General features: G+C 44.7%; 3 protein-coding genes across 3 annotated transcripts; 2 read left to right on the forward strand and 1 right to left on the reverse strand.

The window, feature by feature from the left end:
• Positions 1–12374: 12374 nt before the first annotated feature.
• MRPL32 (mitochondrial ribosomal protein L32) lies at positions 12375–27774 on the reverse strand. Its single transcript, XM_089691204.1, has 3 exons — positions 27613–27774; positions 17492–17664; positions 12375–12838 (listed from the first exon to the last, which is right to left on the reverse strand). The coding sequence occupies exons 1-3, from the start codon at positions 27722–27724 to the stop codon at positions 12575–12577; spliced, it is 549 nt and encodes a 182-aa protein (XP_089547330.1). The 5' UTR covers positions 27725–27774; the 3' UTR covers positions 12375–12574.
• Positions 27775–27926: 152 nt separating this feature from the next.
• On the forward strand, positions 27927–60939 carry PSMA2 (proteasome 20S subunit alpha 2). The gene is made up of 8 exons (XM_089691203.1): positions 27927–28060; positions 38002–38078; positions 39985–40117; positions 41679–41801; positions 46552–46633; positions 50245–50318; positions 57958–58015; positions 60657–60939. The coding sequence occupies exons 1-8, from the start codon at positions 28020–28022 to the stop codon at positions 60771–60773; spliced, it is 705 nt and encodes a 234-aa protein (XP_089547329.1). The 5' UTR covers positions 27927–28019; the 3' UTR covers positions 60774–60939.
• A 10018-nt stretch (positions 60940–70957) lies between these two features.
• On the forward strand, positions 70958–80171 carry CUNH7orf25 (chromosome unknown C7orf25 homolog). The gene is made up of 2 exons (XM_089691205.1): positions 70958–71185; positions 78753–80171. Exon 2 carries the CDS (start codon positions 78769–78771, stop codon positions 80032–80034), a length of 1266 nt encoding a protein of 421 aa, XP_089547331.1. The 5' UTR covers positions 70958–71185; positions 78753–78768; the 3' UTR covers positions 80035–80171.
• Positions 80172–144179: the final 64008 nt, after the last annotated feature.

Consider the following 144179-nt stretch of genomic DNA (forward strand, 5'->3'; position numbering starts at 1 on the left):
TGACCAGAGACTGCAGACACAGTACAGGAGATGACCAGAGACTGCGGACAGTATAGGGGATGACCGGAGACTGTGGACAGTATAGGGAATGACCAAGAGACTGCGGACATAGTACAGGAGATGACCAGAGACTGCGGACATAGTACAGGAGATGACCAGAGACTGCAGACACAGTACAGGAGATGACCAGAGACTGCGGACAGTATAGGGGATGACCGGAGACTGTGGACAGTATAGGGAATGACCAAGAGACTGCGGACACAGTACAGGAGATGACCAGAGACTGCAGACATAGTACAGGGGATGACCAGAGACTGCGGACATAGTACAGGAGATGACCAGAGACTGCAGACATAGTACAGGAGATGACCAGAGACTGCGGACACAGTACAGGAGATGACCAGAGACTGCGGACATAGTACAGGAGATGACCAGAGACTGAGGACAGTACAGGAGATGACCAGAGACTGCGGACAGTACAGGAGATGACCAAGAGACTGCAGACAGTACAGGGGATGACCAGAGACTGCAGACAGTACAGGGGATGACCAGAGACTGCAGACAGTACAGGGGATGACCAGAGACTGCGGACATAGTACAGGAGATGACCAGAGACTGCGGACACAGTACAGGAAATGACCAGAGACTGCGGACAGTGCAGGGGATGACCAGAGACTGCGGACAGTGCAGGGGATGACCAGAGACTGCGAACAGTGCAGGGGATGACCAGAGACTGCGGACAGTGCAGGGGATGACCAGAGACTGCGGACAGTGCAGGGGATGACCAAAGACTGCGAACAGTGCAGGGGATGACCAGAGACTGCGGACAATGCAAGGGATGACCAGAGACTGCGGACAGTACAGGAGATGACCAGAGACTGCGGACATACTACAGGAGATGACCAGAGACTGCGGACATAGTACAGGAGATGACCAGAGACTACGGACAGTGCAGTGGATGACTAGAGACTGAGGACAGTACAGGAGATGACCAGAGACTGCAGACAGTACAGGGGATGGCCAGAGACTGCAGACACGGTGCAGGAAATGACCAGAGACTGCGGACACGGTACAGGAGATGACCAGAGACTGCGGACACAGTACAGGAGATGACCAGAGACTGCGGACACGGTGCAGGAAATGACCAGAGACTGCGGACAGTGCAGGGGCTGAGCAAGAAAGAGTGCGGACAGTACAGGGGATGACCAGAGACTGAGGACAGTGCAGGGGATGACTGACCAGAGACTGCAGATAACTAAGAGAATGCTGACCTTTGTGGAGGGAGGGGGAGCGGGTACCTGAATTTGAAAGGTACCTGCTCTTACTTCCGCTGAGTTGTCCCTTTATAGTGTGGGCACCCGGCTGATAGCCGGGTGCCCACTGCGCATGCGCATGGTCCGGCGTCTTCTGGGACCTGTCATGTGTCCCAGAAGACGCTGTACTATTCACAAAGCGCAGCGCTTCTCGCGCATGCGCAGTGGGCACCCGGCTGTCACAGCCGGGAGCCCACACTAAAGATGCCGATGCGGGAAGCCTTAGCAGCGCTGGACCGAGGAACAAGTGAGGTCCTGCTGCAGAGAAGAGACGAGCGGCCGGCCCGGTATTCTGACACAGCGGCGGCGGTGGGGACCGGCCGCTCCATATTCGCTCCATAAGACGCACTGACATTCCCCCCCCCTTTTTTTGGAGAAAAAAAGTGCGTCTTATGGAGCGAAAAATTCGGTATATGTAAACATATGTTAAAATGACTTTTTTCTATGTTAAAAAAAAAATCTGAAGAATATATTTTTAAAATATATATATTTAAATATATGCCTTTAGAAAATATATTTAAATTTACATTTTTTAGAATACATGTTAAAATATATTAGCGTAGGCCAATATATTGTAAATATATGTCACATATATCATTTTTTTTTCTAAATATAATGGAAATATATTTCTCTTCCATGTGGGTTAGCACAGAACTATCTTTCTTGCGGCATCTTTCCTTCTGGTGGGACTCTTGTATATTTTAAAGTTTAGGCAAAATACAAATTATTATTATTATTATACAGTATTTATATAGCGGCAGAAGGTTTGCTCAGCGCTGTACATTATAGTGAGGGACAGTACATGAGACAATACAGTAACAATACAATACACGAGGGGTTCGAGGGCCCTGCTCTTTCGAGCTTACAATCTAGGAGGGAGGGGATAGTGGTACAGGAGGAAGTGGCTGTGGGGGATGGAGTGGTGGGAGGAGTGGAGGAGATCGGCTGTTAGGTGAGGGCAGGGTAGGCTTCCCTGAAGAGATGGGTTTTCAGGGTGCGCCTAAAGGTGTGGAGGGTAGGTGACAGTCTGATGGATTTGGGTAGTGAGTTCCAGAGGATGGAGAAAGTCCTGGAGAAGTCCTGCAGTCGGGCGTGGGAGGTGGAGACCAGGGAGCTAGAAAGTAGGAGGTCTTATGAGGAGCGAAGAGTACGGGTTGGGTGGTATTTGGTTATCAGGTCGGTGAGGTAGTTTTGGGCAGCGTTATGAATGGCTTTGTATGTCTGTGTTAGTAGTTTGAATTTAATGCGTTGGGCAATCGGGAGCCAGTGGAGGGAATGACAGAGGGGGGGTGGAGCCAGTGGAGGGAACGACAGAGGGGGGTGGCAGAAGCGGAGCGGTTGGTAAGGTGGATAAGTCTGGCCAATGAGTTCAGGATAGACTGAAGCGGGGATAGTCTGTGATGAGGTAGGCCGATGAGGAGGGAGTTGCAGTAGTCCAGACGTGAGATAATAAGGGAGTGAACGAGTTGTTTAGTAGTGTCTGGGGTTAGGAACGAACGTATTTTGGAGATGTTGTGGAGGTGGAGCCTACATGAGTTTGCCAATGGTTGGACATGGGGTTGGAAGGACAGGTTTGAGTCTAGAGTGACACCTAGGACTTTGGCTTGTGGGGTGGGACTGATGGTGGCGTTGTTGGTCGTGATGGAGAGGGGGGCACGGGCTTGGGGGAAAACCAGGAGCTCGGTTTTGGAAAGATTCAATTTGAGGAAATGGAGCGACATCCAGTCTGATATGTCGTTCAGTAGGTGGGTGATACGGGCGGAGACAGAAGGGGTGAGTTGAGGGGTGGAGAGGTAAATTTGCATGTCATTTGCGTAGAGGTGATAGTTGAAGCCGTGGGAGTGTATCAGTTTGCCAAGGGAGGAGGTGTACATGGAGAAGAGAAGGGGCCCAAGGACAGAGCCTTGGGGGACCCCAACAGAGAGGGGGAGAGAGGGGGAGGTGGTAGTGTTATAGGTAACGCTGAAGGAGCGTTGCGATATATAGGAGGAGAACCAGGAGAGAGCGGAGTCTCAGATGCCGAGGGAGTGTAGTTTATTAAGGAGGAGGTGGTGGTCAACTGTGTCAAAGGCCGCGGAAAGGTCGAGGAGTAAGAGGACTGAGTAGTGGCCATTGGGTCGTTTTGTTAGTTTTAAAATATAGAGAGATTTTTTGAAAATCATTACACACATGTGAAAGGTTATTTTCTTTAGTTTGACCCACACTGGAACTTTTGAAGGCAATGGCTTATATTAAGGGTTACATAGCATGCTGTGTATGGCAGCCAATAGCATCTAACTTCAGCTTGTTCAGTTAAGCTTTGACAATAAAACCTGGAAGCTGATTGGCTTATATGAAGAGTTGCTCCAAATTTTGCATACTTTTTGGTAAATGCCTTAGTTTAAATCCTAAGTTTAGTTTTAAAAAAATGGGACCTAGAGACTTTATTATTAATGTCATGTGTCCTTTGTGCTGCGGCCTTCTGGTTTAGTATAAATGTTCCTCCTCCAATCCTGCCCCTACCTTGGCCGCTGTACTCTTCCAATGTGGCAAGGGCTAATAGAGCTGAGGGAGTTGAGACAGGCACTCATCGAGGATGTCCAACTATACCCGCTCTTTCCATCCACCTCCTCCTTTCATAGAAGTTATACTATACCCTCAATGAATGAAGAACGATCTATAAATGGAGGATGGGCAGATGATTGAATGATCCACCTTGTCACATACCTGGTCTGAGGCCAATTCGACAAGAGGGCTTCCCATGTGGCTGAGAGCCAAGCACCTCTGAATGTGAGAACAGGGAGTACTAGGATCAAAGAAGCAAGGGAACTGTTTAGGTAGATGCTGGAAGTTGCTTGCATCAGAGTCCACCAGGTAGCTGTCATGGGACCAAGGCAGTGACCACAAGCGAGGAGGCACCTGAGAAAGAAGCAAGGTCAGGATGGCAGGACTGGACTGAGGAAACGTAGTCAGAATGGCAGCCAAAGTCATACACAAGAAGGCAAGCCAGGGAGTAGATAGGAGCATGTTCAAGAACAGAGCCGAAGTCATACACAGGGATCCAGTGGAGCAGGCAGAAGAGTAGTCAAAGGAGCAAGCCAGAGTCATACACGGTTGAACAAGAGAAGCAGAGTCCTTATAACAAGCCGGAGTCAAACCAGGAGTCAGGCAGCAGAGAGGTCCAGAGGCAAGTCAGGTCGGTAAGAGGTAGTCCAAACATTACAGGATGTACAGGAGCAACAATTGGTAGCTGAAGATCATCCAGCTAACTCTGAGCACAGTCACTGTCTTCATATAGGGCATTTGGCATCGGTTCCGGCAGCAGATGTGTGTGAGCGTACGCTAGTGTGAATACAGTTGTGCTCAAAAGTTTGCATACCCTGACAGCAATTGTGAAATTTTGACATTGATATTGAAAATATGACTGACCATGCCAAAAACCGGTCTTTTATTTAAGGATAGTGACCATATGACGCCATTTATTATCACATAGTTGTTTGGCTCCTTTTTAAATCATAATGAAAACAGAAATCACCTAAATGGCCATGATCAAAAGTCTACATACATTGGAATGTTTGGCCTTGGTACAGACACACGAGGTGAGACACACGGGTTAAAAATGGCAAATAAAGGTTAATTTACCACATCTGTGGCTTTATAAAAAGGAATTAGTACCTGTGTATAAATAGTCAATGAGTTTATCAGCTCTCATGTGGATGCACTGTGCAAGCTAGATACTGAGCCATGGGGAGCGGAAAAGAATTGTCAAAAGCCTGTGTAGCAAGGTAATGGAACTTTATAAAGTTGGAAAAGGATATAAAAAGATATCCAAAGCCTTGAATATGCCAGTCAGTACAGTTCAATCACTTATTCATCAGTGGAAAATTCAAGCGTCTCTCGATACCTAACCAAGGTCAGGTAGACCAAGAAAAAAAGCAGTCACAACTGCCAGAATTGTTCAGGATACATAGAAAAAGGTAACCTGTGATGTGAAACAGAGGGTCACTTACTACTAACCTCTGAACTCTGTTACTGCTGACCCCTGAACTCTGCAGTAAGTGACGCAGAGTTCAAATGCCAGCAGTGAGTGATGAAGAGTTCAGAGGTCAGTAGTATTTGAGACAGAGTACAGAAGTCAGGATTAAGTGAGGCAGAGTTCAGTGGTCAATAGTAAATAATGCAGAGTTCAGAGGTTAGCAGTAAGTGATGCAGAAATCAGAAAACAGTTGTGACGCAGAGTGTGGAGGTCAGTAGTTAGTGATGCACAGCTCAGAGGTCAGTAGTGACACAGAGTTCAGGGGTCAGTTGTGACATAGAGTTCAGGGGTCAGTAGTAAGTGATGCAGAGTTCAGGGGTCAGTTGTAAGTGATGCAGAGCTCAGGGGTCAGTTGTAAGTGATGCAGAGCTCAGGGGTCAGTAGTAAGTGATGCAGAATTCAGGGGTCAGTAGTAAGTGATGCAGAGCTTTGAGGTCAGTAGTGATGCAGAGTTCAGGGGTCAGTAGGAAGTGATGCAGAGTTCAGGGGTCAGTAGTAAGTGATGCAGAGCTCAGGGGTCAGTTGTAAGTGATGCAGAGCTCAGGGGTCAGTAGTAAGTGATGCAGAATTCAGGGGTCAGTAGTAAGTGATGCAGAGCTTTGAGGTCAGTAGTGATGCAGAGTTCAGGGGTCAGTAGGAAGTGATGCAGAGTTGAGGGGTCAGTAGTAAGTGATGCAGAGTTTCAAGGTTAGTAGTAAGTGATGCAGAGTTCAGGGGTCAGTAGGAAGTGATGCAGAGTTTCAAGGTTAGTAGTAAGTGATGCAGAGTTCAGGGGTCAGTAGGAAGTGATGCAGAGTTCAGGGGTCAGTAGTAAGTGATGCAGAGCTCAGGGGTCAGTAGGAAGTGATGCAGAGTTCAGGGGTCAGTAGTAAGTGATGCAGAGCTCAGGGGTCAGTAGTAAGTGATGCAGAGCTCAGGGGTCAGTAGTAAGTGATGCAGAGCTCAGGGGTCAGTAGGAAGTGATGCAGAGTTTCAAGGTTAGTAGTAAGTGATGCAGAGTTCAGGGGTCAGTAGTAAGTGATGCAGAGCTCAGGGGTCAGTAGTAAGTGATGCAGAGCTCAGGGGTCAGTAGTAAGTGATGCAGAGTTCAGGGGTCAGTAGTAAGTGATGCAGAGCTTAGGTGTCAGTAGTAAGTGATGCAGAGTTGAGGGGTCAGTAGTAAGTGATGCAGAGCTTTGAGGTCAGTAGTGATGCAGAGTTCAGGGGTCAGTAGTAAGTGATGCAGAGTTCAGGGGTCAGTAGTAAGTGATGCAGAGTTCAGGGGTCAGTAGTAAGTGATGCAGAGTTCCAAGGTTAGTAGTAAGTGATGCAGAGTTCAGGGGTCAGTAGTAAGTGATGCAGAGCTTTGAGGTCAGTAGTGATGCAGAGTTCAGGGGTCAGTAGTAAGTGATGCAGAGTTCAGGGGTCAGTAGTAAGTGATGCAGAGTTCAGGGGTCAGTAGTAAGTGATGCAGAGCTTTGAGGTCAGTAGTGATGCAGAGTTCAGGGGTCAGTAGTAAGTGATGCAGAGTTCAGGGGTCAGTAGTAAGTGATGCAGAGTTCAGGGGTCAGTAGTAAGTGATGCAGAGTTCCAAGGTTAGTAGTAAGTGATGCAGAGTTCAGGGGTCAGTAGTAAGTGATGCAGAGCTTTGAGGTCAGTAGTGATGCAGAGTTCAGGGGTCAGTAGTAAGTGATGCAGAGTTCAGGGGTCAGTAGTAAGTGATGCAGAGTTCCAAGGTTAGTAGTAAGTGATGCAGAGTTCAGGGGTCAGTAGTAAGTGATGCAGAGTTCAGGGGTCAGTAGTAAGTGATGCAGAGTTCAGGGGTCAGTAGTAAGTGATGCAGAGCTCAGGGGTCAGTAGTAAGTGATGCAGAGTTCCAAGGTTAGTAGTAGGTGATGCAGAATTCAGGGGTCAGTAGGAAGTGATGCAGAGTTCAGGGGTCAGTAGTAAGTGATGCAGAGTTCCAAGGTTAGTAGTAGGTGATGCAGAGTTCAGGGGTCAGTAGGAAGTGATGCAGAGCTTAGGGGTGAGTAGTAAGTGATGCAGAGCTTTGAGGTCAGTAGTGATGCAGACTTCAGGGGTCAGTAGCAAATGGCACAGAGTTCAGGAGTCAGGAGTAAGTGATGCAGAGTGCAACGATCTTTAGTAAGTGAGGCAGAGTTCAGTGCTCAGGAGTAAGTGATACAGAGCCTTGTTCCTCAGCTATCAGCAATCACTTCTGACGTTTTTATGACACCAAGAGGTAAAAAAGTGATGGGGAGGGAGCTCCAGCAGAGCCTGTGATTGACAGCCTCAGCTCTATTCCTGTGTGCTGTGTGAAGGGGAGCTCTGCAGTGTAATTTTAGCTCCCCACCCCTGCTTTCTGAAAGCTCAAACAAGATGTATACATTATGCTCTTTGAATGGATGTACAGGAGAGAATACTGCAGATAAAGAGGTACAACCTATGTAGGGGGATTTGTTTAATCTCTGTGTATCACCTGAGGCTAGTCACTTCACTGCATATATGTAAGGGTTTACAACCACCAGATCTAGCATCCCCATTGGAAGATTCCCCTCTAGTACTGTTCTGGGGACAACCCAAAATTTTAGATTTTCTTTCATTTTCTGCGATGACATGAGAAATAGAGAGGGCAAAACCCCCTACCGAGGGCACAGGTGGCAATAAAAATCTGACAGGTGTTCTGATCCCATACTGTCCAAAACTGAAAATAAAAATTTGCCTTTAGTTCTACTTACTATCTGTAACATATTTTTAGATAACATTTCCACATGCTGAAGAATCAGAGTTCATCTCTTATAAGTAACAGTTAATGTCACCAGTCCACCATGTACAGTAATTGCTGATGTATATGAAAGGAGAAGCCAACTAGGCTGACAATATAGTGAAAAAGCTTTAGATTGCTGGTGCTAAAATGGACTCTTATATAAAAAGAGGTGCCCTTTGGGGCTCATCCACATCTGAAAATGCACCCTTATGCACACAGGAGAGCACAAGCGCCGTATGGCTGTTAGGAATGTTCTCGGGTTGTTTTTTTTAACCATAACTTACATAGGCTTTGTATTGTTAAGAGATAAGGTTAGATCAGGTTTCAAGTGGCTGAAACAGAACATCTGTGCCTAGTGAACTAAATCAGTGCTGTCTGTGCACCTAAAATATTGAATTGCATCTCTAGGTTCCCATGAAAATGGCTGTTGAAGCAAAGGCAACTTTAAAACAAAATTCTACGGGTATATAAAATACAAAAAGGAGTCTTTAACTACTACCCTACAGGGCACTTCTACCCCCTTCCTGCCCACCGGGCACTTCTACCCCCTTCCTGCCTACAGGGCACTTCTACCCCCTTCCTGCCCACAGGGCACTTCTACCCCCTTCCTGCCCACCGGGCACTTCTACCCCCTTCCTGCCTACAGGGCGCTTCTACCCCCTTCCTGCCTACCGGGCGCTTCTAACCCCTTCCTGCCTACCGGGCGCTTCTAACCCCTTCCTGCCTACCGGGCGCTTCTACCCCCTTCCTGCCTACAGGGCGCTTCTACCCCCTTCCTGCCTACAGGGCGCTTCTACCCCCTTCCTGCCTACCGGGCGCTTCTACCCCCTTCCTGCCTACAGGGCGCTTCTATCCCCTTCCTGCCTACAGGGCGCTTCTACCCCCTTCCTGCCTACCGGGCGCTTCTAACCCCTTCCTGCCTACCGGGCGCTTCTACCCCCTTCCTGCCTACAGGGCGCTTCTACCCCCTTCCTGCCTACAGGGCGCTTCTACCCCCTTCCTGCCTACAGGGCGCTTCTTCCCCCTTCCTGCCTACCGGGCGCTTCTTCCCCTTCCTGCCTACCGGGCGCTTCTACCCCCTTCCTGCCTACAGGGCGCTTCTACCCCCTTCCTGCCTACAGGACGCTTCTACCCCCTTCCTGCCTACAGGGCGCTTCTACCCCCCTTCCTGCCTACAGGACGCTTCTACCCCCTTCCTGCCTACAGGACGCTTCTACCCCCTTCCTGCCTACAGGACACTTCTACCCCCTTCCTGCCTACAGGGCACTTCTACCTCCTTCCTGCCTACAGGGCACTTCTACCCCCTTCCTGCCTACAGGGCACTTCTACCCCCTTCCTGCCTACAGGAAACTTCTACCCCCTTCCTGCCTACAGGAAACTTCTACCCCCTTCCTGCCTACAGGACACTTCTACCCCCTTCCTGCCTACAGGTCACTTCGACCCCCTTCCTGCCTACAGGACACTTCTACCCCCTTCCTGCCTACAGGTCACTTCGACCCCCTTCCTGCCTACAGGACACTTCTACCCCCTTCCTGCCTAACGGGCACTTCTACCCCCTTCCTGCCCAGGCCAATTTCCAGCTTTCAGCGCTGTCACACGTTGAATGACAATTGCATGGTCATGCAACACTGTACCCATATGAAATTTTTATCAATTTTTTTGACAGATAGAGCTTTCTTTTGGTGGTATTTAATCAGCTCGGGATTTTTATTTTTTCTTAACCCCTTGCCTACCAGGCACTTATACCCCCTTATTTACCAAACCAATTTTCAGCTTTCAGCGCTGCCGCACTTTGATTGACAATTGTGTGGTCATGCAACATTGTACCCATATGAAATTTTGATCATATTTTTTCTCACAAAAAGAGCTTTCTTTTGGTGGTATTTAATTGCCACTGGGCGCTTTACTTTTTGCGCTATAAATAAAAAAAGTGCAAAAAATGTAAAAAATTTAAAGTTTCTTTGTTTCTATTATAAAAATTTTCAAACAGGTAATTTTTCTCCTTCACTGATGTGCGTTGATGAGGCAGCACTGATGGGCACTGATAGGCAGCACTAAAGGGCACTGATAGGCAGTACTAATGAGGTGGCACGGATAGGCGGCACTGATAGACAGCACTAATGAGGTGTCACGGATAGGCGGCACTAATATGCAGCACTGATAGGTGACACTGATGATGGGTTCTAATAGACGGCACTGACTGGCGGCACTGACTGGCACAACCGCTGGGCACTGACTGGTGGCACTGCTGGGCTGCACTGGTGGGTGGGCACAGGTGGGTGGCACTGCTGGGCACAGGTAGGTGGCACTTCTGGGCACAGGTGTGTGACACTGCAGAGTGGCACAGGTGGGTGCACTGCTGGGCACAGGTGGGTGATCTTCTGGGCACAGGTGGGCGGAGCTAGTGGGCGCACTGCTGGGCACAGGTGGGCGGAACTTGCGGGTGGCACTGCTGGGCACCGATCATCAGGGCACTGATCATCAGTGCCATGATGATCGATGCCGATCCCCGCTCTGACAACTGCCGGTTCTCGGCAGTACTTTCCTCACGATCTGACAGCGTGAGGAAAGTGCAGCCGAGAACCGGCACTTGCATTTCCCTGTGATCAGCGTGTCATTGGACACCGCTGATCACGTGGTAAAAGGCCGCTGTGATGGGCCTTTTACCACATCACGTGATCAGCTGTGTCCGTAGGACACAGCGATCACGGAGATCGCCGGGTGCGCGCCCCCTGGGGCGCGCAGGAGAGCGCATTCTGGGAGGACGTCATATGATGTCCACCCAGAACTGGCCGGCCGCAGTGCAGCCGTTATTCGGCTATCTGCGGTCGGCAACTAGTTAAACAAACCAAAAACTACTGAAAATTTCGAAAAATAAAAAAGGTTTTTCTTATTTTTGTTATACAGTTTTGTAAATAAGTGATTTTTCTCCTTCACTGATGTGCGCTAATGAGGCTACAGTGATGGGCACTGATAGGCTGCACTGATGGACACTGATAGGTAGCACTGATGGGCATTGACAGGCATCACTGATGGATGACACTGATATATGGCACTGATAGGCAGCACTGACTGGCACTGAGGTGGCACTGCTTGGCAGCACTGATTGGCATTGATAGGTGGCACTGACTGGCACTGATGGGTGACATTGAAAGGCAGATCAGATGGGCACTGATATGTGGCATTGATGTGGCACTGATGGGCACTGGCACGTGGCACTGATGAGCACTGACTGCTGGCACTGATGGACACTGACAGGTGGCACTTCTGGGGCCACACTGATCATCAGGGCACACTGATCATCAGTGCCCTGATGATCAGTGTACATGTCCCCGCCACAGAAAACCGATTCCCGTCTCTCCTCTCCTCTGTCAGCGTGACAGTTCGAGAGGAGAGAAATGCCGATAACCGGCATTTCCCCGTTTACATGTGATCAGCTGTGATTGGGCACAGCTGATCACATGACCGAGCTGACATCTTCGGCTCTTTCTGTGATCGGTGATCCGCTGGGTCCGAGGGACACAGCGCACCGCTGATCGCCATGCGCTCCCTGAGCCGTGCATGCGCAGTGAGAATGGGAGGACGTCAAATCAGAACGAGAGAACCACCTTGCGCCTGTCGTACTATATGGCGGGCAGGAGGTGGTTAAAATATTATGAAACAATTTTACAAAAATAAATCAATTAGTAAGAACTATGGCCTCTGTAAATGTTATGTACTTGTCATGGTATTGAGGACTACATAAATGCAGGAGCTAATCTCAGGACCTCATGTGTTGCTTGTAGTTGTTTAATTGTGCAATATAGATTGCTATGAAAAACATCTGAAAGCAGAGCTATGTCTGTGAAAAACAATAAGTGGCGATAGGAACATGTGTACATAAGAGAATGGGGAAATTTTAATTTCAAGGAATGCATATTTGGCTGATTGCGATTTTCCATGGGAGACTCAGCTGGGCTTCAGGTGCGGGTAAGAATGCCCGTTAAAAGCAATGTGTGGCTGACAGCTCCCATAACCATTTGCAGTTACCTGAACATGCAGATTACTTGTGTCCAGGGCCGATAATCTGCAAGAAATTGCTGCATTTTCAGTTACATGGGAAGAGCCACAAATGGCTGCGGGTGCTGTCAGCCTCCCATTGCTTTGCAGGAAATCCAGCTGAATCTCCTGAGTGAAACTGTGGTTGGCTCCATATGCAAATGTGAAAGGAGGTATAAGTCTGGAACATCCCAATCAAAACACTGAACTCTTGCAAGTACATAAAACATTATTCGGAATTAAATTCATACAACTAGGCACATGCAAAAACTTGGAATTTTTAATATCCTCGACTGTCATCCATTCACTAAACAGGACAGAAAACACATTTTTGCCAGTTCCTTTCCGATTGCCCTGAAAAGAAGGAAAAAACTCTTCTTGAACAGAGAACCTTTACATTTTCACAGGCCATCCCACCAAGGTCATCCTGAAGCCATGTAGGTAATCAGTAGCATGTACAATTTATGCATAAAATTCACTGGTAAACCATGATGGCCGTTTCCGTTTTCTCTCAATAATCCTCTTACTTTCATCTTCTGAATGTGGTTTTTCACCATCATAGAGGATAACCGTCTCCACAGTAGGAGAATTGAACGGTCCATCTTCTTTAGCTTTTATTTCTTGCCTAATAAGATAGGTTTCATTTCGAACTTTCTCATAGCAAAATCCACATAGAACATGTTTCAGCTTTAAATGACCACATTCAGGACACTGATCAATATTATTCTGCAAAAGCAAAAAGAATGAAAGTTAGGTATTGGGTTAATGACATCAAGGTAACAGTATGAACCAGGGTGGATTTGATGTAAATCACTAGTCAGTAAGGCTGGATGTAAATCCTAGTTTTCTACATAAAGACTAATTCTTGCTGGTATACTTTGCTGGTAACTTTAATATACAAGTAGATGAAGATTTTTAGAATAACAACTTTTCATATTAGTTTTTTTATCCCCAGTTTAATAGGTTAATCATTCATATTTGGACAACTTTTCTGTTGTACTTAGGAAGGAGAAAAATAATCATTACCTTAATAATAACAATTTAAATAGATTTATTCATCTGAAACAATAACATTCCAGCATATGTGATTTGCTTAAACATCCATGTTTGGTAACTAATTTGGCTAAACAAAATATATATATTTGAAGAAACTTAGACTGTCAGCCCCTCCCTCCTCACACTGTCGGCCCCTCCCTCCTCGCACTGTCGGCCCCTTCCTCCTCGCACTGTCGGCCCCTTCCTCCTCGCACTGTCGGCCCCTCCCTCCTCGCACTGTCGGCCCCTCCCTCCTCGCACTGTCGGCCCCTTCCTCCTCGCACTGTCGGCCCCTCCCTCCTCGCACTGTCGGCCCCTCCCTCCTCGCACTGTCGGCCCCTCCCTCCTCGCACTGTCGGCCCCTCCCTCCTCGCACTTAGTTTCACTTTCTTCTTGTGCAGATCTATTCCACTCCAAACAATCAGAAAAATATTGTTTCTATTCTATTCACTGAACTTCTTGAAACTTAGCACTGAAGGGGTTGATTCTGTATTCATAGGTTTGTAGAAGTTAGGATGAAGGTCTTTTTCTTAACTCTGTTCATGTTATAACATTTTTGCTGTGAAGAAGAGGCATGTGATCTCCGCTGAGTCACATTCAGTTTTAAGAACTGCAAAAGTAAACCAAGCCAACAAACACTTTACTCCTGCGCTAGGAAAGGACTCAGTAGACCCAATAGGAATGTTCTGGAATTTTCTGGATTATGCACTGCTTGCTGCCCTCAACAGGGCGGGGTGGTCCGAATACACTGGATACAAATGGAGAAACAGAAAAAGGGCGCACCGACCTAGTGCATTATCGTTTAAAATAATTTATTAACCCCTTTGCGCCGGCCGCACACAAATGTGCGGCCTCCCGGCGTCTGGGCCTAGACGCCGAGCGGCCGCACATTTGCGTCCATGTAACTAAATACATATGTGCTGAGAGCGCGCGCCCTGCACGCTCCCAGCACACATGTGTGGTACTCACGGAAAGGTCCCGGTCCGCTCTTTCAAACGGGACCTTTCCCGATCATGTGACCGCCGTGACGCGTCATCACGGCGGTCACATGATTCCTAAGCCACGCCCCAACTGCCCCGCCTCCCGGCGTCTGAATCTCTTAAAGGGCCGGGAGGCATCAACGGGAAGGGGTTAAAGAAACAAAAATAGGTATCATACTCACAATGGACATAATAACACAGGCAAGTCAAACTGAACATGGTGTATGATCCAAACAACATTTGAGTCCATACGATGGAACCCTGGATGACCAACTGTCTAACGCGTTTCGAGGACACAACCTCTTCCTCAGAGCCAACCTCTGAGGAAGAGGTTGTGTCCTCGAAACGCATTTTTACAGGCCTCTCTCATCTTTTTAAGTGGGAGAACTTGCACAATTGGTGGCTGACTAAATACTTTTTTTCCTCACTGTGTATGTGTGTATATATATATATATATACATACATACACACACATACACACACATACATACACACACACACACGTCATATTGCAATGGAGTGTTTATAAAAGTTACCTTTCCTTTTCAATCTGCAGTGCAGTAATTTTCTGTAAAATTCAATGCAATATGGCTACCTGGAGGTGTTCTGTACAAACAATGTATACAGACTTCCCCCAGAAACATAATTTCCTGCTTGTGTGATTGGCTCGCTGATTTTCCCAGATGTCTGCACTAACAAACAAGTCAGATTTCAGGCATTCTCAGCAACAAAAATGGAATTTATGGTGAGATACCCCCCAAGGAAAATTACGTCTAAAAGGGATTCAGGGACAGGAATTTTCCTCATTAGAGCCCTGCAAGTGCCGCAGCTGATCGATAGTTATAAAACCTCTCCCATTAGATTCACTTTCCACACAGACAGACAAACAGCCATTTCTTCAGAATAACCAAAAAGGTAGAAATCTGCAAGAAAGTCTTAAAACCCTTGTAATGTACATACGTAGTTCACCCAGGAGGGCAATTTTTTTTTTTTTGATTCCCTTTTTTTAACCATTTGCCGCCTGGCCAATGGCCATTTGGCGGCCGCGAAAATGCATTAGCTTTCCATTAGCCAATGGCTATTCGGCGTCCTCCCGCACATGCGCAGTTTTCGTGCTTGCAGAGCCGGGAGATCTGTCACCAGCTGTGTACCTCAGACACGGCTGATGACAGATCTGAGTATCGGCCCCATTGCCGGTACCATGTGACCTGCTGTGACCAATCACAGCAGGTCACATGACAGTTGTATACAATGGATGGCTTCATTCATGCCATCCATTGTATACTAGTGTCTAGCTGTGAATGGTCACAGCGATCACATGCACATGTCATGTGATTAGCTGTGGCCAAATCACAGCTAAGCAAAAAAAAAACCTGAATGAATCGATGTCATTCAGGTAAATGCTTGCTTATAGAAAAGTAATTCTTTGCTATAAGCAAATTGTGTAGAAAAAAAAAAAATACTGATCACTTCCCCAAAGTAGTACAATGTTACTATGGTAACATTGTACTACTTTGGTCATAGTGAAATATGAAAAAAAAATCTTAAAAAAAAGAAAAAAAATGTAATAAAAAATAATGAAAAAAATTAAAAAAACAAAACATATTTTTTTTTCTCATGTCACCATAGTAGTACAATGTTACTATGGTAGCATTGTACTGCTTTAGTCATAGTAAAATATGAAAAAAAACTTTAAATTTTTTTTAAAAAATGTAATAAAAAATTAAAAATAATAAAAAAAAAAATATTTTTTTTTCATACTGTCCCCAGTCAGTGTCCCTGATCACCGCCATGCCAGTTATATGAGGACGCTGTACTGCACTGGTGACAGTATGTAAAAAAAAAAAAAAAAATAGTGAAAATAATTTTTTTTATTTTTTCATTTTCCGAAAAATTATGACAAAAAAAATACAACTTCAAAAAACTCGCCATGCCTCTTATGAAGTACATCGGACTGTCTACTTTGCAAAAAGGGGGTTATTTGGGGGATATCTGTACCGTCCTGACATTTGGGGGATATCTGTACTGTTCTGACATTTGGGGGATATCTGTCCCGTCCTGACATTTGGGGGATATCTGTCCCGTCCTGACATTTGGGGGATATCTGTCCCGTCCTGACATTTGGGGAATATCTGTCCCGTCCTGACATTTGGGGAATATCTGTCCCGTCCTGACATTTGGGGGATATCTGTACTGTCCTGACATTTGGGGGATATCTGTCCCGTCCTGACATTTGGGGGATATCTGTCCCGTCCTGACATTTGGGGGATATCTGTACTGTCCTGACATTTGGGGGATATCTGTCCCGTCCTGACATTTGGGGGATATCTGTCCCGTTCTGACATTTGGGGGATATCTGTACCGTCCTGACATTTGGGGGATATCTGTACCGTCCTGACATTTGGGGGATATCTGTACCGTCCTGACATTTGGGGGATATCTGTCCTGTCCTGACATTTGGGGGATATCTGTACTGTCCTGACATTTGGGGGATATCTGTACCGTCCTGACATTTGGGGGATATCTGTACCGTCCTGACATTTGGGGGATATCTGTACCGTCCTGACATTTGGGGGATATCTGTACCGTCCTGACATTTGGGGGATATCTGTACTGTTCTGACATTCTTGGACCTCAAGAAATTAGATTGGCTGTCAGTACTTCAGGATTGATCAATATTCAGATCTATACCATAGTTTGTGAACTCTATAACTCTCCTACAAACTAAAAAATACATCCTAATTTGGGTTATTTTCACCAAAGACATGTAGCAGAATACATCTCGGCCTAAATTTATGAAGAACAATTATTTATTTGCAAACTTTTATAACAGAAACAAAGAAAAACGTGTTTTTTTTTCAAAATTTTTGTGTTTTTTTTGTTAATTTAGCAAAAAATAAAAATACCACCAAAGGAAAGCTCTAGTTGTGTGAAGAAAATGATAAAATTTTAGTTTGGGTACAATGTTGTATGACCGCGCAATTGTCATTCAAAGTGTGAGAGCGCTGAAACCTGAAAACTGGCCTGGGCAGGAAGGGGGAAAATTGCCCGGTATTGAAATGGTTAAATAGGTCATTAGGACCATGCTGTTCCAAACTAACTATTTACTTCACTAACAGCTGGGAGCGCTGTATAAACTGTAGGTTGCCTCAGCTACATATAATATACAACACTGTATTCCAGTCCCACTCTTGGAAAACATTTGAGCTGGGCAGAGCAATGCTCAGCCATTCACAGCAAGCTTTGAGTTCTCTGAATGAATATAAAGCTTCCTCTAATTGTTTAAGTCATCATCTGCCCACCTCAGCCAATCAGAGGAAGCACTGAATTCATTTATTGTACCATATTATTAAACAAATATTACCTTTTCTATTATAAGTTTACTAGGATGTCTTCGTCGAGTGCGATTTACTTCAATAGTTCTTCTGGACTTAGGTACAGCCATCCAAAAGATGCTATCCAGAAAACTGGGGACATTATCAGAGCCGTCCTCTCTTGCTTCAGCGGGACTTGTTACCGGATACTGAATAGCGAACGCTGCATGAGAAGAATAAGCTGGTAACTGAAAAGTACCCTGCACAGCAGAAAAATACACAGCAGTATGTCTCCCTAGTAAAACACACACACAGCAAAACAGCACACAGTTAACCCTTTGATTGCCCCAGATGTTAACTCCTTCCTGCCCGGTGTCATTAGTACAGTGTCAGTGCTTTTTATTAGCACTGATCACTGTATTAGTGTCATTGGGATGTCAGTGGCAATTAGTCAGTTCCCCCCAGAGAATGCCCATGGCAGTCCTGCTATAAGTCGCTGATCGCCGCCATTATTAGTATTAAAAAAAAAAAAAAATTCCAGTATATATACCGCCATTTGTAGACGCTATAACTTTTACGTAAACCAGTTAATTTACCTGTATTGGGATTTTTTTTTTTATCAAAGACATGTCACAGAATGCATTTTGGCCCAACTTTTTGGCAAAATTTAATTTTTTTTACTGGAAATGTTTTATAGTTTTTTTTTCCACATTGTTAGTCCTTTTTTTTTTTGTTTATAGCGCAAAAAATAAACCGCAGAGGGGATCAAATACCACCAAATGAAAGCTCTATTTGTGGGGGGAAAAAAGGACATACATTTCATTTATATACAGCCTTGCATGACCGCGCAATTGTCAGTTAAAATAACGCAGCTCTGTATCGCAAAAAATTACCTGTCAGAAGGGGGGGGGGCTCTGGAGGGCTAGGTGGTTAACCCCTTGACACCGATGTAACACAAATATGCGGCCTCACGGACCTGGGCTTTTTTCCGTGGGGCCGCATATTTGCGTACCTGTCTTTGTGCTGGGCTTGTGTCCGAGCGGCGCGCTCCCAGCACCAAGACCGCGGTGTCACTGAGAGCCCCGGGTCCCGTTCTAACGATCGGGACCCGGGACTCCCGATTCCGGGTCACGTGATCGCTGTGATAGCCTCTGATTGGCTATCACAGTGATCAATCACTGTGCAGCCCGGCCCCCTTGTTTTCTCTCTCTCTATGAATGGAGAAGAGAGATACATTGTATCTCTCGAACTCCTGACATAGAGAGATAAAAAAAAAGTTTGTAAAAAAAAAAAAAAAAGATAAATAAATATTAAAAAATAAAATAAAAAATAAAGAAAAATACCTAGATCAAGGTTTGATCTAGTTCAGTACCAGGGTTAGTGTTTGGGTCAAGGGCAAGGTCAGGGTCAAAGGTCAGGATTTAAAAAAATTGGTGTCAGTTAATGTCAGTGACAGTGTGTTTTATGTAAAAAAAATAAATAAAAAAAAGACAAAAACAAAATGCGCACTATTGTTTCTGGACTGTACTACGGGTACAAACAACAAATAACATACACATAGATGGTATCGCTACGATCGTCAAGAACTGGAGAATGTATTTTGGGTTGTTCTTTGGTGGTAGGTTATGGTCGTAACAAGAAACACAGCTAAATTTAAAAAAATGATTTTTTTTTTACTATTTTGGCCCAGTTTTCCTTTAATATTAAAAAAAAAATCAGGAGCTATCCATTACCATTTACCACCAAATGAAAGCCCAATTTGTCCTGAAAAAAACAAGATATAATCCACCTGGATGTACAAAGTAGTTGTGATGATACGGACGGTTTTACTAACACATGTCAACGTTGCAGAATTGTGCCTAGGCATTTAGATTTGTTTTACCCCTAGGCATGAAGGGGTTAAAGTGTAAGTAAAGGCAAAACTTCTTTTTCAGTTTTGGACAGAATGCAGAGGGATGAAAACATCTGTAATTGTATATTGCTGTCTGTGCTCCCATTAGGGAGATTCCTCCCTCTCTCTTTGTCCTGTTTACCATTATCATCGAAAGAAAAAGAAAATCCCACATTTTAGAGGGGAAATCTTCCAAAGGAGACATTAGTTCTGGTGACTTGGGGGTCCCCAAGGAATTTCTATGATTTGCAGGGATTTCCCCTCACTTCCTGTTTGGCTATGATACAGGAAGTGAAGGGAAATCTCCCCAATGGAACACAGATGGTGAATAAAATTCTGACAGGGGTAATAACCCACCATTAATCTAAAGTGAAAATAAAAGTTTTGCCTACTTGAAGTAGATTACAAAATTAAAGAATCACTTTAATCACAGCTCAGGTGAGTTAAAAGAGGCATTTAGCTATTTTTTTTAACCTCTTCCCATCCGACCCATGTACATAAACAGCTGGACGGGAGCAGTGCAGGAGCGGGTGGCCATTTATAAACAGCCTCCGCATTCACTGCCTGTGTGCGCTCCCTGGGAGAGCGCAGCACCGCAATCCAGTGCCTGCTGTGTCCGGAGGACACAGCAGAACACCAATCGCTGTACGGGACCTCTGTACGCGGTCCCGATCATGTGATCACTGATTGGCCTAACAGCGATCACATGAACAGTAGTAAGCAAGATGTCACTCACTGACATTGCTTACTACTAGTGAAATCTGTGAACGATCACAGAGATCACACGGTACAAGGCTATTCACAACAGCCTTGTACCATGTGACAAGCTGTAACCAATCACAACTCTCAGTATTTCTCAATGGCTGCAAGAACACAGCCAGAGAGGAAAAATAATTGCTTTTACAGCCTTTATGGGTGTAAAAGCAATCCGTGTAAAAAAAAAAAAAAATCTTAATTGCCCCCCACAAGTAGTAGTGTCACTATGGTGACCCTGTACTGCTAGGGTGATGGTAGGTTTATTTATTTTTTTTATTTAAATATTTATTAGTAATTTTTCACATAAATAACCATAAACAATTTCATCTCCATCATTATAAATATACGATTTTTTCTTATTGTTTCAATTACCCCCCTCTTAAAACCTTGACCCCACCCCCCCCCCACTCTGCATTTCCTTGACTTGTATCCAAAGCAAGCATAACCTACCCAATTTTTCTCTATAACATTCTACTCTTCACTTTCTCATACTTATTACGAAATTTTCCCATTTTTCCCATTTCACGAGATATATCTCCAACTTATCTTCCTGTAGATAATATGTCTTCTCCATCTCCCTAGTCCAATTTACTCTCTCTATCCACTCCTCCTCTTTCGGTATTTCTTTTTTCTTCCAATATTTGGGGATCAGACTTTTTGCTGCATTCAGATAGTACCCTAAACCTAATTTCTTATACTTACTAACTGATATCTCTGAACTGTGTAGCAAGCACAACCCAGGGTCTAACCCGATGTTCAATTCAGTGATATTCTCTATTAAATATATTATTTTTTTCCAGAATATTTGAATCATTGGACATTCCCACCAAATATGAAAAACTGTCCACACTTCCCCACACTCTCGCCAACACCACTGTGATTTCTCCACACTTATCTTACCCTCCACACTCGGAACAATGTGCCATCTTGTCAAACATTTGTAATTTAATTCTACATCCCTCAAACTTGCATTTTCGTGAACTAATCTATTTATTTTCTTCTGTTTTCCTTCATCTAATACCACCCCCATATCTCTTTCCCAATTCACAATGTGCAATGGTTTAGAGTTTGTGTCTAAATCTGTGAGAATTCTATATACTTTAGCTATTCCATGTTTCCCATCACCCCGTGAGTCCAGCAACCTTTCAAACAAATTCCAATCCTTTTTCGTTCTCAGGGGTTTTGGGAGGTTTCCCCAAAAACTTTTTAATTGATGATAACGCCACTCATCTAATCTAGTGAATATATTTCCCTTTTCCTTTTCCAACTCTTTAAAGGTCTTCAGTTTCCCATCCCCCATTATATCTCTGAGTTGGACATCCTCCTTTATAAGCCATCTACCTGTTATCTCTTCTCTACCTGGTGGAAAAAATTCTGTGTTTTTTAGTGGCATAAGTATAGAATTAAATTCCCATTTCATATATTTGTGTATTTTATCCCATTCCCTTAATACATTTACAGTGTACAAACTTAAATCTTCCTTCAATCCTCTATATTGTGTCGGTAGCCATATTATTCTATTCAAATTGGTTCCACTAAGTGTATTCTCTATTTTTACCCAACTTTTCTCCTCTAAATTAAACGTCCAATCAAAAATTCTCCCTAATAATACTGCTTTGTAATATCTCTTTATATCCGGAACTCCCAAGCCACCCTTCTCTTTATCTCTACTTAGTATTGCATGGGACACCCTTGGTTTTTTCTTCCTCCAGATATATCCCGTTATCATTCTTTTTATTACATTAAAAAAAGTTTCTGGGAGTTTAATTGGTATCATTTGGAATCTATATATAATTTTTGGTACAATTATCATTTTTACCAAGTTTATACGACCTAACCACGATGGGATTCCTCTTTCTAATGCTTTTAATTCTCCCTTTACTTCATTTAATAAAGAAATATAGTTTAGCTTATACAAGTTTTTATACGACGCGCTAAGTCTTACTCCCAAATATTTTATATCTCTTTCTTTCCAAATAAAGGGAAATTCTTCTTGTATTTTTTCTTGTTCACTCTTTGGGATGTTTATATTTAAAATCTCAGTTTTTGTTGGGTTGATTTTTAAGTTTGATAGTTCTCCATATTCCTTCAGCAGTTTCATTAGATTTGGGAGTGTTGTCCTGGGATTCCCCACATAAAACAGCAGATCATCAGCGAAAGCTGCCAGTTTATGTTCTACACTTCCTATCTGGATTCCCTTTATGTCTCCGTTTTTCCTTATTGTTGATAAAAGGGGCTCTAGTGACAAAACGTATAATAAGGGGGACAAAGGGCATCCCTGCCTTGTTCCATTTGACATCCCGATGGGCTCTGTTTTTTCCCCATTTACTATTACCACTGCAGAGGGTTTACTGTACAGTTTTCCAATCCATTCCCTCATTCTACCTCCAATTCCCAGGTTTTCTAAGGTGTCCATCATGAAGCCCCAGTCTACTCTATCAAAGGCCTTTTCTGCGTCAATTGATAGGGCCACCACCGGTACCTCCCCTTTTTTACTTCTCTGTATCAGCATCAGGGATCTCAGCCCATTGTCCCTGCCCTCTCTACCTGGGACAAAGCCCACCTGATCTCCATGTATCCATTCAGGCATAAACTCCTTCAACCTATTCGCTAGGACCTTTGCATATATCTTAGTGTCTAAATTCAACAGTGAGATGGGCCTATAACTCGAACATTGCGAGGCGTCTTTCCCTTCTTTATGTAACAGTACCACATGAGCCTGTAAAGATTCTCCTCTCATATCCATCTCTCCTCCCAGGGCGTTCATATATTTTTCCAATTTGGGGTTTAATATTTTACTAAATTTTTTATAGTACCCTACTGTATAACCATCTGGTCCTGGACTCTTCCCCATCTCCATACTTTTTACTACTACCTTTATCTCTTCTTGTGTAATCTCTGCTTCAAGGGAATTTAGTTGGTCCTCTTTTATTTTCGGTAATCCCGCATTTTTTTCAATACATCTTCCTTTTTTCCCTTTTTACTTTTTCCATATTAATTACTTCATCGTATGGGGTGATGTTATACAATTTCCTGTAATACTCTACAAACATCTTTGCGATCTCTTTATTTGAGTGGACCAATTCTCCCTTGGGGCTTTTCATTTTATCTATATAATTCCTATTTTTTTTTTTCCTTAAGGTTCTCATCAGATATTTTCCCGGCCTATCTCCCCATTTATAGTTTTCACTTAGCACTTTATTATACACTCTCCTTCTCTCCTCTTCCATCAGAGTTTCCAGTTCCTCTTTCTTTTTTATTATCTCCTGCTTGATTTCTTTTAGCAATCTGTTTTTGTGTATCTGTTCTAGCTCCGATATATCTTTTAAGAACCCACTAATTTTTTCTCTTCTTTCTCTTTTCTTTCTTGCCCCAATTGCAATCAAAATTCCTCTTATATATGACTTGTGAGCCTCCCATACTGTTGCCTTAGACACATCCTCAGTCTCATTCTCTCTAAAGAATCTCTCAATTTCCTTTCCAATCCTCTGTGCAATATCCTTGTCCTTGAGAAGCGCTTCATTCAGCCTCCAACCTACCCCTTCTGTTCTCCTCTTTCCCCATCCCATCCTCAATACAACAGGGGCATGATCCGAGAGAGTCATTACTCCTATATCTGCTTTAACCATTGAGTCTATGAAGTGATGATGGTAGGTTTAAAAAAAAAAATAATAATACTAGAAAAGCTACAATTTCTGGGGAAATTGTGTGAAGTGTTCTTGCCTCCACCAGTAGTCTACAACTGGAGTGGGCGGAGTAACTGTTGTGTGGTTGGAGTGGGCAGAGTAACTGGGGGGAGTGGCTTGAGTAACTTGTGTGGTTGGAGTGGGCGGAGTAGCGTTTATCACTCTGCTGCCTGCTCACACACCTGGGTTCCTATGGCAACTCACTCTACAGTCATGGCAGCCCCTAGTAACCTCTACCTGAAGGCACACCTACTCCCAAAGCAACTCCCATCAAAGCCCCTCCCGGACAGTCATGGCAACCCCTAGTAACCGTTACCTGAAGGCATACCTACTCCCAGAGCAACTCCCATCAAAGCCCCTTCCGGACAGTCATGGCAACCCCTAGTAACCGTTATCTGAACGCATACCTACTCCCAGAGCAACTCCCACCAAAGCCCCTCCCGGACAGTCATGGCAGCCCCTAGTAACCGTTACCTAAGGGCACACCTACTCCCAGAGCAACCCCCATCAAAGCCCCTCCCAGACAGTCATGGCAGCCCCTAGTAACCGTTACCTGAAGGCACACCTACTGCCAGAGCAACTCCCATCAAAGCCCCTCCCAGACAGTCATGGCAGCCCCTAGTAACCGTTACCTGAAGGCACACCTACTCCCAGAGCAACTCCCATCAAAGCCCCTCCCAGACAGTCATGGCAGCCCCTAGTAACCTCCCTGAAGGCACACCTACTCCCAGAGCAACTCCCACCAAAGCCCCTCCCGGACAGCCATGGCAGCCCCTAGCAACCGTTACCTGAGGGCACACCTACTCCCAGAGCAACCCCCATCAAAGCCCCTCCCGGACAGTCATGGCAGCCCCTAGTAACCGTTACCTGAAGGCACACCTACTTCCAGAGCAACTCCCCATCAAAGCCCCTCCCAGACAGCCATGGCAGCCCCTAGTAACCTCCCTGAAGGCACACCTACTCCCAGAGCAACCCCCACCAAAGCCCCTCCCAGACAGTCATGGCAGCCCCTAGTAACCGTTACCTGAGGGCACACCTACTGCCAGAGCAACCCCCACCAAAGCCCCTCCCAGACAGTCATGGCAGCCCCTAGTAACCTCCCTGAAGGCACACCTACTCCCAGAGCAACCCCCATCAAAGCCCCTCCCAGACAGTCATGGCAGCCCCTAGTAACCTCCCTGAAGGCACACCTACTCCCAGAGCAACCCCCATCAAAGCCCCTCCCAGACAGTCATGGCAGCCCCTAGTAACCTCCCTGAAGGCACACCTACTCCCAGAGCAACTCCCATCAAAGCCCCTCCCAGACAGTCATGGCAGACCCTAGTAACCGTTACCTGAGGGCACACCTACTGCCAGAGCAACCCCCACCAAAGCCCCTCCCAGACAGTCATGGCAGACCCTAGTAACCGTTACCTGAAGGCACACCTACTGCCAGAGCAACCCCCACCAAAGCCCCTCCCAGACAGTCATGGCAGCCCCTAGTAACCGTTACCTGAAGGCACACCTACTCCCAGAGCAACCCCCACCAAAGCCCCTCCCGGACAGTCATGGCAGCCCCTAGTAACCGTTACCTGAAGGCACACCTATTCCCAGAGCAACCCCCACCAAAGCCCCTCCCAGACAGTCATGGCAGCCCCTAGTAACCTCCCTGAAGGCACACCTACTCCCAGAGCAACCCCCACCAAAGCCCCTCCCGGACAGTCATGGCAGCCCCTAGTAACCTCCCTGAAGGCACACCTACTCCCAGAGCAACTCCCATCAAAGCCCCTCCCGGACAGTCAGGGCAGCCCCTAGTAACCGTTACCTGAAGGCACACCTACTCCCAGAGCAACCCCCATCAAAGCCCCTGCCAGACAGTCATGGCAGCCCCTAGTAACCGTTACCTGAGGGCACACCTACTCCCAGAGCAACCCCCACCAAAGCCCCTCCCGGACAAACATGGCAGCCCCTAGTAACCGTTACCTGAAGGCACACCTACTCCCAGAGCAACCCCCACCAAAGCCCCTCCCGGACAGTCATGGCAGCCCCTAGTAACCTCCACCTGAGGGCACACCTACTCCCAGAGCAACCCCCACCAAAGCCCCTCCCGGACAGTCATGGCAGCCCCTAGTAACCTCCACCTGAGGGCACACCTACTTCCAGAGCAACCCCCACCAAAGCCCCTCCCGGACAGTCATGGCAGCCCCTAGTAACCTCCCTGAAGGCACACCTACTCCCAGAGCAACCCCCACCAAAGCCCCTCCCAGACAGTCATGGCAGCCCCTAGTAACCTCCACCTGAGGGCACACCTACTTCCAGAGCAACCCCCACCAAAGCCCCTCCCGGACAGTCATGGCAGCCCCTAGTAACCTCCCTGAAGGCACACCTACTCCCAGAGCAACCCCCATCAAAGCCCCTCCCAGACAGTCATGGCAGCCCCTAGTAACCTCCCTGAAGGCACACCTACTCCCAGAGCAACCCCCATCAAAGCCCCTCCCAGACAGTCATGGCAGCCCCTAGTAACCTCCCTGAAGGCACACCTACTCCCAGAGCAACTCCCATCAAAGCCCCTCCCAGACAGTCATGGCAGACCCTAGTAACCGTTACCTGAGGGCACACCTACTTCCAGAGCAACCCCCACCAAAGCCCCTCCCAGACAGTCATGGCAGACCCTAGTAACCGTTACCTGAAGGCACACCTACTGCCAGAGCAACCCCCACCAAAGCCCCTCCCAGACAGTCATGGCAGCCCCTAGTAACCGTTACCTGAAGGCACACCTACTCCCAGAGCAACCCCCACCAAAGCCCCTCCCGGACAGTCATGGCAGCCCCTAGTAACCGTTACCTGAAGGCACACCTACTCCCAGAGCAACTCCCATCAAAGCCCCTCCCGGACAGTCATGGCAGCCCCTAGTAACCTCCCTGAAGGCACACCTACTCCCAGAGCAACCCCCACCAAAGCCCCTCCCGGACAGTCATGGCAGCCCCTAGTAACCTCCCTGAAGGCACACCTACTCCCAGAGCAACTCCCATCAAAGCCCCTCCCGGACAGTCAGGGCAGCCCCTAGTAACCGTTACCTGAAGGCACACCTACTCCCAGAGCAACCCCCATCAAAGCCCCTGCCAGACAGTCATGGCAGCCCCTAGTAACCGTTACCTGAAGGCACACCTACTCCCAGAGCAACTCCCATCAAAGCCCCTCCCAGACAGTCATGGCAGCCCCTAGTAACCGTTACCTGAGGGCACACCTACTCCCAGAGCAACCCCCACCAAAGCCCCTCCCGGACAAACATGGCAGCCCCTAGTAACCGTTACCTGAAGGCACACCTACTCCCAGAGCAACCCCCACCAAAGCCCCTCCCGGACAGTCATGGCAGCCCCTAGTAACCTCCACCTGAGGGCACACCTACTCCCAGAGCAACCCCCACCAAAGCCCCTCCCGGACAGTCATGGCAGCCCCTAGTAACCTCCACCTGAGGGCACACCTACTTCCAGAGCAACCCCCACCAAAGCCCCTCCCAGACAGTCATGGCAGCCCCTAGTAACCTCCCTGAAGGCACACCTACTCCCAGAGCAACCCCCACCAAAGCCCCTCCCAGACAGTCATGGCAGCCCCTAGTAACCTCCACCTGAGGGCACACCTACTTCCAGAGCAACCCCCACCAAAGCCCCTCCCGGACAGTCATGGCAGCCCCTAGTAACCTCCCTGAAGGCACACCTACTCCCAGAGCTGACCTATACACAGGGCTTTGCAGATTAGTGAAAGAGCCATGCCTTCCATTGGCACACGTGTGAGATCTGGTGCTCAGCCTCTGCAGGAAAAGCTGATGTTTGGCTGTTACAACCACTGGCACAGTCACCTGGATGGAAGGGCTGCAGGCCCAGAGCCCGGAGAAGAGTCTCCTCTGTCCTCATCCAACACCTCAGCAGCTGGCTGAAGACACCTCCAGAAGGTCCTAAAGGAAGCGCCATCTTTCTCCTGACCTCCCTCCTGTCAAAGAACAACTGAGCATGCGCTACAGCAGCCTCCAACCACGTGACATGTTCCCACCACAACATGGCCTCTGCCAGCCAGCCTTCTCAGCACTGCGCATGCGGCCCACTGAAGAATAAATATATTGTGACGGAATAATGAACGGTCATATGGACTGCATTCTTGTACTACATCTCCCGGTAGGCACAGCGCGGCGCCGGCCTGTGACGGAATGACGTAGTGAGGAGTGGCGCGCTCGCCGTGCGACTCACAAAGAGGAGGAGCGGAGTGAAGATGGCGGAACGTGGATACAGTTTCTCTCTGACCACTTTCAGGTGAGCGGGATGCTGAGGCGAGGACTTTCCGCTGTGTGACCCGTCTAGTATGTTCCGCCCATTCCCGGGCCGTTCTCTCGGCCCTCCCGGCCGTCCGCCCCTCTCAGGACGCTCTGCGCACCGCCAGCCGGCACTTTGCAGAGTCACTCCGCCGCCTGGCCGGCCGTCCAATCACAGCGTGCGAGGCGCTCTGTACACATGGAGGATGGCCGGCTGGGAGCAGTACGGGGGCCCGGCCGGATCCTGTAGAGCTGCCAGGCCCATAGTGAATGAATCACCACACGGGGGGGGTGCTTCAGGGCCTGCGGCTTCTGTCATGGAGGGCAATGGGCCCCTCACTGTATCGGGGGCCTCTGAACCTGGCCGTGTAGGACGACCTATCACATCCTCCCTTTCATTTATAAACCCTTCGTGGAGATGGAAAGGAGGCTCCTGATTGGTGGGGACATCAGAGCGGTTTTTATTTAGTAGATTTCCTCCAGTTGCTGGGTGTCCTTGTATGGCTGGGATTCCGGTGCTAGGCCTTCTTTTCAGCTGTAATTTGTATTTGGTGTCCTCGTTTCACTTTCTCTTGTGGCCACTTAAGCAGGCCATAGACGTGGGGAAAATCGGACATTTTTTATTTTTTAAAAATCGTGAATCGGTCGTTCAGACGGCCAACGTTGCCACTAATTAAAAAAAAAAAAAAGTCGGTGGGTTTTAATCCCATCTACAGCCGTCAATATAATAGCGGTGTCCCTGCCAGGGGCGGACTGACCATTTGGAAACTTGGGCACTGCCCAAGGGCCCGGGGTCAGTAGGGGGCCCCATGAGATGCCCCTGGTACCTTTTTCATAGGCTTTTTTGAGTTTGGGCAAGGACACAGGGGCCCCATGATCCCCTATTGCCCAGGGGCCCCATGAGTTGTCAGTCAGTCCGCCCCTGGTCCCTGCATAGAGATCCGCTATTATATCTGACAGAAGAAATAGATTCTGCAGAAGAAGAGAAACAACATTGTATCTATTTGTAGTTGAATAGAAACATCTGTATCCGAAATGCACACAAATAGATACAATGTTGCAGCTTTTTCTTCTCCGTCTTCTGCAAAATCTATTTCATCTTCTCCTCTTTTCTTCTATTCTTCTTGATATTCTATTTCTTCTTCTCCTGCAAAATCTATTTCTTCTATTATTTCTTTTTCTTCATAGTCAATTTATTGTCAAATCGGCCAGAAGAACGGCTGATTTGACCATAAATTACCGCAAAAATCGGCCGATCTACCAAATCGTCCCAGCATGGCTGATTTTCAAAATCTCTTAAAATTAAGAAAAACGTCTGACATTTTTCCCCACTAACGGTACGAATATCGGACGATTTTTTTTTTCTTTTATCGGCTGATAATTCGGCGAGAAAATTGGAAATCTATGGCCACCTTTATAGTATTAGTGCTGGGATAGCGGTGCCGTGGCGCCATCCGCAGACGCTGCTGTTTATTGCAGGTCGCACAAAGCTGATCCACTTGTGACCTGCGTAACGCACATGTGCAGCAACAAAGGGAACGGGCTTCAACGCACACTTACATATACACCAACCATGGACACATACATGTCCATGGTTGTCTGAGATTTTAGTGCTGAAAGCGTGCTCCTAAGGTAGTGATTGAGCTGTCGAAGACAGATCACAGTCACAGCTGGCTGGATGAGCTCCTGATCATGTGACCACTGATTCCAGTGATGGTGGACATGTCATTGGGACATTTGTCCCACTTCCCCGAACATAAAGATCTACCCACTTGAGGTCCCTATTATACAGGTGATCTGATCATTATTATTATACAGTATTTATAAAGCGCTGATAGTTGGCTCAGCGCTGTACATTACAAAGGGGGACAGAACATGTGACAGAACAATACCAATACAATGCAAAACATGAGGGGATCGAGGGCCCTGATCCTTGGAGCTTACAATCTAGGAGGGAGGGGATGGTGGCACAGGAGGAGATAGCTGTGGGGGATGGAGTGGTAGGAAGAGTGGAGGAGGTTGGCAGGTTAGCAGGGGGTGGGGTAGGCTTCCCTGAAGAGATGGGTTTTCAGGGTGCACTTAAAGGAGAGGAGAGTAGGTGATAATCTGATGGGTTGGGGCAGGGAGTTCCAGAGGATGGGTGACACCCTGGAGAAGTCCTGGAGGCGGGCATGGGTGGAGGAGACCAGGGAACTAGAGAGAAGGAGGTCTTGTGAGGAGCGGAGTGTGCGTGTTGGGTGGTACTTGGATATTAGGTCAGTGATGTAGTTCGGGGCAGTATGGTGGACGGCTTTGTACGTCAGTGTTAGGATTTTGAATTTGATCCGTTGCGCAATTGGAAGCCAGTGGAGGGATTGGCAGAGGGGGGTGGAGGACACTGAGTGGAGGCCAGTGGAGGGATTGGCAGAGGGGGGTGGAGGACACTGAGTGGAGGCCAGTGGAGGGATTGGCAGAGGGGGGTGGTGGAAACGGAGCGGTTGGAAAGGGACACAGCGCACCGCCGATCGCTGCGCATGCGCGGTGAGAATGGAAGGACGTCATATGACGTCCTATCAGAACGAGAGAACCGCCTTGCGCCCGTCATTGGACTATATGGCGGGCAGGAGGTGGTTAAGAGATGCTGTGCCGCTCATGAAAATGGTCCCTGTATCTTTTTAAAATAGCTGCGTGGAAAATACATGGCGATTTCTTGTACCCGAATATGCGCTGTATTTTTAGATGTGTGGGGGTGGCATTAAGAATTAATGGCACCCCCGCGTGTCTGCTAAAAAGCAGCACGTTTTGCCTGTGGGTGCAGGAATGCATGATATTTACACACATTCCCGCACGTGCATACATGTGAACCGAGCCTTTCATGAATCTGTCACATGTAGCCTGGATGGGAGGTGGATTTATAATGAATATCCAGAATACACTATGAATTCCAGAAACTTTCCCCACAGCCATCGGGGAACACCCTGTGAATGCCAGATGTACTCTCGTAGTGAGAGGATCGACGCAATCTACCACATATATTTGCTTTGTTTTACAATCTCAATATACATCTTGGGGGGGGGGGGGGAAATCTGCCTCCATCTGTTCAGTTGGTTTCAATTTGAAAGCAGTTGAAGTTGTGTGTCGCTAGCATTGTGGTTGGCAGGCTGAGTCACTTCCTGAATTGTAACATTTATGGGAAGGTGAAAGATCTCTTCATCACAGTTCTAGCTTAGTCCAAACCTTGAGGCCTGGCTTAGTCCAAACCTTGAGGCCTGGCTAGTCCAAACCTTGAGGCCTGGCTTAGTCCAAACCTTGAGGCCTGGCTTAGTCCAAACCTTGAGGCCTGGCTAGGTCCGAACCTTGAGGCCTGGCTAGGTCCGAACCTTGAGGCCTGGCTAGGTCCGAACCTTGAGGCCTGGCTAGGTCCGAACCTTGAGGCCTGGCTAGGTCCGAACCTTGAGGCCTGGCTAGGTCCGAACCTTGAGGCCTGGCTAGGTCCGAACCTTGAGGCCTGGCTAGGTCCGAACCTTGAGGCCTGGCTTGGTCCGAACCTTGAGGCCTGGCTTGGTCCGAACCTTGAGGCCTGGCTTGGTCCGAACCTTGAGGCCTGGCTAGGTCCGCGTGTTGAAGACAGGAAAAAGGCAAAGACGGTGTTTTAGAATTAGGCCCCTAACACGGTCGTTCTGGATGTCTGTTTACGGATGAAAAACTGACACCCATGTATTTCTGTGGCCTAGCGGAGGTAAACGGATGATCATCTGTTTACATCTGTTAACGTCCGTTTATTTTTTTAACGGAAGAAAACAATTTTTCTTCCATCGAAAAAAAACGGATGTAAACAGAATGAAAAGCGGATGTGAACTGATCTGTTTTTTTTTCTTGGGGGGGGGGGGGGGGGGGGTGACGTGACTGAACTAATGGATTCCTACCAAATGATGCGCCCAGAATTTGGTAAGCCTTTTTTTGCTAATGTGTATTGTACCGTTGTGTTGCTTCATCCATGCATATACTTTGTGTGTTTTGGGGGGTGCTTGTTAGGGGTATGACCACTTGCCAAAAACTTCCTCCTTCACCATGGAAATTTAGCTACTGATATCCAATAAACAAAAATTATAGTTTTTGGTGGAATTGGTATTCTTGGCAGCCTCCAAACCTTTACCCCCCCCAAAACAAACTGCTTTGTAATACACGCCGTGCTGTCCCGAGTTATGAAATGTGCAGAAATAGGGAATAGAATATTACAGGTGTTAGGCTACGTTCACACTAGCGTTGCCTGCAGGCGGCAGAAAGACGTTTGGGAAGCGCCAAACGCCACGCAACCGCCGGCCGGGCGTTTGCGGAGCGGCACCATAGACTAGAATAGGAGGCTTCAACGCCTCCTGACTCGACCAGAGGCGTCGAAGCCTCCTATTCTAGTCTATGGTGCCGCTCCGCAAACAGCCAGCAGTTGCAGGACGGTAACACCATTCAAACTTCATTATAGGCGTTTGTGGGGCGTTTTTAACGCTTGGAAAATGCCTAGCAACTGCCGCTGAACCGCGCATGCGGCGTTTGCGGAGCGTTAAAAAAACTCTTTGCAAACGCCGGACCAACGCTTGGCAAACGCTATAGGGGTGTTTAACAAGAGTTGGTAAAACAGTCAAGTGTGAACGAGCCCTTTGGGCTACCGCCACATATCCTAACTCCACACAAGCTACTTGGTGGGTGAGTGAAGTTCAGTTTTAGAGGACAATGGGGTGGATATTCAGGTTCTCGGAAAGTCTAGGGATGTGTTTTCATTCAGCAGGAATGACGCAGCTTTTCAGCTTTCACTTTCACTCTCGGCAGTTGGGAGGGGCCGGAGTACAGAAGGGGAATTCTGAGAGACAATGGCTGACGATCGTTTACAATCCCAGCAGTTGTTCTTTCTTCAGTTTTCTGACAAAGGCCAAACTGCCAATATCCACTTCCTGTCTGATTGTCGGTTCTGTAGTGACCGTCAAGTATTACATGAAAACATAAATTCAGTTAGATCCATAAATAGCCGAGTCAGTAAAAGCAAAGATAAAAATATCCTCCGTGTGTTTGGAGCCAGTTGTGATTATTTGTACCCTTTGTTGGTTCCCTTCTTTCTGAGATTTTTTTTTCGCATTGTATAATTAAGTGTTGCATGGCGACCACTTCCTGTGATCTCACATATATATTCTTATTATTATAGCCAAATGTACCCCCCTAACTCCTCCCACAGTTTTTACACTACATAGACAGTAATATACCGAAACGTGCGGATTGTTCCCGATTGGTGCGCTATTACTTTGTGGAACGTTTCGCCGAATGGTGCACGAAATATCGTCGTTTTTGTGGTGAAATTGGTCCCATAGGAATGAATGGCGGAATGTTCAAAACTAGAGTGTGAGCTGACAAAAGCTAGAGTGTGAGCTGAAAAATCAGGACATGATTTCTAAACTGCCATCACTCCCTCATTTTCAAGCCCATCTACACAAATCTTATATCAAAACGTTCAGCTATCCCTGCTGCCGCTAAAAATGTCCACGGCTAAGCCATAGTCCTGATAGTTTTCACAATATGACCATTTGTTTGCAACTCACGCCGCCCATTGACATTCATTGAAACTCCACTCTAGCCACCTCAAATTTGAAGGGCAATTTCTAAACTGCAACTGTGTCTTCATTTTTTAATATTTCAGAGACATACTATGCATCAAAATGTAGGTCTGGGTCTTGTGATTCTCACAATATAAAGCTCTTCGCTGTAGGATTTATAAACTACAACCGTTTGAGGATGGTAACCGCCAGTGAAGTGAGCAAGTTGGAGCAGTTTGTTTTTAACCGCTCTTCTCTGCCCTTGCTGTAGAGTGAGTTGCCATAGGAACCCAGGTGTGTGAGTGGGCAGCAGAGTGACAAGCCACTCCCCCCAGTTACTCCGCCCACTCCAGTTGTAGACTACTGGTGGAGGCAAGAACACTTCACACAATTTCCCCAGAAATTGGAGCTTTTCTAGTTATTATTATTATACAGTATATGGCGCCGACAGTTTGCGCAGCGCATTACAAAATGAAGGTAGACATTACAGTTACAATACAATTTGGTACAAGAGGAAACCGAGGGCCCGGCTTGTCAGATCTTAGAAGGAAGGGATATAATATAATTGAAGTAAACCTATCAGGAAATCCATGCGTTTTATGCGATTTTGATGTGTTTTTAATCTGTCGAGCAACAAGTTGTCAAAAAAAAAAAAACATTAAAAAAACACAACGCGTTAAAATCGCACTACAAAACGCAAACTCCATTGGTGTGAAACAGGCCTGAAAACGCAGCAAAAAATGCACGAGTTGAATTTGGATGCATTTTTTAATCTGCCCAGCAACAAGTTTGCCAAAATTTTTTTTTAAAAACTCAGCAATATACAAATGCAAAAACACAAAACTCACTGCAAAACGCAAACTGCACTGGTGTGAACCAGGCCTGAAATGCACGTTTGTTTTTGTTGTGTTTTGAGTCCCATGATCTATAAAAAACGCACCCTAAATGGTGCAAAATCGTTTGTATTCGGCAGCCATTATCGGCGCCTTTATTTCATTCGGCAAAATGCTGATAATACTATTTTTGTCCAATACATTTCGGCTTCCGATATATCGGTGCATCCCTAATCGATATACAGCTGTTACATGACCCAGGTCCTTTCCAGCCCGTCAGTAGGGAAACAGTGGCAGGAGGAGCTTCTAGTCCTCTGCTGCTGGTCACTGGTTAAAAAAACAGCCTTTGGGCACACTTTCCTCCAGCCTGTGGTTTAGAATAACAGGGTGGTGAAGCCACCATCAATCAAAGTGTAAAATCCCAGCCCCATTGTTAGCGGGCATGGAGGAGGAGGAAGTGGGGTGCCATTTACCAGTGTGTATACTCACACATGTGACTCTATAGTCACATGGGCGGCTCGGATGTGATGGGGAGGAAATTCTCAGGGTAGAAATACACTAGCTGCCAACACTGCTCTGCAAAATCCCCAATTGTAGTGGGGACATGGACAGGAGGGCAGGTGGAGAACAGAAGGATCAACCAGGTTTTTTGTAGAATACAGGAAACGAATCCCATAGTGACTGAGTATGAACAGCGTGTAATACAGGCATTTTTTGATAGCTTTTACTGATGTGGGTTTAACAACATATTTCCCCATACTCTTTCTGGTTCATTGATTTGACATATTGAAGCAAGAGGATCCTTATGACCGGCAACTAGTATTCTCAGAAGGTCCGTAATACCAGTTAAAATAATACAAACCAGCTGCTGACAAGGTACCGTATTTTTCGCTCCATAAGACGCGCCTAGGTTTTAGAGGAGAAAAACAAGAAAAAAAATATTCTGAACCAATGGACTGCAGACACAGTACAGGAGATGACCAGAGACTGCAGACACAGTACAGGAGATGACCAGAGACTGCGGACACAGTACAGGGGATGACCAGAGACTGCGGACACAGTACAGGGGATGACCAGAGACTGCGGACACCGTACAGGGGATGACCAGAGACTGCGGACACCGTACAGGGGATGACCAGAGACTGCGGACACCGTACAGGGGATGACCAGAGACTGCGGACACAGTACAGGGGATGACCAGAGACTGCGGACACAGTACAGGAGATGACCAGAGACTGCGGACACAGTACAGGAGATGACCAGAGACTGCGGACACAGTACAGGAGATGACCAGAGACTGCGGACACAGTACAGGAGATGACCAGAGACTGCGGACACAGTACAGGAGATGACCAGAGACTGCGGACACAGTACAGGAGATGACCAGAGACTGCGGACACAGTACAGGAGATGACCAGAGACTGCGGACACAGTACAGGAGATGACCAGAGACTGCGGACACAGTACAGGAGATGACCAGAGACTGCGGACACAGTACAGGGAATGACCAGAGACTGCGGACACAGTACAGGAGATGACCAGAGACTGCGGACACAGTACAGGAGATGACCAGAGACTGCGGACACAGTACAGGAGATGACCAGAGACTGCGGACACAGTACAGGAGATGACCAGAGACTGCGGACACAGTACAGGAGATGACCAGAGACTGCGGACGCAGTACAGGAGATGACCAGAGACTGCGGACGCAGTACAGGAGATGACCAGAGACTGCGGACGCAGTACAGGGGATGACCAGAGACTGCGGACGCGGTGCAGGGGATGACCAGAGACTGCGGACGCGGTACAGGGGATGACCAGAGACTGCGGACGCGGTACAGGGGATGACCGGAGACTGCGGACGCGGTACAGGGGATGACCGGAGACTGCGGACGCGGTACAGGGGATGACCGGAGACTGCGGACGCGCGGTACAGGGGATGACTGTGGAAGTCCATCCACATTATTTTCAGTCAAGCCCTGACGGAGGCAGTGTAATTGGGTCCACTGAAATACGTTTGATACCTTTTTTGGATGTTTTTTGGAATAAAGTTGTATCTGGACCTCCTTCCTTCTTCTTTTTTTTTTTTTTTATTTTATTAATTGTTTTCCCCACATTTTTTTTCCCTCCACTTAACCCCCCCACATTAAGCTGGCCATATCATGAGTGACAACAATCGGTAAAATTAATCAATTGTGGGGTTTTTCACCCCGTCTACTATACTGAGTGATCTCCACATACACGTCCTGTGAAGGGATGATAGTGGTGGTTTTTCCCTGTTTATTTCCTCATGGGATAATAGAATTGCATCATTGGCTGCCATCGTGTTGTATGCTCACCGGTGGCTACGGATTTATATGTACGTTGGCCAGTGCAGTGGATAAAATCTTTGGGCTCGTTCGTATTAATGGTTGAGGAAGCGGTAAAATCCTGCAGTTGAGCCACACTTTTTTAAGCCCCCCGCAACTGCTACCCCTTTCAGCTGCAGTGGCGTGAGTGTGTACACATGTCATGGGCACTATGCTCTACTTCATGACCACAGCAGGAATTATACCACCTGTCACTTTCAGGCGATCTGGGCTGTTCTGCGAGTGCTCTTTAACCGCGTTCAGTGAATGGGGTTGCAGCGCACTAGTGTGGGCATCACAGGGTTTAAAGCCGGCAGCAGAAAGGCGATGTAACTCCTCCTCACCACCTCTCAACTGCTCTCTGAGAAGCAATCCAAATGCAGATTGCTCTTCCGAGAGCACAGGTAGTGTGAACGAGAGCTTTTAGGAAGCCATGATATCCAGTAATGGGAGTATGCAAGGCTGTGTTGTAGTACATGTTCATCTTGGGGATGGTTCTTCCGGCCTGAACCAGCAAGGTGTCACTGTCTCTGAGATTCTTCCACTCATTGGTCAGCACAGGAGCTTTCATCCCAAACCAACAAGATTTTACTTCACTAAGCCAACAAACATCCAGCAAGATTATGACATCCGAGAAAATTGTATGGAGCAACAATTTTAATTCCGGTATAAAATGAAGTCTTCATAAGCCTCCCAAAAGATTGATAAATATGTATTTCTAATTACAGCAGTAAAGAATATTCCACGATTTTTGGATACGGATATGGCAGACATATGTGCCTTGAGATAATTTGTTTGTCTTGCGCCTCATAGTCTTGCTGCTTGAGCTCTCTCTACATAGAGACTAATGTATACCATATTTATCGAACATTACAGATGGTAAATATTATTATTATGGTTATACTTTTTGCATATGCTTTATTGTGGGAATTGGATGCATGTTGCTCTAAAATCTATTCTAACGTCCTATTCCCGTCTGCGATACGGGAGAACATATATGAAGATGTGCACGGACTGCGATCCGTATCTGTCTATGATCTGTTTTGTCTTTCTTACTTCAATAACACTTTTTTGGAAAAAAAAAAAAAAAAAGAATATTTCCTTTTTTGTTATCTTTTTTTCTGAGTCTTGGCAGATATTGCTTTCAGAAAACGTACCAGGATCATCATTTTAACAGTTTGTTTGTTTTTTTGTTTATCCTAGTCCATCGGGAAAACTTGTACAGATTGAATACGCTTTAGCTGCGGTCGCTGCAGGAGCACCATCTGTTGGTATTAAAGGTATGTTAGAAATTGTCAGTTACTTCCAGTACCTTTTTGAATACACTTTAATGTTAGAGGGTTTGGACCGTGGAAGCCGTACCCAGAAAGAACAATTACCAGTCATTTCTTGTAGCTGATTTGTCCCCCATTACCGACTTACCTGCACTATAATGTGTCTCATTGTGGCCATGTTGGTAGAGGCATGGCTTTGCTCCTTCATGTGAGAGCTGTTCCCCCTGATGATTGCGGAAGTGCAGAAAACACAAAAGAGAGATTCGAGCACTGCAGGTTACCAGGTGTCTTTCATACAGGTAACAAGCTGAGATTAGAAGTAGTCTCTTAAAGGGAGTGCTGCTAATCTCATTTTGTTACCTGTATAAAAGACACCTGTCCAGAGGAGCAATCAAACCATCAGATTCCAAACTCTCCACCATGGCAAAGACCAAAGAGCTGTCCAAGGATGTCAGGGACAAGATGGTAGACCTACACAAGGCTGGACTGGGCTGCCAAACTATGGCCAAGCAGCTTGGTGAGAAGGTGACAACAGTTGGTACAATCATTCACAAATGGAAGAAACACAAAACAAGTGTCAGTCTCCCTAGGTCTGGTGCACCATGCAAGATCTCACCTCGTGGAGTGTCAATGATCATGAGAACAGTGAGGAATCATCCCAGAACTACACGTGAGGATCTTGTCAATGATCTCCAGGCAGCTGGGACCACCGTCACCAAGACTGTACCAAGTGCTAACACACTACACCGGCAAGGATTAAAATCCTGCAGTGCCCCAAGGTCCCTCTGCTCAAGAAAGCACATGTCCAGGCCCGTCTGAAGTCTGCCACTGCACATCTGAATGATGCCGAGGAGGACTGGTTGAAAATGTTGTGGTCAGATGAGACCAAAATCCAGCTCTTTGGCATCAACTAACTCGCCGTGTTTGGAGGAGGAGGAATGCTGCCTATGACCCCAAGAACACCATCCCAACTGTGAAACATGGTGGTGGAAACATTCTGCTTTGGGGGTGTTTTTCTGCTAAGTGGACAGGACAACTGCACCACATCAAAGGGATGATGGACGGGGCAATGTACCATCAAATCTTGGGTGAGAACCTTCTTCCCTCAGCCAGGGCATTGAAAATGGGTGGTGGATGGGTGTTTCAGCATGACAATGACCCAAAACACATGGCCAAGGCAACAAAGGAGCGGCTCAAGAAGAAGAACATTAAGGTCCTGGAGTGGCCCAGCCAGTCTCCAGACCTTCATCCGATTGAAAATCTGTGGAGGGACCTGAAAGTTCGAGTTGCCAAACGTCATCCACCAAACCTTAATGACTTGGAGAGGATCTGCCAAGAGGAGTGGGCCAAAATCCCTCCTGAGATGTGTGCGAACCTGGGGGCCAACTCCAGGAAACGTCTGACCTCTGTGATCGCCAACAAGGGATTTGCCACCAAGTACTAAGTCATGTTTTGTGAAGGGAATCAAATCCTTATTTCCCTCATGAACATGCAGATCAGTCATTTGTTAGACACGCATTTCTTTTGAATTTTTTTGTTGCTGTTCTGTGTCTGTGTTACAATACACTTATCATTCGATTTTTAAACTGATCATTTCTTTGTGAGGGGCGAACATTCAAAATCAGCCGGGGATCAAGTACTTATTTCCTTCACTGTAAGTGGGTAGGTTTGCTTGTGAAACTTGACTGTTGCAGGCGATGTCACACTACCAAGACGCGTGGAAGCAATCATTTGTATTCAGAGAGTTTCTTTTATCTGTGCTTGTTATGTAATTGAGCAAAATAGGGGCCCTGTTTCTAAGAGAATCAGTGGGGGGGGGGATTGTTTTAACTGTTTTTTTCTTCTATTAAAAAAATAAATAGTTTTTGTGCTGTTTATTATTCTCTGTATGAGTTGTACACTTGTCTTTCAGCGGCAAATGGTGTTGTATTGGCAACTGAGAAAAAACAGAAATCGATATTGTACGATGAGCAAAGCGTACATAAAGTGGAGCCAATCACCAAGCACATAGGCATGGTGTACAGTGGCATGGGCCCAGATTACAGGTGAGCATCCCTGGAAGTAACCTTCTGATCACGTTAATAGAAAATGTTAGAATTGGAATACAGAACAGTTCTTGTTTTAAAACAATGGCATTTTCCCCGATGCCTGAAATTCAGATATAAATTCATGTCTCGGTTGGGATTCCGAGGTTAACAGCACCAATGTTGCATTTGCATCTTTTCGGTGTACTTTTGGCTGTATTTGCAGCCTTGCGTTGCAGTAAAATGCACATTTTTCATAACATGTGAACTGCAGTGCTATTCATTTTGGATTGTACATTGGAGAGGCAAGAACCATGTGTGTTGTGATGTGCTCCAAAAAAAAATTGTAGGTCCATTTAAAACATGAACTACGTTGGCCCTCCGTTCAAAGTGACGTAACAACCGCTATAAACTGTTCTTGCCGTGCATTGTGGTTGTTTCAGTGGATTGGTGCCATTCACATTGAATGACAGCACAACACACTGCACTGTTGCGCGTGCATTGTCATGCGTTGCTACAGCACAAAAACCTGGATAAGTAAACAGAATGATTGTGCAGTGGTCTTTTGGTGTAGTATGTGTTGTAATCTCGTCAGTTTCTAGTAACTAGTCTATATACTATATTACATATAAAAAAGGTGCAGCGCTAGATATACATATCACTAAACATAATAAAACGACATGTTGAATGGACATAAAATAGACATAAAATCAAGTGCAAAATAATGAACCACACTAGGTGAATTAAAATTGAGTGAATGTCCCAAATAATTCAAACGCCCACATGGGGAACCAATAGATCCAATTAGAGTGCGTGAAGACGGAAATCTGGTGTATCACACAGGGGATAATGGGTATAAAGAATGCGCACTCACCAGAAGTGCGTCAAAAATGCGCATATAAGATATCCTCTCTCATCATTTGGTCATCAACTGCCAGAACAGGGTCAGGGTAATGCACCATCCAATCTCATCCAGGGTAGGTACTCCAAAAAGCCTTAATAGTGTGTCACCGTCTGTGGTCCCTTTAAATGGGTTTCTGCAAGTGGGGACTCTCCTTGCTGCTCTTGATTCCTTCACATGTGTTTGTCTGTGTTCAGACAGGTGAACACAGACCCTGTTCTGGCAGTAGATGACCACCACCTGATGAGAGAGGATATCTTATATGCGCATTTTTGACGCACTTCTGGTGAGTGCGCATTCTTTATACCCATTATCCACTGTGTGATACACCGGATTTCCATCTTCACGCACTCTAATTGGATCTATTGGTTCCCCATGTGGGCGTTTGAATTATTTAGGACATTCACTCATTTTAATTCACCCAGTGTGATTCATTATTTTGCACTTGATTTTATTGGTATTTTATGTCTATTTTATGTCCATTCAACATGTCGTTTTATTATGTTTAGTGATATGTATATCTAGCGCTGCACCTTTTTTATATGTAGATTGATTGGAAGGTTTGTCCTTGGTTGCCTTTTTGGTGTTCTAGCAGCTATTTTTGTAGTCTCAGCGCTCGCTTACTACGTCTCTACAGTTATACTATATTAATTGTACTAAATAATTTGTTTTCCTCCCTAGAGTCCTTGTTCGGAGAGCCAGAAAACTAGCCCAGCAATATTACCTTGTGTATCAGGAACCCATTCCAACAGCACAACTAGTACAAAGAGTGGCATCGGTCATGCAGGAATATACACAGTCTGGGTAATGTTTAATTGCTTTTCTTAGGTGAAACTGGAAATGTGCCTCTTTTTTGTTTTTCCTCCTTTAAGTTTGGCTCCCCTTTGTAAGCCTTGCGAACAGCTGTGCACTAGATGACTATGTAGAAATATTAAATCAATCAATAGACTCCTAAATTGCACCCCTACCACAAATCACTACTTTCTCCATAGAAAGTATATAATCTATTTAAATTCTTTTTGTGATGCACATCCAAATCACCCAAAAATATCTCCAAATATAACATAATTAAATAAAACCACACATAATAATTCCAAGTACATAGAATAGATAGATATATCTCTAAAATATATATATATATATCTCTAAAATATATTAATAAACCCCAAAAAGTGTCCAAGTCCCAAAAAATAATTTCCAAAAAATATTTTCTTATAAGTCCAGTGAAGCAAAAACGATTCAAAATACTCCTTGATAACCCTCTTTCAATAGTTTTCAGGCATAAGCTGACATAAAGAAAAGGTCTCCCTCCATCCTTCTTTTCACGGGGTATTCCTCATACAGGTAAAGAGAGGCTCTTTTAGACAGGATCCATAAAAAGAAACAGATTTTAATCAAAACTTGCATATAAAACAGGGATATCCAGCTTCCAGCACTAATCAATCCAATCCTGGGTTGAAAACCATAGGTTTCCAACCAACAAAATGGCCGCGGCGACACTTCCGGTCGGCGTGTGTGCGTGATGACGTCACTCCTCTAACGCGTTTCGTCACTTCCGGACGTCATCTGTGGATGACTACTGTTGCCTGTTGGAGTATAGGACATCCCTTTAATATTTGTTTGTGGTCTCCAGTTTCTTTTTGTTGCTTTTCTTAACAAAACATTTTAATCATGTCCTGTTCTCTGGCAGGGCAAAGTTTGGTTCATTAACCACCTAGTGATTTCAGGGTTAAGTGGACGAGTGGAGATTCTTTTCTGTACCCGTTGTAAATTCTAGAGTAAAACTTAAACCTGTGTCCCACTGTAGCCCCAACTAGGAAAGATATGGATACGATGTAATGAAGTTGCCTCTTTCCAACCCCACTGTAGACCTGTGTATTGGAAGCTGGCCTACTCCTTGTGTTGTTGCACATATATGTAACATGTTAGTGTGGTTGTGTGGCAAAGCGCATCCCTTCCTTGAGTTGGAATTGTTTTAAATTGGCTTTTACCTGCCAAGGACCACACAAAGCTCTAAACAGAGTTTAGGAAGATAAATCCACTTCTATCCTGTAGTCTTTTAAATAGGATTTGCTTACTGGGAATTTGTCTTTGCTGCAAACGTCCTATTGAATACATACAAAAAATATATTTAAATATTGTGGGAACTCACATCAATGGTAGAGCTTTAACTCCCCTGGCGGTATTCCCGAGTGTAGCTCGGGGTAAAGTTTCAGTACCACAAGCGGTAACCCTGAGCTACACTCGGGCTTACCATGCGGCGCTGCTCCGCGATCCCTCGATCACTTACCTTGTCCTGCGCTCCTGCGATGTCCCCCCTGCAGTGTCCCCGGCAATGTAATCCGGTGGATGCCGGCATCTGTCATCTGGGTTCTGTCCCCTGCGAGCGTCTGGACATACGGGGGACGGAACGGCGGGAAATTTGAAAATGACAAAAAGTGACATTCACTAAAATCACATAGTATAACATTCCTGTATCAAACCATTTCACATACATTTTGTCCCGAGTGCTTTGTCCGGCGCCCTGCCTGCATTGTTACTGTTCTTTCTGCCTGGAAACTTAGAAACCTCCATGGCGTCCAAAAAGCGTCCCTTTAGGTCTGAAGCGGTTTTAGACCGGCTAGAGAACAGCGATAGTAAATCAGAACCACTTGCAGAATTGAGTGATAATGATTCGTGGGGGAAATTCCTCATCAGACACTGAAAATGATTCTGCGACTTTGCTCAGCGATGTGCGAACTTGGCGCTATATTTCAAATTCAGTGTTTTTGGTTTGATTACATTATTGAATTAAATTTATTATATTTTTTATGATTATTTATTTAAATTATAATTTATGATTTCGCGTTTCAAATTATAACATACCCGGGATGTTTACTAGACTCTTGTTCGGACAGATTTCAGTGAGTTATTCCTAAAAATTACAGTTTACAATATAAAAACGCCAAATTTCCATGCAAAATAATGTACCGCTTTCAGCTCCAAAAATCTGAAATAATCATACCGCCAGGGAGGTTAAAGGACACAACCACTGGATTTCTTTTTAAGGGCTTCTCTAGCCCAATTTTATTTAAAAGAAAGTTCAGAGTTCCAGAAAATCAAAATCATAGGTTTCCCTCACTGGGGTTTTCAGCTTTTCACTCTTGCAAAGAAATAGGCATTCAGCCTCCTGGCTTTATACATACAACACTGCTACTGTGGCCTTCCACTTCATGCTCTCATCTGTTTCCTGCAGATTGTTTTCTCACCAGTGCTGTCCGAATTGCTAGCAGCCCCTTGCTGTTCTGGCTCTCACTTCTAGTTGGAACCCTCCTGTCTGCTGGGATGGAGCTCAGAACCATGGTCAGGAGGTCACTACTAAAAGCCCAGCACACACCTGACCAATTAGTGTGCTGGCGGTTCTGAAAACCTGGACCCGGGATTGGAGATTTCATCCCGGATCACTTCAGGTTCCGAAACAGACTTTACCAAAACTGAGGAAACTGAATAGCCCGTTTCCTCTCAATGACACAAGTTCCCTGAATCCCCTCAACCTGCCTGGTTGAGAATCATGGCTTATATTCTTCATTAGACCCTGGCAGGGTACCGCACTGCCAATTAATATATATGCTATTCTGCACTGCCAATTAAAAAAAAAAAAAAGAAATATATATATATATATATTACTGTGTGGGAAAAAAATGCTGTAAATTAGGAATGCTTTTAGAAATATAAGTGTTACTAGCTTGTTTTTGTTAACAAAATGGAAAATAAATGACCAGAAGAGATCACCTTTTGCTTTCAAAACCGCATCAATTCTTCTAGGTACACTTGCACACAGTTTTTGAAGGAACTCGGCAGGTAGATTTTTACAAACGTCTTCGAGAACTAATCACAGATCTTCTGTGTATGTAGGCTGACTCAGATCCTTCTGTCTCTTCATGTAATCCCAGATAGACTTGATAATGTTGAGATCAGGACTCCTTGTTCTTTTTTTACTGTGAAGATAGTTCTTAATGAGATTGGCTGGATGTTTGGGGTCATTTTTCGTGGTGCAGGATACATTTAGGGCCAATCGCACACCTCCCTGATGGTATGTCATGATGGATAAGTATGCACCTGTATCTCTCTTGCCGTGAAGACTGAGATGGAGCTCTGCAGTCACTTTTGCAGCAGTTGTTTTTTCTTATTCCGGTCACAATCCTACGCAATGTTCTTTTTGTTTCAGTTGACCATTTCGGCCACACTCATACTTATCAGACTGTTTTCCCAGAAACTGTATATGCCGTCATAACCTTTGATACGGTGCCTCATGACAGTGCAAATAAATTGGCAACTTCATTCACCGAGGCGCCAGCTAAGTGGGCACCAACAATTTACCCTCTTTGAAGCTCTGATGCGACTCCGTATTAGTAGCAGTACACACAGTGAATGACGAAAGTGAGGCTTCCCACCTGTTAGCTAGGTGTCTCATCACACAGCAGAAACAAAAGAATGTTACATGGCTTCCACTTTCAACGCAAAACATGTCACTTTCACACCTGCAAATCATGGTAGTTTTTTTCCATTTTTGTTTTTTTAGTCCCCTGTACTAACATCAGGGAGGCGTGTGATTGGCCCCAAATTTATTCTGTAGCAGAACGACACCAAACATGCAACCAATGTCATTAAGAACCATCTTCAGCATAAAGAAGTACAAGGAGTCCTGGATGTGATGATTGGGCTCCTACAGAGCCATGATCTTAACATTGAGTCTGTCTGGGATTACATGAAGAGACCGAAGGATTTGAGGCAGCCTACAGCCACAGGAGATCTGTTAGTTCTCCAAGATGTTTGGAACAACCTACCTACCGAGTTCCTTCAAAACTCTGTACAAGTGTATTTAGAATAATTTATTTTTCCAAACAAGTAATTGAATGTTTTAAAGGTATATACGGGGTACAGAAGGAAGGGAATGGAGATGATTCAAAGTATAAATTTACAAGAATCAAATATGAGCCAATATATGAATATCACCAAATGTGTATCTCAAAACCGTACATTCAGCATATTAGGAAGGATATATCTGATACTCAGTTGAAATCATATAAATAATGCAAGGTGAAATATACAATAGCTGATGAGAAAACACGATTGTCGTGTGTGTGTGTGTGTGTGTGTGTGTGTGTGTGTGTGTGTGTGTGTGTGGTGACAAGACATCAAGTCCACCCAGCATAGCTAAAATAGGCATAATGGGGGAGCATGAAGAAGAATTTATATTACACATTTTTACTTTATATCTTGTGCAGACAATGCCAAGTAGTATATTAGGGATAATTTAACTGTCTTTATAAATGTGCCCACCATGCTCCTCCCTTTTTTTTTATCCTGGTATGAAATACGCTGCACCATCATTTAATAATTTAAATGGTAGCTTAGTGATTTTGTCCTGTAGCAGTATACTGTATAGATTAGTGGAACAAACCATCATGGCAAAAACAATAGTCTCTGCACCTGAAACTTCAGAAGTCTCCATGTTTTGATTATTGAGGTAACTAACAAGTTTTCTTTTTCTATCTTTGATTTCTGTCTCCAGTGGTGTACGTCCATTTGGAGTCTCGTTATTAATTGCAGGCTGGGATGAGGAGCGACCATATTTATTCCAATCAGATCCTTCTGTAAGTAGCGTTAATAGTTCAACCCTGTCAAAGAACTAATTCTATGGGGTAAACTTTCTGTGACATCTAAAAACCTTTGTTATTTTGCAACCTAGACATTTTTTTAATATACTGTATTTTTCGCTCCATAAGACGCACCTGACCATAAGACGCACCTAGGTTTTAGAGGCTGAAAACAGGAAAAAAAAATATTCTGAACTAATGGGCTGCGGACACAGTACAGGAGATGACCGGAGACTGCGGACACAGTACAGGAGATGACCGGAGACTGCGGACACAGTACAGGGGATGACCAGAGACTGCGGACATAGTACAGGAGATGACCAGAGACTGCGGACATAGTACAGGAGATGACCAGAGACTGCGGACATAGTACAGGAGCTGACCAGAGACTGCGGACATAGTACAGGAGATGACCAGAGACTGCGGACATACTACAGGAGATGACCAGAGACTGCGGACACACTACAGGAGATGACCAGAGACTGCGGACACAGTACAGGAGATGACCAGAGACTGCGGACACAGTACAGGAGATGACCAGAGACTGCGGACACAGTACAGGAGATGACCAGAGACTGCGGACACAGTACAGGAGATGACCAGAGACTGCGGACACAGTACAGGGGATGACCAGCGACTGCGGACACAGTACAGGGGGTGACTGCTGACCTTTGGGGAGGGGGGGAGTGGGTACTTGAATTTGACAGGTACCCGCTCTTCCGCAGAGTTGTTCTTTGACCTTACCTGTTCCTCTATCCAGCCGCGCGCTGTCTTCCCGTCTTCTGGAGTGTGGGGGCTCGGCTTGACAGCCGGGTGCCCAGTGCGCATGAGCGAGAACGCTACACTTTGTGATTGGTCCGGCGGCTTCTGAGACCTGTCATGTGTCCCAGGTGCCGCCTTACCATTCACAAAGACCAACGCTTCTCGCGCATGCGCACTTGGCACCCGGCTGTCAAGCCGAGCGCCCACACTACAGAAGCCGGGAAGACAGCGCGGCGCTTGGATAGTAGAACAGGTAAGGTCCTGCCGCAGAGCTGAGCGGCCGGCCCGGTATTCTGACACGGCGGTGGAAATACTGGACTGGCCGCTCCATATTCGCTCCATAAGACGCACTGACATTTCCCCCCCTTTTTTGGGGGGAAAAAAGTGCGTCTTATGGAGCGAAAAATACCGTATATCAAATAAGTTACAATTTTAAAGATATTTTATTTATTTATTTATTTTTTATTCCAATGACCTATTATGGAACATGTACCATTGATGTAAATCCAGTCTCTACAGGGCAAGTGTACAGAATGATTATGCATTTGAGTAACTGTAAATGTAGAGCTGAACATCTAATATAATAGTATATTGTCCACTGTGGTTTATGCAATTTGTATTCAATACAAAGTGTGAAAACTACTAAATGTGGCTCTTGCTAAAGATTATAAAGCTACCATATTTTATCTGTATCGTTTGGATTAGTATTATGGATGTTACTAGGACCAGTACTCTCCATGCTGGTCATCGGAGGGATAGTGTGGTGTGTTATCACCCAAGGTGACCATAACTTATCAAACGTTTTTGGCCAGGCTCCGCCTTTTTTTGTAATGCTAATACTTGGTTGATAAGTTCCTGCCAGCTGTCAATATTGGAGGGCCAGAGGATTTCCAGTCAGCTATAGTATTATAAAAGTAAAGTGGATGAAGGAGTTTGATGCAGGCTAGGTTAGGCATCTCCGGAAACCTCTCGCCCAAAAGACATCGGGTAGGTTGCAGACATTGGTTATGTTTAGTAAGATGGCATTAAAAGCGGTAATTTTAGCCCAAAAGGCTCTCATTTTGGGACATTCTCAGACCGTGTGTAAAATGTATGTAATGGTATTTAATCACCGCTGGGTTTTAAATTTTTTGCTAAATTAACAAAAAAAGACCGAAAATCTGGAAAAAAAACACGTTTTTCTTTGTTTCTGTTATAAAAGTTTGCAAATAATTGTTCTTCATAAATTTAGGCCGAGATGTATTCTGCTACATGTCTTTGGTGAAAATAACCCAAATTAGGATGTATTTGTTAGTTTGTAGGAAAGTTATAGAGTTCACAAACTATGGTATAGATCTGAATATTGATCAATCCTGAAGTACTGACAGCCAATCTAATTTCTTGAGGTCCAAGAATGTCAGAACAGTACAGATATCCCCCAAATGTCAGGACAGTACAGATATCCCCCAAATGTCAGGACGGTACAGATATCCCCCAAATGTCAGGACGGTACAGATATCCCCCAAATGTCAGGACGGTACAGATATCCCCCAAATGTCAGGACGGTACAGATATCCCCCAAATGTCAGGACGGTACAGATATCCCCCAAATGTCAGGACGGTACAGATATCCCCCAAATGTCAGGACGGTACAGATATCCCCCAAATGTCAGGACGGTACAGATATCCCCCAAATGACCCCTTTTTGCAAAGTAGACAGTCCGACGTACTTCATAAGAGGCATGGCGAGTTTTTTTGAAGTTGTATTTTTTTGGTAATTTTTTGAAAAAATTTAAACTTTTTTTCACTATTTTTTTTTTTTTTTTACATACTGTCACCAGTGCAGTACAGTGTCGTCATATAACTGGCATGGCGGTGAACAGGGACACTTTTTTAAAAAATTTTTTTATTAATTTTACATTTTAATTTTTTAAGATTTTTTTTTTTTTCATATTTCACTATGACCAAAGTAGTAGAATGTTACCTTAGTAACATTCTACTACTTTGGGGAAGTGATCAGTATTTTTTTTTTTTTTTTTTACACAATTTGCTTATAGCAAAGAATTACTTTGCTATAAGCAAGCATTTACCTGAATGACATCGATTCATTCAGTTTTTTTTTTTTTTTTTTTTTTTTTTTTGTGCTTAGCTGTGATTTGGCGACAGCTAATCACATGACATGTGCATGTGATCTCTGTGATCATTCACAGCTAGACACTAGTATACAATGGATGGCATGAATGAAGTCATCCATTGTATACAACTGTCATGGGACCTGCTGTGATTGGTCACAGCAGGTCACATGGTACTGGCAACGGGGGCCGGTACTCAGATCTGTCATCGGCTGTGTCCAAGGTACACGTCCGGTGACAGATCGCGCCGCTGCGCAGCTCTGCAAGTGCACAAACTGCACATGCCCGGGAGTACGCCATATGGCGTCCACCCAGAAATCTAATGTATTTTTCTGGCCGCCAAACGGCTATTGGCCGGGCATCTATTGGTTAAATCAATTTATTCAGTCAGTTCCCATGTTTAATATACAGTCTGTAGAGCCGGTTTTCACATAGGCGATTTAACCTAATAGTGTGTTGTTGGCTTGTGGGTACGCGCTGAATCAGCGACAGTATACCCAATGAGACAGAACAAGAGTAATTCAATAGTTGACTGGAATGGAACCCAGAAACCCAGCATAGTAAGGCTGCAGTGCTTTGGTAGAAGGTAGGCACTACATTGTGTTAAGATGGCAATATTTGTAAACTAGAATTGTGTTCTACAGAAATGTAATGATTTGTGTATTCGGGAAAATGCATAACTTGTCTGCTGTACATTCTGCTATCACTTAACATTTGATTTTTTTCATTTCTCAGGGAGCATATTTTGCATGGAAGGCAACAGCAATGGGAAAGAATTATGTAAATGGAAAAACTTTCCTGGAGAAAAGGTACAGAAATGGTTATATAATTAAAAATAAAAAAAAATTTTTTTACAACCCATGCATGTTAAAATACACATTTTTTGATCTGAACAGTTCTTGTAACCCCAAAACATATTATATATTTTCTGAAAGCAGAGAACCTATGGTATATAAAGATGGGAGTTGCAATTTTGTATGCCACATGTTTGCACAACTATATTATTTATTTATTTCAGGTACTTATATAGCGCCGTCAATTTACGCAGCACTTTACATATATATTGTACATTCACATCGGTCCCTAACCCTCAAGGGGCGTACAATCTAAGGTCCCTAACCCTCAAGGGGCGTACAATCTAAGGTCCCTAACCCTCAAGGGGTGTACAATCTAAGGTCCCTAACTTACATTCATACATACACATACTAGGGATAATTTAGACAGGATCCAATTCACCTACCTGCATGTTTTTGGAGTGGGGGAGGAAACCGGAGTACCCGGAGGAACCTACGCAGGCACAGGGAGAACATGCAAACTCCAGGCAGGTGGTGCCGTGGTTGGGATTTGAACCAACGACCCTAGTACTGCCAGGTGGAAGTGCTAACCATTTAGCCACTGTGCTGCCCATATTATATCAGATTGTGTTGAATTAAGAAGTACCAAATGTGTCGGGCCTCATAATTTTGGACCTTTTTTTTTACCCTGCAAATTGGTGTCAAGCTACAACACTTGATTCTACATAGTAACTTTTTGAAAACCTCTCCAGCTGTACAAATTAAGGTGAACTCTAAATGATGGTTATAGAAGTATCCCTTCATTTAGCTTGCTTGGCGATACGTAATGTATTATGCAATTGGTGTTCATCTACATTCCTGCATCCTACCTACGTTTTAGGTTGTGGACACCAGTTTAGTGCTTTTGGCTGTAATCCCCAACCCACCAGCGTCCACAGGTTTAATTTAAAATGTTGTAAAAAAAGGTGTCCTGAACCCAGGACTTCAAAAAGTGCCTATTCTAGAAATAACGGTTTTATTTTTTCATCAAAAAAAACAGCATGTTGGCAAAAAAACCTGGGGGAAAAAAAGGCAAAATTTCAAGCCCACACTAGCTATTTTTCAAGAGAAACCAGTACGTATGCTAGTGTGGGCTCTGAATGTTGCAACATGCATGGGGGTAGGAGGAGGGGGTGGGGTGGGGGGGGTGAAATGTACACAGTCTGTTGTTTAAATGGGCATAGGCTGCTGTCACCTCACAGCTGTGAGCCCGGAAGTGCTGAGGGTAGTGTGCTTTTACAGAAGCAAGATCAGGCATTGGATGTGCTCCTTTTTGAAGATCCTGATACACTTTTTTTGTGGTCTCGAGAACTTTGGGGTAATTGAGAGAAAACTGCCACTTCTGCTACTCTGATAACCAATACATTTTAAAATGAATATAAGTAGTGCAGCGCTAAAAATAAAATATGAGCGTATACCAATGGTAATATGCAAAATAACAAATATGCAGCAAATATTAAAGCAACACAATATGTCCTTAGGAAATTGTAGCAATGGTGAGGCTATGTCAAATACCTTCACTGATATTGTAATACAGTAGTATAACACACGGTGCAAATAATAGTCCAGAATAACTATGAATGGTAAACCACAATATAATTTAAAAATGGTGACTTGATAGAATCCCAGTGGAACCTGTGATCCGGTGCAGTGCAGGAAGAATAAGTAAATTGCACACTCACCAGAGCCACAATTTAACTGTGCAATTGTGTCATGTACACCAGAGGTCCCTTTGGTTGTGGATGGAGCGTGGCCTGGATTGGATAACTCCGCGATAGGTAATGGAACGTCTGGGCGTCCCCCTAGATGAGTTTGGTTCACGATGGGTTCTGCCGATTACAGCTCTCTTCTAGGCCCTGGGATGGTCACCTGGTGGTCCTGAGGAATTAAATGCTCATAGTGGAGCAGAAAGGTGTACCCATAGTGTAGTATTTTTAGTTGAATCAAAAATTGAATTTATTCAGGATAAAAATAGAAAAGACACTTCTCAGGTACTGTAATAGGAAAAACAATCCTCGTGCACAAAGGATATAATAAAATTGAATGCAGCATAACACTGACCAGCTGGTGAAAAAGGGGGGGCCGCTGGACCTCCCATATCCGGCGGCTTGATGTCACGGCTAACACGGGCTACTCCTTGACGCGCGTTTTCGTATCGCACGTACATCATCAGAAGGGTAAGCACCATGGTTCCACTGGGATTCTATCAAGTCACCATTTTTCAATTATATTGTGGTTTACCATTCATAGTTATTCTGGACTATTATTTGCACCGTGTGTTATACTACTGTATTACAATATCAGTGAAGGTATTTGACATAGCCTCACCATTGCTACAATTTCCTAAGGACATATTGTGTTGCTTTAATATTTGCTGCATGTTTGTTATTTTGCATATTACCATTGGTATACGCTCATATTTTATTTTTAGCGCTGCGCTACTTATATTTATATTCTATTGAAGGTTTATGGTTTCCCTTTTTAGTGTATTAGCTGCTGTTGTTCATTAGCGCTCACTGAACTACACACAACTCTACATTTTAAAATGAGCTCATGGCTGCATTGGCCTGTAACTTTTATCAGCACCATGTGGTACGTCTTTTGGCGGTAACCGACTTAAAGGAGGTTTTGTGAGCTTACATACATTTTATATGGTGCTCCCAGTTGCTCCAAACAAACTGTTTAAAGTTAAATGAAACCTGGAGATCAGTTTTAGCGGTTCTGCGGGTTTTGTGTTAGGAAAAGTTAAAGTGGAACTAAAGTCCAGATAATTACAAAAAACCTCCTGCGCTCACAAGGACTCCTACCCTATAACCATAAGCTGCTGACACTAAACTTATACCCAAAATAAGTGAATAAACAGTGCAAAAATTATGAGTGCAGCGCTAATTAGTATCTAATAGAACCGTAATACAATATATACTCAATCCCCAAAATAAATCCAAGATACTCAATACATATACAGTGTCATGCATGTATTCCCTCATGGGGAATATCTCGTGCAAAAACGTGAAAATAAAGTACTATATACTATAATAACATATATACTAATAATAAACAGTGCCACACAAAGTGCACAAAAGGAATAAACGATAGTTCAAATACGAGAAAAGTCCAAAGTTAATAATAATACTGATGATGCTGTGCTTAATGATGAACTTCACACTCCACTCTTCATGCAAAATTATGTGCAGTGTACGTGATTCACACGTGACAATCCTTAACAGCCAAAATGCCCCCTCACCTCCTTCCTTAGACCCCAAGGGGCCAGCAATGCTTTCAGGATCACACGATCCTATCAGTATGGATCACTCTCTAGAAAATATCTTCCTCCTCCAGCGTCCACCAGTTTAGCAGCCAGCTCCTCCCAGGGTCATAGTAAGACACAAGCAGAGACCCTCCATAGTGCAACCAGTAATTTTATTGGTAATAGGTATAAAAAGTAGATTTGCACTCACAAAACGATGAATCTTCCAGCCTCCTACCACATGCTATGGGTGTACTGCATGGGTAATACACAGGGTGTTCCAATATGGCCCCCACGCCGGAAATGACGTCACCGCGATCACCGGAAGCTCCTCCCCACGTACTGACTAGTTGCGTCACGCCCACTTCGTGATTTCATCAGGGTAACCTTACCAATATACTTACCAATCCAACGGTCTGGCACCAGCATCTTCTTCTGCATACTGGTCTTGGGGCCTCTTCATTGTCTGGCGGGGATGATGTCCTGTCCCTGCATCGGAGGTTGTCCTCCTAGAACTAAGACGGGCCCACACTGTAAGCTGAGCTGTGCATGTGGTAGGGGCATTCTATTGCAAGAGCCATTGAAATAAATCTTGTTTCCTTTCAGTTTTTACAGCGGAACTTTAGTTCTGCTTTAAGTTCTGGGGGATGTGGGAAGGTGATATGCTGTGATTTTTAATTTTTCACTGTCAAAAAGCTGCTTGCAAAAACTTGAGTGCTGAAAATTAATGTACCATGGATTTGGCTTTACTACTGCATCCCTTTGCTAGTCAGAAAGCACCACTGCAACATGACATGGCTGCAAAACTGTTGTAGCTGCCTATTCAGGATTGCGGGTGCAGGAGTCACAAAAGATTACGGATCTATGGGGAATTTTCTGCTACATGAATGGAGAGCCTTACTTCATTAGATTGGTGCCTCATTGTAAACTGTTGTGCAGGCTTTAAAACTGCTGCCTGGTTAGACTTTCTGTTCACCATGTAAAGAGAGAGTATGTTTCATTAACCACTTGCAGTCCGCCTGCTGCTTATAATAGGCAGGACGGTGGCACTCCAGGAGCGGGTTGCCGTTCATAAACGGCACCCGCCATTTCTAGCTCCCTGGGAGCGCGCAGCATCGCGATCCGGTGCCCGCTGTGTCCTCCGGACACAGTGAAACACCGATCGTCGGACGGGACCTCTGTACGAGGTCCCGATCATGTGATCACTGATTGGCCAATCGGTGATCACATGCAAAGTAGTAAGCAAGATTTCACTTGTGACATCATTGCTTACTACGTGTGAAATCTGTGAATGGTCAGGTCACATGGTACAGGGCCATTCACAACAGCCTTGTACCATGTGATAAGCTGTGACCAATCACAGCTCACTCAGTACTTCTCAATGGCTGCAAGAATGCAGACAGAGAAAGAAATGATTGCTTTTACATCCTATATGGGTGTAAAAGCAATCACTGTTAAAAAAAAAAAAAAAAAAAATCTTTATCACCCCCCACAAGTAGTACAGTGTCACCATGGTGACACTGTACTGCTAGGGTGACAGTATGGAAAAAATATAAAAATGTAAAAACAATGTTTAAAAGTTATAATTTTTGGTTAAACTAATTTGGCTTTTTTTTTTTTTTTTTCACTAAAAAGGTAATGGAATACATTTTGGCCAAGATTTATTATGAAATATTATTTATTTGCAGAGTTTTATAAGAAACTTTTTTTTTTTTTTTTTCAAAATATTTGGACTTTTTCATTTTCATAGCCAAAAAAATAAAAATCCCAGCGGTGAATAAATACCACCGAAATAAAGCTTTTATCTGTCTAAAAAAAAAAATGGTAAAAACTTCATATGGATACAGTGTTGCATGACCGCGCAATTGTCATTCAAAGTGTGATAGCGCTGAAAGCTGAAAATTGCCCTGGACAGGAAGGGGGTATAAGTGTCCGGACTGGAAGTGGTTAAACAACTTACAGGAATAGGGGTGTACAAGAGTCTAGCAGACCAGAATCGTATATAAAGTGGTTCTGTGCTAAGTAAATATTAGCAGCAGACAACATCTAATCACCATTCCCTGGGCCCGGCCCTGCTGTCAGATTGTCTTCGTTATTGTTATTTCGTGTTGGCAGAGGATTTTCAGGGCACTTGGGGTACAACAGCAGCTTGTGACACTGACAAGGCAAGAGTTGTAGTGTTCACTATTGCTTTTTTGATTGGCTCTGATTCTCTTAACCATTTCAGTACCGGGCACTTTTCCCCCTTCCTGCCCAGGCCAGTTTTCAGGTCTCAGCGCTCACACTTTGAATGACAATTGCGCGATCATACAACATTGTACCCAAACTAAAATTTTATCATTTTCTTCACACAACTAGAGCTTTCTTTTGGTGGTATTTATTCACCACTGGAGTTTTTATTTTTTGCTAAATTAACAAAAAAAGACTGAATTGTGAAAAAAAAAAACACGTTTTTCTTTTGTTATAAAAGTTTGCAAATAAATAATTGCTTTTCATAAATTTAGGCCGAGATGTATTCTGCTACATGTCTTTGGTGAAAATAACCCAAATCAGTATTTATTATTTGTAGAAAAGTTTTTATAGAGTTCACAAACTATGGTATAGATCTGAAAATTGATCGTTCCTGAAGTACTGACAGCCAATCTAATTTCTTGAGGTCCAAGAATGTCAGAACAGTATAGATATCCCCCAAATGTCAGGACGGTACAGATATCCCCCAAATGTCAGGACGGTACAGATATCCCCCAAATGTCAGGACGGTACAGATATCCCCCAAATGTCAGGACGGTACAGATATCCCCCAAATGTCAGGACGGTACAGATATCCCCCAAATGTCAGGACGGTACAGATATCCCCCAAATGTCAGGACGGTACAGATATCCCCCAAATGTCAGGACAGTACAGATATCCCCCAAATGTCAGGACGGTACAGATATCCCCCAAATGTCAGGACGGTACAGATATCCCCCAAATGTCAGGACGGTACAGATATCCCCCAAAGGTCAGGACGATACAGATATCCCCCAAAGGTCAGGACGATACAGATATCCTCCAAATGTCAGGACAGTACAGATATCCCCCAAATGTCAGGACGGTACAGATATCCCCCAAATGTCAGGACGGTACAGATATCCCCCAAATGTCAGGACGGTACAGATATCCCCCAAATGTCAGGACGGTACAGATATCCCCCAAATGTCAGGACGGTACAGATATCCCCCAAATGTCAGGACAGTACAGATATCCCCCAAATGTCAGGACGGTCCAGATATCCCCCAAATGTCAGGACGGTCCAGATATCCCCCAAAGGTCAGGACGGTCCAGATATCCCCCAAAGGTCAGGACGGTCCAGATATCCCCCAAAGGTCAGGACGGTCCAGATATCCCCCAAATGACCCCTTTTTGCAAAGTAGACAGTCCAACATATTTCATAAGAGGCATGGCGAGTTTTTGGAAGTATGTAATTTCTTTGTAATTTTTCGGAAAATGAAGAAATTAAAAAAATGATTTTCACTATTTAAAAATTTTTTTTTTTTACATATTGTTGCCATTGTAGTACAGCGTCATCATGTAACTGGCATTGCGGTGATCAGGAAAACTGGTGACCGTATGGGAAAAAAAGTTATAATTTTTTAAATTTTTATTACATTTTCTTTTTTTTTAAGATTTTTTTTTTCATATTTCACTATGCCCAAAGTAGTACAATGTTACCATAGTAACATTGTACTACTTTGGGGAAGTGATCAGTATTTATTTTTTTTCTTTTACACAATTTTCTTATAGCAAAGAATTACTGTGCTATAAGCAAGCATTTACCTGAATGACATCGATTTAATCAGGGTACTATATATTTTTTTGTAATTAGCAGTGATTTGGCCACGGCTAGTCACATGACACAGCTGGGCTGTGATTGGCTCAGCTTGTACATGTGACCGCTGTGACCACAGCTAGACACACTTGTATACAGTGGATGGCTTCCTTTCATGCCATCCATTGTATACAACTGTCGTGACCTGCTGCGATTGGCCACAGCAGGTCACATGGTACTGGCAACTGGACCGACGCACAGATCTGTCATCGGCCGTGTCCAAGGTATACGGCCGGTGACAGCGCGGTTATGCGCGCTCCGAAAAGGACGCCATATTTGCGCTCACCTGGAGGGAGGAGGTGCTCGCCCAGCCGCCATCTGGCTATAGAGCAGGCAGCAACGGGTTAAAAGACAGAACAGCATGCTTTAGAATGGACTGCTGTTAGACTCTTGCTTTCTGAGGTATTTCTCTGAGGTAGTAGGAATTCTGAAAATGTTGTTTTCTGGTTGTTGTATCTAGCCGAATGGGAATGTGAACTGATTTTGCTTTGTTTCCTAGGTATAATGAAGATCTTGAACTTGAAGATGCTATACACACAGCAATTTTAACATTAAAGGTAATTACTGTGTTAAGGTAACACTTTTTATGATTTGCCGTGTCCCACTTGCCAGCAGATCTTTCTAGGAAACCTTTCATGAGTAAAATTTGCTATTGCTGACCCTTTCCTGAAAAGGTTATTTTACGGATTGCCATAACTCCGTCTGACTTATTATAGGTACTGTTATAGCGCCGACAATTTACGCAGCGCTTTACATAAATTTGTACATTCACATCAGTCCCCGCCGCCGAGCTTTCAATCTAAGGTCCCTAACTTACGTTCATACATACACATACTAGGGACAATTTAGACAGGATCCAATTAACCTACTAGTATGTCTTTGGAGTGTGGGAGGAAACCGGAGTACCCGGAGAAAACCCACGCAGGCACAGGGAGATCATGCAAACTCGGGGCAGGTATTGCCTTGTTTGGGATTCGAACCAATGGCCCTATTGTTGCTAGGCAGAAGTGCCAACCATTTAGCCATTGTGCTGCCCTCAGTACCTTGAGTCAGTAGCAAAGAATAAGTTTGCAAAACGTTCAGTTTGTGATCTGCATTGGTAGTGATTCTAAAGGCTGAAGGTTGTTTACCTTGATGCATTCTATTCATAAAGGTAAAAAAACTTTCAGTGTGCAGCTCCCCCACAACCAAACCCTTCTTCCCGCCCAAGGCTTACTTGAGCTGATCCCAATCCAGTTATGTGCACAAGAGCAGCAGCTTTCCTGGGTCTCTTCCTCCTCGTTGACTGAGACGCAGGAGCCTATGGCTCCCCAAGCTGTCAATCAAAGCCAATGAGGAGGTGACTTGGGAAAGAGCATGCACAAGTGTCTGCAGAGCAGGCAGCCTGCTCTGGGGGCACTCGGCGGGGGGTAGGGGCCAGGAGCACTAGCGGGGGGGGGGGCGGCCCGAGAAGAGGAGGATTGGGACTTCTCTGTGCAAACCCATTGCACAGAGCAGGTAAGCATAACATGTTTGTTATTTCTAAAAAATTAGCCTGTAGTGACACTTTTTAACCACTTGCCTACAGGGCACGTATACCCCCTTCCTGCCTACAGGGCACGTATACCCCCTTCCTGCCTACAGGGCGCTTCTACCCCCTTCCTGCCTACAGGGCACGTATACCCCCTTCCTGCCTACAGGGCACGTATACCCCCTTCCTGCCTACAGGGCACGTATACCCCCTTCCTGCCTACAGGGCACGTATACCCCCTTCCTGCCTACAGGGCGCGTATACCCCCTTCCTGCCTACAGGGCGCGTATACCCCCTTCCTGCCTACAGGGCGCGTATACCCCCTTCCTGCCTACCGGGCGCGTATACCCCCTTCCTGCCTACCGGGCGCTTCTACCCCCTTCCTGCCTACCGGGCGCTTCTACCCCCTTCCTGCCTACCGGGCGCTTCTACCCCCTTCCTGCCTACCGGGCGCTTCTACCCCCTTCCTGCCTACCGGGCGCTTCTACCCCCTTCCTGCCTACCGGGCGCTTCTACCCCCTTCCTGCCTACCGGGCGCTTCTACCCCCTTCCTGCCTACCGGGCGCTTCTACCCCCTTCCTGCCTACCGGGCGCTTCTACCCCCTTCCTGCCTACCGGGCGCTTCTACCCCCTTCCTGCCTACCGGGCGCTTCTACCCCCTTCCTGCCCAGGCCAACTTTCAGCTTTCAGTGCTGTCACACTTTGACAATTGCGCAGTCATGCAACACTGTACCCATATGAAATTTTTATCACTTTTTTGAGACCGAGCTTTCTTTTGGTGGCATTTAATCACCTTTTGGTTTGTTTAGCAAAAAATAAACCCAAACTGAAAATTTTGAAAAAAAAAGTGTTTTTCTTAGTTTCTGTTATAAAATTTTGAAAATAAGTGATTTTTCGCCTTCACTTATGTGCGCTAATGAGGCTGCAGTGGTGGGCACTGATAGGCTGCACTGATGGACACTGATAGGTGGCACTGATGAGGAGGCACTGGTAGGTGGCACTGATGGGCATTGACAGGCATCACTGATGGGCACTGAAAGGCAGCACTGATGAGGAGGCACTGGTAGGTGGCACTGATGGGCATTGACAGGTGTCTCAGATGGGCACTGATATGTGGCATTGATGTGCACTGGTAGGCACTGATTTGTGGCACTGGCAGGTGGCATTGATGGGCACTGATGGGGCTACACTGATCATCAGGGCACACTGATCATCAGTGCCCTGATGATCAGTGTACTTGTCTCTTCTGAGGAATGCCTATTACTGTCTCTCCTCTTCTCACGAGCTATCAGCGTGACAGCATGAGGAGAGAAATGCCGATAACAGGCATTTCCTTATTCACATGCGATCAGTTGTGATTGGACACAGCTGATCACTTGACAGAGCCGACGGCTTTGGGACACAGCGCACCACCGATCGCCGTGCTGCATTCCCTCAGAGCCGCGCACATACGGTTAGAGTGGGAGGACGTCATTTGACGTCCTCCCGGAACAAGAGAACTGCCTTGCACCCATCATTTCCTTATATGGCGGGCAGGAGGCGGTTAATGTCCATCCACGATGCAGAAAGTTTTCCAGCCAGATTTTCATTATGAGACGGCTATACAACTAGGAGGTCTGCAATGGCAGCCTATCAATTTCTCCCATCATGTAATTCCTTTAATTGTGCTGCTTTCTCTACTCCTACAGGAAAGTTTTGAGGGTCAGATGACAGAAGACAACATTGAAGTTGGTATTTGCAATGAAGCTGGATTTAAGCGGCTCACTCCTGCTGAAGTCAAAGATTACTTAGCTGCTATAGCATAAAAGGCTTCCAGTTGTGGAAGAGTTGGTGTAGTTTTTTTTTTTCTGCCACTAAAGGATTCAAAAGGTTTCTTTGCAGATTTTTTTGCATACTTTCTTATTTCTACCTGTCTGACAGATCTTTTTAAATTGACATGGTTCTAATCACAATAAAATCAAATACAACAAACCTTTTTCTTCTTGAATTGTCAGTTTCTTTCTTATTTTACACTGGGGATTACCACAATTTATTTCATGTGCAGTAAATATTAGGTTGGTAATTTTAGTTGTGGAACTTCTACCGTAATTGGAGCTAAATTTATTAACCGTTTAAAAAAATGTTACATTCCCGGCACGTGCCAGGGATGTAACTGTCACATTTGCTTGTGCTCTCAACCAAACTGTCAAACCATCAAATAGCTGGTGTCATAACTATACACGTGTGCAGCACCATGGCAGTTGCAGATCAAACCGAGGCTAAGATGGCAGCTTCCCTGGCTGAAAACAATAGGATGGTTTAGTACCACTTTAAGGCCTCGTTCACATGCAGCATAGTAATACATACGCCCATAGAGGGCCATGATTATTGGTACGGTGATGCACCAGTTTTCTGTGCATTCCCCCTCAGGCAGTTCTCATTGATGTCAATTGAGATGTAGTGGCTCCACATCTGATATCTGTGAGGGTGCATGACATCTGCTTTTGGAGTGGTGCAGCCACACAGATGTCATATTGGGAGCAACATCTGTGTCTGTGCAGCCACTGCATTCCAACTACATCAAGGGAGTTGTGAGAATTGCCTCAGGATGGCTTAACACCCCCCCCCCCCCCTTTCCTAGTTTCTTCAGGTTCTGTGGTACTGTCCCTGCGGATCAGGTAGTCCCTCTTGTAATCCTTCAACCTCTCTAGGCAGCTGGACTAGTGTGTTGTGTGTGTTTGTTTTTTGTTTTTTTTGTTTTTTTTTTTTTGCAAAAGTGGACACTACAGAAATGTACAGACCATATACAGTTGTGTTCAAAATAATAGCAGTGTGTTGTAAAAAGTGAATAAAGCTGAAAATCCTTCTAATAGCTTTTATTTCCATCCACACAAATGCATTGGGAACACGACACATTCTATTCCAAATCACAACATGAAGAAAAATACATCAAATTTGTGTTGTTCCTCTAAAGAAAATGGAAAAGTGAATATTAGACGGTTCAAAAAAATGGCCGTGTTTGTATTCTTCTTTACAAACTCAAACATTCACTATATAAACTGAGAAATGTTTGAAGATTTTGCTTTCCTTTGAATGACTTCATGAATATTTGGTTGTAGTCGCACTGTTTCTGAGAACTGCTGTACATCTGTGTTGCATGGAGTCCCCCAACTTCTGGCCCCTGTGATCAGGTATTCCAGCCCAGGATGATTGGACCACATTCCACAGTTCTTCTCTATTTCTTGGTTTTGCCTCAGAAACGGCATTTTTGATGTCACCCTACAAGTTTTCTATTGGATTAAGATCCGGGGATTGGGCTGGCCACTCCATAACGTCCATCTTGTTGGTCTGGAACCAAGATGTTACACGTTTACTGGTGTGTTTGGGGTCGTTGTCTTGTTGGAACACCCATTTCAAGGGCATTTCCTCTTCAGCATAAGGCAGCATGACCTCTTCAAGTATTCTCCATATCATGATGCTTGCACCACCATGCTTCACGGTCTTCACAGTGTACTGTGGCTTGAATTCAGTGTTTGGGAGTCGTCTGACAAACTGTCTCCGCCCACTAGACCCAAATAGAACAATCTTACTTTCATCAGTCCACAAAATGTTGCGCCATTTCTCTTTAGGCCGGTCAATGTGCTCTTTGGCAGATTGTAACCTCTTCAGCACACGTCTTTTTCCCAACAGTGGGACTTTGCGGGGACTTCTTGCAGATAGCTTGGCTTCACATAGGCGTCTTCTAATTGTAACAGTCCTCACAGGGAACATCACACCTTCTTTCATCTTCCTGGAGCTGATTGTTGGCTGAGTCCGCCCCATTTTGGCTATTCTTCTATCCATTCCAATGGTAGTTTTTCGCTTTCTTCCGCGTCTTTCAGGTTTTGGTTGCCATTTTAAAGCATTTGCCATCATTTTAGCTGAGCAGCCGATCATTATCTGCACTTCTTTATATGTTTTCCCCTCCAATCAACTTTTTAATCAAGGTACGCTGTTCTTCTGAACAATGTCTGGAACGACCCATTTTCCTCAGAATTTCAGAGAGAAATGCACTGTAACCAGCATGTCCAACATTTGCTGCCTTCCTTCCTTCCTTAAATAAGGGCAATAATTGCCACCTGTTTATCAAAGAATGAATGACCTCACTAATAGAACTCCACACTGCTATTATTTTGAACACGCCCCTTTCAATGAGTGATTCAATGACACAGAATCAGCAGCATGCATGTCATGACTGTTGGGTCTGTTGGATTTCTATGACTCTACTACACCTGCTAGCAAATTATTTGCCATGTAGAAATATAATTTCTACCAAAAACAGTGATTGATCCGGTTAGTGATGTCTGACTGCTATTATTTTGAACACAACTGTATCTAAATAAACCGATGCAGAGAAGTAGATAGCTAAAAGTATATGCAGATCTTGACTTCCCTATAATAACTTGCCATTGTCGCATTCCAAGCCTCTCAGTTGGTCATTTGGGGTCACCCATCACATTGCAAGACCAACAGACTAATGGGTGGGCCAAACATGACTTTGCCTCTGGGCTTGCTTACACTAGATGTAGATGAAAATGCTGTAGTGGCAATTCATTGCACACTTTTTTTTTTTTTAACAACAAAGTTTTATTGAGTAACAAAACAATTATACAGAAATTCCTCTAGCAAATACCAACAGGTACAGGGAGCAACCAAGTACACGTCCACAATTCTGTATTAGTGTATAGATGTCAAGCCATATCCAAAACAAAAAAGGCTTGATACAATGAAAGTAACACCACAACAGCTGATGGCAGTTGGGCAAAATAATTACATATACATCTACAGTATCTCCCAGAAGTGAGTTCACCCCTCACATTTTTGTAAATCTTTTATTATATTGTTTCATGTGACATTTTATTTTATCTTTTCATGTGACAACACTGAAGAAATGACACTTTGCTACAATGTAAAGTAGTCAGTGTACAGCTTGTATAGCTAAATTTGCTGTCCCCTCAAAATAACTCAACACAGCCATTAATGTCTAAACAGCTGGCAATAAAAGTGAGTCCACCCCTAAGTGAAAATGTCTAAATTGAGCCCAATTAGCCATTTTCTCTCCCTGGTGTCATGTGACTCGTTAGTGTTACAAGGTCTCAGGTGTGAATGGGGAGCGGGTGCGTTACATTTGGTGTTATCGCTCTTACTCTCATACTGGTCACTGGAAGTTCAAGATGGCACTTCATGGCAAAGAACTCTGAGGATCTGAAAAAAGAATTGTTGCTGTACATAAAGATGGCCTAGGCCAGGGGTCTGCAACCTTTAAGACATAAAGAGCCACTTGGACCCATTTCCGAGAGGGAAAAAAAAGACTGGGAGCCGCAAAACCATTGCAACATTTAAAACAAATCCGACACTGCATATATTGCAAAAAACGCTCTGGTCATGAAGGGGGTTTAAGGGCCCAGTAAGCAAAGGGTTAATCAGGGCCACAGTGTATCGTCATAATCACAATCATAGCCTTAGGTCAGTGGTGGGCAACCTTTTTTTTCGACTGAGCCAAATCTCGCCAAAACCACGATTGAAATTTATTTTGAGAGAAACATTTTTAAAACTGAAAATACATCCCCCATATAGTAATTCATCCCCCATATAGTAATTCATCCCCCCTATAGTAATTCATCCCCCCTATAGTAATTCATCCCCCCCATAGTAATTCATCCCCCATAGTAATTCATCCCTCATATAGTAATTCATCCCCCGTAGTAATTCATCCCCCCTATAGTAATTCATCCCCCATAGTAATTCATTCCCCATATTGTGTGAATTCACCTACCTTTGCTCCGCGCGTTCCTCTCGCTGGGTTCCCGCGCCGTTCTGGTCTTCAGGGCGGACTGTGAGAGGAGAGGAGTTCGTCACGCTGCCCCGCCTACATCCTGACAGCCAATGTTTGCCAGCGGGCGCCCGGCACACAGAAGATCTACATTAAAAGAGCCGCGGCTTGCCGACCCTATTGCCTGTCACCTGGTGGGCAGTGTGCTCCGGAGCCGCAGGAAAGGTGAAAAAGAGCCGCGGGTTGCCGACACCCGGCCTAGGCTATAAGACTATTGCCAAGACACAGCACACCCCTAAGTGCACTTTTTCGTGTGGTGTTTTGCACTTGCACATTTTTTGTGAACACTTACGGGTTTTTTCGTTATAGTTGCACGTTTGAGGACTTAAAAAAAAAAAATAAAAAAAAAAATAAGACGATTGCCAAGACCCTGAAACTGAGCTGCAGCACGGTGGCCAAGACCATACAGCGGTTTAACAGGACAGGTTCTACTCAGAACAGGCCTCGCCATGTTCAACCACAGAAGTTGAGTGCAAGTGCTCAGGGTCATATCCAGAGGTTGTCTTTGGGAAATAGACGTATGAGTGCTGCCAGCATTGCTGCAGAGGTTGAAGGGGTGGGGGGGTCAACCTGTCAGTGCTCAGACCATACGCCACACACTGCATCAAATTGGTTGTTGTCCCAGAAGGAAGCCTCTTCTAAAGATAATGTACGAGATAGCCCACAAACAGTTTGCTGAAGACAAGCAGACTAAGGACATGGATTACTGGAACCGTCTCCTGTGGTCTGATGAGACCAAGATACACTTATTGGGTTCAGATGGTGTGAAGCGTGTGTGGTGGAAACCAGGTGAGGAGTACAAAGACAAGTGTGTCTTGTCTACAGTCAAGCATGGTGGTGGGAGTGTCATGGTCTGGGGCTGCATGAGTGCTGTCGGCACAGTTCATTGAGGGAATCGTGTACTGTGACATACTGAAGCAGAGCATGATCCCCTCCCTTCGGAAACTGGGCTGCAGGGCAGTATTCCAACATGATAATGACCCCAAACACACCACCAAGATGATCACTGCCTTGATAAAGAAGCTGAGGGTAAAGGTGATGGACTGACCAAGCATGTCTTCAGACCTAAACCCTATTGAGCATCTGTGGGGCGTCCTCAAATGGAAGGTGGAGGAGTTCAAGGTCTCTAACATCTATCGGCGCCATGATGTCACTATGGAGGAATGGAAGAGGACTCCAGTGGCAACCTGTGAAGCTCTGGTGAACTCCATGCCCAAGGGGGTTAAGGCAGTGCTGGAAAATAATGGTGGCCACACAAAATATTGACACTTTGGGCCTAATCTGGACATTTTCACTTAGGGGTGGACTCACTTTTGTTGCCAGCAGTTTCGACATCAATGGCTGTGTGTTGAGTTATTTTGAGGGAACAGCAAATTTACATGTTATACAAGCTGTACACTCACTACTTTACATTGTAGCAAAGTGTCATTTCTTCAGTGTTGTCACATGAAAAGATATAAAATATTTACAAAAATGTGAGGGGTGGACTCACTTCTGTGAGATACTATAAGTGGGATGCTCTGTCATTGGATGAGCTTGTCCAGGACCAAATCCAATGGGCTCAGGCCTGGAGTACCCAACCATGGGCCCGATAGATCATCAAGTTTACAGAAGCAACCTCAATATTGATATACGTATTTCTCCAGTTGGAGAGTTTCACGCATACACTGTACCCATTCCTTTATGAGAGGGAGATTCAGATGACTTTCAAAGCCAAGATACAACTCTCCAAGCCTGGAAGAGGGTTCTAGCAATTCCCTCACTAGTAAGAAGTGGCTGTTGAAAGTCATCTAAGATACCCAACAAACGGTTTGGGGTCAAGTGGGAGAGAAACTTGAAACACGGTATTTATGGTGTGTAGTACAAACATCCAAATGTGCAATTTAGGCATCGCGATAATAAGTGTATTAGGTCCCCATGGTCCCTGGAGCATCTACCACAGTTGGAGAATCCAAAATACCCATTTGGAACAGTCGGGCCGGAGCAAAGCGCGCCCTTAAAACTACATACAATTGTATAAGTCGTGTCACATTGAGAGAGCATTGGGGCACTGCCTGAAGTGTCTCATCCCATTGGGCTTTCATAAAAGAGCCGACATCTGCCTGCCATCTGTCCCTGTCAGAGGAAAAGACTAAAAATTCTTGCAGTATTGGCTAACACGCAGAGATAAAGCCTTTAGTAGATGTTGTGTTTCATATTGAATATAGGGGTTGGGAAGAACGCCACACCACTGATGGGCCCTGCATCAGTACTGCATGTTTCAGCTGAAGGTAATAAAAGAACATTGTGTTTGGCAGGGAGAAGTTATCACTTAATTCTGCAAAAGTGAAGAGGGAACCATACTTGAAGATACCCTTCAAGTGTGTGACCCCATAGTTACACCAACGGGGAGTGTACTGTAGTTTAGGGGCGGGGCATCTCATCCTGCAGCCTAATGCATGGAAGTCGATGCCCCAGAGGTGATCACTGGCCAGTGGGGAAGAGGTGGAGCGGTGAGTAAGTGCGCTTGGTGCACTGTGTGGGAAGATAGGACCCGAAATGGGAGTTACTATAGAGAGGGGCCGGCTGCTGACAGCTGTGTTTTGCAAAGCTAGCTAACCATATGAGGAGGGGGAGGGGGGATGTGCAAAGGTGAGCTGCAGTCAGGTGAGTTGCAGACAGGGTGCATAGGTGGGCTGTGGCTGGGGTGGTGCAGAGGTGAGTTGAGTTGCAACCTACCTTTGCACCCCCAAGCCACAGCTCAGCTCTGCACCCGCCAGCCACTGCTCACCTCTGCACCCCCTGGCCACAGCTCAGCTCTGCACCCCCCAGCCACTGCTCACCTCTGCACCCCCCGGCCACAGCTCAGCTCTGCACCCCCTGGCCACTGCTCACCTCTGCATCCCCCCACCACTGCTCACCTCTGCACCCCCTGGCTACAGCTCAGCTCTGCACCCCCCAGCCACTGCTCACCTCTGCATCCCCTGGCCACAGCTCAGCTCTGCACCCCCTGGCCACAGCTCAGCTCTGCACCCCCCAGCCACTGCTCACCTCTGCACCCCCTGGCCACAGCTCAGCTCTGCACCCCCCAGCCACTGCTCACCTCTGCACCCCCTGGCCACAGCTCAGCTCTGCACCCCCCGGCCACTGCTCACCTCTGCATCCCCCCCACCACTGCTCACCTCTGCACCCCCTGGCTACAGCTCAGCTCTGCACCCCCCAGCCACTGCTCAGCTCTGCACCCCCTGGCCACAGCTCAGCTCTGCACCCCCTGGCCATAGCTCAGCTCTGCACCCCCCAGCCACTGCTCACCTCTGCATCCCACGTCTGCAGCTCACCCCTGCACCTTGTCTGTGGCTCATATCTGCACCCCCCGGCCACAGCTCAGCTCTGCACCCCCCAGCCACTGCTCACCTCTGCATCCCACGTCTGCAGCTCACCCCTGCACTCTCTCTGTGGCTCATATCTGCACCTTTTCTGAAACTCACCTGTCAAGTCACCTCTGCAACACCTGACTGCAGCTCACAACTGTCATCAGCCGGCCCTCTCTATAGTAACCCTCATCCACAACTGCTTTCAGCTCACCTCTGCACCCCCCTGTCCACATCTGAACATTTAAAAAATAAGACCTACCCCGAAAATAAGACCTAGTGTGTTTTTTGAGCCAAAAAAAATATAAGACAGTGTCTTATTTTCGGAGAAACATGGTATATGTGATTTTTTTATTTTTCAATATTTTTATTAAGTTTTTCAGAGATAAACAGGGAAAAAAAAACAGGGATAAGAGATATGGTTCATTCATACATACAATAATGCAATAGACAAAATATGGCTGATTAATTTTGTTGTAGTTCCGCCCATTGGACGGATGAGGTGTTGGTCTTGTTTAGCAATATCATCAGAGGTATTCGTGTGTAATTGATGAACCTTGGTGAGGAGTTTGGGGTGTTAAGGGGTTTTTGGTGGAGAGGTGGGGGAGGATAGGATTGAGGGGAGGAGGGATGTAACTGGGTATTTGAGGAGATACCAGTCTTAGTATGGGGTGTGATTTCATCTCATGAAATGTCATCAGGGTTGTACTGTGCATTTTGGGTGATTTAGCCACCAGGTCCATTGGGTATTGAATTTGTGATAGGAAGAAGTGTTAATTGCGGATAATTTTTCCATTTGACATTGAGTGTTAAGGTCTGTAATTAGTGAAGTGATTGAGGGGGTATTGTTTGTGTTCCATAATCTAGTGATATTAATTTTTGTGGCAAAGAGTATGTGGGTGATAATTGTGTGGGAGTGAGGAGGGAGTTTATCGATTCCAATGTGTAGGAGTGCTAATGAGGGGTTCGAGGGTGTATGTGATGTTTCACACCCCTGCCGCCCTGTAGCAGTATTTCTGCTGTAGGATGGAGTGGAAGCGGTTAATATCGACCTTAATTTTAATTGTATATTGTACTTGTTTTATCCTAAATACTGAAATTTGCACTTAAAACTGTATTTTTTTAACTTAAAGGCCAGTAAAAACTTGACTGTGTCAGTAAAATTTGGGTGTCGTTTCAGTGAAATTCAGTCTGGTAGGTTGTCAATGCTGGCGCAGTGCAGTATAGCAAAAAATGGCCTGCTCGTTAAGGTGGTAAAACCGTCCGGAGCTGAAGTGGGTATGGTATAACAATGGGTGTTCATGAGGTCTACAATCAAAGGAGGCTTGGAATGCAGAAGAAGACGTAATGAGAAGTAGGCTAGAAAGCAGAAGTCATGGAAAGGAGGCTTGGAATGCAGAAGAAGACGTTATGAGAAGTAGGCTAGGAAGCAGAAGTCATGGAAAGGAGGCTTGGAATGCAGAAGAAGACATAGAGAGAAGTAGGCTAGGAAGCAGAAGTCATTAAAAGGAGGCATGGAATACAGAAGAAGACATAACGAGAAGTAGGCTAGGAAGCAGAAGTCGTGGAAAGGAGGCTTGGAACGCAGAAGAAGACGTAATGAGAAGTAGACTAGAAAGCAGAAGTCATAGAAAGGAGGCTTGGAAAGCAGAAGAAGACATAATGAGAACTAGGCTAGGAAGCAGAAGTCATGGAAAGGAGGCTTGTAATGCAGAAGAAGACATAATAAGAAGCAGGCTAGGAAGCAGAAGTCATGGAAAGGAGGCTTGGAATGCAGAAGAAGACGTAATGAGAAGTGGGCTAGGAAGCAGAAGTCATGGAAAGGAGGCTTGGAATTCAGAAGAAGACATAGAGAGAAGTAGGCTAGGAAGCAGAAGTCATGAAAAGGAGGCTTGGAATGCAGAAGAAGACATAATGAGAAGTAGGCTAGAAAGCAGAAGTCATGGAAAGGAGGCTTGGAATGCAGAAGAAGACATAATGAGAAGTAGGCTAGGAAGCAGAAATCATGAAAAGGAGGCTTGGAACACAGAAGAAGACGTAATGAGAAGTAGGCTGGAAAGCAGAGGCCATGAAAAGGAGGCTTGGAATGCAGAAAAAGACATAATGAGAAGTAGGCTAGGAAGCAGAAGTCATGGAAAGGAGGCTTGGAATGCAGAAGAAGACATAATGAGAAGTAGGCTAGAAAGCAGAAGTCATGGAAAGGAGGCTTGGAATGCAGAAGAAGACGTAATGAGAAGTAGGCTAGGAAGCAGAAGTCATGGAAAGGAGGCTTGGAATGCAGAAGAAGACATAGAGAGAAGTAGGCTAGGAAGCAGAAGTCATGGAAAGGAGGCTTGGAATGCAGAAGAAGACATAGAGAGAAGTAGGCTAGGAAGCAGAAGTCATGGAAAGGAGGCTTGGAATGCAGAAGAAGACATAATGAGAAGTAGGCTAGGAAGCAGAAGTCATGGAAAGGAGGCTTGGAATGCAGAAGAAGACATAATGAGAAGTAGGCTAGGAAGCAGAAGTCATGGAAAGGAGGCTTGGAATGCATAAGCAGACATAATGAGAAGTAGGCTAGGAAGCAGAAGTCATGGAAAGGAGGCTTGGAATGCAGAAGAAGACATAATGAGAAGTAGGCTAGGAAGCAGAAATCATGGAAAGGAGGCTTGGAATGCAGAAGAAGACGTAATGAGAAGTAGGCTGGAAAGCAGAAGTCATGAAAAGGAGGCTTGGAATGCAGAAAAAGACATAATGAGAAGTAGGCTAGGAAGCAGAAGTTATGGAAAGGAGGCTTGGAATGCAGAAGATGACATAATGAGAAGTAGGCTAGGAAGCAGAAGTCATGGAAAGGAGGCTTGGAATGCAGAAAAAGACATAATGAGAAGTAGGCTAGGAAGCAGAAGTCATGAAAAGGAGGCTTGGAACACAGACGTAGAGATCATGAGAAGGAGGCTTGGAATGCAGCAGCAGCAGGAAGGAGCGGATTGCAAACATCACGCAGTTTCCTGGCTGGGGGACGTACTGGATGATTAAGGTACTGTTTTAATAGATCTATTATAAATGAGATTGACAGGAGAAGCTGACAACTGCTGACATGAAATGTCACCTAGATGAGAGGTCAAGAACCATATGAATGTTTAAGGGTGGGACTGGATTGTAAACTGAAGAGCATTAGAAAGTGTTGTGTTACACAAACTGCTAAAGATGGAACTTTTATTGACACCGCAAAAACTGCGTGCAAACTTTCGGGAACTTTTATCACCGACAGATTGTAAGTAACCGATAAGTGAATTGGCTGTTTTTTTTTAAATCCAATCAGTCACTTCGCCAGCAGCTGAATATGTTGCTGGGTTAAGCGATACATGAGTCATTCCCGTAATACAATTCTACTTTTCTGTATTCCACTCGCCACGTATAGGCAGAAAATAATTGCCAGAAGCAAGTTTACACAGAGAAGCTCATATTAAAGTGATGATTTTCAAAGTGAGAACTACAAGTCACAGAATTCATTGCAGCATTTCACGCGCAGTTAGTGGAAGTTAGGTCGGCTGTTACACTTATGCCCCGTACACATGGTCGGAAAATCGGATGACAAAATCATTTTTGGAGGGATTGCACTGAAATCTGATCGATTGTAAGCTCCAAGGATCAGGGCCTCCTATCCCCCTTGTATTGAACTGTATTGTCTCCCGTTATATTGTAAAGCGCTGAGCAAACTGTTGGCACCATAAATCCTGTATAATAATAATAGTATATAGCTTGCAACAGCCGATCATGACATTTCATGCGACAATAGACCAAACACGAATTCTTCTGCGCTCTAGGACCCAGGCAGGTGGCAAATAGATGGAACCAAAACTGGAAAAACAGCGACCACCAGTGCTTCAAAGGTTGTGCAGCTCCAAACAAGGCTGGGGAAGCCCGACCAATACTGCAAAGCGAAATAAAAACGAGAAGCGCACAAACCTTGCGCATTACCTCAGTAAACAGAAGTTTATTAAAAAGAAAGGTACTCACAAACAGCGAATAAAATCAGGCATGTAAGTCCTCACAGGGACTTCAGAGATAGAGGGCCAGCGCGAGTCCCATCGTGGGGGTAAGCACTCAGTTCAGCTGATGCGTTTCGAAGGCCAGACCTTCTTCATCAGAGCTTCATCTGAAGGAACAAGCACGAAAATGTTTCTCGTACGATAACCGTGCAAACGATTTTTGTTCAATTAGTACAGTATTCGTCCAAAAACAATGGAGAGCCAAGACCACGCATGCTCAGAAACGAAAGAAGAAATGATATTACAATACATTGTATCACTTCCAAATTTGTATTCTGTCATAGAAGCATTTTCGTAGCTTTAGTAACCTCTTCATTTTTGATATGAGACTAGCAGGCATAGTGGTCCGATTATCTGATCGTGTGTAATTGGCATTAGCTTCCAGTTCATTGGAGGTGGAGTTTAACCACTTGCCTACCGGGCACTTATACCCCCTTTGACAATTGCGCAGTCATGCAACAGTATTGTACCCATATGAAATTTTTATCATTTTTTTTTTCACACAAATAGAGCTTTCTTTTGGTGGTATGTACTCACCGCTGGGTGTTTTATTTTTTGCGCTGTAAACAAAAAAGAGCAAAACATTTGAAAAAAAAATAAGTTTTGTTTGTTTCTATTATAAAATTTTGCAAAGAGGTAATTTTTCTCTTTCACTAATGTGCGTTGATCAGGCAGCACTGATAGGCAGCACCAGGGGCGGACTGACCATTTGGAAACTTGGGCACTGCCCGGGGTCAGTAGGGGGCCCCATGAGATGCCCCTGGTACCTTTTTCATAGGCTTTTTTGAGTTTGGGCAAGGACACAGGGGCCCCATGATCCCCTATTGCCCGGGGGCCCCATGAGTTGTCAGTCCGCCCCTGGGCAACACTGATAGGCAGCACTTATGAGCTGGCACTGATGATGCTGCACTGATACAGTATGCAACAATGATGGGCACAGGTGGGTGGCACTGCTGGGCACAGGTGGGTGGCACTGCTGGGCACAGGTGGGTGGCACAGGTGGGTGGCACTGCTGGGCACAGGTGGGTGGCACTGCTGGGCACAGGTGGGTGGCACTGCTGGGCAACGATCATCAGGGCACTGATCAGCAGTGCCCTGATGATCGGTGCTGATCCGTCCTCTGACAATTGCTGGTTATCGGCAGCACTTGACTGAGGGACATGCAGAATATCGAGGCTAATACTTACCCCCTAACCAATAAAACAACCACCCCTCAACCTTCTCCTACCAGAAATAACCACGTGACTCTCCGTTTGGTGCAAAAACGGCCATAGCAGCCCATTTATTTAACATAACTCTTACATAACACTTCATACAGTACAATCAAATAATAACTGACAGTAATGATCCCAACCAGGTCCAAGGTCTTCGAAGGCACTGTTACTCACATCAATAACTCGGCTGTATCTGACACCCAATGAAAAGGCCCCCAGCCGCTACTACACCGCCTCGGGGACAATACTACAGTTACGTAGTCCCAGATACAGCCCATTAACTACCACCTTACCAATGTAACCTTATAGATGGGAAGGAACACCCATACCTACGATGGGCCCAACCCATAATCCACCAAATTGTCACTCCAGCACCGCCTTCAAAAACCCAGCGACCCCTGCCAGCTGCCATGACAAAACAAAAACGCCAAACACCCGAGGACACAAAATGCTGATCAAGGAAAGAAAACAAAATCAACAAATCCACACAAAACCAAACAACACGACAAACACAAAGGACAAGCCCAATAACAAAACAACAAAACGGGTCCAGGGAGGGAGGGTGGGAGAAACCTCACCTGTGCTGGCACAAGCTCCGACTGACACCCGACAAGTCCCAACCCCTCTCCTCATCCTGGAAAGACCACCCTAAAACTCGAATACTCCAATCAGGTGTCAGTGTCTTACTTCTACATACACACATTTCTGCATTAATTAGGCTCATTGATAGATCACAGTAGGTGGTCTGTAAGTGGCCCCATCCAAAACATAACCACCCCTACCTACTGAATATCCTCCCACCCAAATCCAATTTCCACCTCGTCTGCAAGCCCCAGTCATGCTGGCCCTCCCCTTAGCTTCACTCAGTCCAGGCCATGACTTTCCTCACGTTGTGACAGCGTGAGGAAAGTGCAGCTGATAACCGGCAACTGCATTTACCGGTGATCTGCTGTGTCATTGGACACAGTTGATCACGCGGTAAAAGGCCGCTGTGATTGGCCTTTTACCACATCACGTGATCAACTGTGTCTGTAGGACACAGCGATCACGGGGATCGCCGGGGGCTCACGGGAGGGCTCGTTCTGGGAGGACGTCATATGACACCCTCCCAGAACTGGACAACTGCGCTGTAGCCGCCATTCAGCTATATGGTGGTTGGCAAGAGGTTAACCCTTTGAGGACCGTGAGATTTTGGAACGCCAAAATAATCAATTTTTTTGTTTTTAAGGTTCGTACACTTCAGTTGCTGTAACTAAGCCATTTCATGAAATAATTGGCAAAAAGCTAGATCCATTTGTTTGTTGATAAGAACTAATATTTTGACTCAAACCAAAAAAAAAGAAGAGTTTTAAGTTCTTAATCAGATGATACACGCAATTAAAAACATGGGAAAAATACGTCCCTTGGTCCTCAAAGGGTTAAAGAGGAACTTCATTCTGACGACCTAAAATAAACCTTCATAGAAGGCAAAGAACTACAGTATTTGCATGTGAGTCTACAGTGAGGGACTTCTAGTCTATGTTGAAAACTTTGGGAGGACCAAAAGAAATAAAGCGAGCTGCATCACTTATTAAAAGCATTAGGCCTCTTTTAGATGTATGGTTGGGATGGGGGGGGGGAATGTGTGGCTGAGCTTCGTTTTTAGTAGCCCTAAGCTGCAAATGGCAGCGGATGGGAGTGTTTACATGCTGCAATTCTGATGCTTCACTTTCTGCTCATGGTAAAAACTACCCAACATGTTGTGATCAGCAGGTGGCAAGCCCGGTGAATGCTACTGGGATGGGCCGGAAACACATGCGGTTGCGGCACGTTTGTCCTCACTGTGTGTCATTTGCCTCTAAAAAGTGGAACGTGGATTGCTTTTCAGAGGAGCAGTTTCTAATGTCTCATGTCTAAATCTACCCTTATTGTGGTACCTGACCAGCCTTCATAACATCCCTTAAAACTGAAGTCCGCTCCAAAATATACCGGCATTCAGTCACCATACATGGTACTGGGAAAGTGAGTTTAAAAGGGAACCTCACATTCAATATCTAAAACAAGGCTCCTTTCATCTATTAACTGTTCCTGTATGAAAATAAAAAAAACTACTTTCTAATTCGTGCATTGCAGCTGTAAGGGACCACCCGGCGGTACCACTAGCACTCCACTGAATAGGCGTCCCCAGAGCACGGAATCTAAGTCCCAAGGTGCTTGTTCACCAGGGCCCCTGATGGTGGGGATGGACTTGGAGCACCCTGAGACCAGGTCGTGGCTACTGGGTAAACCCGTCAGTGGTAGTGGTATACGCCGAGGGCTCCCACGGGGGAGAGCCTCATATGAGGAGGTCTGAAGACTCCACTGCGAGGGACGGATGGATGGTTGAGCAGGTGCAAAGTCAGACAGGCCAGGTCAGTAACAGAGAGGACGGTACGGTACAAGGCAGCGGGCAGAGAATAGTCGGGTCACGCGCCAGGTCAGTAACAGCAGGTCAGATCCAATAGGGGGCATCCAAGAGAGAGGTCAGGCAAAGCAAGGGTCTGGGCAGGAGAATATAGCAAGGTCAGAGCACAATCCGGGTCAGCAACTTACAATACACAGGTTCGCAGGTACAGAATACAGGGAAGACCAGAAGGCACTGAATGACAGCTCAGGGCCATTTAAATATCCCGTCCTGCGCTGTCATTGTGTGAGGGACCGCCGAGCGGCACCACTAGCACTCCACTGGTCAGGCGTGCCCAGAGCGCGGAGTCTAAGCCCCAGGGTACTTGTTCACCAGGGCCCCTGATAGTGGGGATGGACTTGTAGTACCCCGAGACCAGGTCGCCTCTACTGAGCACACCTGTCAGTGGTAGGGGTGTTCGCCAGGGGTTCCAACCAGGGAGAGCCAGATGTGAGGAGGTCGGGTGACCCCGATGGGATGGATGGATGGATGGCTGAGCAAGTGCGTAGTCAGACAGGCCGAGTCGGTAATGTAGAGGACGGTAAGGTACAAGGGAGCAGGCAGAGAATCGTCGGGTCACACGCCAGGTCAGCAACAGGAGGTCAGATCTAATAAGGGGCATCCAGGGAGAGAGGTCAGGCAAGCAAGGGTCTGGGCAGGAGAAATCAGCAAGGTCAAGAGTAATCCGGGTCAATAACTTACTAGGCACAGGTACAGGAACACAGGAAGCAGGTAAGACCAGAAGGCAACGAAATGACAGCTCAGGGACCTTTAAATATCCCGCCCTGCGCTGCCATTGGTGCCCAGCGGGCGGCCGCGGCTTCTACTGCGCATGCGCGAACTCGAACGCCGCGGCCGGCCCGGACCTAGTGCCCGTGTACTGGGTGGAGCAGTGCGCCTGCGCCGGGCCCATCGCGGCGGGGATCGAGGAGATCCCTGACACATTGGTGCCACGCGCGCGCCTGCGGTCCCTACTGCGCATGCGCAAACTTGTTCGTTGCGATCGGCCAGGTCCCAGTGCCTGCGTTCCTGCACAGGGCGGTGCACTGCGCCTGCGCCTGCGCCGAGCCCATCGCGAAGGTGATCTCCGACACCAGCATTGTTTACCTTGTAACCAAAGTTTACCTTGTGGCACCCGGCTCTCATGCTGCCATTTTCGGACGCCACTCAGTTGAGACTTCTTCGCATAAGCATACCACAAGATTCCACACATTTCAGGACATGCCATGGCTCAGTTCACTGTTTTTTGTTTTTTTTTACCTCACTGAGACCTGCGGCATGTTTGCACATGCTCAAGAGCCACTTTGCTCAGGCTACTGTTTTACCGCTCCTTTACTCACCCATGTCCTGGGTCCCAGAAGGCTGGGGTACTCTATGGCACTTGTGCTGCACTGTGTCATCAGGGGAGCTGGACAATGATTCATAGTCTTTGCAGCAGCCCATCTGGTGACATGACACATGCATGCTATACAGGACTGCTGAACAACCTAGTAGGGACAGCTAGCACCAACTGGTGACATCAGAAGAAGATGATAGTGCTGGGCCAGGTGTGCTGCAACGGATCTCTAGAGAAAACCATTGGATCACTAGGTGTGTGAGTATGTGATTTTTTTTTTTCACAAACTGCCAAAATAGGAGGGGAGGGGGAGAAAAATAAGGCGGGGGGGGGGGATTAAGTTTCTTTTTAAGACCCCTGACATTTTTTATTTGTTGTCCTTTCTCTTCACTTCTTAAGAGGGGCATACTATAAAGTAAGATGCAATTTGCAATCCAAATACCCCTCCTTGACCTCTGTTACTGGAATAGGTGTTCCCATTGAAAGTTTTCCCCTTTTGTTCATGTGATCACACTAAAATGTTAGATTTTCCTACATTTTCAGCACTGGAGACAATAGTCACCAGGTGAAAAATGAGGGTAAAATCCAGCAGAGACCGACACTGCAAAAACAACCTGTCAGTTCTACTCTCTATCCAAAACAGACAAAAGTTTGACACCCCCCCTGCACAATGCTCCAATTAGCAATGGCCCCTGAACAGCGTTCTTGATTCGATTATTGTGCAGGGGGTGTTTCTTGTACTCTATATGAGAGCGGAAGCCCAGATCTCCTGTGTTCTCTCAGCTGAGGGGTATTTGGCATAGTCTACAACAATAAAACATAAAAAGTCCGACAAATACTTTACTTTTCAGGCAGTCTGATTGCATCTTAATAAAACAAATGAGTTCAGTGCATAAGGGTCCACTGCACCAGTGTTATCCAAGTGGGGTGTAAACTACTGTTCACTGCCGGTGGTATATTGCAGAGTTCTAGCTTTGAGTACAAAACAAGGCTTGTGAGAGAATATGTGTACCAGGGGCGGACTGACAACTCATGGGGCCCCCGGGCAATAGGGGATCATGGGGCCCCTGTGTCCTTGCCCAAACTCAAAAAAGCCTATGAAAAAGGTACCAAGGGCATCTCATGGGGCCCCCTACTGACCCTGGGCCCTCGGGCAGTGCCCGAGTTTCTAAATGGTCAGTCCGCCCCTGATGTGTGCTCTACACAACCTGCTTGCTGCAGGCACTAGATGGAGGTTGGATTTTCCCAGAAGATACGATGTGACATATCTATGTTAGGTCATGTTTTGGGCAGAGGATGAAGTATTCGTTATCCCAAGCTGGGAACATAGAGGATGCCCATTAACCTCAGAAGCAGAGAGAAAAGAGTTCTGTGCAGAGGGAAAGGGAGTTCCTCATGTGAAGGACCATCTAGTGTTGTGTTTTTTATTTTTAAATAGTAAAGTTGGTTCTTAAACACTACAAATATTGTCGTGGTGACACCCAACTGACCAGACTTTGGGAAGAATTGCACGATGCAATAAATTGTTTTTCTAATTTCCTATGCTAAAAATCTGTTTCATCTTTTTATTTTTTTTTTAGGGATAATGCTGCCAGCATGTCTGTGCACTCATTGCTTTGTGACCGCATTGTAATTGCCAAAGAATTAATAAAGAGAGCTGAAGCCCTCTCCAAGTCTCGAGCTGGAGGAGTTGAAGGTGGAGCAAAACTATGCAGCAAGTTAAGAGCTGAGCTGAAGTTCTTGCAAAAAGTGGAGGTGGGAAAAGTGGCCATTAAGGAGTCTCACTTGAAAAGCACCAACCTCACTCATCTACAAGCCATTCTTGATTCAGCTGAGAGCCTAGAGGATGTGGTCAGTGTACTCCATGTCTTTAGTTACAAAGACCAGTTTGGTGAAAAGCAAACAATTGTAGTGGATGTAGTAGCTAATGGTGGCCACACATGGGTGAAAGCAGTTGGAAGAAAGGCTGAAGCCTTGCATAATATATGGCTTGGTCGTGGTCAGTATGGTGACAAAAGCATTATTGAACAAGCAGAAGATTACCTACAAGCTAGTCACCAGCAACCTGTACAGTATAGCAGTCCCCACATCATATTTGCTTTTTATAATGGCATTTCCTGCCCTATGGCTGAAAAGCTAAAGCAGATGGGAATCTCCGTACGTGGTGATATAGTAGCTGTTAATGCCTTTGAAGAAACTGCAGAAGAAGAGACTTTAAGTGACAGCGAATCTGATGATGATGCTTTAGAGCTTTTACATGGCGGTATAGTAGATAGGGAAAATATAGTGGCCAGTGTGGCTTTTCCTAGAGAGATCAAAGTTGAAGTCTGCAAGAGAGTGAACTTGGATATCACTACATTGATCACCTATGTGTCTGCACTTAGTCATGGAGGCTGCTACTTGGTGTTTAAAGAGAAAGTATTAACAGAACAGGCAGTTCAGGAAAGAAAGGAGAAGGTGTTGCCAATGCTGAATTCTTTTATGGAGGACAAAGAACTATTTGCATGCGAGTCTGCAGTGAGGGACTTCCAGGCTATATTGAAAACCTTGGGAGGACCAAAAGAAAGGGAGCGAGCTTCATCACTTATTAAAAGAATTACTGTGGTACCTGACCAGCCTTCCGAACGTGCCTTAAAACTTGAAGTCAGCTCCAAAATCAACCGGCGTTCAGTCTCGATATTTGGCACTGGGGACAACTTGAAAGCAATCACAATGACTGCTAACAGTGGCTTTGTAAGAGCAGCAAATAATCAAGGTGTGAAATTTAGTGTCTTCATACACCAGCCTAGAGCACTAACTGAAAGCAAAGAGTCTTCTGCTACTTCCATACCAAAGCAGCATGTGCCTCCTGATCATCTATGACCTAAACCGGTGCTGATTTCTGAAACATTTCTTCAGGTCTTATTTGTTTTATCATAAAGAGCAAAAAGTATGCCATATTTTGCTTTATGAAATAAATGTCTATAAAAGTCCTGGATAAATAAAGGCATGCATTTAAAGCGTTTGTTTTTCTTGTGTTTATGGAATCTACGCTGGTATTTGAAGAGAATTAGAGGGGCTGCCTAAGCTAACCTCCTTAAAATGACCCTGATGCTGCAAGATGGCAACTAATTAAGTAAGCTTGCGAAACAAAATTCTGCATACTTACTTTTCCAATGGCCTTTGTATTAAAATGCTGCCTTTTTGTTGATCATGGCCATTGCACTTAGCAGCAAACAATTGCACGTACAGTGGGGCAAAAAAGTATTTAGTCAGCCACCAATTGTACAAGTTCTCCCACTTACAAAGATGAGAGAGGCCTGTAATTGGCATCATAGGTAGACCTCAACTATGAGAGACAAAATGAGAAAACAAATCCAGACAATCACATTGGCTGATCTGGAAAGAATTTATTTGCAAATTATGGTGGAAAATAAGTATTTGGTGAATATGAAAAGTTCATCTCAATGCCTTGTTATATATCCTTTGTTGGCAATGACAGAGGTCAAACGTTTCCTGTAAGTCTTCACAAGGTTGGCACACACTGTTGCTGGTATGTTGGCCCATCCTCCATGCAGATCTCCTCCAGAGCAGTGATGTTTTGGGGCTGTCTCTGGGCAACACAGACTTTCAACTCCCTCCAAAGGTTTTCTATGGGGTTGAGATCTGGAGACTGGCTAGGCCACTCCAGGACCTTGAAATGCTTCTTACGAAGCCACTCCTTCGTTGCCCGGGCGGTATGTTTGGGATCATTGTCATGTTGGAAGACCCAGCCACGTTTCATCTTCAATGCCCTTGCTGATGGAAGGAGGTTTCCACCATAATTTGCAAATAAATTCTTTCCAGATCAGCCAATGTGATTGTCTGGATTTGTTTTCTCATTTTGTCTCTCATAGTTGAGGTCTACCTATGATGCCAATTACAGGCCTCTCTCATCTTTTTAAGTGGGAGAACTTGCAAAATTGGTGGCTGACTAAATACTTTTTTGCCCCACTGTATGTCAAAAATAGCATAAGGCTAACAATTCAAAAAATAAATGCTATACTCAAAACCCTCTGAGTCTGCTTTCCAATCAGAGAGGGATCTGGTGTAATATACAGACCCCCAGGACAGACTGAAGTTTATGATAACTTGTTGATTGACGAGATAACTTAAATGGCAATGAAGTGGAAGGTTTTGATTACGGGTGACTTCAACATGCCTGACATTAAAGTGGAATTCTCAAACTACTATGACAAGCAGGAGCAGGGTTGTAATGGAAGCACTGAACGAGCTTTCTCTAAAACAGTTAGTAAAAAGTCCAACCTGAGGTGATCATATTCTAGACCTAGTACTGACAAATGGGGATCGACTGTCTAATGTTAAGGCAGGAGAAAATTTGGGTTCTAGTGATCACCAATGTCTTTTGTTTGATATTAAAATAAGAACTGAAATATTATATAAAAAAAACAAAAGTTTTAGATTTTAAAAAGACAAATTTTGCTGAAATGGGTGAATTTCTAAAAAATTTGTTGAAAGTTGGAGTCAAATGACAGGAGTAAGTAATCAGTGGGCACTGTTAAAATCTACCATCCTGGAGGCAAGTAGATTATATGTCAGGCAAGTTAGTAAGAATAAACGGAAGAAAAAACCAATATGGTTCACTAAAGTGATAAGTAGGATAGTAAAGGGAAAAAAAATCAGGATTATTATTATTATTATTACTACATTGAGTTTATATAGCGCCAAAGGGTTTGCTCAGCGCTGTACAATAGGGGGGGGGAAATACATGGCACAGTACAACAATAACAAACAACGTATGAGGGGTAAGAGGGCCATACTCTTTCGAGCTTACAATCTAGGAGGGAGGGGGTAGTGGTACAGTAGGAAGTGGCTGAGGGGAGTGAGGAAAGAGGGAGAATGGCCGTTAGGTGAGGGTGGGGTAGGCTTCCCTGAAGAGATGGGTTTTGAGGGAGCGCTTGAATGTGAGGAGGGAAGGCGACAGTCTGATGGATTGGGGCAGTGAGTTCCAGAGGATGGGGGAGGACCTGGAGAAGTCTTGCAGTCGTGCATGGGAGGAGGAGACCAGGGAGCAGGATAGAAGGAGGTCCAGTGAGGAGCGAAGGGTACGGGTAGGGCGGTACTTGGGGATCAGGTTGGTGAGGTAGTCAGGGGCAGTGTTGTGAATGGCTTTGTAGGTCAGGATTAGAAGTTTAAATTTGATGCGTTGGGCAATCAGGATATAGAAGATTCAAGGAAACAGGAGTGTAGCTGGCAGAGAAGAGTATACAAATAGGCAAAAGGAGGCCAAACACATTATCAGTGCTGTCAAAGCACAAAAAGAAGAGGAAATTGCTAAATCTATTAAGAAAGGAGATAAAACCTAGGTACATTAGTTATAGAAAGAAAAAATATGATGGGATCATAAAATGAAAAATGGGAACAACACTTATGTTAAAGGAGACTTGGACATAGCAAACCACTTAAACAATTACTTTTGTTCAGTCTTCTCAGAAATAAATTATACAAACAATATTAGTTGGGAAATCATATTGGTTCTAGTAATGATGGTACATTTTTAGGATTTCCAGAGACAGAAGTAGCAGAGAAACTGGCTCTGTTAAAGATTAATAAAGCAATGGGCCCTGATGGTATTCATCCCAAAGTTCTAAGAGAACTTCGTGGTCTAGTTGTTGGACCATTAACTGATCTTTATAATCAATTTCTTCTAAAAGGAGAAGTTCCCCATGTCTGGCAGACAGCTAATATTGTACCTATCCACAGGAAGGGCAGCAAGGTAGAAGTTGGATCCAAAGCAGCATGGCTTTACTGAGGGCAGATCATGTCCGACTAGTCTGATTGGATTTTTTTACTATATTAGCAATGTTTTGGACCAGGGTGGTGCTGTGGAAATAGAATATCTTGATTTCAGCAAGGCATTTGATACAGTTCCACATAATGATCTAATACAAACATTGCACAAGCTAGGACTTAGCCCTTGTGTGGTTCAGTGGATATGCAGCTGGCTAAAGGATAGTGTAACGGACCGCCTGACAGTACCTCTATCAGTCCCCTGATAGAGCCTCCCCAGAGTGCGGAGTCTAAGTACCGGAGCACTTGTTCACCAGGGCCCCTGATGGTGGGGATGGACTTGGAGCGCTTCGGGACCAGGTCGCAGCTGCTAGGTATCTCTATCAGAGGTAGAGGAGTCTGCCAAGGGCTCCAGCGGGTTAAGAGTCTGATGTGAGGGAGCCCAGGGATCCCTGAGGGATGGATGGACAGATAAGAAAAGTCAGAGTCAAACAAGCCGGGTCGATAACTAGCGGGTCGGTGAGGTACAAGACGATAGGCAAAGGATAGTCGGGTCACACGCAGGGTCAATACCAAAAGATCAGATCTATAAGGGAATATCCAGGAGCAGAGTCAGGCAAGCCAAGGGGTCAGGACAGGAGAAGGCAACAAGGTAAGACAATCCAGATCAGAGTATTCACAACACAGGCAACAGGATACAAAAGACCATTCGGCAACAAGTGTCTGTGCAGGGCTGGTTTAAGTAGCCCGCCCTGCACCTGACAGGCGCAGCCTAGGTCCCAGTGCCTGCCTAGTACTGTCAAGACGACGGATGCGCCTGGGTCCTAGTGCCCTGCTACCTGCACGTCTTGACAGACACCTACGCATGTGTAGACCCATGCGTCGCGATGGTCCCTGACAGATAGATTCCAGAGTGTGGTTGTAAATGAGGTTCCCTCGGAAAAGAGACCAGTCACTAGTGGTGCACCACAAGGCTCTGTACTTGTTCCTGTTCTATTTAATCTATATGTAAGTGATATAACTAAAGGTTTTCTGGGTACGCCATGTCTTTTTACTGATGACACAAAGGTATGCAATAGGGTTGATATCCCTGGAACTGTATGTAACATGATTTGACATTGCTGGAAGATTGGTAAAAAAAGTGGAAATTGCAGTTCAATGTTTCTAAATGTAGAATAATGCACCTAGGGAAAAAGAATCCCTTGAGAGAAAGTACAACATTGGGGGTACATCGTTGGCCAGCACTACAGAGGAAAAGGACTTGGGGGTACTTATTTCAGATGATTGAAAAATAAGGAAAGAGTGTGGCCAGGCAATGGGGAAAGCAAAAAATAAAATTCTAGGATACATCACTAGAGGGGTCACCAGCAGGAGGAAGGAGGTCCTCATTCCCCTATATAGATCTTTAGTTAGACCTCATTTAGAATACTGTGTCCAGTTCTGGTGCCCTCACTTACAAAACAATATTGATAAGATAGAATGAGTCCACAGACATGTAAAAAAAATGGTGAAAGGTCTGGAGGGGGATAAAACATCAAGAGTGACTTCAGGAACTTCACATGTACAGTCTGGAGGAAAGAAGGAAAGGGGGGGACTTGATTGAAACCTTTAAATACATCAAGGGGGTGAATAAGGTTCAGGAGGGCAATATTTTCAACATGAAACCAAAATCAAGAACACGGGGACATGACCTTAAACTACCTGGAGGAAAGTTCAAATATCTCAGAAAGTACTATTTTACTGAAAGAGTAGTTGATCCTTAGAACAAAATAAACAATAAATAAGTGCAGCGCTCCTAAATAAAAACTGAATCCCTATATAAACAAATACTGACATTGGTATTGGTATTTTCACTTGTAGCACTATTGTGTTGTTGCACTTTTTCTTCAATATTATTCACGTTTGTTCACTATTATGTCAGTATTTGTTTATATAGGGATTCAGTTTTTATTTAGGAGCGCTGCACTTATTTATTGTTTATTTTGATTTTTCACTTTAGTTATAAGGTGCAGGTGTAGCAGCTTATCTATAGTTTAGTAGGATTGAGCGCAGGAGATTTCCCCATTTGATGCTTAGAACAAACATCCAGCAGAGGTAGTGAGAAGGTCAACAGTAAATAGCTTCAAACATGCTTGGGAAAAGCATAGATCTATACTCAAAAAACAAAAAAAAACCCCAAAACACAAACCCAAAAAAACACACAAAAGGGGCAGACTCGATGGACAACTCGGTCTTTTTCTGCTGTCACTTTTCTATGTTACAAATTATAGACCTCTGAACAGGGGCAGACTGACCATTTGGGTACTTAGGCACTGCCCGAGGGCCCGGGGTCAGTAGGGGGCCCCATAAGATGCCCCTGGTACCTTTCATAGGCTTTTTTGGGTGTGGTTTGAGTGCGGGCGAGGACACGGGCCCCATGATCCCCTACAGCCCGGGGGCCACATGAGTTGTCAGTCCACCCCTGCCTCTGAACTCTGCATAACAAACTACTTATACTAAACCCTGCATTACAAACTCCTAATCTCCACATTACAAACTACTGACCATTGAACCCTGCATTACAAATTACTTACTAACCTCTGAACCCTTCATTGTAAAATACTGACCTCTGAACCCTTCATTGTAAAATACTGACCTCTGAACCCTTCATTGTAAAATACTGACCTCTGAACCCTTCATTGTAAAATACTGACCTCTGAACCCTTCATTGTAAAATACTGACCTCTGAGCCCTGCATTGTAAAAAACTGACCTCTGAAGCCTGCATTACAAACTACTGACCCATAAACCCTACACTGCAAACTACTGACGTCTGAACTTTTCATTACAAACTACTGGCCACTGAGCCCTACATTACAAACAACTGACCTCTGCACTCTGCACTACCTACGTCTGACCCCTGCACAATTCAATACATACTACTGTCCTATGTACTCTGTGTTATTTACTCCTATCCCCTGCACTGTCCTAACCAAATGCTTATGCAGGCCGAACCAAGCACAGCCAGTCAGGCCAGAATTCAAACCAGCCATCCAAGCCAGAATGCAGCCCAGTTAGTCAGTTTAGCCAGAACACAGCCAGCCAGGCAAGAACTCAGGCCAGAATTCAAACCTGCTATTTGTGCCAGAACTCAGACCAGACAGCCAGCCAGGCCAGAGCTCAAAGCAGTCTTTCAGACCAAAACTCAGCCAGCCCAAAAAGCAAGCTAGCCAGCCAGACAACAACTCAAATCAGGCAACCAGACCAGAGCTGAAATTATCCAGTCGGGTCACAAATTAGATCAGACAACCAGCCAGGACAGAACCGAGGCTAGCCAGGCCATAACAGAACAATCCAGCCAGGCTATAACTCAAACCAGTTAAGCCAGAACTCAAAACAGTCACCGAGGCCAAAACTCAAACCATTTAGCCTGGCAGAACTCAAACCATTCAACCAGGCCAGAACTCAAAACAGTCAGGCCACAGCTCAAAGCAGTCAGTCAGAACAAAACTCAGCATAGTCAGTCAGCCAGCCCAGAATGCAAGCCAGCCAGACAACAACTCAAATCAGCCAATCAAACCAGAGCCCAAACCATCCAGTCGGGTTAAAATTCAGACCAGACAACTAGCCAGGACAGAACTGAGCCTAGCCAGGCCATAACAGAACCATCCAGCTAGGCCAGAACTCAAACCAGTCACCCAGGCCAAGATTCAAACCAGTCAGTCAGGACAGAACTCAAACCATTCAGCCTAGCAGAACTCAAACCATTCAACCAGGCCAGAACTCAAAACAGTCAGCTAGGACAGAGCTCAAACCAGTCAGTTAAGCCAGAACTCATACCAGCTAATTGGGTCAGAATTCAAACCAGACTGCCAAGCAATTACTTAGATCAGCCAGGCCCCAAACTAGCCAAGTCAGTCTAAAGTACAAGATGTTTTGCCTTCGTGATGGACTCCTACATGAGATTTTGGATGACCAATCACTCTCCACAGATTACAAAAACTGTGAATAAAAGTGAATGCCAACCTTCTCACTGAAATTAACTTTCCAGGTAGACTAAGTTTCAATATTTACAGTAACATGTAAAATTTTATGTTTTTCTAAGTCTTTATGCTGTCCTTACTTTTATTGGAGTTAATTTCTGAAAATTTAAAAAAAAAGGGTCCTTTACCCTGGTAAACCTTTTTCATTTTGATCAGGTAGTCCTCTTTGTGTATTATATTACCTAAAATGTGTCCATTTGTCCTATAAATTCCATTTTCCAAGCCATCCCACTCTGTACACTGTACTGAATATGACAATCCACATCCATCTTGAATGCTGTGCTGCTATGTATACTCAATAAAAAAGCAGCATGCAGACTATGAAACTTGATGTTTCTTTCATGAAAAATTTGGCTGATCTTTACTGCGGAAGTCCAGATATGGCTATTTTCATCCAGCTTTGACCAATGTAACTGCATTTGCCATACCTGTGTGATCTGCGTTGAAGCTAGAAATCACTGTAGTAGACACTTCTACTAAAGTCAGTGTCACTAGCTTCTGAGTGTAGGCAGGCATTAGTTCCACTTTAATTGTTGCTCCCCCTGGTAGGAGGATGATCGACCTCCCTTTTAAATAGCACTGGTGGAGAGAGTCTGCCTTGAGCCGAAGAAGAAGACAGATAACAACAGAGAAGGAGTCATTTATGCTTTCCCCTTCGTGGAGGCGCTGGGCAAGGATTGTAGGGCTTAGCCCAATGAATAGGATTTAGGAAGAAGAACCAAAAGTATATCTTGTGAGTACTAAAGTGCCCCCTCTCTCCATCCAGAAACTGAGATTGTGTTCTAATTGAGCTACTATTGCCATTATTTGGAATGTGACTATTACCTTTGGACTAGGATGTATTACTAATTTTATAACAAGTAAAGAAGTTGATTTTGTATCAAGAAGCCTCTGTGTAATGTTCTGTTTGAAGAAGGATAGAGTGAAGTCAAGATTACAGCCAATACCGAAGGAGGAGAATTTCTGTGATGTTTACTGTGAGGTGCTATATACTGGAGCTGACCCAGTCAGCTCAGGAGTGGGTGGTGGTTGGGGAAAGGAAGGCAACCTGGTGGTGAGAGTGGACTACCTCATGGAACACCTGTCAGGTGACCCGTGCTCCCAGAGTATCACAGGCCCTGGGTGCTTGATGGGACTTGCCAAGCCCTCCCCTGGACCCTGGTAAATCACAGGTCCTTGTGTGAGAAGTGCTCCAGGCAATAATTTATTATTATTATTATTATTATTATACAGTATTTATATAGCGCCAAAAGGTTTGCTCAGCACTGTACAGTAGCAAGGGGGACAGGACATGAGACAAGACAGTAACAATACAATACACAAGGGGTTCGAGGGCCCTGCTCCTTGGAGCTTACAATCTAGGAGGGAGGGGAAAGAGGTACAGGTGGAAATGGCTGTGGGGGATGGAGTGGTGGGAGGAGTGGAGGAGGTTAGTTGTTAGTTGAGGTCAGGTGTTAGGTGAGGTTGGGGTAGGCTTCCCTGAAGAGGAGGGTTTTCGGAGTGCGCCTGAAGGTGAGGAGGGTAGGTGACAGTCTGATGGATTGGGGTAGGGAGTTCCAGAGGATGGGGGCAGTCCTAGAGAAGTCCTGCAATCGGGCGTGGGAAGAGGAGACCAGGGAGCTAGAGAGTAGGAGGTCCTGTGAGGAGCTGAGGGCACGGGCTAATGTTGTCAGGACTGAGAGGATGTGGAAAGAGTTCTAGGGCCACAGTCATGGTGTGAAAGTAGAATGCTTTGGAGCAGCTCTGAGACCCTGTGTGTAGGTGGGGCCCATCTGCACGTGTAAGCCACATGTATGGAACATGGGCAGTCTGATTCCATGGGTCCATGTTTCAAGCAGCTGCCCTGCTGTTTGGTGAACACAGGCGATCACCTGCTTTGCATGGGTACCATTTAGAGAACACTTTGGGATTGATTTTCTAAAACTGGAGAGTGCAAAATCTGGTGCAGCTGTGCATGGTATCCAATCAGCTTCTAACTTCAGCTTGTTCAATTAAGCTTTGACAAAAAACTGGAAGCTGATTGGTTTCTATACAGAGCTGCACAGGATTTCGCCCTCTTCAGTTTTAGTAAATCAACCTCTTTGTATTGTCTCAATGAATTCAAAGCTTTCTCGGATTAGATGAGGTTGAGAGATGGGCGATGATGTGATAATCGATGATGTGATAATCTCCAGCTCATAAATCACAGAATGCTTTGTTAGCGGTGATTGCCGCAGTAGCATTGCCTACTACAGTAATTTCCAGTTTCCACAGGGACTATGCATAGTTATATTGTTCCAAGGTGGACCAATGCAATCCTTCCCTGCCTATCCTCCATACCCTGTGTAAAAGAAATCTGCGTACCTACCTCTTTTTAATCCACTCTGGTCCAGTCATGTAATCCTACTGCTTTGGCTCCCTTGTTATCAATAAGCAGCTGCTGCAGAGAAGAAGAGGAAGCGCCAACAATGGCTGGGCCATGGGAGCCTATGGGTGACATTGTGACGACTTCCGGAATTCACAACCGTTGTGAAGCCGGAGCTGCAGGATCACAGATTAAAAAAAGTTATGTATGTGACAATTGTGTGCATAGAGACCTGGACACTGGCAGCCATTTTGCTAGGTCGCAGCCATTTTGATTATCCCTCCTCCCTTTTGAATGGAATGTGAGTCTGTAAGTGAACGGGGGTCAACCGTGCATATGCACAGCTGGATAAGCTCCATGGCTGTAAACCCCTAATTAGCCTGGTTCCAAAAGGTCTGCTGGAAAAACCACTTTCCTCTGCCCGGTCAAACCATAACTCAGTCGGTCACAACCTGTAGGCCATTAGAGCTAGAGTGTGCCATAAAACATCCATTCCACATGAGTCATTTTTCATACGAATTCATAAACTTCAGCAGGAACTGGGCACATTGATATGAAGTATATATTCGGATAGGTCATTTTAATATGAGTCACATGACACCTTACATCCCGAGGTTAGCACCTACAAGGGGGTAGAAAGCAATTTCTTTTTTCCGGAGTGGCAGGATATGTTAAAGTTTGGTATCTGTGCGAGCGGAATATAATTCTAAATATTAATCTGCCAGTTGCTAGGATGCTACCTGTACCTATTGAAGGTTATTGACCGTAGTATGAACTTGGAAGGGATTTGGTCCTAACCTTGGTCATCGCCTAACACCCATCCCCAAATGGGGTGATTGGCTATTTGTTCTCAGGAGACACCCCTTTGAGATAATAGAAAAAGACTGACAGCCTGGAGAAAAGGTAGCTCTCCCTTTAACATCAATCAGGAACCATCTTGAGAGCCAAGGCACCCTTTTGTTCAGATGAGGACAAAGACTTTCGCAAGTATTCTGCCTTCTGAAACTTCTTTCTTTTATTTCTCTGTTGTTTTATTGCTCTCTTTATATATATATTTGTTACATCTTTTTCTGTAAATATTTTAATTGCACCATTTTGACCTTTTTAGTAATAAATCCTATTTTCTGAAAAGTGTTGAACTGTCTCTAAAGCTTTTCATGCAAACAAAAGAGTCCCTGTCTCTGAAGAGTGCTACTGCATGTGATAATCCTCTGAATACATCTTTCTGTAGTGACAGGGTGTATTACAGATGCTTATAATAATATCATAGTGTTACTGCTAAGATTTGTGAGTTTCTTCCTTCTCTGTAAAAAGGTGGTGGTGGCAGTGTGTAAGGGACCGCCCGGCGGTACCACTAGCACTCCACTGGTCGGATGTTCCCAGCGCACGGAGTCTAAGCCCCAGGGTACTTGTTCACCAGGGCCCCTGATGGTGGGGATGGACTTGGAGTACCCTAGGACCAGGTCGTGACTACTGAGGACACCCGTCAGTGGTAGGGATATTCGCCAGGGGCTCCCACGGGAGAGAGCCGGGTATGAGGAGGTCTGGAGACCCCGTAGAGAGGGACGGATGGATGGATGGATGGATGGCTGAGCAGGAGCAGGGTCATACAAGCCGGGTCGGTAACTATGGGGACGGTGCGGTACAGAGCAGCGGGCAGAGAATAGTCGGGTCACACGCCAGGTCAGCAACAGCAGGTCAGATCCAATAGGGGGCATTCAGGAGAGAGGTCAGGCAAGCAAGGGTCAAAACAGGAGAAAACAGCAAGGTCAGGGCACAATCCGGGTCAGCAACTTACTTCAGACAGGTTCACAGGATACAAAAGACCAAAAGGCACTGAATGACAGCTCAGGGCCGTTTAAATATCCCGCCCTGCGCTGTCATTGGTGCCAGGCGCGCACCCGCGGTCACTACTGCGCATGCGCAAACCTGATTGCCGCGGTCGGCCAAGTCCCGGCGCTCGCGTACAGGGAGGTGTACTGCGCCTGCGCCGGGACCAGCGGCGCGACGATCTCCGACATAGTGTGAAGGGTTAATTGCGTAATTAACCTGACCCGGTAACAATCTCTCTCAGGCTGCTGGCACGTAGATTGTGGTCCCGCAAGCTGGAAAATCTTTATGCAGGGCACAGCTGAGAGTGGCATTGTTACGCAAGTGACAGCGCGGTCTGAGGTCAGCTGGTCCTTCAGTCACAAGTTGGTGAGAAGGGCTGGGGTCTGACGCCGCGCAACCGTCACAATGTACACGGATCGTTTTTACACTGGGTATGCAGGATAGATAGGTGCCGTATTTGCCGGTGTATAAGACGACTTTTTACCCCTTGAAAATCTTCTCAAAAGTCGCGGGTCGTCTTATACGCCGGTATACGGCATACTGACACTTTTTAGGGGGGTGGCGCGGTGCCGCCGCCGCCCCCCCTTACAACGGAAGGGACACTAAGTACAGGGGTGGGCAGGGGCTGTTTCTTACCTGGCTCCGGTCCCACGACGATCCAGTCCAGGAAGCGCGGCTGCTCCTTCAGTTCGGCCACTGGACGTTCGCGCGGCTGCTCGGCTTCGCCTCCTCACCAGTGATTGGCCGCCAGAACTGTAGCTCAGGAAAGGCACACAGGCGGCCAATCACCAGTGAGGGGGCGGAGCCGAGCGGCCCCGCGAAAATCGAGTGCAGGAGCAGCAGGTAAGTGTTCAGTGTAGAGGTGCTGCTGCAACCACATATGCTGGCTGCAGCAGCACCATACTAGAACAGGGTCAGCAAGTGTAATTGGTGTCAGTGGGAGGAATAGTGCCCCATCATTGGTGTCACTGATACCAATGATGGAGCACTATTCCTCCCACTGACACCAATGATGGGGCACTAATTCTCCCACTGACACCAACGATGGGGCACTATTCCTCCCCCCCACTGACACCAACGATGGGGCACTATTCCCACCCCCCACTGACACCAATGATGGGGCACTATTCCACCCCCCACTGACACCAATGATGGGACACCATTCCACCCCCCACTGACACCAATGATGGGACACCATTCCTCCCACTGACACCAATGTTGGGACACAATCCTCCAACTGACACCAATGATGGGGCACTATTCCCCCCACTGATACTAATGATGGGGCACTATTCCCACCACTGATACCAATGATGGGGCACTATTCCTCCCACTGATACCAATGATGGGGCACTATTCCTGCCACTGATACCAATGATGGGGCACTATTCCTCCCACTGACACCAATGATGGGGCACTATTCCTGCCACTGACACCAATGATGGGGCACTATTCCCCCCACTGATACTAATGATGGGGCACTATTCCTGCCACTGATACCAATGATGGGACACTATTCCTCCCACTGATACCAATGATGGGGCACTATTCCTCCCACTGACACCAATGATGGAGCACTATTCCTGCCACTAATGCCAATGATGGGGCACTATTCCTGCCACTGATACCAATGATGGGGCACCTATTCCCCCCACTGATACTAATGATGGGGCACTATTCCTGCCACTGATACCAATGATGGGACACTATTCCTCCCACTGACACCAATGATGGGGCACTATTCCCCCCACTGATACTAATGATGGGGCACTATTCCTCCCACTGACACCAATGATGGGACACTATTCCTTCCACTGATACCAATGATGGGGCACTATTCCTCCCACTGACACCAATGATGGAGCACTATTCCTGCCACTAATGCCAATGATGGGGCACTATTCCTGCCACTAATACCAATGATGGGGCACTATTCCTGCCACTAATACCAATGATGGGGCACTATTCCCCCCACTGATACTAATGATGGGGCACTATTCCTGCCACTAATGCCAATGATGGGGCACTATTCCTCCCACTGACACCAATGATGGGGCACCTATTCCCCCCACTGATACTAATGATGGGGCACTATTCCTCCCACTGACACCAATGATGGGGCACCTATTCCTCCCACTGATACCAATGATGGGGCACTATTCCTGCCACTAATACCAATGATGGGGCACTATTCCTCCCACTGACACCAATGATGGGGCACTATTCCTGCCACTAATACCAATGATGGGGCACTATTCCTGCCACTGATACCAATGATGGGGCACTATTCCTCCCACTGACACCAATGATGGGGCACTATTCCTCCCACTAATGCCAATGATGGGGCACTATTCCTGCCACTAATACCAATGATGGGGCACTATTCCTGCCACTAATACCAATAATGGGGCACTATTCCTGCCACTAATACCAATGATGGGGCACTATTCCCCCCACTGATACCAATGATGGGGCACTATTCCCCCCACTGATACTAATGATGGGGCACTATTCCTGCCACTAATGCCAATGATGGGGCACTATTCCTCCCACTGATACCAATGATGGGGCACTATTCCTCCCACTGACACCAATGATGGGGCACCTATTCCCCCCACTGATACTAATGATGGGGCACTATTCCTCCCACTGACACCAATGATGGGGCACCTATTCCTCCCACTGATACCAATGATGGGGCACTATTCCTGCCACTAATACCAATGATGGGGCACTATTCCTCCCAATGACACCAATGATGGGGCACTATTCCTCCCACTGACACCAATGATGGGGCACTATTCCTCCCACTGACACCAATGATGGGGCACTATTCCTCCCACTGATACCAGTGATGGGGCATTATTCCTCCCACTGACACCAATGATGGGGCACTATTCCTCCCACTGACACCAATGATGGGGCACTATTCCTGCCACTGACACCAATGATGGGGCACTATTCCTCCCACTGACACCGATGATGGGGCACTATTCCTCCCACTGGTGTGCATTGGAAGAGGGGGTCTTATACGGCGAGTATAGCCCAAACACTACATTTTAGCAGGAAAAGTAGGGGGTCGTCTTATACGCCGGCAAATACGATAGATAGCATTTTTAAGAAGAGATAGTGTTAGGCTTTTTCCTACTTTAATAATAAAGACCGTTTCTGTAGGAGGTTCGAGTTGAATTGATTAGAGTCCCAAAAGACATCTCAGTAGTTTAGTTGCGGGAAAATTAACATTAAACACATTTCTGTAAACGAAAACATCCTTTGACTCTCCAAAATAGAGACATTTTTCAGGAATTTTTTTTTTAAACACCTAAATTAAATTTCTGTTTTTGATACTCATTGAAGTGAAGTGTAATTTAGAAAAAGTACAGAAAGTGAAAAATATCAGGAATAGAAACTTGGTGAAATTAGCATAATCAAAATGAATGTTTAACACAATTTGATAGATTTGGGACATCACTGAATTGGAAGAAATAGAAAAAATAATCTCTATCTCACCCGTTAAAAGTAATAATCCCCAATCTACATCCTAATGTGGATGATTTTTGTTCTCGAAGGTTAACTAGCAGATGTGGCCACTGTGTGGCAGTGTTTGATTTGATAACTTTCACATCTGAAAAAAAAAAAATTTATAATTCAGGAAAATCTCAGACTAACTAAAACTGACCTTGCTGACAAAAAAGCCAAATTTTCGTTTGGGTTAAAATGCCTGCCAGAGTGTATTTATATTGTGTAGATATCCTTTTTAACTTTATTTTTAAATGTGTATACTAGTTATATGTATTTGAGGGAAATGGTCTAGGATCCCTAAAATATACAGCGCTGCGTTACTTAAACTGACAATTACGCGGTCATGCAACCCTGTACATAAATTAAATGTATGTCTTTTTTTTCCCACAAATAGAGCTTTCTTTCGGTGGTATTTGATCATCTCTGAGTTTTTTATTTTTTGTGCTATAAACAAAAAAAAACCCGACAATTTTGAAAATAAAAAACTATATTTTTTACTTTTAGCTATTAAACATGTCCATTACAAATGAAAAGAAAAATCAAATTTCATATCCAATTAGAAACCCCCCTGCTGTTAGGTCTGTACAGCATACGGACCTGGCAGCGAAAGAGCCAGACACAGCCAGGCAACCAAGGTTTCAGAAGACCATCAAGTGCAGCTCTATATTTAAGTCATGCCAAGTGTACTTTAAATGCAGAATTATGACCTGTGTGTTATAATATAAAATGTATTTTTATTCATCTCTCAAAGATTGCAAGGTGTCCAGTATTCAAGGAAACAAAGTACTCCCACACCACTATACCATTTTCATACCATTATCCCCACCAGTTTCCTCATTGATATGCAATTTTTTGCTCTCCAAGTTAAAGTGGTTGTAAACCTCAAACATGAAAAATGAACAAAGCACATCCTTCTATAGTGTGTGCTATAGTCTCAATGCAGTGTAATTTCTGTCTGCTGCCTCATTCCTCTGCTGTCGGCATGACTCACTTCTGACATTTTCCTGATACCAAGAGAAAAATGGTAACAGGGGAGGGACCTCCTGCATATTGATAGCCTCAGCTTTGTTCCTGTGAGCTATGTGAAGGGGGTGTGTCTCTTCCATCCAATCAGCTCTGAGAGCTCTCCTCACTGAGCTCTGCAGAATATAGTTTAAGGTCTCTGCCCCCTTTTTTCTGAACTCTCAGACAAGTTTTATAAATTCAGCACTTTGAACGGATGTAGAGAAGAGAAGATTGCAGACAGACAGATGCAACTTACCTGTATGTAGAAGAATTTGTTTGATCTGTGTATCACCTGAGGCCACTTACTTCACTGGGTACCGTATTTGCCGGCGTATAAGACGACTTTTCAACCCGTGAAAATCTTTTGAAAAGTCGGGGGTCGTCTTATACGCCGGTATACGGCGAGCTGGTGTCAGGGCGGCACTTTTTCGAGGGGCGGCGCCGCCCCCCCTCCTCCTCCAACGGACACCAAGTACAGGGGTGGGCAGAGGGGCTGCTGTACCTTACCTGGCTCCGGTCCCACGACGATCCGGTCCAGGAAGCGCGGCTGCTCCTACTTTCAGTTTGGCCGCTCGATGGTCCCGCTGCCCGCTCGGCTCCGCCTCCTCACCGGTGATTGGGCGCCAGCACTGGAAAGGCACACAGGCGACCAATCACCGGCGAGGAGGCGGAGCCGAACGGCCCCGCGAAAATCAAGCGGCAGAACTGAAAGAAGGAGCAGCCGCTCCTCTCCCCCACTGACACTAACGATGGGGCACTATTCCTCCTCCACACTGACACCAACGATGAGGTACTGTTCCTCCCCCACTGACACCAACGATGGGGCACTATTCCTCCTCCCCACTGACACCAACGATGGGGCACTATTCCTCCCCCACTGACACCAATGATGGGGCACTTTTCTCCCCACTGATACCAATGATGGGGCACTATTCCTCCCCCACTGACACCAATGATGGGGCACTATTCCTCCCCCACTGACACCAACGATGGGGCACTATTCCTCCTCCCCACTGACACCAACGATGGGGCACTATTCCTCCTCCCCACTGACACCAATGATGGGGCACTATTCCTCCCCCCACTGACACCAATGATGGGGCACTATTCCTCCTCCCCACTGACACCAATGATGGGGCGCGTTGGAAGAGGGGTAGTCTTATACGGCGAGTATAGCTCAAACCCTATATTTTAACAGGAAAAGTAGGGGGTCGTCTTATACGCCCAGTCGTCTTATACGCCGGCAAATACGGTATATGTAATGGTGTACAACCACTTTAAATGTTTGTTATGGTGATGCCAAGAGGCCAGGGGTTTGAGGATTGTTTTGTGCTTTTGCACATATTTTTGTTGGAAGCTCCACTTCTAAATACAGTAGCAATGATGTTGAATGTCTTGCATTTGTACACTATCTGCATAACTGTGGACCTGCGTATTCCCAAGAAATCTTTTGCAACTCTTTCTAGTCTTTGGTTTTCAACAACTCCGCTTATGAGGTCTTCTGAAGCCATTTTTCATCAGGCCCTATTAAACACCAGTAGCATTCTTTAGGATACTTTATTCCAATTACCCTCTTCTGCAATGTTTTTCTTCAAAGGTTCAAGCATTATTTTCTTCAAAGATCTATTGATGGCACCAAATCATAATGAGATCCAGATGGTTTTTGAGGATTTAATTATCTTTTGTCACAACCAAGTGTACTTGTACTGTATGTATGTGCATATACAGCAGCCATTAATAAATGGCGGACCACAGTCCAAACAAAAACCAAGCGATGCTCCTGTCTAGACCGTCAGCCCATCCGTCTAAACTGCCAGATCCCCATCGCTGAGCAGACATTGGTTGCTGGGACTGCAGGCATCCCAGCAACCAATGACGTCACGTGTGCACCCTGCCCCTTGGGGTATAGATTCAGATCTGGCTCATTGTATCCAGGTGAGCTGCATTTTGTTTACATGCACATGAACTTTAATGACATCCCAGTTTTAGTCCATAGGGTTCAATATTGAGTTGGCCCCGCCCTTTGCAGCTATAACAGCTTCAACTCTTCTGGGAAGGCCGTCCACAGGGCTTAGGAGGGTGTCTATGGGAATGTTTGACCATTCTTCCAGAAGTGCATTTGTGAGGTCAGGCACTGATGTCGGGGGAGGAGGCCTGGCTCGCAGTCTCCACTCTAATTCATCCCAAAAGTGCTCTATCAAGTTGAGGTCAGGACTCTGTGCACGACAGTCAAGTTCCTCCACCCCAAACTCGCTCCTCCACGTCTTTATGGACCTTGGTTTGTGCACTGGTGCGCAGTCATGTTGGAACAGGAAGGGGCCGTCCCCAAACTCTTCCCACAAAGTTGGGAGCATGAAATTGTCCAAAATGTTTTGGCATGCTGACGCCTTAAAAGTTCCCTTCACTGGAACTAAGGGTCAAGCCCAACCCCTGAAAAACTACCTCACACCATAATCCCCCCTCTACCAAACTTTACACTTGGCACAATGCAGTCAGGCAAGTACCATTTTCCTGACAACTGCCAAACCCAGACATGTCCATTAGATTTCCAGACAGAGAAACATGATTTGTCACTCCAGAGAACACGTCTCCTAGAGTCCAGTGGCAACAGGCTTTACACCACTGCATCGAACGCTTGCACTTGGTGATGTAAGGCTTGAATGCAGCTGCTCAGCCATGGAAACCCATTCCAAGAAGCTCTCTACGCACTGTTGTTGTGCTAATCTGAAGGCCACATGAAGCTTGAAGGTCTTTATCTATTGACTTTGCAGACAGTTGGCGACTTCTGCGCACTGTGCACTTCAGCATGCTTTGACCCCGCTCTGTCATTTTACGCAGCCTACTACTTGGTGGCTGAGTTGGTGTTGTTCCCAGTTGCTTCCACTTTGTTATAATACCATTGACAGTTGACTGTGGAATATTTAGTAGTAAGGAAATGTCACGGATGGACTTATTGCACAGGTGGCAACCTATCACGGTACCACGCTTGAATTCACTGAGCTCCTGAGAGCGACCCGTTCTTTCACAAACGTTTGTAGAAGAAGTCTGCATGACTAGGTGCTTGATTTTATACACCTGTGCCCATGGGGGTGACTGGAACACTTGAATGCAATGATTTGGTGGAGTGTCCCAATACTTTTGGCAATATAGTTTAGGTGTGCAGTAATGTAAATGGGCAGCATGAAAATGTATACAGTCCCAGCCAATCTTTGTTGGCCCTGCACAGGTGGCTGCTGGGAAATACGTGTAGCACTACCCCCGAAGAAGCCGCTTGGTAATTTTGGGTACCCTGTTCTTTGCCCCCACTCTGTCATCTCCTCTGACACACCTGGTTGAATAAAATCACTGCGTAGACATGTGCTAAACGTACCAAAATGAATAGCTTTGCAAGATAATATTATACTGCAGATAATAAAGTCAACAGGTGACAAAAATGTAAGTCAAAGATATGCAATAAATGATTGTAACAATGGACCTGACTGTAGGGCCAAAAAACCCCAAGTGTACCTATGATCCCAGGAGCAAGAGGGGGAAGAAAATACATTTCGTGAATCAGCTCCCTCTAAGCCCTAATGCTACAGACCAAATGATAAAGCAGAATATATGAAATCTGGGTAAGAATTCCCCTTTAAAATAAACAGTTGCTACACTAGGAGAAAAAAAGATTAACCAGTGACAGATTCTGCAGGCTGAATCCTTTGAGTGGAGGAATCCTTGAGGTTTGTGGACTTCAGCTAGCTATGAAGGAGCCCAAATGTGTTACTGTGCAATGGCATCCAGAAACATGAATAGAATAGATAGGGTATTTCCCAGCAAAGGACATTTAAGTGGATAAGGGAGTAGTGGTGTCTGCATGCAGTATCTCTGAGTGGAGTTTTAAAGGGTAAGGTGGGCCTTCGCCCGATCATCGATCCTGAAGATATCAAGGCTCTCAGAGAAAGTGTGTCCTGGAAAAGACTCTTGAAGGTCTGCAGCCAGATGAAGAATGCCCTATTGGCATCCTGATACCTCAGGGGCTTAGCGAAGTCTGCATGGGCATATCTGGAGGTAGCCCTGTATAGCCACGCTGCTGATGATGTGCCTGTGGCTGTAGGTCTGCGCCCAATGATAGAGTTTGCTGGTGGGAAGTGTCTCTGCTCTGTCCAGACAGTGATGTCCGCACACAAACAGGCAAGGGGAGGATAGCCTCTTGCTCCTGCAGCTGTGGATCCCACATCCCCTCTACTACAGTCCTCACTCTCTTGGACTCCTCTCCCTGATGGCATTGGGCAGTGTGGTTCTCTCTCCTTTCTTCCTCTCAGGTCAAGCAGGATCTGTGTCAGGACAGTGTTTGCAAAGGGAATATAAAAAACAACTTCCTTCGAAATGTCTTGACACCTGACAGTTACTATAGACATCTACTGTGAAAGAAATAAGTATTTGATCCCCTGCTGCTTGGCCAATAGTTTGGTAGCCCAGTCCAGCCTTGTGTAGGTCTACAATCTTGTCCCTGACATCCTTGGACAGCTCTTTGGTCTTTGCCATGGTGGAGAGTTTGGAATCTGATGGTTTGATTGCTCCTGTGGACAGGTGTCTTTTTATACTGGTAACAAAATGAGATTAGCAGCACTCCCTTAAATAGACTGCTTATAATCTCAGCTTTTTACCTGTATGAAAGACACCTGGGAGCCAGAAATCCTGCTGAATCATAGAGGATCAAATACTTATTTCCCTCATGAACATGCAAATCAGTGCATAATTGTTATACATGCAATTCTTTTGAATTTTTTGTTTCTATTCTGTCTCTCAGTGTTACAATACACTTACCATTCGATTTTTAGACCGATCTTCTTTGTGAGTGGGCAAACATTCAAAATCAGCAGGGGATCAAATACTTATTTCCTTCACTGTAGGTCTCTATCTAGACCTTTACCAGGGAGTAACTCTTCAGACACAGTCTGCCATCCTCCACATTCTGCATTTACCATTTTCTCCTGTGCCCCAGGAACTTTATCAGGTTTTCCACAGATACTCACTTTTAGGCTAATGACCCCAATCTCTTTGCCCACACTTGCTCACTCTGGTACTTTTACCTGTAGTCAGATACCAGTTACTGCAAAATGGAATCAAGGGGACAATGTCAAACTGAATCATAGGCTTTTTAGTTCCCTCCTAATGCCCAGCACCCATAGCGTTCCATCAGTTCCTGCCTGTAAAGCAGGGAGAACTGTTCTTCCTGTAAAAGGGCAGAGGATCTTGAAACCTGCAGTCCTATTGCCAATCCTCCCTGTATCTTAAAGCCCCTTTTGAACTATGAATTCCAGAGAGCTGAATCAACAAGGGATTATGTGGAAGCCTATGTATATGAATGCACCTGGCGGGCTTGATCTCTTGGCCCAGGGAAATCAAGGAGGATGGTTGGAGGCCGCTGTTCTGTATTCAGCTGCATCAATACTCAGCCACCTAGCCTGTGACAGTGACACACAGCCTATTCCTCTGTGAAACTGCACCACAGATCATCTTGCTTCCTGCTATTTAGCAATCCTCCCAGCCTTCTCAAAGTCATCCACCACAGCTGACAGCGCACTAACAGTTTGCTGTAGGCCCATCACTCCTTCAGCAGAGAGACAAAGACTCTTTGTCCACTTTTCTGCTTTACCCAGTTATACAAAGACACTGCTAGCTGACACCTGTACTGAATACCCAAGTCAGTTGAGGAATACTTGCGTTGCTGCCTCCCTAGTTCTGTCTGCAGACCCGACTCTGTCCTTCTTCATCACTTTTCACCTTTTAAAGGGCCCCAACTCGCTAGCAGAAGATATTATCCCCAACCTCTAGATTGACTCTATTTCATATCTACAACTGCTCATCGCTTACCTAAAGGGGCACCCCTTCCGTATAAAAAACAACAATACAAAGACATTCACTGTGTCCCAAACATAAAACGTACAGTCTCAGCAGTGTTGACAGACAATGACTTGAGCCAAATGACATCTTGCAGATCGTAGAAAGCTTTAATCCAAAACTTGTGCAGTTCATAATAGATGAAATTCAAGTAGATTAAACAATCATATGCACCCAGCAATTACATGTGCTCCAAACAGAAACTCAAGACACACTGAAGGATGGTGGGACTAACGGTACAGTTAGTTCTTCTGTATCTAGAAGAACATCTTCTAGATACAGAGTGAGGAAGGGACAAAATTATTTAAAGGCAAACAAACAACAATGCTGTCAGGGCTCCAGGTATGACCAGAGATGTGTGGACTGACACAGGGAAACACAGGCTCCAGGTATAGTATAAACAATACAATTTATTAAAGACTAAACAATACATAAACGCAGTGCAAGACTAAACATAAACACAGTGCAACCAAACCTCCAACAGATAACAATAAGAACAATATTAAACGTAGTCGGGCAGGCCGGGTCAGTAGCAAACGGGCAGGCAAGGTACAAGGAGCAAGCGGAAGAGTAGTCAGGAATAGCTGAGGTCAGGACAGGCAGAGTTCATGCAGAGTCAGGATCAAAGCAGAATCAGGATCAGGCAGGAAGCAGACAAGATGCAGGTACAGGGGCTCATGGGAAACATACACCAAGGCCCTGACTGCAGGTCTGCCCATTCCTTAAATACACCTCTTGCAATCAGCTTCAGGTGATGGCCGATTGCAGGAGTGAGCCTCTGGTTGCTGAGAGCACCCGCTAGCCAGCCCTGGTACTGCAGCGCACAAGGCAGGTGAGTCCCACCACCATTGGCAAGTCCATTCCTGACAAATGCATGTGTAACATTATAAAGAGGAACCCTAAATCCATGCTTGATATCTTCCTGGGAAACTTTACAATACAGAGTGGTTACACACTATGGTTCATTTGTAGGAAGAATGTATGTATTTGTATTTTTTTTTGTCTGCAGCCAGATGCATATAAAGGATGTAAACTTTCTGCCACTTTATATTTTAGCAGTAGAGATCATATGATGTATAATTGCAATGGTATTTACATATGTTTTCAGTTTAGGTGCCGTTATCAATCTGTCTTGCATAAAGCCTTTATTAAGGGCGTTACCTTCAATTCAGAGTTTTAGTGTTTCCTTTTGCCATAATTGATCAGAATCCTCATACTTCAAAAAATCTGTAGAGCTCACATTAATGCCCTGCAAATAGTCTTTGTAAGAAAATCAAGGATATGATAAGCGATAAGTCAGTATATTTTCAGTACTAGCCCTTATGTTATACATAAACTAGTATATTATGCCTGAGCTTCATGTCTTTGTGGTATAGCCATAGTGAATTGATGAAGTACATTCTATATAATATTCAGTCCACAATATATCTAAATGAGCAAATGGGCATGTCAGATTTTTATACTACCTAAGCCATTTCATGCGGAACAAGTATTGGAAATGACGTAGACTGTAGCTTAAACTTTCAGATACTGTACACAATATTTACTGTATATACAGACAACCTGGTTTGCATTTGTTTATAAGGTATGAGCCATGGAACCATTGACCCCCTTTTCTGTCACAGTGGAGTATTTGATGTCCATTTTCCCATGGAATGTCCTACAAGATCTAGGTTCGGGAGATGTTAGGGTAATATATTTATTAACTACATGCCGCCCAGCCACTGTACATATAAAGCGGCAGGGCGGCACTCGCAGGCAAAACCACGTTTTAAAACGTGTGTTTTGTAAACAAATAGGGGGCGTGCGCGAGGCGCGCTGCCGCCCTATCTGTCCTGCCGATCACCGCCGCAGATGTCAGTCGCCGGGTCACAGCTGCTCCATAGCGGCTGTTTCCCGGTGATCGGCGGCAAACAGTGACAGACAGCACAGCTGCAGTAGCTGTGCTGTCTGTCACTTCCCTGTCAGCTCGAGGATGAGCTGATCGAGAAAGAACAGTTTCTCTTTCTCGATCAGCCTTGTCCCACCCAGCACACACCCCCGCCCCCTAGTAAAACACTCCCCTCACTCAGATAACCCTTCCCTGCAAAATAAAGTTAACCCCTTCCTCCCCAGTGCCATTAGTACAGTGTCAGTGTTTTTTTTTTTGCACTGATCACTGTATTAGTGTTTTTGGGGATGTCAGTGACCCCAAGTCAGTACCCCCCAATGTCAGAATGTCTGCCGCAGTCCCGCAGTCCCGCCATAAGTCCCTGATCGCCGTCATAATTCGCTGATCGCCGCCATTATTAGTATAAAAAAAACCCTAAAAATCCCAGTATCTTTCCCGCCAAACGCTAAAACTTTCACGTAAACCAATTAATTTACACGTATTGGGTTTTTTTTTAGCAAAGACATGTCGCAGAATGCATTTTGGCAGAAATTTATGACTAAATTTGATTTTTGCATTTTTTTTTTTACTGGACATGTTTTATAGCAAAAAGTCCAAAATATTGCTTTTTTTTCCTCAAAATTGTCAGCCTTTTTTTTTTATAGCGCAAAAAATAAAAACCGCACAGGCGATCAAATACCACTATATTTTTTATAGCTGAAAGTAAAAAATATTGTTTTTCTTCAAAAGTTTTGGCCTTTTTTTGTTTATAGCATGAAAAATAAAAAGCGCACAGGTGATCAACTTACACCGAAAGAAAGCTCTATTTGTGTGAAAAAAGGACGTAAATTTCATTTTGGTGCAGCATTGCATGACCGCGCAATTATCAGTTGAATTAGTGCAACGCCGAGTAGCAAAAAGAGGCGTGGTCATTAAGGGGGGTAAATCCTCAGGAGCTCAAGTGGTTAAAAAAATGTATTTGGTGGTTTGTTATACTATGCTGTACCAAGTTAAATGCTATTCTTGGTCATGTAAATGGTACCATAAGTCCATCACAGGGGCGGACTGACAACTCATGGGGCCCCCGGGCAACAGGGGATCATGGGGCACCGTGTCCTTGGCCAAACTCAAAAAAGCCTATGAAAAAGGTACCAGGGGCATCTCATGGGGCCCCCTACTGACCCCGAGTCCTCGGGCAGTGCCCAAGTTTCCAATTGGTCAGTCCGCCCCTGGTCCATCATGTTTATTTGAGTTTGCTCTGGGTGTTCTATCTTTATCCCACAAATCAACCCAAACCACAAATTTAAAGTGGTTTCAAATGCACAATGTTTTTTACTCTCATGCATTCTAGGCATGGGGGTAAAAACCCTTCTACATTCAGCACCCTCCTCATCCCTCCCTTATACTTACCTGATCCGGATCTCGATCCAGTGATGTGCAGGAGAGCAGTGGCTCTTGTCTTTTTCCCTCCTCATTGGATCAGTCAGAGAGGAAGGGGGGTGTATCTTATAGACACAGAGAGCTGGCTAGGGAACGAGCATACCTGAGTGCCCCCAAAGCAAGCAGCGTGGACACTCGGCAGAGGGGAGGAGCAAGGAGTGTCGGCAGAGGACCCAAGAAGAGTAGGATGAGTAGGATCGGGGCTACTCTGTGCAAAATCACTGCACAAACCAGGTAAGTATGACATGTCTGTTATTTAAAACAAATAAAAAGAACTGCCTATCACTTTAATCATCTAATATACAATAGATATGCAGTATATATAATTTTTATAAACCAACAGACACTATAATGACTTGGACGTTAACTTTGATCTGCTGCTCTAAAATGCACTTTAGTGCACCTCAATGCATGTGCACATGCACAGCAGTGCAGATTTTGGAAGTGTACACAATTTTGTACGTTGTTACTGGAGAATGGAGGTTCCAATGATAAATACGTGTAGATAAGCTGCCCTATTTGAGCAATAAGGCCTTGCTTGGAGTATGTAGATATCATATCTTAGGTTCCCATGTTTTAAAACTATGGCATGGTCTTTACAATAAAAGCTTAAACTTTGAACATACTGAAAACATACTATTGTCTGTCCTAAATTATATAATAAAAACGTACGACATTGCATGATTATCTAGAATAAGACATGTTATGTGAAAATGGTTATTATAAATAAAACCGTATTATAAATGAATTCCTAATTGGTAACTGCTTTACAAAATGAAAAAGCTAATCCAAAAGTAAAATACATATGTATATTATATATAATTATAAGGTGTAAGAGTCAACCTTGTCTTTGTCTACCATGTGGGAAAAGTATTGCTGAGTACAAAAGGTATTCTCTTTGAACGCGGCTCCTATTGCACACTAATTATATTAGTTTCACCCAATGAAAAGAAATTATTGTTCTTGGAAATTAGTTGCATGAGACCCCGAAAGTCCAGAAAAACGCTTATTTATTAGATGCATAGTAAAGATTACTTTTTCAGAACCAGAAGTTGTATGCCACCTATAGACCAGAGTAGAGCAATGTGCCCAACCTTAGCACCTACCGCGATAGTGAGAGTTGAATTTTTATCATGCTATGTCCTGGTTTAACCCGACATGATAAATGCTGCCTTCGTGCCCTCTGTTATTACATTCAAGATTAACCATTTCCATACCGGGCAATTTTACACCTTCCTGCCCAGGCCAGTTTTCAGGTTTCAGCGCTCTCACACTTTGAATGACAATTGCGCGGTCATACAACATTGTACCCAAACTAAAATTTTATCATTTTCTTCACACAACTAGAGCTTTCTTTTGGTGGTATTTAATCACCGCCGGGGTTTTTATTTTTTGCTAAATTAACAAAAAAAGACCAAAAATTTTGAAACAAAACACACATTTTTCTTTGTTTCTGTTATAACCGTTTGCAAATAAATAATTGTTCTTCATAAATTTAGGCCGAGATGTATTCTGCTACATGTCTTTGGTGAAAATAACCCAAATTAGGATGTATTATTTAGTTTGTAGGAAAGTTATAGAGTTCACAAACTATGGTATAGATCTGAATATTGATCAATCCTGAAGTACTGACAGCCAATCTAATTTCTTGAGGTCCAAGAATGTCAGAACAGTACAGATATCCCCCAAATGTCAGGACAGTACAGATATCCCCCAAATGTCAGAACAATACAGATATCCCCCAAATGTCAGGACAGTACAGATATCCCCCAAATGTCAGAACAATACAGATATCCCCCAAATGTCAGGACGGTACAGATATCCCCCCAAATGTCAGGACAGTACAGATATCCCCCAAATGTCAGAACAGTACAGATATCCCCCAAATGTCAGGACAGTACAGATATCCCCCAAATGTCAGGACAGTACAGATATCCCCCAAATGTCAGGACAGTACAGATATCCCCCAAATGTCAGGACAGGACAGATATCCCCCAAATGTCAGGACAGGACAGATATCCCCCAAATGTCAGGACAGGACAGATATCCCCCAAATGTCAGGACAGTACAGATATCCCCCAAATGTCAGGACAGGACAGATATCCCCCAAATGTCAGGACAGTACAGATATCCCCCAAATGTCAGGACAGGACAGATATCCCCCAAATGTCAGGACAGTACAGATATCCCCCAAATGTCAGGACAGTACAGATATCCCCCAAATGACCCCTTTTTGCAGAGTAGACAGTCCAACGTACTTCATAAGAGGAATGGCGAGTTTTTTGAAGTTGTATTTTTTTGTCATAATATTTCGGAAAATGAAAAAATTAAAAAAATTAGTTTCACTATTTTTTTTTTACATACTGTCACCAGTGCAGTACAGCGTCATCATATAACTGGCATAGCGGTGATCAGGGACACTGACTGGTGACAGTGTCTAAAAAAAAATAATATATATATATATATTTTTTTTTTTTTATTAAATTTTTTTTCTTTTTTTAAGATTTTTTTTTTCATATTTCACTATGACCAAAGTAGTACAATGTTACCATAGTAAGATTGTACTACTTTGGGGAAGTGATCAGTATTTGTTAATTTTTTTTTTTTTTTTACACAATTTGCTTATAGCAAAGAATTACTTTGCTATAAGCAAGCATTTACCTGAATGACATCGATTCTTTCAGGGTTTTTTTTTTTTGTGCTTAGCTGTGATTTGGCCACAGCTAATCACATGACATGTGCATGTGATTAGCTGTGACCATTCACAGCTAGGCACTAGTATACAATGGATGGCATGAATGAAGCCATCCATTGTATACAACTGTCACGTGACCTGCTGTGATTGGTCACAGCAGGTCACATGGTACCGGCAACGGGGGCCGATACTCAGATCTGTCATCGGCCGTGTCCGAGGTACAAGGCCGGTGACAGATTGCACCGTTGCGCGGCTCTGCAGGAGCGCAATCTGCGCATGTGCGGGAGGGCGCCATATGGCGTCCACCCGGAACACTGATGACATTTGCCGGACGCCATTCGGCCATAGGGCGGACGGCAAATGGTTAAAGTGTTACTAAACCCAGCACCCTGCGTTCACTCTATCTGGTCTCCCGCAGTACACAGAACATGGAAATATAAACTGCTAATTATCTTTTCTCATCAGCAGTTAGAACAGTCTTGTGATTTCTATCAATGTCCAGCAGAGCACTTGTTAAAGCTTGTAGGAGGAGTTTTCTTTCTATTCTAGGGGGATGCAAACCCCTAAACTCTGTCTGGACAGTACTGATTGGCTCTGTGCTGATCACATGAACTCTCCCAAGAAAAAAAAAAACCTCTCCAGCAATACACACCAAACTGAGCATGTGCAGAGTGTCTCCACATAATATGTCTTATCAGGAGATACAGGGGTGACACTGGCAGTAGGAGAGGATCAGATAAGTCAGGATTAAACAGCCTTTTTACACAATGCAGAAGAGTAACCCCTTAGGTTCCACAGTGAGTATAACAAGCATGCTTTACTGCATCTACAGACTGATTTTACTGTTGTCGGTTTAGTAACACTTTAAACCCAAGAAAAGGGGAACACAATGAATACCACAAAGGCCCAAATACCTTAAAGTGGTTGTAAGCCTCAGACATGAAATAGGAACAAATCATATCCCTCGATAGTGTGTACTTGTCTCAATCCAGAGTACTAGGTGTTATCCTGCCTCATGAGTCATTTATGTCTTGACACCAAGAGAAAAATGGTGACAGGGGAGGGAACAGCCTAGGAATGACCGCCTCAGCTCTGTTCCTGTGAGCTGTGTGAAGGAGGTGTGTCCCTTCCCTCCAATCAGCTCTCAGAGCACCCCTCACTGATTTACCTTCAGCTCCCCACCCCCTGCTTTTCAGAGCTAAGAAATCATGTGTAAATTCAGCACTTTGAATTGATGCAGCGGAAAGATGGCTGTAGATATCTGGGTAAAACCTATGTAGGAGGATCTCTGTATATCAACTGAGGCTACTCACTTCACTGGGTATATGTAAGGTTTTACAACCACTTTAACTGCCTCCCGCCCACCATATAAGGAAATGACGGAAGTTCGGCGGATCAGATTATCAGTGCCACCTGTCAGTGCCCATAATTGCCACCAGTGCCCATCAGTGCACATCAATGCCACATATCAGTGACCATCAAAGCTGCCTTTCAGTGCCAGTCAGTGCTGCCTATCAGTGGCAGTCAGTGCCACCTATCAGTGTTCGTCAGTGCCCATCAGTGCCGTCTAACAGTTCCAACCAGTACCACCTATCAGTGCCATATATGAGTGCTGATTTCAGTGTCCACCAGTGATGCCTGTCAATGCCCACCAGTGATACCTGTCAATACCCATCAGTGCCCATTAATGCAGCCTCATTAGTGCACATCAGTGAAGCAGTAAAAATACTTAAATTTTATAACAGAAACTAAGAAAAAAACTTTTTTTTTTTTCAAATTTTCAGTCTTTTTTAGTTTGTTTAGCAAAAAATAAAAACCCCAGAGGTGATTAAATACCACCAAAAGAAAGCTCTATCTGTCTCAAAAAAAAATTATAAAAAATGTGTTTGGGTACAGTGTTGCACGACCGCACAATTGTCATTCAAAGTTGACAGCGCTGAAAGTTGAAAATTGGCCTCGGAAGGAAGGGGGTAAAAGTGCCCGGTAGGCAGGAAGGGGGTAGAAGTGCCCTGTAGGCAGGGAGGGGGTAGAAGTGCCCGGTAGGCAGGAAGGGGGTAGAAGTGCCCTGTAGGCAGGGAGGGGGTAGAAGTGCCCGGTAGGCAGGAAGGAGGTAGAAGTGCCTGGTAGGCAGGAAGGGGGTAGAAGTGCCCTGTAGGCAGGAAGGGGGTAGAAGCGCCCTGTAGGCAGGAAGGGGGTAGAAGTGCCCTGTAGGCAGGAAGGGGGTAGAAGTGCCCTGTAGGCAGGGAGGGGGTAGAAGTGCCCGGTAGGCAGGAAGGAGGTAGAAATGCCCGGTAGGCAGGAAGGGGGTAGAAGTGCCCTGTAGGCAGGAAGGGGGTAGAAGTGTCCTGTAGGCAGGAAGGGGGTAGAAGTGCCCTGTAGGCAGGAAGGGGGTAGAAGTGCCCTGTAGGCAGGAAGAGGGTAGAAGTGCCCTGTAGGCAGGAAGGGGGTAGAAGTGCCCTGTAGGCAGGAAGGGGGTAGAAGTGCCCGGTAGGCAGGAAGGGGGTAGAAGTGCTCTGTAGGCAGGAAGGGGGTAGAAGTGCCCTGTAGGCAGGAAGGGGGTAGAAGTGCCTTGTAGGCAGGAAGGGGGTAGAAGTGCCCGGTAGGCAGCAAGGGGGTAGAAGTGCCCGGTAGGCAGGAAGGAGGTAGAAGTGCCCGGTAGGCAGGAAGGGGGTAGAAGTGCCCTGTAGGCAGGAAGGGGTAGAAGTGTCCTGTAGGCAGGAAGGGGGTAGAAGCGTCCTGTAGGCAGGAAGGGGGTAGAAGTGCCCGGTAGGCAGGAAGAGGGTAGAAATGCCCTGTAGGCAGGAAGGGGTAGAAGTGTCCTGTAGGCAGGAAGGGGGTAGAAGCGTCCTGTAGGCAGGAAGGGGGTAGAAGTGCCCGGTAGGCAGGAAGAGGGTAGAAATGCCCTGTAGGCAGGAAGGGGGTAGAAGTGCCCTGTAGGCAGGAAGGGGGTAGAAGTGCCCGGTAGGCAGGAAGGGGGTAGAAGTGCTCTGTAGGCAGGAAGGGGGTAGAAGTGCCCTGTAGGCAGGAAGGGGGTAGAAGTGCCCGGTAGGCAGGAAGGGGGTAGAAGTGCCCGGTAGGCAGGAAGGGGGTAGAAGTGCCCGGTAGGCGAGGGGTTAACCTATAATGTGGTTAAATGGAATAGCAGGGCCTATTACACTTGAGCTATAGTGAGACTGCAGATCCTACTATACAATATCTCCTCTTACCTGATATGACATAGTCTGTTACAGTGGAATTTACAATTCTTCAATGTCTGAACAGCTAATGAACCTTCTTCCTACACAGAAAACTAAAGTGCATTATTTCTAGGACGGGGAAAAATGTAGGTGTCAGCTCATTAGAAAGCTAAAGGGAAAGCTCCGATTACAATGAACTTTTAATTTGAGGTTTACATACAACACCGCGCCCTCATCCCCCACCTTCTCTCTATCAATCTCACTTGATCAGCTTTCATGAGGTTATACTATTCCCAGAGTCATGAGAACCAGAGCATTAAGCCTGTCGATTATTGATATGAGAAATACAAACATAATACAGCTGTCCATAAATCCTGGTTTATCATATAATCATGAAGCTGACAAAAAGGTCTTCAAAATCCCACGTTTTCCTACAGAGACATGTTATCTAAGTTCTGCGCACTTAATTATAGACTCCATAGAAAAATATTTGGAGTGTTTCTTTCTCAGGGAATATTTTCATCACATGATATACAGTATCTGGGCCCATGTTTTATACTGAATACATTCCAGTTACAATATGCTTCTCTTAAGGCAGTCCTAGTTTAAAAATGTGGATCAGGTCCCCTACTAAAGATCTATCTAATATGCTCTTTAAGCCAGTTTAACATCATGTTTATTAACCCCTCGCCCTCCTGAGGATTTACCCCCCTTAATGACCACGCCTCTTTTTGCTACTCGGCGCTGCTCTAATACAACTGATAATTGCGCGGTCATGCAACGCTGCACCCAAACGAAATTTACGTCCTTTTTTCACACAAATAGAGCTTTCTTTCGGTGGTATTTGATCACCTGTGCGCTTTTTATTTTTCACGCTATAAACAAAAAAAGGCCAAAAATTTTGAAGAAAAACAATATTTTTTACTTTCAGCAATAAAAAATATATAGTAAACTCACAGTTGGTTATAAATTTAGGCCAAAATGTATTCTGCTCCATGTTTTTGGTAAAAAAAATCCCAATAAGTGTATATTGATTGCTTTGTGTGGAAGTTATAGCGTCTACAAACTATGGTATAAATACTGCAATTTACACCATTTTTTTGCTATACAGCACTGCGCTAGTTTAACGGACAATTGCGCGGTCATGCAATACGGTACATAAATGAAATTTACATCCTTTTTTCCCCACAAATTGAGCTTTCTTTTGGTGGTATTTGATTGCCTGTGCGGTTTTTATTTTTTGCGCTATAAAAAAAAAGGCTGACAATTTTGAGGAAAAAAAACAATATTTTGGACTTTTTGCTATAAAACATGTCCAGTAAAAAAAATGCAAAAATCAAATTAAGTCATAAATTTCTGCCAAAATGCATTCTGCGACATGTCTTTGCTAAAAAAAAAAACCCAATACGTGTAAATTAATTGGTTTACGTGAAAGTTATAGCGTTTACAAATGGCGGGAAAGATACTGGGATTTTTAGTTTTTTTTATATACTAATAATGGCGGCGATCAGCGACTTATGGCGGCGATCAGTGACTTATGGCGGGACTGCGGCGGACATTCTGACATTGGGGGGTACTGACTTGGGGTCACTGACATCCCCAAAAACACTAATACAGTGATCAGTGCAAAAAAAAAAAACACTGACACTGTACTAATGGCACTGGGGAGGAAGGGGTTAACTTTATTTTGCAGGGAAAGGGTTATCTGAGTGAGGGGAGTGTTTTACTAGGGGGCGGGGTGTGTGCTGCACAGGACACCGCTGATCGAGAGAGAGAAACTCTTCTGTCCTGATCAGCGTGTCCTGGAGCTGTCAGGGAACTGACAGAAAGCACAGCTACTGCAGCTGTGCTTTTTGTCAGTGATTGCCGCCGGTAGCCGGGACATAGCCGGTAACGACCGGCTGTGACCCGGCGACTGACATCCGCGGCTGTGATCGGCGGGACAGGTAGGGCGGCGGCGCGCGCGCGCCCCCTACCTGTTTACAAAACACACGTTTTAAAACGTGATTTTGCCCAGCCGTGCCGCCCTGCCACCGTATTTCTACAATGGCTGGGCGGCATGTGGTTAAAGAGATAGACAACAATTGTTTTAAAAAATAGAAGCCCCAGTAAGAGTTTTTCTTGGAAAATGCTAACCAGCAGCAGACTAATCAGCTACTGCAAGAGAAAAAAATGCTTAACCGCCTATCAGGTGCAACACCTGGCCTCCTTAGAGGGACAACAGCAAGTGAACATGTCTCTGCAACACCAGATACAGGCCCTGTCAAAGAGTCAGATGGTGGCACAGGATAATTTTGAAGCCTACAATAGTTCTTTGACTCACAGAATGTAACTACCCGAGGAGCATCCTCGAGCTGTCAGGGAAGTGACAGACAGCACAGCTACTGCAGCTGTGCTGTCTGTCACTGTTTGCCACCGATCGCCGGGAAACAGCCGGTAAGGACCGGCTGTGACCCGGCGACTGACATCCGCGGCGGTGATCTGCGGGACAGATAGGGCGGAGGTGCGCCTCACACGTGCGCCCCCTATCTGTGTACAAAACACACGTTTTAAAACGTGGTTTTGCCTGCCCGTGCCTCCCTGCCGCCGTATTTCTACAGTGGCAGGGCGGCAAGTGGTTAAAGCGCTGTGCAAAATGTTGGTTATATATACCAGACTTTTTCAACCAGGGTGCCTTGAGATTTCTTCAGGGGTGCCTTGGCAAAATGGCTAAAAATTGCTCAAAATATTTTTAATTTTTTTTTATGGTTGAACTGGTTGGACTTTAGTCTTTTTTCAGATGAACTATGTAACTATGTGTACAAGCCAGAGGTGGAATAAGCCTGTCTTTTAGTACAGAAAGCCGGGTGTTTTCATTGTGCACCATTACGACCTTCTATCTGCCCACAACCTGAAACCAATGACATTATCAGTTGATAAGGAGGATGTTGGTCGTCTGCAAAGCATCCATGTTTGACCCTTCCCTAACCCTCTCCATCAGAGCTGGGGTCACATTAGTTGAGCCCGCTACTATGTGGGCTTTCACAATTTGTAGAGTTGGGAACTACAGAATATCGGGTGCCGTGACGAGGTTCTGTAGCTTACGCATGTATTTGCAAATGTATGCTAACTAACCCCCTGTTTTTAACGCACACTGTTAGACAGGTTAATTCGGCTTGTTTGCAGGCTGGTTGGAAAGCTGAGCTGGGAATTTTTCTCTTTTGTTGTTTGACATGCGTCGCCCTTCCATGTGCTCCTTGCTGTGAAGCCCAGTTACAGACTGGGGCAGTGGCCATTTTTTGTACTGTTGAACTGTTGGTGAGGGGGTGCACTGGACACCTTAGCTGCCATTGTGCTACATGCTGGGTGTCCAGTGCGCTCCTATGCCTTTAAGGAGGGGTGGGCTCCCTCGGGTCCACCTGCCCTTGGTCTATCCATTAAGTGCATGTGCCTCTGCTATGGGGGATCTCAAAATTTGTAGAGTTAGGAACTACAGAACATTGGGGTGCCATGACGAGGCTCTGTAGCTTACACATGTGTGCTAACTAAACCCCTGTTTTTAATGCATACTGTTAGACAGGTTAATTCGGTTGTTGTTTGCAGGCTGGTTGGAAAGCTGAGCTGGGAATTTTTCTCTTTTGTTGTTTGACACGTGTCACCCTTCCACGTGCTCCTGGCTGTGAAGACCAGTTACAGACTACATGATGGGTGTCCAGTGCTCTCCTATACCTTTAAGGAGGGGTGGGCTCCCTCAGGTCCACCTGCCCTTGGTCTATCCATTAAGTACATGTGAATCTAAGGCCAGTTATAGACTGGGGCAGTGGCCATTTTTTGATCTATGTGTACAATCCAGAGGTGGAACAAGCCTGCTTTTTATAATGTGAAGTGAAAAAATGGTGCGATACATAAAACAATGGCACAAACCATTATATAACTAAAAAACAAAGTGACAAAATAAATATATATTAGAAAAAAAAAATTACATTAGAAAAAATATTAGTGTTGAAATAAAAATATGAATATATCAAAAACAAAAAACACACAAAAAATAAAAAAATAAAGAATATTTTTAAGTGTGAATCAAACAGAAGTAATTCAAAAAATCAAGTTCAATCAATAAAGTGTTCATTCAACAAACCCGCCTTTGGATAACGAAAAATATGTGCGTCTGTTATAAAATCCCGTGCAAAGACATCCTCCACCATATATCTGCTCACCATCCTCCACCATATATCTGCTCACCATCCTCCACCATATATCTGCTCACCATCCTCCACCATATATCTGCTCACCATCCTCCACCATATATCTGCTCACCATCCTCCACCATATATCTGCTCACCATCCTCCACCATATATCTGCTCACCATCCTCCACCATATATCTGCTCACCATCCTCCACCATATATCTGCTCACCATCCTCCACCATATATCTGCTCACCTCACGCAGTGTGACCTCACATTATACAATGTTCCAGTCTAACTGCACTTTTGGTCCCATATGGACTCAGAAGATCAGCTTGCTGAATGAAGACTCCAAAGTCAGCTCCCTCCTGATAAGCATCTTTGTATCAGCCGTATTCCTCATTAAAAAGAACTCAACACTGTGCTTTATCCTTTTAAACTTTTATTCATCAATTAAAACATAAGAAATACACTCATGTTCCGGAGGTGTATTTTGCACCAGGTATGATGAAGATCCAGTGATGTACTGAGTAAACACTAGATGGCAGTATCATCTCAGCAGCAGAGTACTGCACATGCTCAAATCAGACACCATCCATAATGTAATGCCAGGCAAAGCACGGGGCCACTTAATGAATGCTATTGCCTGCTGTAATGTCATTTCAAGAGCCATTTGTAGAGTACTACAAGCTGCTATATCGATGAATGGCAACGTTGTGATGTCATCTGCACAATCCTCCCCGACGCATTTCGTCACTAGTCACGTGACTTTATCAAGGGGATACGATTGGACCTTCCAACAATCAATCAATTTATATAGTAAACCGGCGCCATTTTGTTGTGGACCAGCCTAGCACATGGTGTAAAAGCCGATCTGTGCCATTTTAATGAAGACCAAACAAGGAAAAAAAGAAAATGCCAAAAAACAAACACCGTTCATTGATAAATAACATTGGATCTGTATTGTATGAACTGTAGAGACGTCACCCATTCACCATCCACAGCCCTCAGTACATTTTATACGGAATGCTCATCAAACAAGCTGCAAAGCCACCCACTGCGCCACCCACTGCAAAGCCCCAGGGGTTGCAATATGGTGATGAGTACCCCAACTACAAATCGCCCATATGCCCATTATGTCTCCCAGAATTAAAATTTACAATTGATGAAAGAATACAGAAAGAAGAAGGAACATCTGATTTAATAGATCTACTTGTTTTTTTTACAGCAGGAATTATTTACTGGCAGATCATCACTGCTGGTTAACAACTTGATCTGTGTTGATCAAGTTAGGTCTTGTACTTGGTTATAGCTTTCTATATAGACATTGATAGAAGTGTACCAGACCGTACAACCATTGCACATACAACACAACAATGAACACTCACCGGCCTCTGTATTAGGTACACCTGTTTGATTGCTTGGCAACACAAATTGCTAATCACCCAATAACAATGCAGCAACTCAATGCATTTAGGCATGTAGACGTGGTGAAGATGACTTGCCGAAGTTCAAACTGAGCATCAGAATGGAGAAGAAAGGGGATTTAAGTTACTTTGAAAGTGGCATGGTTATTGGTGCCAGACAGGCTGGTCTGAGTATTTCAAAAACTGCTGATCTCCTGAGATTTTCACTCACAACCATCTCTAGGGTTTACAGAGAATGGTCTGAAAAAGAAAAAATATCCAGTGAGCTGCAGTTGTGTGGACAAAAATGCCTTGTAGATGTCAGAGGTCAGAGGAGAATGGGCAGAACTGGTTCAAGATGATAAAAATGCAACAGTAACTCAAATAACCACTCGTTAGAGCCAAGGTATGCAGAATACTATCTCTGAATGCACAACACGTTGAACCTTGAAGCAGATGGGCTACAGCAGCAGAAGACCACACCGGGTGCCACCCCTGTCAGCTAAGAACAGGAAACGGAGACTACAATTCACACAGGCTCACCAAAATTGTACAATAGAAGAATGGAAAAATGTTGCCTGGTCTGATGAGTCTCAAATTCAGCCGATGGTAGGGTCTGAATTTGGCGTAAACAACATGAAAGCATGGATCCATCCTGCCTTGTATCAACGGTTCAGGTAGCAGGTGTAATGGTGTGGGGGATATTTTCTTGGCATGTTTCGGGCCCCTCAGTACCAATTGAGCATCGTTTAAACACCACGGCCACCTGAGTATTGTTGCTGACTATGCCCATCCCTTTATGACTACAGTGTACCCATCTTCAAGTTCAAATCATCTCAAATTGGTTTCCTGAACATGAAAATGAGTTCACTGGACTCCAATGGCCTCCACAGTCACCAGATCTCAATCCAATAGAGAACCTTTGGGATGTGGTGGAATGAGAGATTTTCATCATGGATGTGCAGCCAACAAATCTGCAGCAACTGTGTCATGCTATCATGTCAATATGGACCAAAATCTCTGAGAAATGTTTCCAACACCTTGTGGAATCTATGCCACGAAGAATTAAGGCAGTTCTGAAGGCAAAAGGGGGTCCAACCCGGTACTAGCAAGGTGTACCTAATAAAGTGGCAGGTGAGTGTATACTCACTGCATGGACAACCGTTTTAGAGAAATAGTTGTGGCAGGGCATCCTCCATCATAACTCCATCACAGCTGAGTGCACTTCATAAATATTGAAGGGAATTTGAGTTAGGATATATAACTGGAATGCTGGAAATGGCCCCGCTGCCATCTTCAGCATGTGAGTTCATGGAGAATATGGTAACTGGGCACATACTCCCTCTTGAACATTGTTTCAGTAATTATGAATAATTATTTGAGATATGAGGACTAGGCACCATTGTTAAAGAAGCAGCAGCAGATTATATGGTAGGATTTGGAAAGGGTGCCAGACTTATCAGCAGTAGGAAGGAGGGCTGTCATTGTTGGTCACTGTCCTGCTTTACCTATAGAGTTCGCTAGCCTCACGCGATTTGTGAGAACTTATTACACAAGAGTCTGGATAGCCACGGCTCAGCCGTAGCGATGAATATGTCATTGGCAGACACCTAAAACCAGGGGCGGACTGACCATTTGGAAACTCAGGCACTGCCTGAGGGCCCGGGGTCTGTAGGGGGCCCCATGAGATGCCCCTGGTACCTTTTTCATAGGCTTTTTTGAGTTTGGGCAAGGACACAGGAGTCCCATGATCCCCTATTGCCCGGGGGCCCCATGAGTTGTCAGTCCGCCCCTGCCTAAAACAGTTCCAACACCACGTCCGAACTCTCATGGGACAGTATGTCAGTTCTCAGAGCTGACAGCGCACTCACTGTCAACAGCATATGTGAATCCAGCAGCTAAGTGTCCCTCTGTTATCAAGTGTCATTAAAACTGCTTCACCTACCTAACCGCTTAGACCGAACCTCCCCAACTTAAGCTTTGCCTAACTTAAGGGTTGATTCACACTATAGAAATGCAGTCCTGATGCGTTCTGGATGCGTTTTCTGCATGCACGTTTTTGATGCATTTTTGGCGCATTTCAGTGCATTTTGATGCGTTTTGGTGCGTTCCAGTACAGTTTTGTGCAGGAAAAATGCAGCCTATTCTACTTTTTTTTCTGCATCTGGAATGTATTGGAACTGCAAGCACTGATGTGAACTATGACATTGACAACCATATAACCTACTTTCTGTGCGTTTTGGATGCAGAAAAAAAGCACACACTGAAACTCATGTAGTGTGATCTGGTCCTTAACCACTTCAAGTCCGGACACTTTCACCCCCTTCCAGTCCGGACACTTTCCCCCCCTTCCAGTCCGAACACTTTCCCCCCCTTCCAGTCCGAACACTTTCACCCCCTTCCAGTCCGGACACTTTCCCCCCCTTCCAGTCCGAACACTTTCACCCCCTTCCAGTCCGGACACTTTCACCCCCTTCCAGTCCGAACACTTTCACCCCCTTCCTGTCTGGACACTTTCCCCCCCTTCCAGTCCGGACACTTTCCCCCCCTTCCAGTCCGGACACTTTCCCCCCCTTCCAGTCCGGACACTTTCTCCCCCTTCCAGTCCGGACACTTTCCCCCCCTCCAGTCCGGACACTTTCCCCCCCTTCCAGTCCGCACACTTTCCCCCCCTTCCAGTCCGCACACTTTCCCCCCCTTCCAGTCCAGACACTTTCCCCCCCTTCCAGTCCTGACACTTCCCCCCCCTTCCAGTCCGGACACTTTCCCCCCCTTCCAGTCCGGGCACTTTCCCCCCCTTCCAGTCCGGGCACTTTCCCCCCCTTCCTGCCCAGGCCAATTTTCAGCTTTCAGCGCTATCACACTTTGAATGACAATTGCGCGGTCATGCAATACTGTACCCATTTGACCTTTTTAGCATCTTTATGAGACAGATAAAGCTTTATTTTGGTGGTATTTATTTACCGCTGGGATTTTTATTTTTTTGCTATATAAATGAAAAAGTCAAAACATTTTGGAAAAAAGTGTTTTTCTTATAAAATTTTGCAAATAATCTTTCTTCATAAATCTTGGCCAAAATGTATTCAGATATCTTTTTAGTAAAAAAAAAATAACCCAAATTAGTTTATAACCAAAAATCATAATTTTTCATGTTTTTGACATTTTCATTTTTTTTTATATTATTATTTATGTTTTTTTTTTTTAACATACTGTCACCCTAGCAGTACAGTCACCATGGTGACACTGTACTACGTGTGGGGGGTGATGAAGATTTTTGTTTTACACTGATTGCTTTTACACCCAAAAAGGCTGTAAAATCAATAATTTCTCCTTCTCTTGGGCTGCATTCTTGCAGCCATTCAGAAATACTGTGAGAGCTGTGATTGGTCATGGTGAGGAAGAGGCCCTTGTCAGGCCCATACCTAGGGCACGTGGCGTTGTAAGTCACAGGGAGGGGGGGGCTTGATCGCCCCCCCCTTTCCTGCCCTGCCAGGCCTGTACTTGCATCAAGGGTCTGGTAGGAATTTAAGGGGGACCCCATACTTTTTTTCCCCATGTTTGGGGGGTGGGGTTCCCCTTCAAAGTCCTACTCAGCCTAAAGGGCCTGCTATGGCTTTTAGGGGGAACCCCACACACTTCCCCCCCCCATTTTTGAGAGGTGGGGTTCCCCCACAAGTCCTGGCCTGGTATGGCTTTTAGGGGGAAACCCCATGCACTTTCTTTTTTGAATTTTTTTTACTGTGGGTCTCTCCTAACCTTCCTACCAGCCCTAAAGATCCTGGTATGGATTGGGGGGGCACAATGTTTCTATTTTTTTATGTATTTTTTGTTTTATTTTAATTTTTTTTTTATATAAGCAGCCTTATATAGTGTGGAGCATGGACTTAGCCGTGAGCCATGATTGGCCAAAGTCACCGTGACACTGGCCAATCATGGCTCTCACAGTGCATTGTGCTGCGATTGGCCAAAGCATTGCACCTGACCTGTGGTCAGGTGCATTGCTTTGGCCAATCATGGCTCTCACAATGTGTTCGGCGAACACATGAATGGCCGATGTTACTTACGTTCAACTCGAACATCGAGCCCAACACTAGTGTATGACTTTTAATTGCGTTATCTTGTCCATTAGGAGCTTAATGACCCTCTGCCCAATGCTGTAGTCAAAATACCAGGCCTACTGTGCATTTTTTTTTTGTTTTGGGATTGGATTTTAAACTAAACTTAAAAATTGAATCTAAAACTTTTTGGACCTCCTGTAGGTACCTCTTCTGAGATGGAATTTCTCCGAGCTTCAGGTACTTTAACTTTCCTTTGATGTGAGGCTCAGACACAATCTCATGATAAATGTAACTAGTTTGGCCAGGTAATTCTCTTGCTCCTATTGATTTCTCTGCAAGAACTTACCTCCTGAATCTGAGCAGCATCCTAACCTCAGGTATACCTTTTGCTATTGATACTTTAGGGTCACTTTCTGCTGAGAGAGCCTCCTGATAATTCTAGGTTTTTGTTAGGTTAACGTGGTATATTTGAAGGAGCTTTCTTATTCTGGGCAGGTATGCCTGGTAGTTAAAAATCATTGTTTGTTTTTTTCATTTCATAGGAGCCCAGCCACTTTGCCTGAAATTTACTCTCTGAAGTAGGCACCAAAAGGTAGGCTCTGTATCCCGGGATAAAGGTTCTGATTTTAGTACAGCTGTTTTAAACTCTGGATTGCACCTTTTGGGCTTGCTGTATATGGTCCCAACTATAGGATTTCTGCCACTATTCTATCTTTCATGTGAGCAATGTGTTAGTTTACACTTTTGTGTCTACACCTTTTCCATCCTGGACTATAGCCAGGAGTCCCTGAGACCATCTACCATACAAATGTTTAACCTCCCTGGCGGTCTGATTATTTCAGATTTTTGTTGCTGAAAGTGGTACCATTTTTTTGCATGGAAATATGTAGTTTTTTTATTGTAGTCTGTAATATTTAGGAATAACTCACTGAAATCTGTAGGAACAAGAGTCTAGTAAACATCCCGGGTAGGATAAAATTTGAAACACAAAATCATAAATTATAATTTATTAAATAATCATAAAAAATAATAATATAATAATAATACATTTAATTCAATAATATAATCAAACCAAAAACACTGAAATTTGAAATAGAGCGCCAAGTTCGCACATCGCTGAGCAAAGTCGCAAAATTGTTTTCAGTGTCTGATGAGGAATTTCTCCAGGAATCATTATCACTCAATTCTGCAAGTGGTTCTGATTTACTATCGCTGTTCTCTAGCCGGTCTAAAACCGATTTTGACCTAAAGGGACACTTTTTGGACGCCATGGACGTTTCTCAGTTTCCAGGCAGAAAGAACAGTCAAAAAGCAGGCAGGGGACAGGACAAAGCACTCGGGACAAAATGTATGTGCAATGGTTTGAAACAGCAATGTTTTACTATGTAAAATTCGTTTTGAAAAAAATTACATTTTTTTTAAATTTTCAAATTTCCCACCGCCGGCGGCGCCCGTACGTCCCGACGTCACAGGGACCGGAACACAGAAGCCGGATGCCGGCATCGGCCGGAGGAGATGGCCGGGGACGCTGCAGGGGACACATCGCGGGAGAGAAGGACAAGGTAAGCTCTGCAGGGACTCCCTATGCAGCGCCGCATGGTAAGCCCGAGTGTAGCTCGGGGGGGTTACCGCTTTTGGTACAGAAATTTTACCCCGAGCTACACTCGTGAATACCGCCAGGGAGGTTAAACCAGTGAAAAACCTGTAGAGCACTATATGGTAACACAAGGTCCCAGTCCTGGAAGACTTTGGCAGTGGCCAAACCAAATTAATAGCAACCCTCCCAAAAGAACCTCAATTATGGTAAAGGGTACCAGCAAACTTTGAAAATGTGTTTGGGGTGCGTTAAATTAACACTCAAGGGGAGATTTCAATTCTCCTCAACAACTTGGCAAATAGTAGGGAAAAACACTACTTAATGTGCCCTTTTTGTTTAACCCTAAAAGACCATTAACCACACGAGCCGTATAGGCCAGATCCAATACCATCCCTGTGTGAGACTGAGGAATTACCAGCTGCTCTACAAAATGCCTCTATTTCTTCTTTACATGATACAGTAAGTCAAGGTATACCGCAAAATTGGGGTATACTAGGGTAACTTCTGGTTCTGGAGGTATCCTGTTTATCAACTTTTACATTTTTCTATGTATTTGATAAATTGCAATTCAGAAACTTTGTGGTTCCAAACTTTACCCAAGCCACTGGTATATCTGATATTTCCAACCCTGAAGCTCTATTTCCTCTGACTACCATAACATTACTGCTAGTGGGAAGGTGTCAGCAGTAGTGTTGCCAACATGCCCATCAAGTTAAAGGAAAATGTGACAATATTTATTTCAGAAACTTTTTCAGAACTGGATACTTATTTTTCTCCACACAGTTCTTAAAATAGTGGAAAGCAAATAAATATATCTTGTAGCATGTTTCTAACTACACTCATGGCATGTTTCATTAGACATCTCCACTAAGAGACATGCAGTAGGATGGTCTTTAGCATCACCATGCATGCACGGTACTCCCATTCTTGGCTCCCCAGAAGCTGCAGGGCTCTGAGCTAAGTGAGTCACACAGCACAGAGCCAGCTCTAACAGGTCCCCCTATCCCCTTCCCCACACAGATAGGAGAGGAGAGAGAGAGAGCTGTGTTGGGAATGCAACAGCATGTACTATATACAGTATTGTGTGTTAATATCACTTGACCAGTAGATGGCACTGTACACTAAGGTTACCAGTTGTGCATATCTGTAAACTTGTTGGTTCTCTCTCTCTCTCTCTCTCTTCATTAACCAAGATGTCTGCTGTTACAGTCTGCTGAAATGTTTTGTATGTTTGCAACTTAAGCCACACAAGTAAACCAAGTTCTGCCTCATCACAAGCTACCAGTGTCTTCTCTAACACATAACCAACAAGCTGATCTGCTGCTCCTCTTCCCACCCTCTCCTCCTGTGTCTGCCCAGTCCATACTCCTCACCAGTGCTGTGCCTCAGAGAACGGGATGTGTGGGAGGGAAGTTTAAAGCCCAGCACCCTGATGATAAAAGATGAAGACTTCACATCCATACATCCATCCATTGTGAGTGAAGTCTCCCCCTCCCTCTATTCTCTGCTCTTTCCTCCTCCCTTCCCTCTCCTATACACTAATTTAAGAGGAACTAAGATGTAAGGGGTGCTCTGTGGACTCTGATATAAGGGGGGCTTTGGTGAGCAGATACCCCTTTACTTCAGAGTTCCTCTTTACAACAGAGTCCACAGAATTCATCCTTGCATTACATCCTTAAATCAGAGTCCCCTTTACATTCCTGAGTCCACAGAGATCCCCTTTACAGTGTAAGCAGACATTCTGCAGACTCTGATGTAAGGAGGGGGGGGGGGCTCTGTGGGCTATGATGAAAGGGGGGTTCTGTGGATTCTGATGTAAGGGGGGCTCTGAGAACCCTGATGAAACTTGAATGGTGGGAACTCTGATGTAAGTGGGGGCTCTGGTTACCAGAGACCCCCTTATATCATAGTTCTCCTCTACACCAGACTCTGCAGCATTCCTTCTTACATCAGAGTTCCCTCCGTACATTGGAGTTCTTACAGTGTAGTGAAGATTCAGATGTAAAGGGGAACTCTGTGGATTCAGATGTAAAGGGGACCTCTGCAGATTCAGATGAAAGGGGAAACTCTGCGGATACAAACATGAATAAAACTATGCAAACTCAGATACAAGTGGAAACTCTGTGGGTTCAGACGTAAAGGGGAACTATGTGGATTCAGATGTAAAGGGGAACTCTGTGGATTCAAATGTAAAGGCAGAAGTTTGTGGACTCTGATGTAAGGTGTGGGGGGGGGGGATATGATTAAATCGATATGCTTACAAATGTTATATAATCATAAAATATATGTATAGTGTATACTACAAGAAAAATTGCTGTGCACTGCTAAAGTGCTTGGGTTTGGCTTGAAGAAAGGTTAAAATCCCCACCTAAGATGGCAGGAAGGAAACACGCTGCAGGACGTGTGAAGGGGTTCTGCTGCCAGACCTTAATAGAGGGCCCAGCAATCAATGGAAAGGACCCTGGACTCGGGGGGGGGGGGGGGGGGAGGGATTAGAGATGCCCTTCATGGTTTCTTGCACCGGGACACTGAAGGTTCTAGTTATCCCTCTAGACAAAGTTCTGATGTAACTCTCACAGACCACTCCTTCCACAACATGAGCAAGGCTGCACACCTTTGGTTGTAATCACTTGTTTGTAAGGTGAAGAATCAGATCTTAAACAAATCATTCATCTGGGACCTCAGGGGCTTTTAACCTCCCTGGCGGTATTCCTGAGTGTAGCTCGGGGTAAAATGTCAGTACCAAAAGCGGTAACCCCCCCGAGCTACACTCGGACTTACCATGCGGCGTTGCTCAGGGTGTCCCTGCAGAGCTTACCTTGTCCTTCGCTCCCGCGATGTGTCCCCTGCAGCGTCCCCGGCCATCTCCTCCGGCCGATGCCGGCATCCGGCTTCTGTGTTCCGGCCCCTGTGATGTCGGGACGTACGGGCGCCTCCAGCGAAGGGAAATTTGAAAATTTTAAAAAATGTCATTTTTTTTCCAAACAAATTTTACATAGTAAAACATTGCTGTTTCAACCCATTTCACATACATTTTGTCCCGAGTGCTTTGTCCGGCGCCCTGCCTGCATTTTACTGTTCTTTCTGCCTGGAAACTTAGAAACGTCCATGGCGTCCAAAAAGCGTCCCTTTAGGTCAAAAGCGGGTTTAGACCGACTAGAGAACAGCGATAGTAAATCAGAACCACTTGCAGAATTGAGTGATAATGATTCGTGGGGGAAATTCCTCATCAGAAACTGAAAACGATTCTGTGACTGAGCTCACGATGTGCGAACTTGGCGCTATATTTCAAATTTCAGTGTTTTTGGTTTGATTATATTATTGAATTAAATGTATGATTATTATATTATTATTTTTTATGATTATTTATTATATTATAATTTATGATTTAGTGTTTCAAATGTTATCCTACCCGGGATGTTTACTAGACTCTTGTTCGGACAGATTTCAGTGAGTTATTCCTAAGAATTACAGGCCGACAATAAAAAAACAACATATTTCCATGCAAAAAATGTACCGCTTTGAGCACAGAAATACTGACATAATCAGACCGCTAGGGAGGTTAAAGTACCCAAAAGGAGAACAGCTCTGATTTCCCCAAACAACCAATCAAATCCTCCTTTGTAACCTTCCATGCTGCATCAGAGAGTAAAAAATGAGAAACTGATTGGCTGCTGTGAGTAACAACAGCTCCCTTCAGATAGTTTTATACAAAGTACCATTGTGCACATACACTTGCTTTTATTCATAAATCATAATCATAAATTTCTGCAGAGCCACAAGGTAACTGATGGTAATATTCCAGATATAAAAAAAAATTACATTGCAAGCGCAGTAATAAATTTTTACCCAGAATTGAGTGAGACGGTTCGTGGCTCAGATCAAGTGGAAATAAATTTAATGTAAGTTTTTTCTTCTGTATTTGGATTTGATTTGTTTTCACTGGCACCGTATTGTAATAAAAGATTTACAGTTTAACACAAGGAAGTTTGCTAGTTGTCTTTGGACACAGTGAAGCTTTTCATTTATTACTGTTATTTCAGGAGCATTACAGCATTAGTCCCATGAGATCTGTAATATGTGGAAGAAAAAGCAGAATCCCACTCTAAGTACATCCTAATCATCTTTTAATTTGCATGTACCAACTGCAGCAGCAAGGTACTGTTTCCTGCTGGTGAAAAGAAAATATATTGGCAAAAATGCTTGTCATCTCAAAACCAAGATAAAGAGTTGTTAACTGTGATAAATAAACTTTTAGATGGCGGGAGGCACTGGGAGGCAAGATCATCCAGTTTGTTTTGCGGCCATTGCACAGAATCTGAAAGCAACAACCTATCCATCCTCATTCACCTGCAGGAATGAGCTCCTAAAAGGTACAAGAGCTGCTTGTTTGTTGGGAGGAATCCATTAGTGGGTACTTTGTTATTCAGGAACTGAATTGAGTCTAGTTAATGGTTGGAATGAACAGATGTTTTGTTTGTTTAATGCTATAAACTTACTGTACAAAGCCCTCTGGCATTAAAACTGTGCTTGCTGCCTTGCTGAATAAAAGTGCAGGACAAATCTGCTTGTACTGTTACTGGGTGTTCCTGTCCAGTTCATGGTTTACTGCTGCCATAGCATCACATATGCATGTGTACAGTGGGGATCGAAAGTTTGGGCACCCCAGCTAAAAATTTGTATTAATGTGCATAAAGAAGCCAAGGAAAGATGGAAAAATCTCCAAAAGGCATCAAATTACAGATTAGACATTCTTATAATATGTCAACAAAAGTTAGATTTTATTTCCATCATTTACACTTTCAAAATAACAGAAAACAAAAAAATGGCGTCTGCAAAAGTTTGGGCACCCTGCAGAATTTATAGCATGCACTGCCCCCTTTGCAAAGCTGAGACCTGCCAGTGTCATGGATTGTTCTCAATCATCGTCTGGGAAGACCAGGTGATGTCAATCTCAAAGGTTTTAAATGCCCAGACTCATCTGACCTTGCCCCAACAATCAGCACCATGGGTTCTTCTAAGCAGTTGTCTAGAAAACTGAAATTGAAAATAGTTGACGCTCACAAAGCTGGAGAAGGCTATAAGAAGATAGCAAAGCGTTTTCAGACGTCAATATCCTCTGTTCGGAATGTAATTAAGAAATGGCAGTCATCAGGAACAGTGGAAGTTAAAGCAAGATCTGGAAGACCAAGAAAAATATCAGACAGAACAGCTCGCAGGATTGTGAGAAAAACAATTCAAAACCCACGTTTGACTGCACGATCCCTCCAGAAAGATCTGGCAGACACTGGAGTTGTGGTCACTATTCCACTATAAAGAGATACTTGTACAAATATGGTCTTCATGGAAGAGTCATCAGAAGAAAACCTCTTCTACGTCCTCACCACAAAAATCATCGTTTGAACTTTGCAAATGAACATATAGACAAGCCTGATGCATTTTGGAAACAAGTTCTGTGGACCGATGAGGTTAAAATTGAACTTTTTGGCCGGAATGAGCAAAGGTACGTTTGGAGAAGAAGGGGCACAGAATTTAATAAAAAGAACCTCTGTCCAACTGTTAAGCATGGGGTTGGATCAATCATGCTTTGGGGTTGTGTTGCAGCCAGTGGCACAGGGAACATCTCACGAGTAGAAGGAAAAATGGATTCAATAAAATTTCAGCAAATTTTGGATGGTAACTTGATGCCATCTGTGAAAAAGCTGAAGTTAAAGAGAGGATGGCTTCTACAAATGGATAATGATCCTAAACACACCTCGAAATCCACGGGGGATTACATCAAGAGGCATAAACTGAAGGTTTTGCCATGGCCTTCACAATCTCCTGACCTCAACATAATTGAAAATCTATGGATAGACCTTAAAAGAGCCGTGCGTGACAGACAGCCCAGAAATCTCAAAGAACTGGAAGACTTTTGTAAGGAAGAATGGGCAAAGATACCTCAAACAAGAATTGAAAGACTCTTGGCTGGCTACAAAAAGCATTTACAAGCTGTGATACTTGCCAAAGGGGGCAGTACAAGATATTAACTCTGCAGGGGGCCCAAACTTTTGCAGACGCCATTTTTTTGTTTTCTGTTATTTTGAAAGTGTAAATGATGGAAATAAAATCTAACTTTTGTTGACATATTATAAGAATGTCTAATCTGTAATTTGATGCCTTTTGGAGATTTTTCCATCTTTCCTTGGCTTCTTTATGCACATTAATACAAATTTTCAGCTGGGGTGCCCAAACTTTCCATCCCCACTGTACATGTTACATGCAAATCAATTTATAGTGTTATGTCTTATATTAAAAGTCAGTTCTATTTTGTGCATTCAGAAACACATGCAGTAGTTTTTGAAGCAATCTACAGAGTTGGTTAGGCCTAGCACCTGTCTTTTCCACATTTTCACAGCTTTTACTGTAAAGCTTTTTTTTTTTTAATTCAGATGATTTTTTATTAAAGTACAACACTGCTATACAAAAAAAAAAGAAGTAAAAGACATAAAACAGATTCTGCTTACAGAAATCAACGCATCAGCGAACTAAAGGTTACTTGAACCAAAAATACAGGTCTCATAGTGATAACACAACAGCATTTTTCACACAAAATAACCAAAGTAAACCAGTAAAAACTCACTATGTCAGCTTCAAAAGACAGGCTCCCTGGCACACCTGATGCAGCCAGACTGGGTGCACCACTGCTTCCCAAAATCCATGTAACCAAGCCATTTTACTAATACAGCATGTTTCCGAAAGGCACTTTTTATATAGGTGACATTTTCAAATGAAATAATTTAATTTCATTCAGATTGCCAATCCACCAGTGAGGAAGTATATAGAATACCCACCTAAGGAGAATTACCCTGTGAGCTAGGGACCTATTTATGGCAAGAAAAGTGTAGTCATCTAGGTCTGGGGACTCAAAATATCCAAGAACACGAGTGAAATATTGATAAAATGCACTCCAAACGCCTGAATAATCTTTTCTATCATCTCATCCTATCATCTAACTAGTTCTAGGCGGCACCACCACAGTAAATGAATGAGATTGCCTTGAAAGGAACGACAGAGCAGTTAGGGGAATCACATTAACCCAGGGTTTCTCAACTCCAGTCCTCATGGACCCCCAACAGGTCATGTTTTCAGGATTTCCATTATTTTGCACAGGTGATTTGATCAGTTTCACTGCCTTAGTAATTACCACAGCTGTTTCATCTGAGGGAAATCCTGAAAACATGACCTGTTGGGGGTCCATGAGGACTGGAGTTGAGAAACACTGCATTAACCTATCATGTGAAGAAATACTGGAGTTCTGAAAGCCTTGTGCACTATAAAATACTGCTTCAACTTATCAGTATGGGATAAAGAGACTTGAGTTAGGACTTGTAATATCTCCTTCCAAATGTCATTAGAAATTTCACCCAAGTCTGTATCCCATTGAGTACTGGACTGTAGGGGAAAAGAACTAAAGACACTGTGTAGTAGGTAGTGGTACAACGAAGCAATCCCTTAGTAAATTCAGATCTAAAGAGCCCATTTAACACACATATCTGTGAACAACAAGTTTAAAGTGTGCAATTGTGCTTGTATAGCATAGCTCAACTGGTGGTATTGAAAGATTCTTACTCAGCTGGAATTCCGATTGCAGTTGTCTATAAGATTTGCAGCCTAAGCCCTTGATATACCTGTGCAAGAGTAGAAACACTGTTATTTAGTCAGGAGCAGGGGGGACTGACCATTTGCAAACTCGGGCACTGCCCGAGGGCCCAGGGTCAGTAGGGGGCCCCATGAGATGCCCCTGGTACCTTTTTCATAGGCTTTTTTGAGTTTGGGCAAGGACACAGGGGCCCCATGATCCCCTATTGCCCGGGGGCCCCATGAATTGTCAGTCCGCCCTTGGTCAGGAGTCATTAGCCCAAACAGTAGTAAGTCTGGAAAGGCCATTTAACCACATGACCTCCTGAGGATTTACCCCCCTTAATGACCACGCCTCTTTTTGCTACTCGGCGCTGCACTAATTCAACTGATAATTGCGCGGTCATGCAATGCTGCACCCAAACGAAATTTACGTCCTTTTTTTCACACAAATAGAGCTTTCTTTCGGTGGTATTTGATCACCTGCGCGCTTTTTATTTATTCACGCTATAAACAAAAAAAGGCCAAAAATTTTGAAGAAAAACAATATTTTTTACTTTCAGCTATAAAAAATATATAGTAAACTCAAAGTTGGTTATAAATTTAGGCCAAAATGTATTCTGCTCCATGTTTTTGGTAAAAAAAATCCCAATAAGTGTATATTGATTGCTTTGTGTGAAAGTTATAGCGTCTACAAACTATGGTATAGATACTGCAATTTACAGCATTTTTTTGCTATACAGCGCTGTGCTAGTTTAACGGACAATTGCGCGGTCATGCAATACGGTACATAAATGAAATTTACATCCTTTTTTCCCACAAATTGAGCTTTCTTTCGGTGGTATTTGATCGCCTGTGCGGTTTTTATTTTTTGCGCTTTAAAAAAAAGGCTGACAATTTTGAGGAAAAAAAACAATATTTTGGACTTTTTGTTATAAAACATGTCCAGTAAAAAAAAATTTAAAAATCAAATTTTGTCATAAATTTCTGCCAAAATGCATTCTGCGACATGTCTTTGCTACAAAAAACCCAATACGTGTAAATTAATTGGTTTACATGAAAGTTATAGCGTTTACAAATGGCGGGAAAGATACTGGGATTTTTAGTTTTTTTTTATACTAATAATGGCGGCGATCAGCGACTTATGGCGGCGATCAGCGACTTATCGCTGGACTGCGGTGGACATTCTGACATTGGGGGGTACTGACATTCCCAGTGACACCAATACAGTGATCAGTGCAAAAAAAAAACACTGACACTGTACAAATGGCACTGGGGAGGAAGGGGTTAAGTTTATTATTCAGTGAAAGGGTTAACTGTGTAAGGGGAGTGTTTTACTAGGGGGCGGGGTGGGGGTGTGTACTGCAGGGAACACCGCTGATCGGGAGAGAGAAACTCTTCTGTCCCGATCAGCGTGTCCTGGAGCTGTCAGGGAACTGACAGAAAGCACAGCTACTGCAGCTGTGCTCTCTGTCAGCGATTGCCGCCGATCACCGGGACACCGGGTAACGACCGGCTGTGATCCAGCAACTGACATCCGCGGCTGTGATCGGCAGGACAGGTAGGGAGGCGGCGCGCCTCGCGCACGCCCCCTACCTGTTTACAAAACACACGTTTTAAAACATGCTTTTGCCCAGCCGTGTTGCCCTGCCGCTGTATTTATACAGTGGCTGGGCGGCATGTGGTTAATATACTTTTCAACATTTCCCATATCCTTCCCATGATCCAAATTGTGGGGAGGTGGGCAAAGAGCTTGTATATGAGTGGGATTCTAGGGTGCAACCTCAAAGAGATGTTCAAGTTGCTTGAAGGAAGAGCTTTGTACTGAAGCTGAGTCCCATCCATTGAAGTGTCAGGAAGTCTAGTCATGGATTAGGTAATGCTTGATGTCTCAAATCCTTAGAGTACTGCAATATTTCCAACTGTATTTTGGGGATTTTGTATTTCTATTCCCAAACAGGATATTGATCTGCTTAAATCATTTTTGAGGGATCAAGATGGATGCATTATGGTGGATGTACAGTAGCTGATGCAACCATATCATTTTAATCAAGGTCACTCCTCTCCAAACTACCAGTTTACAGACAGTCCCATAAATCTGCAAAATTTCCACTCCAAGAGAAGGCTCAGTATCTGCTAAAAAAAAGTATCACCTGCTTTGAGTGCTACTTTCTCTTCTTGCTGCCTTACATTGAACAACTGTGCCCCAATCTTCTGTATAGATGATTTATTTACTTATAAAAGGTGATAGGATCCACAAATAATCACCCCTTCTAAAGGGAGAATGCATTTGGTTCATTTCTTCTGAGCTGCTCCATTCCCCCTTCTCTCTAGTTCAGGAAATTTGCCCAAAACTAAACTGCATATTAAAGATGAGGAGGGGCAGGGGCAAGATTTTCTCTCTCTCTCGAGTCTATACATCTTTAATACAATAAAGTATATTGCTCTCTAAAAATGTTGCAGCTTAGCATTACAGTCTGTTAATAAAATGTTAATAAAGGCAAAATCAATAATGACTTATATAGTGCAGTCTGTCATTAGTATTACCCAGGGTGGATAAAAATCAATGATTTTTTAAAAAAAAATAAAAAAAATCGGATTTTTTTAATTTAAATCGGATTTTTTTTATTTAAATTGGATTTTTTTGAATAAAATGCTTTTTGAGGAAAATATATTACCATCCAAAGGTTATTCCATCATGAAATAAAGATTAGTTTTTTAATTATGTAGAATAAGGCTGTATATGTTTAATTTTTTTGGTAAATAAATCCCATGAATCCATTCACAATGTCGCTCTCCAGAGGTTTCTGTAAGATTATTGGGCAGTTTCTCTGCCTACAAGATATTATCACAGATGATCGGTTTACTTTTGCAGTTCTCAAAACTGAATTTGACTCAGCGGAGATCACAGGCCTCTTCTTCACAGCAAAAATGTTATAACATGAACAGAGTTAAGAAAAAGACCTTCATCCTAACTTCTACAAACCTATGAATACAGAATCAACCCCTTCAGTGCCAAGGCGCAAGAAGTTCAGTGAATAGAATAGAAACAATATTTTTCTGATTGTTTGGAGTGGAATAGATCTGCACAAGAAGAAAGTGAAACTAAGTGTGAGGAGGAAGGGGCTGACAGTGCGAGGAGGGAGGGGCCGACAGTGCGAGGAGGGAGGGGCCGACAGTGCGAGGAGGGAGGGGCCGACAGTGTGAGGAGGGAGGGGCCGACAGTGCGAGGAGGAAGGGGCCGACAGTGCGAGGAGGAAGGGGCCGACAGTGCGAGGAGGGAGGGGCCGACAGTGCGAGGAGGGAGGGGCCGACAGTGTGAGGAGGGAGGGGCTGACAGTCTAAGTTTCTTAAAATATATATATTTTGTTTAGCCAAATTAGTTAACAAACATGGATGTTTAAGCAAATCACATATGCTGGAATGTTATTGTTTCAGTTGAATAAATCTATTTAAATTGTTATTATTAGGTAATGATTATTTTTCTCCTTCATAAGTACAAAAAGTTGTGCAAATATGAATGATTAACCTATTAAACTGGGGATAAAAAAAATAATATGAAAAGTTGTTATTCTAAAAATCTTCATCTACTTGTATATTAAAGTTATACCAGCAAGAATTCGTCTTTATGTAGAAAACTAGGATTTACATCCAGCCTTACTGACTAGTGATTTAAATCGTGATTTAAATCATGATTTAAATCAAATCCACCCTGGTATTACCCAAGCAATCTTTGTTTTTCTACATCCCCATGTAACTTAGTTTTTTTATTTATTATTTATTTATTACAGGTACTTATATTTTACCTGCTGATCCTACTGTTATATTCAAAGCAGAATTCCGGGCAAAAAGTTTTTTTTTTTTTACAATGTCCACACTACATGGGCTAACTGCTTGTTTTTGTCTCGGGGTTATAAGAGTGAAGATATACTTATCAAATCTGCCGATCCTCGGAGCGCAAGACGGGTCGCTACCGCTTCGGTCCCCCCCCGCACGCTAGTGATCTTGTGAATGGACTGTTCTTGATGTCATTGTGCCCATAGACCGACTCTGGGCATGAGGACAGAATGAACAGGCTGGATGTGGGGGAGCGTGGTTTTCTGGAGGATCAGAGGACAGGGTAAGTATAGCTTTTCCCCAAACCCCTGGACAAAATGAGCAGTTAACCCATGCATTGTGCAGGCACAGACCCACTGCATGGGAAAATAAAAATTTTACATGGGGTTCTGCTTTAACTTCCATTAACAGATCAAGCTGTGCAGCAAAAGTGGAAGATAGGGGGTTGAGAAAAAACATTTTACATTGAGTAGGGGGCTTACACCTTTAATTCATTTACTTAAAACCTTTATCTCCAAGGAAAAGATGCTAAAAAAGTGTTAAGCTTTAGTTTGTTAGTCACACCCAGACAGCGCTGCTCTACAGGGGGTGTCTCTGTTGCTCAACTATAGATAGAGGAGACACCCTAAGACAGGAAGTGGGTTAAAGTCTATGATCTACCAGAACACCTAGATCCTTGTCTATCATTTACCCATCCAGGTCTACACCCTTTATACCAGTGGTTCTCAATCTTCCTAATGCCGCGACCCTTTAATACAGTTCCTCATGTTGTGGTGACCCCCAACCATAAAATTATTTACCCAGTAATTATAATTCATGAGTGTCGTTTTACCTCCAATACTGCTGCTTTGAACACAGTAGCTGCTTTTAACACAGTAGCTGCTTTCTACGCAGTAGCTGCTTTCTACACAGTAGCTGCTTTCTACACAGTAGCTGCTCTTTACACATTGCAAATATGTGTTTTCCGATGGTCTTAGGTGACCCCTGTGAAAGGGTCGTTCGACCCCCAAAGGGGTCGCGACCCCCAGGTTGAGAACCACTGCTTTATACTGTGTGATACATGCATCTTTTTAGCATTAAAGTGCATTATTTTATATTTATCAAAATTAAACCTCATTTTCCATGTAGCTTTCAAAATCAAACGGTGGATCTAGTTTTTGGCCACTGTTCAAGTTTTTGTTTATAAAACAGCACAACAGACCCAAATCAGCAGTGTTGCTGCTGCCTAATTAAAGCCCTGCTGAACTTAATACACTTTATTTACTTCCATGAATTCCATATATTATGCTTTATAGTCCATGGCTGCTTTCTAGCCTCCATTTGGTACTGCTAATATATAAAACTTGAACAGTATTTTCTGGCGTATAAGACTACTTTTTATACTTAAAAATATACCCCAAAAATTGGGGGTCGTCTTATACGCGGGGTATAAAATGTGAACCTTGAGTTTGTTTGGGTCAAGCTGGCTGGATGTGCAGTAATGTACATACAGTATACCGCGCTGAGCCAAGCTGGCTCAAAACAAATGTCCCTATGAGAGATGAATCTGTCAGCCCGCTGGATGTGCGGTATATACAGTATACTGCGCTGAGCCAAGCGGTTTCAAAACGTACCGGTACATCCCTACTGTAATCAGCCCGCTGGATGTGTGTATGTACGGTAGCTGAGGCTACATACAGTATACACTGGGCCAATCACGGCGAGCGATGTATTCTACTAATGAATACAAAGCCTGCTCGGATTGGCTGAGTCAGAGAGGTGGGCTGATGATGTCACAACCTCAGCCAATCCGAGCAGGCTTTGTATTCATTAGTAGAATACATCGCTCGCCGTGATTGGCCCAGTGTATACTGTATGTAGCTGCAGCTACCGTACATACACGCATCCAGCGGGCTGATTACCGTAGGGATGTACCGGTACGTTTTGAAACAGCTTGGCTCAGTATACTGTATATACCGCACATCCAGCAGGCTGACAGATTAATCTCTCATAGGGACATTTGTTTTGAGGCAGCTTGGCTCAGCGCAGTATACTGTATGTACATTACTGCACATCCAGCGGGCTGTATATATACTGTATACTGTATGTAGCCGAAGCTGCCGTATTACCGCACATCCAGCGGGCTGTATATATACTGTATGTAGCCGAAGCTGCCGTATTACCGCACATCCAGCGGGCTGTATATATACCGTATACTGTATGTAGCCGAAGCTGCCGTATTACCGCACATCCAGCAGGCTGTATATATACCGTATACTGTATGTAGCCGAAGCTGCCGTATTACCGCACATCCAGCGGGCTGTATATATACCGTATACTGTATGTAGCCGAAGCTGCCGTATTACCGCACATCCAGCGGGCTGTATATATACCGTATACTGTATGTAGCCGAAGCTGCCGTATTACCGCACATCCAGCGGGCTGTATATATACCGTATACTGTATGTAGCCGAAGCTGCTGTATTACCGCACATCCAGCGGGCTGTATATATACCGTATACTGTATGTAGCCGAAGCTGCCGTATTACCGCACATCCAGCGGGCTGTATATATACCGTATACTGTATGTAGCCGAAGCTGCCGTATTACCGCACATCCAGCGGGCTGTATATATACCGTATACCGTATGTAGCCGAAGCTGCCGTATTACCGCACATCCAGCGGGCTGTATATATACCGTATACCGTATGTAGCCGAAGCCGCCGTATTACCGCACATCCAGCGGTAACATCTGATCTGGAATTTGATCCATATGATGATGTCTTACAAATGTATCACAAGATGTCATTCATGAACTTATGATGCCAGAGGATGAACATGAGGATTTTGAAGGATTTTAAGTACCGGTAAGTCATAACCATTTCAATTAAAAAATCTGATGTTTTTAAATGGTGTCGCCTCGGAAGGGGGGTAGTCTTATACGGCGAGTATAGCCCAAAACCTATGTTTTAACTGGAAAATTAGGGGGTCGTCTTATACACCCCGTCGCCTTATACACCGGAAAATACGGTAATGTAAGTCACATTTTTATGTATGAAAGTATTACACAATAATGCAGACAGAATACAAGGAAAGCAAGAAATTCTATCTGGTTAGAAAACCAACTTGAAAATGTTTAACTCACAACAGAAAAGAATTCTTGCAAATGGAAAAACAAAAATTTATTAAGAATGTAATTTGGTGAAGCTATACTTGGAATGATTCACTGAACTGCATTAAAGTAATTTATAGAAAAATAATCCATTAGGATTCTAAACTAGTTACCGAATATTATATTTTAAAGATGATTCAGCCACTAATGGTTATACTGTGAGAAATGCCAAGTGCAAGAACACAACATTATGTACACAGTCTCTGTTTTCTTCCTTCCCTAAAGCTGATCCTGGGATTTTAATTAACACGAGGTTCCGTGAAGGAGTTCTTTGTTCAAGACAATCTATATCAATTAAAATTTCTACTGGGTTTTGGCCGCAAATAGCTTGTCATCTCCTATTTTGTTACAGTTCCACTGTTAGCCAAGTGAACATGAACTACCGTTGCTCTATTTCTGTATTTCTTTTATTTCTCCAGTGCTTAGACTTTTGTTATTTGAATGTCAACAAGAAAATGTCCGATCATTATAGACTAGTTGAGAAGAGAATGCAGCCCAACATGTTCTTAAAAGGAAAAGACTTCCACTAAATATGTTTTACATTGCACTTTAACCATTTCAATACCGGGCAATTTTCCCCCTTCCTGCCCAGGCCATTTTTCAGGTTTCAGCGCTCTCACACTTTGAATGACAATTGCGCGGTCATACAACATTGTACCCAAACTAAAATTTTATCATTTTCTTCACACAACTAGAGCTTTCTTTTGGTGGTATTTAATCACCGCTGGGGTTTTTATTTTTTGCTAAATTAACAAAAAAAGACCAAAAATTTAAAAAAAAACACGTTTTTCTTTGTTTCTGTTATAAAAGTTTACAAATAAATAATTGTTCTTCATAATTTAGGCCGAGATGTATTCTGCTACATGTCTTTGGTGAAATAACCCAAATTAGGATGTATTTTTTAGTTTGTAGAATCTAATTTCTTGAGGTCCAAGAATGTCAGGACAGTACAGATATCCCCCAAATGTCAGAACAGTACAGATATTCCCCAAATGTCAGAACAGTACAGATATCCCCCAAATGTCAGAACAGTACAGATATCCCCCAAATGTCAGGACAGTACAGATATCCCCCAAATGTCAGAACAGTACAGATATTCCCCAAATGTCAGAACAGTACAGATATCCCCCAAATGTCAGAACAGTACAGATATCCCCCAAATGACCCCTTTTTGCAGAGTAGACAGTTCGACGTACTTCATAAGAGGCATGGCGAGTTTTTTGAAGTTGTATTTTTTTTGTCATAATTTTTCGGAAAATGAAAAACTTAAAAAAATTATTTTCACTATTTTGTTTTTACATACTGTCACCAGTGCAGTACAGCGTCATCATATAACTTGCATGGCGGTGATCAGGGACACTGACAGGTGACAGTATGAAAAAAAATTATATATATATTTTTTTTATTTTTAATCTTTTATTACATTTTTTTTTTTTTTTTTAAGATTTTTTTTTCAGATTTTACTATGACCATAGTAACATTGTACTACTTTGGGGAAGTGATCAGTATTTTTTTTTTTTTTACACAATTTGCTTATAGCAAAGAATTACTTTGCTATAAGCAAGCATTTACCTGGATGAAATTGATTCATTCAGGTTTTTTTTTTTTTGTTTTTTGTTTTTTTGTGCTTAGCTGTGATTTGGCCAAAGCAAATCACATGACATGTGCATGTGACCTGCTGTGACCATTCACAGCTAGACACTAGTATACAATGGATGGCATGAATGAAGCCATCCATTGTATACATTGGTCACAGCAGGTCACATGGTACCAGCAACGGGGGCCGGTACTCAGATTTGTCATTGGCCATGTCCGAGGTACACGGCCGGTGACAGATTGCGCCGCTGCGCGGCTCTACAACCACGCGAACTGCGCATGTACGGGAGGATGCCAAATGGCGTGCACCCGGAGAGCTAGAGCATTTTTGCGGCCGCCAAACGGCTATAGGCTGGGTGGCTAATGGTTAAGAGAAAACATATAGAATCAACATTTAGTTATCCCTCAAGTACTGACATAGAAGATGCTCATTGTAGGACATCTGGTGATATAGTGACCATGTGTGAAGTTATTGGATTCCACTTTTTATGAGGATGCTACTATCAGAGAACTGCAATCTATTGAAAGTTTTATCTAGCAAAATCTAGTTGATATTATTGTTCTGTAGCATACTTACCAAAGTATATTGATGGTATATTTGTGAAGATCTGAAAGTCTTTGCACTTCTGTGAAGCTTGAAGCTTGGGTACATAAAGCATTGTTTTTGCAAGAGTTTTTTTTGTGTGAGACAGCGGAAGCAAGAAAAATAGAATATTATTACATCGAGTTTATATAGCGCCAAAGGGTTTGCTCAGCGCTGTACAATAGAGGGGGGGGGGGGGACAATACATGAAACAGTACAGCAATAACAAACAGCGTACGAGGGGTAAGAGGGCCCTACTCTTTCGAGCTTACAATCTAGGTGGGAGGGGGTAAAGGTACAGTAGGAAGTGGCTGTGGGGAATGAGGGGTGGGAGGAAAGAGGGAGAATGGCAGTTAGGTGAGGGTGGGGTAGGCTACCCTGAAGAGATGGGTTTTGAGGGAGCGCCTGAATGTGAGGAGGGAAGGCGACAGTCTGATGGATTGGGGCAGTGAGTTCCAGAGGATGGGGGAGGACCTGGAGAAGTCTTGCAGTCGTGCATGGGAGGAGGAGACCAGGGAGCAGGATAGAAGGAGGTCCAGTGAGGAGCGAAGGGTACGGGTAGGGCAGTACTTGGGGATCAGGTTGGTGAGGTAGTCAGGGGCAGTGTTGTGAACGGCTTTGTTGGTCAGGGTTAGAAGTTTTTAGAAATTTGATGTGTTGGGCATATGATATGATATATGATAAAGAGTTCACTTTTCCACTCTGAAAAAGTGCACACTCAATAAAAAATCCAGGTATAGCTATGTTATACATAGCTACATTGGTCAAGTTTAGACCAGTATAACTATGTATATACTACACCTGGCTGATGCCCCTGGAAGCTGGAAATCACTGAAGTAGACACCACTACACCAGTGATTTCCAGTTGCGTCTTGTGCCGAGTGGTCAAACTGATGCATTGTAAATACAGAAAGTCAGCTGCTCAGCATTGGCGCCGTTCAGAAAATAATTTGCATTCACTGATTGCACAAGGTGGAGAGTGTGACGTCACTGCCCTGCCTCTCCACCATGTCCCATCAGAGAACCCTTGGCATTAATTAAAAAAAGGCAAAGGATTCTCTGAATGGTGCCCATTTCGAGCAGCCTACTCCTGTGTTCAGTAAGCAGGAGAGCAGCTGCTTGGCGCAGAACCTGAAAGCAAATGGAGTTCACTGGAGTAGAAGTGTTTACTTTAGTGATTTCCAGTTTCCAGGGGGACCTACCAGGTATAGTAAATACATAGTTACAATCGTCCAAGTTGGACCAATGTAAATATGTAAAAATAGCCATAACTAGAAATAATCTTTAAACGTTGAAGTGATTTACATTGTAGTCAATAGGATGTAAATTTGAATAGACCAATGTGGCCTCTTGGGGGGCTGCTGGGCAAACTACTGCCAAACAATGAGCATAATCAGAAGAAGACGAAACAGCTGAATACCCTCTGCTCTATGCTTGGAGGTGGAGGGTGTTGATGCAGGCTTTGTGAGACAATCAGTTACTTCCTCTGGTTGCCCACTCTGGCCCAGGAAGTGCCTTGACTATGCAGTCTAGGATCCTACCACTGCTTTTTATGCAAGACATGCGTGTGTAGTTATTCCCAGTAGTTATTACGGCTGCCAGACTCATTCACTTTTCCAACCGCTCCGTTTCAACCACCCCCCCTCTGCCAATCCCTCCACTCAGTGTCCTCCACCCCCCTCTGCCAATCCCTCCACTGGCCTCCACTCAGTGTCCTCCACCCCCTCTGCCAATCCCTCCACTGGCTTCCGATTGCGCAACGGATCAAATTCAAAATCTTAACACTGACGTACAAAGCCGTCCACCATACTGCCCCGAACTACATCACTGACCTAATATCCAAGTACCGCCCAACACGCACACTCCGCTCCTCACAAGACCTCCTTCTCTCTAGTTCCCTGGTCTCCTCCTCCCATGCCCGCCTCCAGGACTTCTCCAGGGTGTCACCCATCCTCTGGAACTCCCTGCCCCAACCCATCAGTTTATCACCTACTCTCCTCTCCTTTAGGCGCACCCTGAAAACCCATCTCTTCAGGGAAGCCTACCCCACCCCCTGCTAACTTGCTGACCTCCTCCACTCTTCCTACCACTCCATCCCCCACAGCTATCTCCTCCTGTACCCCCATCCCCTCCCTCCTAGATTGTAAGCTCGAAAGAGCAGGGCCCTCGATCCCCTCATGTTTTGCATTGTATTGTTATTGTTCTGTCACATGTTCTGTCCTCCTTTGTAATGTATAGCGCTGAGCGAACTATTGGCGCTTTATAAGTGCTGTATAATAATAATAAGGACTTTGGTTAGGTAAGTGAAGACCTGTGAACACAGGCAAGGACCACAAGACAATGACCCCTACAGCTGCAATTCACTGAGGTAAAGCACCATTTGCTAAGTTATTGCTCCTAATTTCTCCCTATGTAATCAGTGATCTTTCCAGGGGCGGACTGACATCTCATGGGGCCCCCAGGCAATAAGGGATCATGGGGCCCCTGTGTCCTTGCCCAAACTCAAAAAAGCCTATGAAAAAGGTACCAGGGGCATCTCATGGGGCCCCCTACTCATCCCGGGCCCTCAGGCAGTGCCAAATGGTCAGTCCGCCCCTGGATCTTTCTTATCTTTTCCATATAGATGCTCATACACACTGACATTATAGCTTCTATCAGTCCACCCTTTTATAGTAAGGGATTATCTTGTTCCTTTCCCAGTACTGGCTGTTGTTAGTCTGCTGGCCACGGTTGAAGTGTAAGCCGTGTACCGGGGGGGGCTCCCCAGGATACAGTGAAGTCACGAACGAGGAAAGCAACCCCAGCACCAGATTTTGCCACAACAGAATTTTACTTAGATGTGGCAAATAAACACAACCACAAATGCTGGGAACATACAATAAATTTACATACACCCAGCCCAAAGGCTGAGACCCTTGTACAGCACGCCGCCTCCTGATGGATGAAGGTAGAAGGTGTAGTAATGTACCTACTGGGGGGCACAACTAATCTGCCACACCTTACCTGTTATTACCCTACAGAGCAGGAATCAGTGTATGGGGGTACGGTATGGGCTAGCCTGCGGTGCAGCACAACAGCTTACAATCTTACACAAATCTACAGTATTCCCCCTCTCACAAATGGTCCTGTAACACGTGCCTGAGTATTCCTTCTGAGCAAAACGCCAGTCTGGCTTAAGTTTGTAGGATTTTATCAGCTCTCCAATGTGGAATGTCACTTTAAGTTGTGGAGTCCTTCCAATAATCAGTAACAACACTTGCGGCCTGACACAAACAGAGACCCTAACTAACTAACTATCAGCCTGGACTCAGTCTCTGGGCGCCAACACTGAAATGAGGTGCGTGCACGATCTTACCGACCCGGGTCTGCTTTGCATCCGCTGGTGACTCTGAACAGAACAAATGTTGCTTAGTTCCTCTTCTCTCATCAGCTTCCTGGCAGCAATCTCTGGTTAGTGAGGGACGCTTTCACACCTGGATGTCATCGGATTCTCAGGTCACACGGCCCCTGCATTCAGCATCGTACAAAACATGGCTGCAGTCTCCTCTTCCTGTTCACTAAAACCCCAACTCCATGTGAAAACCCCACCTCTTCATGAATATACAAATATCTATGTAGTCTGAGCCTGTGTTAGAAAAACAGTGACATCTTGTGGCTAAACCACAGAATGTCAGCCAAAACATTAATTTACTCCACACAATAATTTGCTGCACACAAACAGTGTTCAAACAATGAGAGCTGGTTCCCCATCTCACAGAAGCATGCACAGACCAGGTTTTACCCACAGTCAATTTGCTCAAAATTAGTGAGTATGATGCAAACTTGAATCCCTGCTTGACCAGGTGAATCGGAATTTGTATTACTAAAATTAAGGAAGGTATTTCTGTAGATCCTCAAGTAAGAGTCTGAATACAGAATGACACATTGGGGTTGATTTACTAAAACTGGAGAGTGCAAAATGTAGTGGAACTGTGCATGGTAGCCAATCAGCATCTAACGTCAGCTTGAGCAATTAAACTTTGACAATAAAACCGGGAAGCTGATTGGTTTCAGAGCACCAGATTTTGCACTCAGTTTTGGTAAATCAACCCCATTGAGTGAAGTTAAAAAAGCTGCATAGCAATCATTCTAAAGCATCTGCAAAACGTTTGGGAAAATTTTAAGCATAAATGTTATTGTGAAACAGAGAACTCTTGATCTAGTGAAGTTGTATCAAGCTATGGGATGCAACATGTCAGTAAACATCAATTTCTTGGACCTTTTCCCTGACAACCTCAGTGCACCATATGAGAAACATGGAGAACATATTTAACGTACCGTATTTTTCGCCGTATAAGATGCACCTGACCATAAGACGCACCTAGGTTTTAGAGGCAGAAAACAGGAAAAAAAAATTCTGAACTAATGGACTGCAGACACAGTACAGGAGATGACCAGAGACTGCGGACAGCACAGGGATGACCAGAGACTGCGGACAGCACAGGGATGACCAGAGACTGCGGACAGTACAGGAGATGACCAGAGACTGCGGACACAGTACAGGAGATGACCGGAGACTGCAGACACAGTACAGGGGATGACCAGAGACTGCAGACACAGTACAGGAGATGACCAGAGACTGCGGACAGCACAGGAGATGACCAGAGACTGCGGACAGCACAGGGATGACCAGAGATTGCGGACAGTACAGGGGATGACCAGAGACTGCGGACACAGTACAGGGGATGACTGCTGACCTTTGGGGAGGTGGGGAGCGGGTACCTGAACTTGACAGGTACCCGCTCTTACTTCCGCAGAGTTTTTGTTTGATCTTACCTGTTCCTCGATCCAGCCGCGTGCTGTCTTCCCGGCTTCTGTAATGGCACTCGGCATGACAGCCGGGTGCCCAGTGCGCATGAGCGAGAAGCACTTGCGCTTTGTGATTGGTCCGGCGGCTTCTGGGATCTGTCATGTGTCCCAGGTACCGCCTTACCATTCACAAAAAGCACCGCTTCTTGCGCATGCGCACTTGGCACCCAGCTGTCATGCCCAGTACCCACACTACAGAAGCCGGGAAGACAGCGAGCTGCTGGATAGAGGAACAGGTAAGGTCCCGCTGCAGAGCTGAGCGGCCGGCCCGGTATTCTGACACGGCCGCGGTGGAAATACTGGACCGGCCGCTCCATATTCGCTCCATAAGACGCACTGACATTTCCCCCCCAGTTTTGGGGAAGAAAAAGTGCGTCTTATACGGCGAAAAATACGGTAACATTTCAAACAAAAAGTTGGTACCCACGCAAGTAGAGGCCCGCTATGCTGGGTGACTGCTCCTGGGATTCAGAATAACAAAATATTATTTGGTTTTTACCAATTTTCCTTCAGGTCACAAACAGTCAGAATAATAGTTTAGAAATAGGGTTTTAATTTATTTGTATTCATAGTGGAAATAAAATAATG

The sequence above is a fragment of the Staurois parvus genome, unplaced genomic scaffold (assembly GCF_062004578.1).
Source record: "Staurois parvus isolate SC_StPar_1 unplaced genomic scaffold, SC_StPar_1.0 ptg000554l, whole genome shotgun sequence".
In the NCBI taxonomy this organism is placed as follows: Eukaryota; Metazoa; Chordata; class Amphibia; order Anura; family Ranidae; genus Staurois; species Staurois parvus.

Coding starts and splice junctions, on each gene's coding strand:
- MRPL32 (XM_089691204.1), bottom strand. CDS start 27,724: ATGGCGCTTCCTTTAGGACCTTCTGGAGGTGTCTTCAGCCAGCTGCTG. Junction 17,665..27,612: donor CCTGCAGCCCTTCCATCCAG/GTGACTGTGCCA, acceptor CTTCTCATGCAG/CGTTCGCTATTCAGTATCCG. Junction 12,839..17,491: donor GTAAACTTATAATAGAAAAG/GTAATATTTGTT, acceptor TTGCTTTTGCAG/AATAATATTGATCAGTGTCC.
- PSMA2 (XM_089691203.1), top strand. CDS start 28,020: ATGGCGGAACGTGGATACAGTTTCTCTCTGACCACTTTCAG. Junction 40,118..41,678: donor GGCATGGGCCCAGATTACAG/GTGAGCATCCCT, acceptor TTTCCTCCCTAG/AGTCCTTGTTCGGAGAGCCA. Junction 50,319..57,957: donor AAAACTTTCCTGGAGAAAAG/GTACAGAAATGG, acceptor TTTGTTTCCTAG/GTATAATGAAGATCTTGAAC.
- CUNH7orf25 (XM_089691205.1), top strand. CDS start 78,769: ATGTCTGTGCACTCATTGCTTTGTGACCGCATTGTAATTGCCAAAGAA.